We start from the raw sequence: 140196 nt of genomic DNA, 5'->3' as shown, positions 1-140196 counted from the left end.
TTACCTGTGGAAGCAGGAGAAAGGGCGCCAACTTTGGGTAGCCGAAGTCAGCAAAGCAGTTATTTGATCAACAAACATGTCAGGCACTGTGCGGAAAACTGGGCACAACGGTAAATAAACCAGACCGGATGGCGGCTCTCAAAGAGCTTGCATTATAGTGGGAAAAGAGACAGCAAACAAACCAGGTCATCCCATGTAGTATGGGATGCTATAACGGCAATGAAATAGAGCAATGCACAGAGAAGACTGGCCCACTACTTTAAAATGGAACGTCAAAGAAGAACTCCCAGGAGACAATGAAAAACACCTGAGAAGTCAGGGGTCTATGACACTTGAAATCGTTATTGCTTAATCTTTGGGGCAAAATAAGTAAGTTTTTAAAACTAAGCACCTTTATTCCACATACAGTTTACCTTCAGGCTATAGCGTATGTTTGCCACAGCTCAAAATCTCTTGATTCAATTTTCATCCTTTCCCATTTTAAAAAATAAAGATGCAAGAGCCCTGGTTCTGTCAATAACCAGAGCGGCTCTCCGCAGAGGCCGATCCGGGGCGGCGGCGGCGTGCCGACCGCCCCGAGGGCCGTGCTCAGCGGGCCAGCTCTCCTGGAGCGCGGGGTCCCCTGAGGCCGCGGTGCACCTGGAGAGGCCAGAGCCAGGACCAGGGGCCAAGCGGGGGCCCGCGCCGCCTTCGGGGCTGCAGCCCGCGCCTCCGCCCCGAGCTCATAACGCAGCATCCTCAGACACAGATATTGCCAACTCCCATCACTCGCGACCAGAGTTCTTCTTTCCAGGTCCTCGCAGACCCCGTGGCACGTGCCTGACGTGTGTCGTCAGCACGTTACGCACGGGGCGGCGCGACGCGGGGGAGCCTGAGACAGACGCCCAGCTCCAGGCACAGCTGAGTCACGTGAGTTAGCAGGTCCTGTGATGCTCGGGGCTTCTCCAGCCATCCCCAGCCGCACTCTCCACTCCTGTCGCCGATTGTGGCGAAGGCACCGTGGGGGCAGGGGGCCGGGGAGGGGCTGTCTCTTCAACTGACCCCCCAACTCTGGACCCCCTTAGAGCCCTGGCGCCTGAGGCTTAAATGCCACTCCGAGAACTGCACTCCTGCCTAAGAGCGGAGACCCTCAGGCCACAGGGGTTTGGAGCTTTGCCTGTGGAGAAGAGCACATAGTGCAGAATGTGGCTGATTTATTTGTGGTGAAAACAAAGGCTCAAGGGACAGGAGCCTGGGATGCATCATTTTGAAGAAAATGGATGATGGTTTTAGGGAGAAAGCCTAAGAATAGTAACAGAAAGCTGAAGCATTTAATCCTAAAAGCTAACACTTTTTAATTTTTGTCAACCCAGTATCCCTTAATTTTCAGAGGTTTCTTCACCCCTCAATCCCCCTCCTCCCAAAGTATCAAGTTCCTCTTAAGTCACACCAGGAATAATTTTGGAAAATATCAAAAGTGATGTAGTATGATGTGCTGTGAGTAAGGAACCCCAGGATTAGAAGTCAGGAGACTCTAGGATGTTAATACCAGGCTTGATCTGACCACCTGTAGAAGTTCCAGTCACTTAATCTCTTGGCTCAAATTTATTTATTTATTTTTATTTAATTTTTAAATTTTTTTGTTGTATTATTATTATTTATTTTTTTTGAGGAAGATTAGCCCTGAGCTAACTACTGCCAGTCCTCCTCTTTTTTTGCTGAGGAAGCCTGGCCCTGAGCTAACATCCATGCCCATCTTCCTCTACTTTATATGTGGGACGCCTACCACAGCGTGGCGTGCCAAGCAGTGCCATGTCCCCACCCAGGATTGGCACCTGCGAACCCCAGGCCACCTGGAAGCGCGAACTTAACCCCTGCGCCACTGGGCCAGCCCCTTGGCTCAAATTTATTAATCAGTAGAGTGAGGGAGTTGAAATAGAGATCTACAAGATTTTGTCTGACCTTAGCAGTTGTCCTACATTATCACAGATAGTTGGTGCATATTTTTGTAGCTGTGATTTCCCCGAATCAAATAAAAGATTAAGGCATTTAGTATGGGGAAATCAAGGAGGTACCTAGAGCATATTGACAGGGAAAAAAAAATAGAAAAATTCTTAGTCAAAGCCAAATCTCTAAAATTTAGCTCCTTAAGCCATTTGGTTTTAAAAATTTAATGAACGAATATAATTCCAAATTGGCCCTTCTCGGTTTGTATAAAGAATACAGGCTGTTGCTAAAATTGTTCAATTGTAACGAAGAGTAGGAAGACACATTTAGATCTCCTTGTTCCTTAGATCTTGCAACTTTTCTTTTGTTACCAGCCAAAGTTTTCTCTTCCAGTGTTGTCTCAGCTTTCTTACTTCCTACTTAGATTAACCCTTTGCATTCTGGTCTTGTGGGGGATTTTCTTTATAAAGTCTCTATCACCAAATCTAAGCCTTTTCTCAGTCTTCATCTTTTTCAAGCTTTATAATATCTGATGTTATTAATCGCTCATACTTCTTAAGACAGCCTTTTTTTCTTTCTTAAGTTAATTTCCTATTTTATTTCCCTAGCTATTCTCTCTGTCTTCTCTTTCTTCTTCCTGTCCTTTCTTCTCCACACTCCAGTCTTATACTTTATCCTTTTTATCATTAAACTCTGTTCCATGGCAATCACCTCTGAATCTTGGCTTAAATTATTATTTCTTGGTAGAAACTTCATAAATCTCTAGCTCTGATACTATCCTTTGTCCATAGTTTTCCAAATACTTGCTGAGCAAATAATAATAAATTATTGAATACTGACAGTCTAAGCACATAATATATTGAATAAATATTATTAAAAAATTTAAAATGAAGTAACCTCAGATATGTGATAAATATACGGTATATACAGTACATATGTCTTGATACCATACCTCCTGTGTATGTAAATGTGACAAAGGCTACTATATTTCAATATGCATTTGTGTATCTTATAGTGCAATTATAAATACTGTTTTGGGGGGAACAAGAGTTTATAGTTATGAATAATGATAATAATAAGACCTGTATTATCAACTCCTGAATAATACCCTGCATCTTTACCATGTGGAAAGTGAATATTTGTATCATTAGAACAGCAGTTCTCAAGCTTTTTGTTCTCAAAATGTGTTATGCTCTTACAAATTATTGAGGACTCCATATAGCTTTTGTTTATGTGTTATATCTATTGATAATGCCTTATTAGAAATTACTACTGAGAAATTTATAAAATATTTATTAATTCATATGGTAGGCAGCCTCTAAGATGGTCCCCAATGGTCCCTACCTCCTGGTATTCATGCCCTTGTGTAATCCCCTCCCCTTGAGTATGGGCTGGATTTATCAACTCTTTTAAAAAAATATAATACAGCCAAAATGATGGGGTGTCAGTTCCATGATTAGGTTACAAAAGGACTGTGGCTTCTGTCTTGCTTGCCCTCTCTCTCTCTTTCTCTCAATCTCTCTCTCTGAGGAAACTCAGCTGCTATGTTGTGAGTTGTCCTGTGGAGAGACCCATGTGACAAGGAACTGATGTCTCTGGGCAACAGCAGTGAGGAACTGGGTTCTGTCAACATCCACATAAGTGAACTGAGAAGCAGATTCCCTTCCCCCGCAGTCAGGCCATAAGGTGACTGTGGCCGTGCTGACACCTTAATTACAGCTCTGTGAGAGAGCCTGAGCCAGAGCTACCCAACTGAGCTGCACCTGGATTCCTGACCTACACAAACGGTGAGATAATAAACATTTAGTATTTTAAGCTGCTAAATTTTAGGGTAATTTGTTACACAGGAAAATATAACTAATACAATTCATTTAAAAATAACAATCCTAACTTCTTCTATGAAAAATAACTATAGTTTCCAAAATGAAAAATGTAGTGAAATGCGTGGTATTGTTTTCGTTTGCAGATCTCTCTAATGTCTAGTTTCATAGAAGACATCTAGTTTCTCATCTCTTCTTCTGAATTTAATCTGTTGCAGTACATTGTTTTGGTTAAAACACATGTGGAAAATCCAGCCTTACACAGATATATAGTTGTAAAAGGAAGGAGTATCTTAATAGTCTTTCCAGATAATTGTGGATATTCTTCTTTGATCCTACACCAGCATTCAACAAGTGGTAGTTTCTTAAAGGTTAGTTGCAATGTAGAAACCATATACTCTGTTGCGTTAAAATTGATCAGTCTGTCTTGCACTTTGAATGAATCTTTTATTAATGCATCATGCATTGATCATTTGGATAATATTGGTTCTCTGAGATATGGAGATGTTCCACTGACACGTTTCATTATACAACAACCTCCCTGCACTCCCCCCCCCAAACCCTTTTGTTTAAAAAACACTTTGATATTAATCACCACTGCTCTTATCAGAAAAGTCTTTAAATTTTAGGAAGCTGTTGTACTAGTTATCTAATATTGCATAGCAAATTACCCCAAACTTAGTAACTTTAAACAACAAATTTTTATTATCTCACAGTTTCTTTGGGGCAGGAATCCGGGAGTGGCTTAGCTGGGTGGTTCTGGCTCAGTATCCTTCAAGAGGTTGCAGTGAAGGTGTTGGCATTTTAAGGTTCAACTGAGAGACAAGTCCACTTCTAAACTCACTCGTGTGCTGTTTGCAGGCTCCAGAAGATCCACTTCCAAGTTCACTCACCTGGTTGCTTGCAAGCCTCAGTTCCTTGCCATGTGGGCCTCTCCATAGGCTGCTCAAGTGTCCTCCTGATGAGGCAGCTGGCTTCCCTCTCCCAGGGCTACCTCACAACCTGGCAGCTTGTCCCATAGTGAGTGGTTCAAAAGAGAGAGAGAGAGAAAGAGAACAAGAAAGCCCACCCAAGACAGAGCCACAGTTATTTTATAACCTAATCTCAATATGACAGCTCATCACTTCAGCCATATTCTATTTGCTAGAAATGGCCCAGCCAACAGTCAAGGGGAGGGAAACTAAGCCCTACCTCTTGAGAGGAGCTGGATCAAAGCATGTGGAGATGCCGCTACAAAACCAACATAAGTTGTCAAGCTCCTGGTGCCAGATGCAAGTTTTCCCAGATTCTATTTTTTTGCTTTAAAGCTCAAAGTCATCATTGACAATAAACACTGTCAGTTGTTTTCCTTGAAGTGACAGGCTTACTTCTTTCATTTTTGAGAAAATGTCTTGCTAAACATTCAACTCTGTACAACTGTGGTTTCTCTGTCAGCCATTCTTTTAAGTGAAAATGATAAGAAAAGCAGCAGGTTCAGCTCAAACAAGCATACTATTGCTTTTCCTTGGGGCAATCATGGATATCTCAGAATGCAGCAGAAGGGTTTTAGCATACTTCCTATTAAATCACACAGAATATTAAAATGGTGTATACTCAAGGGTCAATATTCAATCAAATTATCATTTTTACTGCTTCACCCAGGATATTCTTAAGTAAAATTGACTTTTTTTGGGAGGGATAGACTAGACTGCTCAGAATTTGACACTGGGAAAATCACTGTAAGAGGGGGTAAATCAGAAAAAGCTTTGTGGGAAAAAGTGTATCTTGAGATTGGCTGGGAATTACATTTAGACTGGCAGAGAGGAGGAAATGTGGGAGAGGAAAACAAGCAAAAACAGTGGGGCTGGAATGAAATGAGCCTGTTATGTTCAAGAATAAAGAGAGGGAGGGGCCAGCTCCGTGGCCGAGTGATTAAGTTCGTGCGCTCCACTGCGGCGGCCCAGGGTTCGGATCCTGGGCGCAGACATGGCACTGCTCGTCAGGCCACGCTGAGGTGGTGTCCCACATCCCGCAAGTGGAAGGACCTGCAACTAAGATATACAACTATGTACTGGGGGTGCTTGGGGAGATAAAGCAGAAAAAAAAAAAAGATTGGCAACAGTTGTTAGCTCAGGTGCCAATCTTTAAAAAAAAAAAAAGAATAAAGAGAGGGAAAGCTAAGCTGGGAGCAAGCTGTGGACTTGATATGGACACACGTGAAGGGAACCAACCCGATATCCTCACAAAATAGACCCCACGTGAAGGGGCAGTGTAAGACGAGGACTACTAGGAGTCCAAGGGCTTCTCAGGAATGTTATCCAGCCAGAAATGCAGTGGGAGGCTCCCAGCAGGGTTCTATGAGACTGTCACCTTTGACTATTTGCCACTCCTCAGGGCACCAATGCAAGTCACAACTATACAGTTAAGTAAGAGCTTTCCCCCATTTGACCTTTTCTCCTTCCTTCTTGCAGCTTTGAAAAGACCAAAAGGAGCAGCTGATGAGGGAGAAGGGGTGCTGAGAAGAGGAAAAGCAGCTGACCACAACTCCTTCTCTTCTCCACTGTAGACTTTCAAGCCTGGGGCAAAACTCCACTGGGAGAGGGAAGAAGTTTTAAACGGAGCGAGATTACAGTTTGGATTAGTACACTCTGGATTGGACTTTCGTTACTAAAAAGAGACTATTCATTTATTACCTGAGAGCAAGCACAAAACTGTAAAATCTCCCTGAGATCTCAAGGGAATGGGGATGGAGCACCACGAGATGACCAAGTTAACAGTGCAAGTTTGAAGGCAGTGGGAGAAAAGAGAGAGTTGCTTTCAGCATTTGCCCTACTGAGTTCAACTCCTTTAATGAAGTGGCTACAATGAGTCTTCCCTGAACACATTTTTGCCAGGCTTAGGTTCTGCTGGCCATGTTTAAATGGATGCACAAGATGTATGCATATTTAGGAGAATGATGTTTTCAGGGTGATTAGAGCCAGGCTAACCTGAGTTCATATCTTAGCTCTGCTACTTAAAAAATGTGACGCATTGTTAATCTCTTGGCCTCTGAGCTTCCTCATCTATAAAATGAAGACAAATGATGTCTACCTCACAATGTTGTACTAAAGAGGAAGTAAGATAATATGCGTACAGTAACACAGTGTCTGGTACATAGTGGGCACTCAATAAATGGTAGCAATGATTATGATCATCATGATCTTAGTGTCTCGACCTGACAAAAATGGTAGTTCAGAAAAATTTACCAAGCATTAGCATGCAAGATAGATTGAAGATGAATCAAGACTAGGAGCAGGGAGAAAAATTAGAAACATTGAGTAATAAAATGAGGCTAAAGTGGTAGCCACAGGGATGAAATAGAGGTGAAGGGACAAATTATAAGGAATATTTGAGAGGAAAATGAACAGAAGAGATAACTACTTAGATAGAAACTGGTAAATAAAGGAGGATGAAGAGTCAAAGGCAGCTTAAATTTTTAAAGCTTGTTTGGATGGGAGAATAGTAGAAAAGGGAGAAATACAGACATTGGCAGAATGAGCATGTTGGGTGGGTAGGAGTAGTGGGGAGAAAATAGTTTTGTTTTGCTACAATTCAAATGTAGGTGATGGCGGGACTTCCAAGTGCAAATATCCTATAGATATTTGGAAAGTCATTTATTTAATCATTGAACAAATATTTCTTGAGAGCCTACTTGGTGTCAGACACCATGCTAGACTCTAGTGAGAACAATCTAGTAAAGAGTTGGAGTTTAAATGGGACATCTGGGCCAGACAGAAAGATCTGGGGCCTTCAGCAAGGAATGGGTTCCTGAAACCATACATATTAGTCAGTTTTCTAATGGAGAGTGTGAAGAAGAGACAATTTCTGAGAATATTCAGTCAGAGGGACACAAGAAGTGGACAAATGGGTGAGAACTAAACCAGAATCACATATTGTAATTATTTTTATATTAAATTCTGACCATTTAATTATGACAAAAAAGCAGTTTCGTAGTAGCTGTTCATATTTTTTAAACTTTTTAGTTTGGAATAATTATAGATTCACAGGAAGTGGCAAAAATATTAGAGCGGTCCCACTACCCTTCAGCCAGTTTCCCCCAGTGGCTACATCTTACATAACTATAGGACAATAGGACAACCAGGAAACTGACATTGGCATAATCCACGGACTTTATTCAGATTTCACTAGTTTTATGTGCACTCATTTGTGTGTATAATTCTGTGCCATGTTATCACATGTATGGATTCATGTAATCTTTCCTCTTTAATTATTAAAACTTTTTCTTTTTTCTCACTCCAGTTACTAACGTGACGTGAAGAATCCACACCACAGAAATTTTTTTTAAGTATTTTTTGTAGTTTACTGATACCTCCTAATGTTCAAACAACCAAATATAGCAAAGGTCCTAAAGATTTTTAAAATATTTAATTAGCAAGGACCTTGTATATGTTTTACTCTATTGACTATATTAAGCCAGAGAATATTCTGAGACCTTTAGCCAGTCACTCATTGTTCCTCACATTTTTTATCAGTAAAATATGTTATGATTTCTAAAGTCCTTTATAACCCCGCAGTTCTACAATTTTAGAATTCTAATTACTAGGTCTCTTGATGAAAAACAGAAACTTGTGATTACTACGATAAGTCTTGTGAGTCAGGGTCATTCTCTTCCTTATCAGGCCAGTGGCCAGGGGCACCGTTAATCACTGTGTTACTGTAGTAAATAACGCCCTGTTAGCTTGAAAGATTTTCACATATCTTCCAGGGGTGGCTGCTTCCTCTGAAGGGCTTGCATGCATTAGGTAATGGGAGAATAAACTAATAATTGTTCTAACAAAAATAACATATCCTTTGAATGAAAATATTTATCACTCCATTATTTTTAATAACAATTTAACTAAAATATCATGAACTATTTCTATTTTGGCAACACACAGCGTATTAGCATTGAGCTTCATTCCTCCTTTTTTTTTTTCTGAAGATTGGCACCTGAGCTAACAACTGTTGCCAATCTTTTTTTTTTTTTTCCTGCTTTATCTTCCCAACCCACCCCCCCCCCCCCCCCCCGTACATGGTTGTATATCTTAGTTGCAGGTCCTTCTAGTTGTGGGTTGTTGTGGGATGCCGCCTCAACGTGGCCTGACGAGTGGTGCCATGTCCGTGCCCAGGATCTGAACCCTGGGCCGCCGTAGCGGAGCGCGAGAACTTAACCACTCGGCCATGGAGCCGGCCCCCCATTCCTCCTTAATTAAATCAAAATTTGTGATGCTCTGACCTGGGCCAGATAAGGGGGAAGCTTCTTCTATTGAGGAAGAAAATAATATTAGGTCAATTGCCAAGAAAATTAGTATTTAGAAACTGGATCCTCCCTCCCCCCAAAAAAGATCTGTAATTAATTTCATGAAAGTAGTAAAAGCTTTTGTGCTTGCACAAAAGTGTTAGGAGAACATCCATGTGAGTAACATCAGTATTAAAGTAAATATCTGTAGGCTGAATAAACACCACTTTGTAAAAGTGGCCATGAGATGTAGACTTTGTACAATAGTCACACTGGAAAGCTAGACAGACTTCCTGTGTTCTACATATTGATGGCAACACACAGAAATAGTAAACTTAGGTTTCTAATTCAGTAATGTTCTAGAAAAAAAAACAGTGGACTAAATCACTTCCTGATCTTCCCCTTACTGAACTAAAGTTAATGGAGTATATTTAAATCTTGAAAGGATTGTTCAGTAGCTTGTTCCGTTTCAAACTGTGCTAGTGGTTCCATTTCATGACACCGAGATTCTCTCAAGGGAAAACTTAAGAACACAAAGTACTTGCTTTTAGTCAACAGAGTCGGTAGAGAAAAAAAACCTTCTCTCCAAGAAGTATAAAACATGACACAGTAAAACTCGTGTTTAAAAATAATTATGGCAAAAACAAAACAGAATATACGTATTATGTTATCTTCAAATTTTTGGAACCTGAGCCCAATCTGGGGCTCCAGATCTAGTTTGTTCTCATATTTAAGAATAAGTATCCACTTTGGAAATACCCATGAAGGAATGGAATAGCACACAGAGACCATCTGCTGAGCGCTACTGGGCACTAAGTCAGGAAGGGAGGCCTGAATATGCCCTGAGGCGTTAAGTGATTTTCCCCTGTCACACAGCTGCTGAGGAGCAGAAATGAGGCAAGAACCAAGTCTGTCTGACTTAGAATTTACTACTCTTAGGCATGCTCTATGCTGATATCCACAAGTCCTTCCTGTATCTTTATTTAAATAGAGCAGAACCTCTACGGAGGAGCATTCAGTAATTTGCTCCTATATATTGCATTCACTTCATTTATTTTCACAATAAAGCACAATTTGTATTAAATCAGATGACTTTTTAATTAAATTAAACTATATGTTTGAATGTTATTTTCTATTATTTTGGAAAAGGAAGATTAAAATTAAGTACAGATGGGGGAAAAAGCATTTGTAATGTATATAACAAAGGACTAAAATCTTCATTTCATATGGAATTCATAATTAAATATGTAAAAATACCAAAAGGAAAAAATGCTGGCAAAGACAATCACAAAGCATTCCTCCGTTTACTTAACAGAAGCTTTCTGAATGCTGTCCATAGACCCTGCACTGTGCTATGTGTTAGGGATAGAATGAACAAATCTTTATTGATGTTGTGCCATATTGCTAAAAATGCTTTAACTAGGATAATTCCATTTTGCAAAAATATGTAAGTATATATATATATATATATATATATAAATATCTGGAAGGATATATATCAAGCAGTTATCAATGAATGGTCAGATTTGTTTACTTGAAACAGAAAATAATGAACATGCATTTCTTTTTGTAATAAAGTTTTATAAAATAAAGTTTAAAACTTTGGACTTAAAATTGTTCAAGTATTTCACCTATCGTCCAGGGTTTTCTGGTAATAAAAATATATTTCTCTTTTCTTATCCAATGGAAGATGGATTCCATTAGAAATGGGTTCCTTTCTTTCTGTTATACCACTATACCACCTCCTGGATCCTGCCCCCAAGACACAATAGATATGCAAACACTGACAGACAGACATGCACATAGAGACACAAACACATAGACACAGGACAGTCTCCCCTACAGTAGACACTCACACACACTCCCCACAGAAACACACACAGAGATTCACAGTCTCATTAAAACTGACTTCCTTGTAAGTGAAAGAGTTTGCCGAGATCTGATGGTTTTAATCTTGGAAATAGCTTTCATTATTCTCTAGTTTTTTTTCATTTGCAACCCCTGGATGCAATATTTTTCATGCTTGCATATTATCAAATGGATACATTTTTTTTTAGTGGAAAAGTAGCTCTCTGATTGACCCCTTTTTGGGGTTTTGCTTTTGTGCCTAAATCATCTATTCTATTTTTTTCTGAGTACTAGACTATCTTGGGACATGTGACAGATGCATGGCTGTAGCAGCTGCTAGTCTAAGGAGACGGCAAACAGCTTTGGAGAATCCAAACAGATTAATATGGAACAGTTGATAGGAGACAGTAATTTTTTTCACTTAATTTAAAAAATTGTTTTGTCTAGACTCATATGTATATAATGTTAAATGTTGTTAATCTATAAGAAATAATTTTCAATAAAATATGGGTATCCATTAATTAATAAAGTGAAGCATACATTAGAGAGATAAAACAAGCCCCCACAATACATCCCACATAAATATATATTATTAAATTATTTCACTCATGAAATACAATAATTTCATGTTAGTAGCATGTCAATTACTTTTTTTTTTCAGTGAGGAAGATTGGCCCTGAGCTAACATTTGTTACCAATCCTCCTCTATTTTGTATGTGGGATGCTGCCACAGCATGGCTCAATGAGTGGTGCAGGTCCATGCCCAGCATATGAATCTGCAAATCCCAGGCTGCCAAAGCAGAGCGCATGAACTTAACCACTCTGCCGTGGGCTGGCCCCGGTGACTATTGTTAAAAACATATTAATGGTTTAGCCACAATGAAAAGTTCTCTGATTCTCAACTTTTTCAATTATACAACTATGTACAGAGCTAGTGATTAAAATTTTCTTTAAAAGTACAATAAAGTTTAGTTCATAATGTTTATGAAGTATATTTCCTAAATATAATTTTGTAAAAAGAAAACTGAGTATTTGTGGAGAGCCTGCTTTAAACCCAACACTACATTTATTTGAATGATGATAGGTGAGACTGAATTTCACTGTAATCTAATAGTTATCCAATTTTTTACCTCAGTACAAGAAGCCTTTTCATTTTTTTTAACTTTTTTTTTTAAAGATTGACACCTGAGCTGACATCGTTGCCAATCTTTTTTTTCCCTCCTTCTTCTTCTCCCCAAAGCCTCCCGGTACATAGTTGTATATTCTAATTGTGAGTGCCTCTGGTTGTGGCATGCGGGATGCTGCCTCAATGTGGCCTGACGAGCGGTGGCCATGTCCACGCCCAGGATCCAAACCGGTGAAACCCTGGGCCACCGAAGCAGAGGGCACGAACTTAACCACTCCGCCACGTGGCTGGCCCCTAAGCTTTTTCATTTTAAATGATTTTTTATAGCTAATAACGTCAAGAAACACACGAACATTGGGGCTGGCCCGGTGGCCGAGTGGTTAAGTTCGCGCGCTCTGCTGCAGGCGGCCCAGTGTTTCGTCGGTTTGAATCCTGGGCGCGGACATGGCACTGCTTGTCAGGCCACGCTGAGGCAGCGTCCCACATGCCACAACTAGAGGAACCCACAACGAAGAATACACAACTATGTACCGGGGGGCTTTGGGGAGAAAAAGGAAAAAATAAAAAAAAATCTTTAAAAAAAAAAAAAAAACACAAACATTAACTGAAATCTCAAACAACACAAGAGTACTATATTTCTATTGTTTGTCCATGGTTTCTAATTCAAATGTAAATAGCTTAAGATTTCCATTATTCAGAAACCTTCCCAGATTTTCTTTTTTGATGAATCAGAAGGATTCGTCTATCTCCTTACTTTCCTACTTCTGTAAGGAAAGCTAGAGAGGCACAGAAGGAGAAAAGGAGGAAAGACGACATGTTTCCTATCGCGTCTGGGGGTCCTGGATTCCTGAAGCTCACCCGTTTGACCTCCTCCCACCCCCAGCGACAACAAAAGAATCCATTCCCCAGACCTTCTTTTAGACTGGTGACTAACAAATCCTTTGATGGCCCGTTTGGTTCCTTTAGTCCACGAAGTCTTCCAGAGTCAAGAGTGAACTCGGTTCCCTCCTAGAGGAGCTGCTCCACAGGTCAGTCTCAGGGAGACCCCAGGGCGACCCCCCGCTTTACAGCCAGAAGGTAAATTAAACTATTTCCCTCCCCGCTCATTCCTTTAATCATTTAAATAAGTTCTTAAATTCTAATATTTCTCTCAGTAACCAGAAAAGAGAGCAATTTCTCTGCTTCTCAATCTTATCTAAACAGAAACTCTGAGTACATCATACAAACTTACAATATTCATTTTCCTTGAGAGATATATATATCATATAAAATACATTTATCATATAAAATTTGTAGTTTCAACAATATTTATTTGAATATATATCATTTAAAAATATATATCATATAAAAATTTGTATGTAAAATATATGTTTATTTTTTGCTTAATATTTCTGCTTTACAGCTAAAGAGACAAGTTCCTCACTAGCAGGAACACACCTTATCAAGTTACTTGTATAAAATAACGGGGCAATGGAAGGTTTGGTCTTGTCCTTTTGACTCTACTGTTTTTGAACCTGAGGGTGTTTTGACACAAAAGCTTTTTTTTTTTTTTTTTTTTGCTGAGGAAGATTCACCCTGAGCTAACATCTGTGCCAGTCTTCCTCCACTTTATATGTGAGTCACTACCGTAGCGTGGCTGATGAGTGCTGTAGGTCCATGCCCAGGATCCAGAGCTGAAAACCTGGGCTGCTGAAACAGAGCACGCCAAACTTAACCACTACACCATGGGGCTGGCCCCAGCATGTTTTAATTAAAATATTTAGCATCAGAAACCAACATTAAAGAATCTTAGAATTCTATAGTCAGCTAAGTTATCACTCAAGAAAAAAAGTGAAATAAAGGGTTTTTTTCAGACAAAAGTCAGAGGAGTTTTACCACAGCTAGGGCCTATTCACTCTTATTCTTGAATGGTAACTTAGATGAGGAATTTTAGAAGAAGGAAATTCTGAAGGAAGGATGGATGTGAGAAGCAATATTAGTAAAAGAGACCTATTATCACATGGATAAATCTAAACAAACTTTGACCTTTAAAATAACAATAACAAGGACTCAGTTTAGTAGTTAAAAAAAAAGCTAAAATACTGGATGAGAATTACAAGTAAGTGGGGAATGGGATGGAGACATTGTATACATTAAATTTACACATTAACTGACAAAGAATTGACATTCACATGATGTTAAATTGTTCTATCCAAGAACATGTGTGCCAGATGACATTTTCCAAAGATGCTGCAACAACATCTCCCATTCCACATGCTCTTCTACAATGCAGCCTTAGCATTCTTCTCACTAAAAGATGGGGTCTATGTCCTCTCCCCTTTAATCTGAGCAGGCGTATCACTCACTTGTAACTGACAGAATGCAGCTGAAGTGACGCTTTGTGGATTCTAAGACTAGGTTACAAAAGGTGATGCAGTTTCCTCCTTGTTCAGTGGGACACTCACTTCTGTATCCTTGAACAACCAAGCGAGAAATCCAGCTGCCCTAAGGTCTTTACCCTGTAAGGAAGCCACAAGGGGAGGGCATGTGTAGGCCATCTGGTTGTCCCCCAGCTGAAGTCTCAGCCAACTGCCAGCATCAACTGCCAGACATGTAAGTGAAGATGCCTCCAGATGATTCCAGCCCCAAGTCATTGAGCTGCTCAGAGCAGTTTCATCACTGCAAGCCATTAGAGTCTATCCCCCTGAGGCCCCAGACATGGTGCAGCAGAGACGAGTCCTTCCTCCTGTGTCCTGTCTGAATCTTTGACCCACAGAATTTGTGAGCATAATAAAATGGCTGTTTTAAGGCACTATTTTCAGAGTAATTTTCTTTGTTATCCTAGAAATAGTAACTAGAGGAAGCAGGGAATGCTTTTTCATTGGTTCAGTTTTTCCTACTGATGTTTAAGTTTTCTTCATATAGATTCATACGGTTCTTGTTCATTGAGTTCCAAAAGATTTTATCCTATATGTTGCTATTATAAATAGAATATTTTCTTCTATTATATTTTCTAATTAGATGTTGTCTATATATATATATGGATTAATTACATGCAGTCATTGTTCCTGGCCAATTTACTTAATTTTCTTATTGTTCTAACAGTTTTCCTATTGATTCTCTTGGGATTTCCAGGCATACAATCATAGCTTCTAAAAATGATTTTTAGGGGCACCAAAGTACATAGAGCAATTATTAACAGATCCAAAGGGAGAAATTAAAAGTGACACAATACTAGTAGGGGACTGCAACACCCCACTTACTTGAATGGACAGATCATCCAGACAAAAAATCAACAAGGAAATAGTAGATTTAAACGAAACACTTGACCAGATGGACTTAATAGATATAGAGAGCATTCCATCCAAAACCAGCAGAATAGACATTCAAGTACCCTTGGAACAATCTCAAAGATGAAAATGATGATTCTATTCCTTTTTTCCAACTTTTTATGTTTCTATTTTATTTTTCTTTTCTGTCTCAGGTAAATTAAGTTCCACACATGCTGAGTTTACATAAATGTATTAATTTTTAAGTGGCTACAGTTATCAAACTTTTCTTTTATGAGTAAGTTTTCTGAGGAACTACCAAGTGAAGATGCCTGGGCAACAGGATATATAGGCCTAATACTCAGGTGAGAAAGATGGGATCTCAGAGTTTGAAATTTGAGAATCATCAATGTATCGACACGTGTAGAAGCTCTGAGAACAGATGAAAAGTCTCCAGGAGGAACAGGGTATAGCATGAGAAGAGAAAAGGTCTAGGATGGAACCCTAAGAAACTCCAGCATATAAAGACTGGCAGAACAAGGTAACCCTGGGGGTGATCAGCAGAGAGGTGGAAAAAACAAGGAAGGTGCTTAGTAGTAGAAGGAAGAAAGATGGCATCTCAAGAAGGGGGGAAAGGTGGATAAGTTCTTAAGAAACCTGAGGAGAGTCTTTGGGATTGGGCACTATGGAAGCCGTTGGTGACCTTGAAAACAGCGGTGCAACTGGAGTAGTGGGGATGAAAACTAGATTGTAGTGAGTTGAGAAATGAGTAGCATGTGAGAAAAGAGAGATTCATCTGTAAACAACCCTTTGAAGAAGTTTGGCTTAATCATTAGAATTAATAACAGGATTTAGCAAAATGTCTGAAGGCAAAAATCAATGTCAAAAATCAACTGTACTTTTATACATCAACAACAAACAGGTAGAAGATGAATAGGAAAAATATTTCCTTTATAATAACATCTAAAAATATCAGGTAGCTAGGAATAAACCTAAGAAAAGTCATGTAATGCCTCTATGGAGAAAGTTATAAAACTCATTGAAAAACATTTTAAAAGACCTACATAAATGGAGAGATATACTATGTTCATAAATTGGAAGATTAAATCCCAAATTGATTTATAGACAATGCAATCCCAATTAAAAATCTCAACTGATTTTTTCATGGAACTTGACAATCTGATCCTAAAATTTGTGTAGGATTGCAAAGGCCAAGAACAGGAAGAGAGACTTGAAAAAGTAGGATTGGGTGGAAGACCTATCTGAACACTATAATAATTAAGACAGCATGGTATTGGCAGGATAGCCAAATAGACCAACGGAAAAGCCCAGACCCAGGCATTTATAGACAGTGAACGTGTGAAATAGGGGGCAGTGCAGAGCACTAGGGAAATGATACTCTTTTCAATAAATGATGTTTGAACAACTGGATATCCACATGGAGAAAAATAAAGTTGCACACACATCTACTTTGCATCATATACAACAGTTATTTCCAGGTAGATTAAAGACCTACCTATGAAAGGTAAAATTTAAAATTTCTGAAAATAATACAGAAAAAATTTTATGATCTCAGGTTAGGGAGGAATTTCTTAAACAGGACAGAAAAAGTCCTAACTGTAAAGGAAATATGACTGATAAACTTGATTTCGTTAAATTGAAGAACTTCAGAAAGGCAAAGAAAGTGAAAAGATAAACCACAGAATGGGAAGACACATTGGTATATAACCAACAAAGGACTACAATCTAGAATACAAAAATAATTCATTCAGATTAAGGAAAAAAGACGGCCCAAGGTAAAAATGGGCAAAAGATTTCAACAGATACCTCATAAAAGAAGAAGTCCACAGGGCCAATAAAAATCAATCATATTATTTGTCAGGGAAATGCAAATTAAAATCAGAATGGCTTACTTCCCACCAGAACTGGCAAAAATTCTACAGTCTGAAAGTAACAGGATAGTTCCTTTGGTGAAGATGTAGAGAACCATAATCACTTATGACTATTTTTGTGGTGTAACATGGAGCTACCACTTTGGAAAATTGTCTGGCATTATCTCATAAAATTAAATTCATGCATATTTTATGATGTAGTAATCTCAGTCCTACATGTATACTGTAGAAAAAATAATGTACATAGGTGCATGGACAAGAATGTTCATAGCAGTAGTATTTATGACAGCCCCAAACTGGAAACAACACACATATTCATCAACGCGAGAACGGGTGTATAAATCATAGTACATTCAGGTACTAGAATTCTACTCAGCAACGAAAATGAATGAACTGTTGTTACATGTAACAATATGGATGCAACTTCTGTAAATAACACTGAACAAAGGACGCACGACACAACAAAATACACACACCATGACTCCACTTAGATCAAGTTCAGAAGCAGACAACTATTTCCTCTGGGATTGCGCACACGGTCGTGTATTGGCATACTCAAACTTGGTAACTGAGGGTTGTTTAATAAAAGGTGTGGGCAGGGCTTAGGAAAAGCTATCAGGAACAATGCAGTGTCCTAGGGCTCCTAACAGCAAGAGCCATAACCATCCCTAGGCATAAAGGGGTAAGCAGAGGGAATCCAGTAGGAGAGCAACGTGAAGAGGTAAGTTTCACAGGAACTGTGGCCTTTGGTTAGTGTGATGTTTAATTTAATGTATCAACTTGGCTGGGCCATGGTGCCCTGATATTTGGTGAAAATTTATCTGGATTTCTGTGACGGTGTTTTTTTTTTTAATACAAAATTAACATTTAAATCAGTGGATTTGAGTAACGCAGACTACTCTCCATAATATGGGTGGGCCTCACCCAATCAGTTGAAGGCTCTACCAGAATGAAGACTGACCTCCTCCAAGCAAGAAGGAATTCTTGCAGCAGATTGCCTTTGAACTTGAACTACAACTCTTCCCTAGTTCTCCAGCCATCTGGCCTTGCTGCAGATTTTGGATTTATCAGGACTCCACGATTACATAAGGCAATTCCTTAAAATAAATCTCTCTCTCCCTCATATATATATGAGGGGAAAAAAGTTGCTTTGAGCCAGATGGGGAAGAAAGAATCGTAGCTAGAAACTCAGACATGTCTAAAGGCTGATAGTAAAGAACAGTAGAGAGGTTAATGTTGAAGACACAGGAGAAGAAAGGGGAAATAGATGGAGCGCAGTCCCTCCAATAGTGACAGAGGAAGCACACGCAGCACTAGCAGAGGGATTGGGCTTAAATTAGATAAGGGATATTTATTGCACTGTAACTGAAGGAAAAAGAAAAGGACCTACGTGGCTGCCTGTAAATTTGTCAGCTTAGTAGTGGGAAGCTGAAGGGGGGTTCCCCACCTGATACTTTGTTTTTCTCTATGATAGAAAACATGAGGGAAGAGAAGCGCGGGAGGAGGATGTCAAAGTCAGAGATGGAGGACAATGAGGAGGCTTGAACCACTTTGGAGAAGAAGAGCGAGCACTAACTAGGTTTGCCGGCGGTACTGAATGCCTGATTGAAGTTGGAGACTGGGAATTTGCAGCACCATCAATCTGCAGAGTTTTGAGATTTTCTACAATAAAATATAGCAACCCAGATATGGGTACAGAAAAATCAGACACCTGGGTTGATCCAGGATTGAGGTTTCAGAATGAAGGACAATAGAACAAGGCATGTGAGGGTAGGAACAAGAAACACAACTTGAAATCTCAAGTGGCTTATGAAGGAAATGAAGACAGGAGAGGGCTGGCAGAGAGGGAGAAAGTGGAAAGGTCAAGAGTTTGGAGGTTCTACGAGAGCATGAGAAGGGGGCAACTGAATGATGGCAACAGAAGGATCGAAGGCTGTATGTCCCGGTTGCGGAACATTCAAATGCATTATTTTAGATGAGGAGTAGTTGCAGGTGGTAATAACACCTAGCGCCTGGCCATGGGAAACAAGTGATGAAGTGGAATGGAGGTGAGGGTCGCCAAAGATGAAGAAGCTGAGATGTTCAAAGGGGAATTCGTGCAGATATTGACATCATGGATGACCACAGACATATTGGAGCAGGGAGAAAAACAGTGAACGGGCTATGTGTGGGGAGGGTGAGGTGGGAAGGTTGACTGGGATGTTGCTGAATGACAGCAACAGGAGAGATAGAGGGGAATATAGTCTTCAGGAGGATGGAGGAGTAATGGTCTGGCTCTCTCCCTCCGCTCCAACTGGAATTCCAGAAGGTAAGCTAGAGCGGTTTGGCAGGAAGCAAAGCATGAGCAAACCTAGATGAGCAGGCTGTCATAGCTGGGCCTGTAACAAGGATCTCAGGGAATGGGGCATGCTAAGTTAAACTGGCTACAAAGTTTTCAGGAAGAATTAGCCCTAGAAATGTCCCGAAATTGAGCAGTGGATGGTATTGGCGGCCTAGATGCCCAGACTGGCTCTGGAAGACTCAGAGCGTTTAGATCACTCACCCATATGAGAACCTGGTAGTAAAAAGCACATGTGCATTATTCACAATTATTTGCATACCTGTTCAGCAGGTTATCGGATTCCTTCAAAGCTCTAGGTTAAGAATCATACGTGGAAGGTGGCTTTGTAAATGTGGCTATTGGACAATTTTGGTGGCTAATTCCATCGTGCAGATAGATATGAATCTCTCCTAAAAGGCTGACCCTGCCAATCAGAAGCGAAAATGTCAAATTGAACAAGGCATAAATTAGCTTAATGCAGTTTGCTCTGGAAAATAAGGTCTCTATGACAATTCAATGCTGCCATAATTCTAATTAAAGTATTTATATATGCAAAGCATCCTGGGATCAAAATAACCTGTACCTTAGGTGCTTAATAAATGTTTGTTGAACTAAAAAGATAACAGCGGGCTTCCCATGTAGACTTTCCTACAGGGAAAGGACGATGTTGACCACATATTATAGATTCCTGGGCTCTTTCGTAGTTACCATTCTCATTATAAATGAGCAAATTAGTATTCTAGTTTACACACTGGCCTCTTGTGAATTGGGTTAGCACAAGCCTTGTCCCTTGAGTATGACCAGCTCTGGGCACTCTGACAAAATAAAGTTTCTGGATTTGCAAAACCAAGGAATGAGTCCTGGAAAATGTGACTTGACTGAGGCAATGTCATTCTGAGGCCAGCCTCAGCAGCCCAGCTGGCCTCTCCTTATGACATTTCAAGCTTGGTTGTTTAGAACAGTGACTCTATTTAAATCAATTTGACCTCCTGCAATAAAAATCTTTGAGACCACGACGGAGTCATTAGCAAAACATTGTTGTAATCATAGTTAATGCAAGAGGGCTGAGTAATTAATTAGAAATCATAGAGAGTTAATAAAACATGCTGGCTGAAAATCCCTCCTAATTCTAGAGTCTAGCGTGGGGAGTTACTAATAGTGTAGAATTTGTAACTGTTCATGGGTAGTGACCTAGTAACAGACCGTTCCATTTTAAGGCTACAGCTAGTGAGTACTAAAATGCTTGTAACAAAACAAAGCAAAGCAAAGCAAAGCAAACTGCTTTTTTGTCTGTTTTATTGTGTTTGTATTATATTATACTTCATTGCTCCTTGTGTTATGCTAAGGTTGCACATTTCTGAGTGTCTCATTCTTTTTGTTCATAGAATCACAGACTTTTCCCACAATTCTGAAGAGTTAGAAATAATGACCAGTAAAAACAGGATTTTTTTCCAGCATGGCAAACATTCCAATAACAATTTCTTTTTTTTTTCTGCTTTATTTCCCCAACCCCCCCCCCCCCCCCGTATACAGTTGTATATCCTAGTTGCAGGTCCTTCCAGTTGTGGGATGCGGGACGCTCCCTCAACATGGCCTGATGAGCGGTCCCCTGTCTGCGCCCAGGATCTGAACCCTGGGCCGCCACAGCGGAGCACACGAACTTAACCACCCGGCCGCGGAGCCGGCCCCCAGTAACAATTTCTGATTATTCTTTTGTTTCTGTTCACCTACAAAAAGATAGTTTCTAACCAACCAGTCCAATGAAATGTCATTTCATGGCAGTTTTCACTGAAGAAAAGAGTTTTCTTGCCCCTCAGAATTTCATATATTCTTTTTAAGATTTACCAATTTCAATAGTAGTAAACCAAGGTACGTGGAAGAAAAGTCACAGTACAAACAAGTCCCATCCTTTAATTCCACCTTGCATCAAGTAATTTAATTCTTCTTTTTATATTAAATCAGCAAGGATATGCTATGGCTTACAGGCCAACCTTGAGAAGACTTTTTAAAAACTCCTGGGTTTGCAGTGGGCAACTTATGCTGCTAACTGGGTGGGAGGTTAGGAATGGGAGTGTTGGAGGGTTTGTTCAAGTCCCTCTCTTTGAGGGATATTTCAGTGGAAAGTTTGAGAAGCTCTCTTTGCCCCTGGGCTAAGTCCAGAAACACGTTTGCTCTGTTTTCCTTACTGATCACTTTACTGAGAAAGTCCGAATGCCTTTTAATGTAGATTGAATTGCCCTTGTCCCTCCCTGATCCTAACGCTGGAAGGAGTTTGTCACGCGAGAACATCCTGAGGAAGCACAAAGAACAGGCCCCTTCATTAGCAGAAACTGTACAGGCCCTGCAGGAGTGGGGACAGCTCTTGGTGGGGAAGGGGGTTTCGATCCGGTTACAGTGGGGAAAGAAACTGGTGGTGTAGCTGGAGAGATGACAATAACTACACAAGTCCAGATATTTTCATTTGAAAGTGAGAAGAGAGAATAGCAATCAAAAATCACATCGAAGCCCCAGATTAAGATTTTTAAAAATTGAATGAGCTCTAAAGAGGAGCACGGAGATCAGTGTCAATAAGAATATGCTCAAGGGGACTGATGGAGAAGATGAGAAGCAGAAAAAATGTCCTTAAGATAAGCCAAAAAATATAAATGCCTCAGCCAAGTGATCTGTTAGAATGCCGAAAGGACTATTCTCCAAGTATACAAGCTGCCAACTTCACGTTTAATGGTATCAGTTGGGCTTTCCTCAGAGAAAAGATCTCTGAGAAAATTTCAATTGCTATTCACTATAAAATAGAGTTTTTAACTTCAGAGAGAATTATAGACTCAGAAGTGAAAAGTAAAAGTAAAAGGCAAGTCAAGAAAATAAGGATCAGAAGTATTGTGTGAGCACAGAAGTCAGGTTAAGTGGCTTGTGATAGCTATTGAATGAAAAAGGAGAACATGTCAAAGCATGTGGGTGAAATGCCCCCGTTGGGATGATGCCCAATGGATGGCCGTAGCAGAGAAGCACGTACCCAAATACGGCAAGTAAGACGAATACAAGAGATGGGGAAGACTTAGGAATTTATCATTGTAAATGGCACATCTTTTAGTACAGTTAAAACTAGAGCCAGATTACAGGAATATTGAAAAGAATCTATTTTTTAATGTATTCAAGTTCTTCAAAAAGAAGGCCTATTAACAAAGTAATAGTGTGATTGAAATTACGCCATTTAAATCTAATATCCTATATTTCTGTATGGCTACAAATGGAAAACTTCACAAAATATTGTGCATAAATAATATTATGCTCGATTGTGATACTTGTATATCTGTTTTTCAAGGGCTAACTAACAGAGCAGGCATATTAAAGGCAAAACAATCAGATTTCTTTGAAATTCAACCCTTTGAAAAGTGCTTGTAGAAACAAGCAGTCCTGGTTCAAAGGAACATATGTTGTGGTATTTTTAAGTAATATTTTAACTGGAAAACAGAATGGTTGTTTGAAAAACTTGATTGGGCACAATGATAGAGCTGGTGGATAATATAAATCCAATCAAATTAGCATTTTAGACCTTTTCTGAAAGAGCTTAGGCTAGTTGCATTTGGCACACAAATAACATCCTGGATTGCCACTTTACCGTCTCCAAACAGAATTGACGATATCACGGCCTTGCAATTTAGAAGTCCGCAATTCAGAAGAAAAGTGCAAGCTCTAGTTGTAAAAAGAAAAAAAAAAAAAAAGCTAATCTTGAATTTAATGATTTCTGTGTAAATTTGCAAACTCTATCTCTCATTAGATTAGTTAATACAATGCAAATACATTATTCACTGGGCTGATTTCTAGGCAAGTAGGTCTGCAGTTTATCTGTGTGCCTTCTATCTCCTCTTTACTTCCTCTCTCACAGCCGCCCTCGCCCAGCAGCCAGCCCCAAGCCCTGTTCTGCTTCCTGGCAGCCAGGCCTCCACTGTGGTGCCCTTCTAAACTCACTCTCTAGAGCACAACCCTAGGCACCTGACTGGAAGTCTCCAAACTTTTCTGACCGAGCACCCTATCGGAAAGGATTCTGCGCACACCCCCAAAATCCTTATAAAATACGTGTATATATTACTGTTAATATATTATGAATACAATAAAACATACTGAACTAGAAAATTTTCAATAGATGAGATAAAAATGAAGTAAATCATATTTTAAATAATTAAAAATGTATTAATAATAATACAAAATACATTTTCCTCTAACGTGTTACTGTTAATAATGCTTTTTAGGGAGAACAATAATTGAAGATGCCTCCTTATTTTTTAAATCTTGGTTGAACTTTTCGTGCTGCAGCAAGGCAGCTGTCCGCTTTTGCTGCAGTTCATTTAAAGGCTCTCTGAAAAGAGCTCGCAGAGATGTATAGATTTAAACGGAAGAACTTCCTCATTAGCTGGGTTACTAAATCATGATAGTACTTATTTTTCAGTCCTTGCACTCATCTGATTTTGGTTGAAATCTGATGAATACATTTCTGTCTTGTCTAATGTTATTGATTTGTTCCTGTAAACTAATCAGAAGATGTTGAACATTTTTATATTTTTAACAAATGGCTTCAAAATCCACAGAAATTTTATTAGGAGAATGTTTAAGTGGGTTAAAAAAATCCTGTAAGCTATAAGAGTTTATATAGGTCACATGCATTGTTTTCAATCACAAAAATCACACAATGAAGGAAATATTTTCAAACATCAACAGAGCATAGTGGGTAAGGGCATAGGCCCTGGAGCCAATTGTCTAAGTCAGAATCCCAGCTCCTCTACTCACTATTTGCGTATCTGTGGGCAAGTTAATTAGCCTCTCTGTGCCTCAATTTTCTCTCCTGTAAAATAGGATAATGATAGAACCTACTCAACAGGGGTGTTATGAAAATTAAGTCAGTCAATATTTGTAAAGCACTTAATATCTGGCATATGGTAAGTATATGTAAGTATGTAAAGATTATGGGGAGAATTCTCATTCCCTACTGTTTTAAGTGTAATAATTAAAATCACTGTTGAAATCAGTTGGGTATTATCTAGCAAAGGTGGACATACACACACCCTGTGACCAAGCATACCCACCAAGATACTATGTTTTAAAACAAGAGTGGTCCTAGCAGCTTTGTTTTTAATAGACAAAAACTATAAATAACCCACATGTCCATCTACAATGGAATGGAAAAGTAAGTGGTCATTTATATATCCACTGGATGCTATTCAGCAATAAAAAGGAATGAAAACAGCAAACTACAGCTACATCAACATGAATGAATCTTACAAATTCTGATGAGCATAAGAACCAAGACACAGAAGGGTAAATACAGTGTGATGCCACTTATACCAAGTTCAAGGAGAAGGAAAACCAAAATATTAGTTTAGGAATGCACGTATAGGTAGCAAAACTATAAGGAAAAATAAGTAAATAACCATCACAAAAGTCAGGCTCCTGATTATCTCTGAGGAAAAGAAGAGGATTGTAACTGAGGAGGGGCACAGTGGGTTTGTGTGTGTGAGTGTGGGTATGAGTGTGTGTGTGCGTGTGTGCACCCTTGCATGAGTGTTGATAATGCTCTGTTTTCTGACCTGGGAGATGTTTAGGAATGTTTATTTTATAATTATTTATTAACTTATTGCACACTTATTATGCACTTTTCTGTATCTGTGTTATATATCACAATGAAGACATCTTTAAAAACTGCTATACAAGTCTCATTTTCACCAAATTAACTGCATTGTTAACATCCTATATTGTCGTGTTTCTTGCTCCAACTTCTTGGCTGGAATAACTGCTTATGAGATACACCTTGAATGAATTTCATGTGGTTGCTCTCACTGTATCCTTAGTATAGAATCCTTCCTTTTTAAAAAAAAAAAAAAAATACTTCTTTAGTCTAAACAATTAATCCATCAGTGGTTACACTTACACAAGTTTTGAATAAAACATAGGTTTTATTTTTTTTAAAAGTCTGTTATTATTTAAAATATCATTGAAAGACATAGTAGGAAAAGAATATCTTTTCCAATATAGCTTGCCTTTAGTGGCTCACAAAAAACTGTCATTTTTAAATGTATTTCACTGTTACAACACAATGTAGTAAATACCACACTGAAACAAAATCTATCAAATACCATAATTGAGACATATTAAAAACATCTGTGCTTGCAGTGTAACCTTACAGTAAACTTCCCACATTGTGTAACTTGTTCCAGCACTTGTGTCTTTGGGTCTTTGGCAACGTTTTATTTGCATATTCTCGAGGTATTTGCTGTCAAAGGAATGCAGTTGCTTTTTTCCATTTGTGTTCCATGTATTATTTCAGACATTTTTTTCTTGGCAAGAAGAAAACTATTTTCCTAATCGTATGTTGCTTTTCGACTTTCATTTTTAAGAAAGTTCAGAAGAGGCTTTTTAGCATTTGCAATTGGTGAGTTTTCTTTAAAGTATTGGCTTGAATAGTATATTACTTACATATGCTGGAAATATTGTTGAGTTTTATCTTCATCTTTGGATGTCTTGTTTTTACATGGCCAGCTAATCGTAATCAGATCAGAATATCCAGAATATAATTATCTATTACCTATAATATGCACTTAGGATGAGGTGGATGTTAGCAATAGTAGATGTAAATCCATATTTGAAACAGTGTTCTTCATAATTTCAATTATTATGGTCAATTTCTTATCAGATCTGATTAGTCATTTGTTTTTTATTTTGTAATGTGCTCCCAAAGAGTGTTAGAAATGTCAGCTTAGCCAGTTGTGCCTGTTCTTGCATCATTAACACTATCTCCATTGGTCTGTGCTTTAACAGTTTGCTTAAATATCATCCATAAATCCACTTAGTCAGATTCAAAAACTGCAACATGGGGCAATATGTGGAAAGAGAACAAAGCACAGAGCCCTCCCCTCCCCCACTGTGTGCTGCTGTGCCCCCACCCTCTCCCCTGAACCCCCTCTACCTGCCCATTAACACAAGTGGGGGTGTTAGTGCCAATCTTCACATTAGATGTTAGTAAGGCTTAATTTATTCCCCTCCTTTTTTGGTAAAAAAAATATATATATATATCTATATATATATATATATCTATTTGTAAATAGACGTTCCAACACCTTATTCTGGAATTTCAGAAGTCACCTTCTTCACCCCACTTTGCTCTTGCTCTAGATGGGCTTAAAATTTTGTTTGTTTTTAATGTTAGAAACCCCATCTTTTTAATGAAAATGAACATGAAACGCTGATACATATTAAGAAAGAAAAAAAGATGGCAGTAAGACTGCTCCGGTTGACTTTGAAACGGGAGGAGGAGGCGCTCGGACCTCTTTAAGCATCTCTCTTCCCACCTCCTCAGGCGGGCTCGAAGTTTCCTCCGTGGAAACCTAGTTTCCTTGAAACACAGTTGGAAAAATCTTATGCCAAGCCTCGGTCTTCAGACATGCCCTTAGCAATACTTGCTTCCTCTCTAGTCATTAAGGAACCAGCATGTTTTTCAAAGGCTGGTATGTTAATATTCATGATCTGGGGACCGGTGATAGCTCACTGAGTTACTGCACATGTACCTTACACTCATATGTGGGTACATTTTATCTGGGGATAAGAACATCCATCAGAATAAACATGAAATGGTGGCATTTCAGTCCTGAAAATAGGAAAACACATTGTTTGGACTGGAGGCCCTTCCTTGTGTGTTCCCCGGTGACCTTGAGGTTGAAGGACGTATGATAATCTAGTTTGTTACACGCTGGTAAAAGCAAAAAAAATTTTTTAAATGCTACAAATGAAGAAAAGTACAAATATATAAACCAAACAAAAATTGTAAATAAAAGAGGAATAATTATAAAAAAGTGGACTTAAGATAATTATGAAAAGAATCTTTAAAATATCAGGAAATGGACCATCTGTGATAACGTATTAGCCAAGATGAGTAACACTAGTTGCTGTAATAATTGACCCTGAAATGTCTGGCTTAACTCAATAAAGATCTATTTTCTCATTCATATCACAGTACAATGCATGCTGTGAGAAGGCTCTGCTGTAACCAGTCATTCAGGGACCCAGGCTCCTTCCACACTGCAGACCAACAGATTCAAACACATGGCTCCAATGTTTGACCTGGCTTCATCCAGTTGGTAGACGAAAAGATGAACGATAAAAGAGAGTGGAGGGGCCAGCCCAGTGGCATAGTGGTTAAGTTTGCACACTCTGCTTCGGCGGCCTGGGGTTTGAGGGTTCGGATCCCAGGCATGGACGTGCACACTGCTCATCAAGCCATGCTGTGGCAGCATCCACATACAAAATAAAGGCAGATTGCCACAGATATTAACCCAGGCACAATCTTCCTCAAGCAAAAAGAGGAAGATTGGCAACAGATGTTAGCTCAGGGCTAATCTTCCTCACGAAGAAAAAAAGGAAGAGAGAGTGGAGAAGGCACACCTCTTAATTGCTCAGTAGGGATCATATTCCACTAGTGAGAACTAATCACGTGGCACTACCTTCATGCAAAAACTTTGGGAAATGTAGTTTAGTTTTGGGTCCTGGAAGAGAAAAGGGGTTTGGTGAGCTTCTAGCCGGGCTTTGTCATATACACAGAGGTTGGTCTAGGGATTCCCGATCTATAACTTGAGTATCACCAGGTCTGACTTTGGAAATCTCTTGGGAAGCCTCTAGCACTCTCTTTTCTGCCTGTTGTAATAAAGGAATCTGCACACCAGCACAAATTCAGCTTTTGCTGTTCCCTGACCAAGCCATGATCTTCCATGTCTCTACACCTTTGCATGTGATTTGCATTTGAGGTCTGTCCATTCTTTCCAATATTCCTTCCCTTCCAATCTCCTCTTCTTCCAAATCTAGCAAGTTCTTCCTCATATTTTAAGACCTAAGAAAATGTTTACTTCCTCTATGAACTTCTCTCTGATGACGCGGAAGGTGCAGATCTCTTCTTAATTCACTGAACTTTATCCTTGTACTTTGTACCTACCTCTATTATGCATAAGCCTATATTATAATTATTTAAGGAACGGGTATGTTTTCAAAATGATCGGGTGCATTAATGCTCACAATATAGTGACTATAAACAAGAGACTTAGCTTCATGAGGATAAGGACTGAGTCATGTATTTTAGCATCCCCCATGCCTACTCAGCCCAGGCCTGGCTCACATAATTAATAACTGAAGAAAAAAATGAATGCTGTCTCCTTTCCTGTCACTTCCCAGTGTCTCTCTCACTCTCTCTTTTTTTGTATTGTGGTAAAAACCATGTAACACAAAATTTACCATCTTCCTTTTTAAGTGTTCATTACAGAAGTAACTAGAGGCACCTTATTTGCAACAGATCTCAAGAACGCTTTCATCTTGCAAAACTGAAACTCCATCCTCATTGAAAAACTCCTCATTTCCCCCTCCCCTCAGCCACTAGTAACTACCATTCTACTTTCTGTTTCTGGGAGTTGGACTACCTTAGATGACTCATGTAAGTGAACAATGCTGTATTTCTCTTTCCATGACTGGCTTATTTCATTTAGCATAACCCCCTCAAGATTCATTACTATTGTAACATATGACAGAATTTCCTTCTTTTTTAAGGCCAAATAATATTTCATTGTATGTACATACCCCATTTTTTAAATCCATTCATCCATCCTGGTGTCTTTAACTTACAGTCGCTGAAGGGAACTGATGAGGAAATCTATTTTCTATTGACCAAAGAGAAAGTGATCCTGTACTCTTAAATATTTCAGAATGGTTTAGGTTCTAGAAACTAAAAGAGAAACTATACTGAGTGGAAAGGGAAATCAGATTTCTTAAAAATCACTGACTACCTGAAGAACGACTCCTATCACACCCCATCTGAGCAGAGACACTATTACACTACCGTCAACTGAGCAGCAAGGGCCCATAATAAACAACTGTTCACATTCCAAAGGCCTCTGACCCTGGTCTTTTCACGGCCCTGCTCAGTATCTCCTGTTTCATACCCTCAAAATAGCTCTGTTGAGAAAAGAAATAGCGAAATTTTAAAGTAGGGCAAAATAAATAAATGCATAAAGGAATAAATAAGAACCTTTTCAACACAGAGCACTTATCAGAGTTTTCACGTTTATGGAGAAGCCGAGCCCGGAGAAACCTCTGACTTTCTCGGCGTTAGTGGCTTCCAGCGTTCATTTGCGTGGAGGTAGTTTTGAGGCCCTTTAGGGACCTTCCCAACCTTTACTTCAGTGCGTTATCAGGAAAGAATCTAGAGTATCCTTGCATTAGCATGATGCTTATTTTTTCAGTTAGTCTGAGGAGCTATTATTAAACATGTCGCCATTAACGTGTACTGAAAAATCTTCAAGTAAACTTGCATTTAGCTTGTAAACACGTTAAACACCTCACACGTAACTTTTCAAAACTCTCACAAGAACTCCAGCACTTAAAAAAAAAAATCCTGCCGTTGTGGGTAAAATATGCCAAATACAGCTTCAAATAGTAATTAATTCCCCCCAAGCGATATTAGCAAATTAATTGGTGTGTGAACAAAGAACCCTTTCTGCACCAGCATGAATGTTGCCTTTATTTTTTTCTCACAAGTATGATTTTGGAAAACAGCTGTAGTACATGTTGACAAATGACAAAGCAGCACACGTAGTAAAAGACTTCGGTCAAGGCCAAGAGAGGAAAACAAATCGGGGCTGCTGGAGCGGCCAGCGGGCCGCATCCCCTCGCCTCCCTCTTTCCCAGGCTTTCGGGAGCGGGGGCCTCCCCGCCCCACCCCATTGCCCTGGCTCTGGTTACACCCTTTCGAGTTGAACAAACTTGCTGCAGGCGGATTGGCGACCGGGAGCTCTGGGGCTCGGATGGTGTATTTATTAATTTATACTCCGCCGCGCCCCGCGCCGGCCGCTGCTTTGTATCCGGCCGCCGCCGCCCGGCCCGGGGCCTCGGCGGGGAGCGCGTCCTCCGCATCCGCCCGACCCCCAAGGCCGGCACGTGCTGCGCCCGCCCGCGGGCCCGCGGAGGGGGCGGAGGCCCCGGCGCTTCTGCTAACCCCTCTCGGCCAGAAGGAGGAGCAGCGGCAGCAGCGGCAGCAGCAGGAGGCGACAGCAACCCGGCCGAGGGAGCGCGGCGGAGAGGGGGCTGCGGCGCCCGGGCGCCCGGCGACGCTCGGCCGCGGTCGAGGAGGCGGGGAGCGGCGCGGCCGCCCGGGATGGTCCCCGGCACTTCCTGACTGGCTGGCAGCGCGCCCCCGACCCCTCGGCTGGCTCGCTCGCTCGCTGGCTCGCACGGGCCCGCTCTGCGTCGGCCGCGCCGCGGTGGAAGCGCGCGGGGGACTCGGCCGGGGATGAGCTGATTGCGGGTAAATCAGCCGCCGCCGGGCCCCGAGAGGCCGCGAGGAACCGCTTTTCTCCGACTCGCCGCGCTGCCCCTGGATTGGCGATCATGTACGTACGCGTCGCGGTCCTGCCATTGTCTCCAGCCCAGCGCGTGCCGTGCGCCCCGGGCCGAGGGGCGCGTGCCCATCCTCGCGGCGCGCTGCCCCCCGCACTTCCTGTTCCGAGGAAGGCGATCCGCGCGCTGACCGCACGCCTCTTCTCCCCCTCGCCCCCTCTCTGTCGTGTAGGTCCATTCACATCGTGGCGCTGGGGAACGAGGGGGACTCGTTCCACCAGGACAATCGGCCGTCGGGGCTCATCCGCACTTACCTGGGGAGAAGCCCGCTGGTCTCAGGGGACGAAAGCAGCTTGTTGCTGAACGCGACCAGCACGGTCGCGCGTCCTGTGTTCACCGAGTATCAGGCCAGCGCGTTCGGGAATGTCAAGCTGGTGGTCCACGACTGTCCCGTCTGGGTAAGGGGCGGCAGCTGCTCGGTCCGAGGCTGACGGAGCTTTTCTTTCCATCCCCCCCACCCCCTTGTCCCCTTTCATGAATGTGGAATGTCCGGGTCATCTGGGCAGAGTTTTCAAACATTTTTGAGAAAATCTTTGGTCCTTTGTTTCATCGGGCAGGGGGCAGCCCAGTAGGAGAACACTCTTAGGAGGCAAAAAGCCCCAGTGGGAGAGTGGAGCACTTACTCGTATGCTGCACGACCGTGGGTTGTCCCTTGGTAGACAGCTGACAGTTGAATGTGTCAACCCCAAGGGACGGGGTCACTAAGTTTCACCAGCAGAGAGCAATGTTTTTTCATGCCTACCCTGTGGGTGATAGTGTAATATTAGTGTTCTAAAAATAAAAGTCTCTAAAAGTTCAACACAGGCAAAAATACTGTCCACTGGGGCAGGTCAGAAATAGGACCCCCGGAAAGGAGGGGAAAAGACGGGGACTGAGAATTAATTTTGAACGACTCATTTATAGCAGTATCCAGCTCTGAAAATTTTAATTAGTGATTTGACTTTTAATGGTGTAGATGCTCTTGATATAGTAGCCATTTGTTTTTAGGGACTCATAAATCAGAAATAATATTACTGATATTACTGATACTACTGGGAATGTTTAAAATCTTTAAAATTTGTCATGATTGAAATTGTAATGAAGTCGATAAATTCTAGTGTAATTCTTGAGTGATAAAAAGCAAAAGGAATCTACTTGACACATATGTTTTCAATACACAATAACATCGTATTTGGAATGTTTTCATTTAATCTTATTTGAATATTTCTGATTCTTTGCTGGTATTGGAGTTATATTGCAGCTAAAGATTACATTTCATAACAGAAGAAAGTTTAGTGTCTGAAAAGAAAATGCAAAGTATCATTATGTGAGGTTTTACATTTAAACAACAATTTTTAAAAACTTAATTGGGGGCTATAAGGGACTAGTGCATCTTTCTGAAGAAATGTATAGACTATACATAGAAAAATTTCTTATTTTGGAATTTCCATATTACAGAAAGAAAGATCACTTGTCCACGTAAATTTTTGCTTAAAGGGAAGTCGTGTTTTCATTACCAGGAACGCTGTTAAACTCCCAGTTATGACAATGATGATGCTGATCATAGTCAGCATTGATAGAGAACTTTTTGGCCGTAGTCTGTGAGGGCAAATGAAACACTTCTTTTACTTTGGTCATTTCATTGTGAAAGATCTTACGCTCTAAAAACTTACTGGTTCTGCATGCGGTTGAACAAATATTGAGTGAATAGAGTAAATAAATGTGGGAAAAAAAATAAGCTGAATTAGGATGTTAGGGTTACCTTTCCTGTTTTTTCTTTGAGCTGTTAACTCTTTCCTGTTTGTGTTGTTAATTTAGCAAAAAGCAATGCTTGTGATCGCATGTATTGTAGTAAATGAAATCCTCCAAATAGATTAAAATAAGCCTCAGTAGTCTGGGTTTTTTTTTTTGCCATGTACTTATTGTTATGTTTTGTTATGCTAATCACCTTTTGTTTGGTTAGACTCTGACCTTGTTTGGGGTGTTGAGTTTGTGACGAGGTGCAATTTTCGGGGTTATGGTGGTTTTCAGATCTAGTAGAATATATTTGTAGAGCTACTCCTTATAAGGTGCTTTTCTTCTCGTGGTGATAAGTAAAAGCCCATCAGAGATATTAAAGTTGATTGTATTCATCAGTTGATGTTTGACATATGTACTGAATCAGAATATTAAATATGGCCGAGCAGATAGAGCACAGGTTTTGATAGTAAAAGGACCTGATTTCAGATCCCCACCTTGCTACCTAGTGGCTGTGTTCCCTGTAAGTCGCTTATCCTCTCTTAGCCTTACTTCCCTATGTATAAAATAAAATAAATGTAAAAACCCCTGTCTCCTAGTGCCGTGCTGAAGAATAAATGAGATAGTACATGTGGAGTTCTTAGCCCAGAGGCTAGCATGTAGCAGGTACTCAATAAGTGGTAGCTGCTAGAATAATAAAGTGTTCATCACAACTTCAGTATAGCCGTGTGTCACTTATGCTAAGCAAAAGTGAAGTGTACCCCCGCGTCATTTAGGATTTGCACAAATATGGTACATTGAGGCAGCAGTGTTCGTACGTAGTAAGTGCTGTATTTGGAGCCTCACAATCAAGTAGAATAAACTTGTTTTACTGTAAAAATTCAGATTATTTTTAAAAAGATGAGTTCCATTCTCCAAACGTGGCTCCAGGCCTTGTGTTGCATAACCTCCTAGAGGAAATCCTGGAACTGATTTACAAGGGGTGGGAGAATTTGATTTCCTTCATGTTTCTAGAAACCAGTCGAGGATTTTCTGTTCGACATAGTTTTGAGAAGAAACGTGGCGTTGTTTCCTTGGAGCTAGAATGAGAGAGTTGTGCTTCTCTTTCCTAGTTTTCCCCTAGATCTGTAGCCTGTTTCTGGATCCTTGCCGTATATCCTTGGCAGTTTCTAAATAAATGTGGTTCAAATTCATTATCTGTAGCTCATTAGTTAGTATGTCTCTCTTGCACCCGCCCCTTTTTTGGCGCAGTTATATTATTACTTTATTTCTAGATCTTTTCCTGTTTATTAAAAATATTCCATAAAAAGCCGTGAGGTAATATATGCCGAGTTTTCTTGTGCAGGGTTTGAAGCTCTGATTTGTATTAAAAATAAAATTATTTTTAGTCTCTATATTCTCAATACCTCTGTGTTGATGATGCCAAAACCCATTTTCTCGTGACATTTTCCCTTACATGTTTCCTTTTTCCCTGTACACCTCCCCAGTAATTCTGGAATTCCAAACTATTTGGAATGTGAAGAGCAGTTACTTTTGATTTGTTCTCTCAGAGTTAAATGGCTGCTTAATATTGGTCCCACTTGTATTTAGCGTTTTCTTTTTTTTTATCCCATTCATCTGACTCTCCTCTTTCTTTGTTATACTCAGATACCCTGTTATATTTGTGTACTTTGAACTTGAATACTATAACAGATACAGTTGGAACGGAATGGGTTTTGTGGTTTGGGATTTGGAAATCAGCATAGAGCTCTGCTGGGAAGCTTTTCAATTTCTTGATCTGTGTCCCATTTCACTTCTCCCCCCTCTTACACTTTCTACAAAGATCAAGACCTTGCATTTGGTGTTTATATTCCATAGTTCGCCTATTTTTAAAAGTTGTTTTACTCTTCCTTAAAAATGCTCTGTGCATCCCACTTTCACCAAGGCGTTTACACCTGAAAATTCTGCAGTTCTTGTTACTCTGAGTGCACTTGTAGGAAACGGGTGGGAAGGGAGGGTATAGGGAATCGGGAGAGGCCTTGCTGGGGGCACGGGAGGTACTAGTGAGAAGAAGCTCTCTCTGCAAAAGGGCATTGCTGTGTAAGGCTTTTCCAGAATTTTCTATCATAGGATAAAAGCTCTGTCACATGGATTTTGGTTGAGTGATTCAGGCACTGTTAACCCTGTTTTGGACTCATATTTCAGAGTGCAAACTTTCATAGCCCAACAGTTTTTGGACCTATTAGCCACATCTAGCTGTCTACTTTCTTAATCTAGATTTATTACATCTTAGAAATACACACCAGAGACCATATGAAAGGACAAATAATGATTAATAGTTAACTGGAATATGAGAAAAAACCTACTTGTACATATTTGGCAGTGGTGTTTGGATATATAAAGATATTTTCCTTATATCAATAGTCACACAAAAACTGAAAAATTGTTTCTAAAATATCAAAGCAATTTAAGAAGTACCATCCGTAATAAATTAGTTTGGCCCTAATTCTAAATATTAATATTATTAACTATAGTCCAAAAGTAAAAATTTCAAAACTGGAAAGATTTTTTCCTGAATTTTTACTTTACGTGAGCAAAATACATGAATTGCAAATATATTCCTTACCCTGTTAGCACCTTAGAAGACACAGTATCTTTTTGTGGAGGTATGTCCTCCCATACACGCTATACGTATACAGTACTGTCCAAGGATGGATAAAGTTGAAAAATATATTTGAGTTTTAAAAATATGGAACTCCACAGAATTCACACTGTACTACAATTCAGAACACTGAACAATCCTGCAGTGTCTAACTGGGTCACAGAAAATCCTTTGAAGCTTCCTAACTCATACTGATGCTCTTGCGTCTAATCCATAGTGTTACATTTTTGAAATTATTAGGTGATAAAAATATGGCATTATTTTAAAACAAAGTGCTTATTTTCAAGTACAAATGTTGAAAGAGGTTGCTTATTTCATCAGACTCTCAGGAATTCTGTAGAACTTTTATGACTGTATAGTCATCTAGGCTAAATGAAGAAGAATTTTTAAAAAAAGCTGGTGGGCTTCAAACATTTTTAATTTTATGTAGTTACTGTTTTAAAAGGTAAACTTCTTTGTATGAATTCTGAAAATTAAAATATAGCAAAGAATTTAAACAAAGATGTTACCATGTATTTCTTGATTGATTTGAAGACAAGCAGACTAAAGATTACTCTCTGCATTTTGGTTTAGGACATTTTTGACAGTGATTGGTACACCTCTCGAAATCTCATTGGGGGCGCTGACATCATTGTGATCAAATACAACGTAAATGACAAGTTTTCATTCCATGAAGTAAGAGACAATTATATTCCGGTGATAAAAAGAGCATTAAATTCAGTTCCAGTAATCATTGCTGCTGTTGGTACCAGACAAAATGGTAAGTATTTGATCTTCTTTTTTATAATGAGAGTGCAGGTACTGTATTAATTTTACACAGAGCTAAGTTTATTAATGATTAATACAGTTTAGGAAAAAAACCAAAATGGTTGTGGATTCAAATGCCAGCTGTTCTCTCTTCATCATGGGATAGGATAATGAGACATCAAAGGAAAGTGTGCAAATTTCTGCTGTGATTCTGATGGTTACAAATTTGTCTTCTAAACTGCTCTTCTGCAGTAATGAAGGAAGTTAGTAATTGTGTTTTGTTTTGTTTTGTTTTGTTTGAGGAAGATTAGCCCTGAGCTAACTGCTGCCAGTCCTCCTCTTTTTTTTTTTTTTTCTGAGGAAGACTGGCCCTGAGCTAACATCCGTGCCCATCTTCCTCTACTTTATATGTGGGATGCCTACCACAGCATGGTGTGCCAAGTGGTGCCATGTCCACACCCGGGATCCGAACTGGCAAACCCCAGGCCCCTGAAGCAGAATGTGCGCACTTAACTGCTGCACCACTGAGCCAGTAATTGTGTTCTTTTGATATAGGAGAGATATTAGGCTGATGCTGAGCACTGGAAAACTTTTTGTGTGTGTGTGAGGAAGATTGGCCCTGAGCTAACATCTTTGCCAATCTTCCTCTTTTTGCTTGAGGAAGGTTGTTGCTGAACTAACATCTCTGCCAGTCTTTCTCTATTTTGTGTGTGTGATGCTGGTCCTTGCCTGGGATCCAAACCCGTGAACCCTGGGCCACCGAAGCAGAGTGCGTGAACTTAACCAATGTGCCACCGGGCTGGCCCCTGGAAAACTCTTTTTTGACAATCTAAAGGTCCATCCAGGTGGGAAGGGCAATTGTCCACATAAGGACTTGGGCGCTGGGCTTAGGTAGCTAGCAATGGGTGAGCTGAATTCTCTGACAACACTGCCCTAGGGGATGGATTATTTACTCTGTGGCTGATGGATCAGTTTGGTTCAGTCCGTTTCAGTAGTTGCTGCTATGCTTATTTTTGTCAGCTATCTCAGCGCCAACTCAATTCACTTTGATTTGGTGATGTTTTATAGTTCTTCTTAGTGGCATTCCCTCAGTAAAGCTGTCTTTAAAATTTTATTTTTATTCATTTATGTTTTGTACTTTTTTATTGAGGTGTAGCAAAGTAAAGGACAAAGTTCATTAATCTTAGTGTGCAGCTTAGAGCATGTTTACGCATATGTACACACATGCACCTTTCACACAGACCAAGATGGAGAGCCTCTGCAGCCCTCTGGAAGGCTCTCTCATGCCTCTTCCAGTTAATAACACCCCTCCCCAGAGGGAACTGCTGTTCCAACTTCTAATAACATAGGTTAGTTGTACCTTCTCTTGAACTTCATACAAATGGAATTATACAGTGTGTAGTGTCTTGTGTCTAATTTCAGTTAGCATGGTACTTTTGAGATTCATCTATGTTGTGCTTATCTATAATTTGTTCTTTTTATTGCTGCACATTATTGCATGATATGAATATGCCATAATTTTCTCACCCATTCCTTTGATGATGCTTAGGTTGTTACTTAGGAGTAGGATTGTTGGGTCATAGGGTGGGTGTATGTTTAGCATTAGAAGATCCAAATAAAGCAGGCTTGACCTTTCCTTGACCCCACATCCACTCTACTTCCCTCTTTCGCATTGCTGGCCGTGATTCTTGAAAGAGTCATCCACGCTTCCTGAGCCCACTTCCTGGCTTCCCATTCATTCTTCAGTCCACCACAGTCTGACTTTGACTTTCACAGTTACTCTGAGTTTGTTCTCACTCGGGGTCACCAGTTATATGCTTATTGCCAAATTTAATACATTTTAATAACAATTCTCTCTTTGAAATGATTCAAACACACCTCTTGCTCCATTTAATAAAGCCACCCTTTCTTTCCCAGCTGTGCTAATTCTCTCTCTTCTTTACTGGCCCGTCCCCTTCCCCCCACACCTGCACACTTACACCAACACTTCCTGTAGTTGTTGCCCAGGGTTCCATCCTTTGGTTTCACCTCTTCTTGCTGTTTACTTTGACCACGAACTCACTGATCCGTTGCCCTAGCTTCCCCTGGATAGACATTGACGATCACCCAGTCTGTTTCTCTGGCTCCAGTCTCTCTCCTGACCCTTATCTCCACAGACATCTTCCTCTTTCTGCTGAATTCCTTGTCTCAGTGAATGATGCCAAACCGATCCATTCATCCGAACTACAATCATCCAGCCCAGCTTTCTCTCCCATTCCCCATATCCAGTTGACTAAGAAGCTCTTTTGATTTTCCATTTTATATAAATCTCAGACTCACTGTTTTCTCTTCACTTTCACTGGCTGTCAGACCCTAGTCATTTAATTCTCTGTCATAGTGGCCTTTTTGCTCTCCTCAAGGGGCAGTTCCAGATTTTGTAGGAGCTGAAATGTATACAATTTTAGAGGTCCTTTGTAAGGAAAAAACTACAAAATTACAAAATTAATTTCAAATTGTAAAAGTACGTGTATGTACAAAAGTGAATATTTATTTAGAAAGAGAAAAGAAAGCACAACAAATTTTAAATCTAAAAAAGCTGTCAAATACCACAAATATATATTTTAAAAGTTTCTGTTATTTAACACCTTGACACTTTAACTTTTCTTGTATTTGTTGGGCTGCATAGTCTCTGATCACCTCTTCATATAATAACCACTTTTTGATATTTTCTGTAGAGAGAACAAAAGATAGTTTTTCTTCCAGCATATTTCTTCACTCTCCACATCTTTTTGGTGCTGGGCTCTACAGTTTGTGTTGTGTTCGTCTTTCAGCTTGGCATCTTAGTGTCTTGACACCAAATAAATCTGCACAGTGGGTGGCAGAAGCATTCCCGAAGGCCATTCATGTACCAGGACACTTAACCATACAAGGAAGTGATGACAGACACAAATAATATCTCACTAAACCTAAATTTAAATTCCCCTTAGCATGATCCCCAAAATGCCCATGGTTACTCCAGAGCTGCTCTCACAAGGTGAAGTGAGTTGGAGTGGAAAGAGACATGGTCTTAACCAAATGTAATTAAAATATTTTATTTTGCAAATTTTACAAAAGCATATAACCACGTAAAAGAATCTGGTGCTCAGGGTTCTCCCAGGGCTTTGGGAAGAACCCACAAGAAAAGGGCCTTGAAGCTTAAGCTTCATCAGCTTCATGGTAAATTGGCCCGTGGTCTCTTATTCCTGCATTGCCTCTTTCTGAAATAAATCCTCTGGGTATAATCATCTCAGAATACAAGTCAGATCATGACACTCAATGCTTTAAATTCTTTAGAAACTTTCCTCTTTTCCCCTAACTTTTATTTGCTAAATTTCAAACCTAAGAAAATTGACAAAAGGACAATGAACCCCAGAAATTGCAAAGACACACACATGCGCGTATACACGCTTTTTCTCTCTGCAACATTTGAGAGTAAATTGGAAACATTATGGGATCTCTTCAGTCCTAATTACTTAAGCCTGTATCATCTAAGAACAAAGCCCTCCTCCTATTAACCAGAATGCAGTCAGTCATCACTCAAGAAATGTAACTGTTATCTATTATACTATTATTTAAAATATAATTCATATTCATAATTCCCCGGTTGTTCCAAAGCTTTTTCCAATCCAGGATGAAATTAAGGGTTACTTATTGCATTTAGTTGTCTTGTCTCTCTAGTCCCTTTTAATCCAGAAGAGTTCCTTAGCTTTTTTGCTGGGGTAGGGAGGCAGGAAGGAGGTGTCTTTCATGACATTCACATTTTTAAAGAATCCAAGCCCATTATTTTGCATAAGTCCTTCAGCTGTGATAACTGTGGTTGCAAAATAGTGATTTTCTATCATCCCTTCTACACTTATTACTTGGTATTCTTCTGTAAATAGAGCCTTCCCTTCTCTCTGCTACTACATCTTTCTTTTAGAATCATTTTGATTCATGGGTTTGTTTTTTTAAGTTCAATACTTTATAATCTCTTCTTCTCAGTATTCTTTCTGATGTTCACATTACCCCAACTTTTCCCAGAGGGAGCCTCTTCAAGCTGGCTTCAATTAATTTTTGAGTCTTTCCTTATTTTCTGGCATGAGATGTTCCAGGCTCACCTTAGACTGTGCCTACCCCAGCCCTGGAATCAGTTATTTCTTCAGGGAGCCTTGGTTTCTTTTAATGAGTAATGGGATTTAGAAACCAAGATCTGGGCTCTGGGGGTGCTCATTACTTTAGGTGTCTTTGCCTCTAGATACTTTCATTGGATAGAGCCATATATATGTGTATTTTAAATCATGGATTCCCACTGATGCCCTCACTCCAATCCAGTATTTGTATCCACTTTAATAGTTTTCTATTGTAAAGTCTTATCTGAAATACAAGATCCATCATGATGTAGCCCCTGACTAATTCTAGGACCTTGTAGGACTCAATCCTCTGTGGCTTATATACCCATCACACTAAACTACTTGAAGAGCTTAATGTCTTTCTTTAGATCTGGCAAAGTCAACTTTCTAAATTCTTCAGATATCACTTTCCGTCCATTTTCTCTATTCTCTCATTTTGGGTCTCTTGTTAGACTAATGTTGAAATTTCTGGATCTCTCCTGCATGTCTCTAATCTTTCTTTTATATTTCCTATTCCTTTATTTCTCTGTGTTGCATTATAGGAGAATTCCTTGGGCATTTTTTCTAGGTCACAAATTAGTTCTGCTGGGTCCGTTCTGCTATTCTGCTTTAAAATTTCAACAGCTTTTCATATCCAAGATCTCAAGTTGATTTATTTTTCATGATTTCTTGTTCCTATTTTAAGGATGCAAATACTTAAAAAAAAAAAGAACCTTCTTTCAATTAATTATCCTTATTTTAAAATTCTGTTTTGATTGGTCTATTAAATCTGGTTTTGAGGGGAGCGTACCAAGTCTTCCCATTTGATGAGATTTTATTTCATGGTATGGATGCTTCTCAAATGTTGGGTAATTCTTAATTTCCCTAGTTTTGTAGTTTAGATACTCTGTTGAATTGATGCCTTCCTCCTCCTCTGCCCAACAGCTCTCTGGGGTACGGGTGAGAATATACTCAGGATTCACAGGCCTGGCTGCTTCCACTGGGGTGCTCGGCCTAGTCTCCGCTCCGTTGCCCTTGGGCCGCCTCCTTGCTTCCACATCCCATCGCTGAGCAGGGAGCACTTTTGATGTTGCCACAGTGCATGAGATCCTGCCTGTACTCTGAGCTTCAGCTTCCCTCTTTGGTCCTGCGCTGTCTGCCGTCAGCCTCTCAGGCACTCCTAGTTTCTGGGCTAATGAGAATCTCTTCTCTAATTTTTGAGTGTTGCTCTATGTGCACACCTCCCTTCCTCCTTCCCTGTCTTCCTCCCTCCTCCGTCCCTCCTTTTCTTCCTTCCTTTCTTCCCTCCTTTTCTTCCTTCCTTTTTTCCTTCCTTTCTCCCTTCGTCTTTCTCCCCCTCCCCCTTTTTATTTCATCACTTTTTTGGTTTGGCAGGGAGGGGAGATTGCAGTGTGGGCTTAGCTTGCTATCTTGAAACTGGAAGTGACGCTGTGTTCCCTTTTTTCTCACATCCGGGCCTCTGCATATGCTATATCCCCTGATCAGAGTGCCTCTCTACACAACCCCTATGATGTCTGCGGAGCAAATTCATACTTGTCCATTAAATCATTACCTCTTCTGTGAAGCCTTCTATGGTCCCCTCAGCAGAGTTCATTTCCTCTCTTCTGTTCCCATGGTGATTCTGTACACCTTTATTTTAGTACTTATTATATTGTGTTATAATTGTTTGCCATCATGTCTATCTTGGCTCCGTTGACTATGAGCTTCTTTTATCTGTGTATCCTTATATCCCTAGTATTTGATGGTAGGTGCTCAGTAAATATGTGTTCATTGAGCGGCCGAATGGTTTTATGAGTATACATAAGTGAAAAAACTCACTTTCACTAACAAGATGAAATTAATTTACCATATAAGATGTGATCACAAATCTAAACCTGGCTATTTAACTCATGGACATTTATTGTACCCCCCCCCCCCGCCTATCTCTTGAAATACAGTGGTCCCCCCTTATCGCCATTTCACTTTCCATGGTTTCAGTTAAACCAAGATTAACCATGGTTCGAAAATATTAATTGAAAATTCCAGAAATAAACAATTCATAAATTTTAAATTGGTATGTCATTCTGAGTAGTGCGATGAAATTTCGCATCATCTAGCTCCATCCAGCCCCGTGATCGTGAATTGTCTCTTTGTCCAGCGTGTCCCCGCTGTATAGCTGTATACTGCCACCCACCCCTTTATCACTTGGTAGCTGTCTTATTATCAGATTGACTGTCACAGTATCGCAGTGCTTGTGTTCAAGTAAGCCTTATTTTACTTAATAATGGCCACAAAGCACAAGAGTAGTGATGCTGGCTGTTCGAATGTGCCGAAGAGAAGCTGTAAAGTGCTTCCTTTAAGTGAAAAGGTGGAAGTTCTCAACTTAATAAGGAAAAAAAAATGGTATGCTGCAGTTGCTAAGATCTCCATAACTTTTATTACAGTATATTGTTATAATTGTTCTATTTTATTATTAGTTATTGTTAATCTCCTACTGTGCTTAACATAAATTAAACTTTATCGTAGGTATGTATGTACTGTATAGGAAAAAACCTACTATATATAGGGTTTGGTACTATCCGAGGTTTCAGGCCTCCACTAGGAGTCTTGGAACATATCCCCCACGGATAAGGGTGGACAGCTGTACAAGAAACCGTGCTGGGTGTTCTCCTCTGGTAGCTCCTCTCTTGAACTCTTTTAGAATTAGTTCAGCAAACACTATCAGTCTCATTTCTTTCCTTTGTGATACATGTTTTGACAAGCTTGACTCTGTGTATGTCTTCTTCATCATCTATGGCTCTGAATAAATTTTTGGCTTTTACTAAATCTCGAATCTATCTTTAAAGTAGAAATTTTTTTCCAAACATGCCTAGGGTGTATTCATCACCTGAAACTCCTGAAAATTCGCTTCCTGTCTTCTTTTCTTTGTGAAGTTCTGATAGAGCCTACTACATTGCTAGGCTAGAATTCTTAAAAGGATTTCTAAAAGTTTCAAGCATTGGCAACATTGTAAGAATCACCCTATAGGTTCTGAAAGCCACTGCTTTGAAAAAGATGCCATTCATTTGAATTCCAGAGTTACATTGTGTTTGCTTTAAAAAAATAGACATTTTGTGATAACATCTTAAAGACAATATGTAAGAAAGAAAAAAACTACAGTAACACTGTAGAAGTGTAACATTCTAATTCACAGAGTCCCCTGACTCTGAGGTAGGCTCACAGGAGTGAGCTCCTGAAGAAGGCGCCGTGATTTAAAATTCTTTTGGGTCCTCTGATTGTTCCTGATGAAATACTTAACGAAGATTTATTTAATCCATAAATGTTGGTTGATTCTCCTACCCAACATATAATGACTAGGCATTTTTCCTTTTGAGTGCATGTAAACGAAATGTCTTCTGTGTCGTAGAGGAGAAATAAGGATTAGGTATAAGGAGGAACTTCCTAGGCATGTGTGTCAGGAAGATGCTTATGACTACACACGATGGAAAACCCCCCTCAGCTGAGTTAAACCTGAAATTAATTGTATTTTCTCTCAAATCAAGATTATTTGTTAAAAATTCTTTCACACTATGTTCACTTAATTTTTCACTTGAAACATTACTGACTTTGCTTTATTTTTGTCTAGAAATAAAGTTTAATGAGATGATCTTCCTACCCACCCCATTCCATCAACATAAGGAGAGCTTTGTGGACATAAGAAGGACTCTGTCTTTAGAAACCAAAGGCACCGTTTATGAAGGCTTTGTAAAGAATGTGAAATACCAATGTGTTATTTTTCAAGATAGGCTAAATTTTGTATGAAAACTATATTTGCTCCAAACCTAAAATGATCTTTAAAAAAGTAAATGCAAAAACTCAGATTAGAATTTATAGCATAATTTAGAGAACCCAAGCTTAGTTTTTAAATCATGTATCTTTGAAATTAATAATTCTTTGCTCAAACTACATTTTTATCTTATTTTTTGATGTCCCTTTATCAGGTGGAACAAGTAACAGTGTTGTTGTTTCTCCATCTCTTAACACACAGAGAAACTTGGACAAGTGACGTGACTTCTCTGAGCCTCATTTTCCTTCTATGTAAAACGAGGAAGTGACTTCATGGTTTCTGAGCTCTAAAATGCTTTCAGTGAAGCTAAAGTTATCTAAATCGTGTGTGTAGTACGCACATGCACTAACTATCCTTGGTATACACCCTATATGTGTGTATATGTGCTCCATCTATATGCAGTTCCTTGCTAGGGAGTGTGTCGTGTGTGCTGTAGGGAGTTGCCCAAATGCCCTTTCAAGGCCATTGTACTTACTCCCTCAGTTACTAGGCCTCTTGGCTGCTGATGGCTCACAGCTGAGTCCCTTTCCAGGCATTACCCTCTGCTGATAGAAGCTGTTTGCCCAAGGTTGTGTCCCCTCCATGCAGGCAGCCCTCCTCTAATTCCTGGTGGATTTAGGGATACAAAGGCCCAGCTGCCTTTCCCCAAATGGGGAACCACTCTAGAGCTCCAGAGCCCCTTGTAGAATCAGCTGAGGTCCCGGTTGCAGCTATATTGCAGTTTGCATTTTTCCTCTGCCCAGTCCTACTTCCCTCACTCCTCAGAAGAGTCGTTCCCAAGATCACTGCCCAATAAACCTCTTGCACACCAGTCTCTATCTCAGAGTCTGCTTCCCAGGGAAGCCAACCTACAACAACATGCGTTTCTAGAAATGGATTTACCTTCTTTTGGCTGCCTTTTGAACAATGACATATCTGATGTTGTGGCATGAAACAAAACAAACCTAGCTGATGGATACAGGTTGAACGTATGTTTTTAGCCTCATTAAGGAGTGTCCTTATAGATAGGTTGATGTACCAGCTTCCCAGCCATAGATCTGTACATGATACAACCATGAATATTGGGACAGTTCACATTTTGAGTAAATACTTTTTATTCCTTCAGTTTTTTTATTTTTTAATCTTGAAGAAAAAGATAAAGAGGGTCTGAATTTGGTCTCTGCAATTGAATGCTTTAGAGTCTAATAATGGAAATGTATGGATTAGTAAGAATGTACTTTATATGAAATCTACAAAGAGAGTGGCAATTTTGCAGCCTTAAAGAGTCAGGTCAATTTGAAGACTCTGTTAAAATAAAACTATAAGGCCTATTCAAACTTGGTGAATATATTTAAAGTTCCTTACAAAAAAAAAAACCAACCCACTGTTTTCCATAGTTTCTAAGGGCAATCAAGTTGTTAAATTTGTATTGATACTCAGGATGTCAAGGTTGTGTAAAGAAAGCAGGCTTGCCATTATTGGCTCTTCGATCTAATTACTATAATAGCCTTGGTAATATCCATTCACCTATTTTTAAATTCTTCTATTTTCTAAAACACTGTTCATCCTTCTTGCAGTTAAAGCTTGTTTATTTTAGGGACTTTTCTATTATCATCGACATTTTTCATTCAGAGTCTAGTGAATAGTGGATGTATAAAATGCCCTTGAACTGTGGTTCTGGTATGAGCTCTTAATTTGTTGTTTAATGTTCAGGTTGTCTCTGTACATTTTTTTTCCTGTTTAATTTCAAAGCTCTTTGTTACTCACGTTTGTTTTCTCAGAAGAATTACCTTGTACGTGCCCACTGTGTACCTCAGACCGGGGGAGCTGTGTCAGCACGACGGAAGGGATCCAGCTTGCTAAGGAACTAGGCGCTACCTATCTGGAGCTGCACAGCCTTGACGATTTCTACATAGGAAAATATTTTGGTGGAGTGGTGAGTGGAAATTCTTATTACATAAATTAAAGTCGTTTGTCAGGTTGGCTCTTTAGCTATTTTCCAGAACGTCAATTACAACTTTCATTTTAAAAGCATGATTTGTTTCAACCTTGAGAAGTAAAATAAGAGTAACTAGAAAAAGAGTTTTTTCAGAGTAAAATTACGATTTTATTTTTGTCTCCAAATGAAACACTTCCTATTATCTAATAGGATATTTGGTGATACTTTATTAGTCTTTGTCGCACATAACAAAAGCATGTTTACTTACACAAACCTGTGATGTCGGTTTTGATAGTAATCTTTATACAGCTCAATGAGCCTGGCAACCTGAACCAGAGGGCCCTGAAGGTTCTCTTTCATTTCTGTTTGCCACCTGAAAAGAATAATTTTTCTTCTCTATGTGTGCTTCGGCAAGATTTCTTGTACTTCTGGACTTGGTGTAGCTCAAAAATATCCAGCGGAGCTACTGATACAAATAGCTTCTTGTTGGATATGTGGGGAGCCAGAGCTTGCTGCTGTGTTGCAGTGGTGTTTACTGGGTCCTGTGGGCATTTTGAGGCCCATCTCAGCACACAGCACCTACCCTACAGTATTCGGACTGCATGGACTAGGTCCTTGGAAAGACTGTGGACTTGTATCATTTAAGTATTAACTGACTTTGGAACTATCTTTCCAACTCTCTAAGAAGTGACTTCTTTAAACAGACAAATCTAGTAAACATGGATAAGAGGTTTAAACCAAAGTAAACCTTACATTAAGCAGGAGCACTTCGGTCTTCTCCATCAGTGCCCTAGCTCTTTGTCAAGGACTCTTTCCAATATGCCAGAATATTCATTATGTAGATTCCTGTAGAAATGTTGAGGTTTCCACAGATGACTATCGAAATTTCATTTGTTCATTTCTTGGAGTTGCTAAACTCCAAATAAGAACCAAAAATAAAATAAGAACCAAATATAAATGATTCTGACTTCTCTCAAATGTAATTGGCTGTTATTCACCCAGTAAGGGAAAGAAACATTAATAATACAGCATTAAGGAAGATATGCTCACAATATTAATATTATCAATTACTGTAAGAAACTTTTGTCTTATTTATCTGTAGTGATAGGCAGTGGGTAGAAAGGTAGAGAGGGGTGGAATCTGATTTTCCTGTCAAGCAGATTACATTTTAGTGGTTTTAAAAATAAATCTTAATTTGGTCTAAGAATCTTGCATTTCCCTGAAATACCTAGGGAGTTAGGGGAAAAAACGTAGTTTGGTTTCGTTTGTTGGAGAGGAAGTGGCTGGTTCTCTTGGGGGCCTTAGGTCTCCTTGTCCCCCATTTTAGAATCAGTCTTCCCACCTCCCAACTCCCATTTTCCCATCCCTCTCTTCTTTCCCCTCCTTGTTTCTCTTTTTTCCTAATGCCTAGTTTTGCAGTTAGGGTTGGCGGCATGAGGAATATTGAAGATGTGGTCAAGGTGGGGAGAAAGACATGGTGGTCTCTTTTTTCCTTAACTCACAACTTGATGAGAATGTGGAAATAAGATCAGAATGATCTGTTTTCAGACTCTTGAGTAGTAAAGTACAACTGAGATCTTGAGTGTGAGAAATAATGGCGTTTGCAAGAATATGGATGGAGATGATGTCAGACTGAAAGGAGCATTTAAAATCTTGTGTTTAAGAGTCAGGGATGAAGATCTGGCAGGAGCGGCAGGTGCTTCCAACTTTTAAAGAGCCCCATCTGGTCGTCCTCCAGTTGCACTCCTCCCCACAGGGCACGAATTGACGGAGCCCCTTCTAGACCTGCACCATCCAATATGGTAGCCACTGGCCACATGTAGCTATTTGTATTTAAATCAATTTTTAAAAATTTAGTTCTTCTGGCGCACTAGCCACGTTTCAGGTGCTCAGTAGCTACATGTGGCTAGTGGCTACTGTACTGAATAACACAGATATCACAGATATAATTTCCATCAACACAGAATAGAAAGTTCTATTGAACAGTGCTGTGACCATGCTCCAAAATCCAGGACCCCAGAATTCTCTGATGAGCTGGCCCTGAGTCTGTTGCCCCGGCCTATGCAGGCCTCTTCACTAGGTCTGTCCTCCTGAAGGTGGACCACATTGCTGCTGTGTACATCCCTAGGTCTGAGAGGTGGCCGAGGGGTGACTGCTTTTGAGGAATGGGAAAGGGGAGAGTGAGTGGAGCTTGGATATGTGAGTGTGGATGTCCACTTGTTTGCACGAAGATCCTCAAGGTGTGGGATGGAGCAGGGATGAGGAGAGAAGGGGCAGTCTTGGGGCCCAGGAGCTAGGGCCCAGCTTTCCCTGTGCCACATGAAACTCCAAGGAATCTGAGAATTTAAATCCGAACCTAGCCTACCAGACTTTTGTGATGATGTATTTGTCAGAGGAGGATAGAATATCTTTTACATGACAGTTTGTTTTCTTGGTTTGTGATATTTAAATATTTGTGAATGTGGCATGTGATCCTCCATTTGTACTTTTGCCCCAGGCCTCATAGTGTAAGGCACAGGCCTGGAGCTGTGTAAGTGCATGTGGTGAAGATTTTTAATTTATAACATAAAGGATATATTTCAAAGTAATTTTATTCAAGAAAAAAATAGAGCAGATGTGAACTTCCCTGGCTGATAGGAGCGTCTGTGACATAGAGCCAGATCTGTCCTGCCTTCAATTTTTCTAGTATTAACTGCTTTGGGTGCCACGAGACAGTTATTGACAGTCACACAGTTGTACTGCTTGGCTTTCTTGATTATTCAAGAGAATAAAGAGTTCTTCTTGAATGGATGGTTTATTTATGGTTAGACAAGGCACAATCTATTCTACTTGATGCATTTTTTTAAATAAAAAAATTGTTGAAAAGTGCTAAAGCATACGTGTAAATAGTACTGTCATTAAAAAATATTTGGCAAATGAGATTTGGGGTATAAATTGTCATGTCAGATACATAGTTTCTTGGCACTTTAATTAAAAATTGATTCATCTTTTAGTTGGAGTATTTCATGATTCAAGCCTTAAATCAGAAGACAAGTGAAAAAATGAAGAAAAGGAAAATGAGCAGCTCGTTTCATGGAATTAGACCACCTCAGCTTGAACAACCAGGTGCGTTTATAACCCATGTCTAGACTTTCAGTTGATATTTATTATAGATCATTTCACAAGTCCTAGAGCAATTGTCCTCAAATTTGAGTATGTTCAGGACTCACCTGACATTCTTCTTTGGGAAATCTGGGATGGGGCCCAGAATCTGCTTTTCAAATAAGCTTCCCTGGTGATCCTGAAGCACGCGGTACTTGGACTATATTTTGAGGAATACTGGCTTAAAATCTTGAGCCTGTCAATTCTTAACAAAATGATGTATGTGGTGGAGAGCTGTTCTAGATTAAAGTCTGATGAGAAATAACAACCAAACACACTGCATGACCCTTGGTTGGCTACTTGTTCAATAAAAACATCTAAAAGACTTTCTTGTGACCGTTGGGTAAAACTTTAATATCGACTGGAAATTAGATGATATTATGGAATTACTGTTAATTTTCTTATGTATGGTAATGGTATTGTGGTTAATGGAAGAATGTCCTTATTCTTAGGAGGTGAATGAGAAAGAGCCGAAGTATCCTGATAATTACAACTTACTTTTAAATGGTTCAGCAGTATGAGTGTGTGTGGATGTGAGTGTATCTATCCATCAATAAGGCAAAAAATGACAAAATGTTAATAATTGCAGAATCTAAGTGAAGGATATATGTGTGCCCGTTGTATCATTCTTTCAACTTTTTTGAATGTTTGAAAATGTTCATAATACGAGGTCAGAGGAAAGTAAAATAAATAAAATTACATCAACTGTTATCAGAATTTTTTGCTTAATTTTGTGATAGAAATAGAATAGTACTCTATCCAGATCAATTTGTTATGGATATTGTTTTAAAAAGTAGGGACTTGATAAGTATTTGCTAAATGAATGGATGTAAATAAAAATCAGGAGAATGTAAATTAGGATAAGAGGTCAACTCCAGGTTTAAAAAAAAATGCAGATATAGAGACCATAAATGACCCACGCTTGGCTTTGAGTTTCTGGTGTGCAAAGTGAGAGGGGAGACATGGTCTGCTATGTAGGAAACACAAGGGCTTTAAATACTTTCTGCATGAGAATATGGGTGAGGAAGAAGCCAAGTAAATAATGTAGATAGATTATTTTTTTGTTCTTTTTAATCAAAAAGAGAAAATACACCAGTTCCTCAGAGAAGCAAAGCCCTTCATGTCATTTAGCATTAAAAGAAATTTCTCATGTTGGTCTTCATTTGGGGGCACTAGGTGATAGTGTGGACAGGGCCTTCAAAAGCCTCCTGTCGGCAAGGCAGTCTCAGCTCTCACAAGGCTGATGCTTGTACCCTTCTGTTAGGAGAGCTGTGTTATTTCGCAGAACATTACCCAGGGCTCCAGGACGACACAGGTCTGGGTACACGTTCATTCTGGGGCTGACTTGTTCTGAGGGCAGATGCTGGGCTCTGGGCACGTGGCTTTCAGGCATTTCTCAGCCTTTAAGGTTCTGTGCAGGTGCCTCAGGCAGTGGAGAGGAGGGCGGGTGAGGCAGAGTTCAGGCAGAGCCCCGCCTCCGAGTACCTTGTTCCTGTCTGTTTTATAGACTGGAGTTTCGCTTTAGAATAAAGAATTTTTATTGCTAAAGCAGTCTGAATTCCTCTGATTTGGAGGATTGCATGTTCTTCAAGCAACCCTTCATAGATAACGCTTTCCTCAGCTCAGCTTTGGGAAAAAGTTAGACAGCTGACATTTTCCCATTAGGATCTATGATCAGGCTCTAGGGCGTGGTCCACTGTGTGGATATGTTGAATTGATGAAGGGCTAGTCAGTCTTTGCTGGTGGTCAAACTAGGAAATGGCAAGTTACTTCATCTTTTGGAAATTAAGGAGCCTAGTTAACACTCTCCCTGAAGTGTGCTGAGGGGAAAAAGCTGGTTTGGGGCAAACATATTGTTTTACTAGGAGGAAAGCAATATTAATTTTAGGATCAAAATAAAATGGTGAAAATGGTTTCCGACAGTCGAGTCCAAGACTCAGAGCCCTGGCTTTGAGAGGCTGCAGTTTTCACAAGCTAGCCCTCCACCTCCACTTCCTGTCCCCGGAGCATAACGACCTCACTTGTGAGGTTGGCTTCTTCAGAACTTATTCAGCAATTTGTTTGAAATTTTTGTCAGGCGAAAGTAAAGAATGATGACTACCAGCACACTAAAGTTCAGTGTTTGGAGAAATATTTTATTTTGGGACACACAAATAGTGAGAAATGCCATTTTATTGCTCTGTATGGCAGTAGTATGTTTTTCATTTGCACTATAAAAAATACGGTATTTCCGTATGCCTGTGTTATCCCTGGATAATTAGTTTACATATGTTTATTATCAGGTTAAGCTATACAAAATTTCTATTTTTGTAGGTCAAAAATGGCCAAACAATGGCAATTTCATATGGTTTAACCTAATATTAAAAAATATTGTTTTGTTATGTTTAAAATAAACCTGAAATGATTGGGTCTTTAGACCTAAAAAATAGTTTGTTATTTTTATTTTCTTTTTTTAAAACAGAAAAAATGCCCGTCTTAAAGGCTGAAGCATCGCATTATAACTCTGATTTAAATAACTTGCTGTTCTGCTGCCAGTGTGTGGATGTGGTATTTTACAACCCAGATTTAAAGGAAGTTGTAGAAGCCCACAAGATTGTTCTCTGCGCCGTAAGCCATGTTTTCATGCTGCTTTTCAATGTGAAGAGTCCTGCTGACATTCAGGATTCCAGCATCATCCGAACTACCCAGGATCTCTTCGCCATAAACAGAGATCCTGCCTTTTCAGGTGCTAGCCAGGATTCTCCAGGCAACCCACCATTACGAGTCATTGTTAAAGACGTCCTCTTCTGTTCTTGTTTATCGGACATTCTGCGCTTCATTTATTCAGGTATCTTGTCAAATGGTTCTGGTGCATTCTCTTGAACTTTTGAAGTGAAGTATGCCTGTGGTCCTCAGGTGAATTGGTTAGTTTTGGTTAGTTCTTCTTTCTACCACCTAAGGCAAAGATTATGCATGAAATAGTCTTTGTTTATATACAGGAAGTGGACCAAGCTTTCTATCTTCCTTACACATACTTGCCTTGGTTTAAAATCTACTTGTAAAAACAATAGTCTCTTTACCTACTGAGCATGTGTGTTAGTATTTTATTTTTAAAAAAATATCCAGAATGTGAAAATATAGGCATTTCTTATCCAGTTTAACTTTAAAGAAATAATGTTTTTCAAGTGTATGTGAATATAAGTGTCTACATCTTAAAACCTAGCTATTTATTCTCCTTTCTGTCTGACTCTTTGATTTTGGAGGGAATTGAGGACAGAAGTTAGCAAGGTCATTGCATTCAGGTTAGGGACTGGAAAAGGTATTTAAAGATAGTTTAGGCTGAGATCTGATCAACTTTGGCTATAACTATTTTAGACTTTAATTTTTTTTCTTACTGTGCCCTTATATTTTTAAGACTCAACTTGGCAATTATTTTTCTTCTTGTCCTTTTAAAAACTCAATAGCAACTATATTCTAAAGAACAGAAGTTTTATCTAGTCATGAGCAAATTGAAGGTGTCATATCTGAGGGTCCCATATAAGAATGGAAAAGAATGGATGTAAAATGGTTTTTAAAGTAAGCATCTAAACATAAAATTTCTGAGAACTTTTCTCTTCTTTAATTTTCTTTTCCCACTTGGAATCATTTGCTGATGAAATATTAGATTAAGGTCATTCCTTCTCTGGAATGTATCTGGTGAAACGTCTATAATCTGTTTTTAGACTTCAGAATTGGGGGCAGATAGGAAGTTTATAAAGGTTTTCAAATAAAAAGTGTCATTTCATGTAGGTAGGAAAGTTTTGGGTAGCCTTCAGTTGAAATGATTGATATTAAAGATAAAATTTTACTTATTTCATTTGGGTTGTGGTTGTATAATTTTATAAGTTAAAATAAAAATTAATGGTTGTGAAAAATACAGTTACAGCATGCAGATTTAAGTGGATTAAAAATGTATATATGTTAGAGTAGAATATAGTGGTGGGTCTTAAATCCTTCGTTCAGTGACTGTTGGCTTGGAAAAGACATAAGAAACCACTGCTACAGAGCATTCCAGCACATTCCCTTCAACATGGCCGCTTTTCTGTGTCAGCTGAATTAATGAGTAGACTCTAGCAGCTGTGAATCATCATATGGATAAACCAGACTAGGTAAAGACTTCAGTTAGTACTACACATTTTTGTGTTTAAACTTAGAATCTCACAATTCAGAATTTGAGACTAACGTTGAAAGACCAAAACGTATACTGTTAAAAAAAAGTCTTTAATGCTATGTTTGGAGAACTATAAAGGAAGTGTTTGGCTTTTCTTGTCAATGATCTTACTGTTGAAGTTATGAATTATTCAGCAAGTTTCCCACAGTATCCACTGAGTACTTTCAAAGACACATGAACACTTTGAGGTCAGTTATATCCTCTCTAACGTGGTAGCAGTAAATAGCTAGACGTACCTCCAGTGACGGCACCTGCTTGTCTTTCTCCTAGGGAGTGATTTTTTTTAAATTGCAAAATTAATACATGCAGATGGAATAAAGGGGGAAAGAAAAGAAAAATAAAATTTCTCCTCATCTCCTATTCCCCTTCCCCAGAGTCAATTATCTCTCATAAGTATTTTATGTGTTCACTCTAATGCTATTTGAAAGAATTTAATATATTGGGATATTTGCATTCAGGAAAATGTCATCTTTGGTAACTGCTGTTTTTCAGGAACCACAGGTAATGTCCCCTGACTGGAGCATGCATGGGAAGTGATGGCTCATAGGAGATGAGGCTGGCAAGGCCCGTGGGAGCTGTTCCTGCTGTTCTTAGAAGCTGTTCTAGAATTTTAAGCATGATCAGACTCAGCTTTAGAAAGCTCATCTCTGGTGATGGTAGAAGGATGGACTAGAGCAGACAAGACAGAAGTCCAGTCAGGAGGCCCTGTTACTCTGGAGATCAACCTCAGGAAGGCCAATACTCTGACAACAGGTGGTTGGTGTTGGGGCTGGTCCATCATCTGGACCAGTGCTTTTCAAACCTTAAAGTGCAAACAAGTCAGCTGGGGATCTTGCTAATGTGCAGATTCTGATTTAGTAGGCCCAGGTGAGGCATGAGATGCTGCATTTCCAACAGCCTCAGGTGATGCTGATGCTCTGGACCACAAGCAGCTGCAACACCTGTGCTGGGAAGAACTGGGTACCAGTTATCGTCAAGGAATAAGGGCTTGGAATTCAGCACAGAGGCCCAGGAGAGGAACCCAGTTATCAGTCTCAGGGCACAAAGTCAGGGGTCAGCTTCAAGACTGACTGATGTGGAGCTTTTTGGAGCTGGGGCTGTCGGTGCCGTGTTGTAGCCCTGGCCTGAAGTTGGGGAGAGCAGATGCTCAGTATTTGGGTGGAAACTAAGCGGGCCTGGGAATAGGATTCAAGGGCAGAGGGCACCATGGCAAAGAGAGCTACAAGCCCTTGACCAGTTCAGAGCATGGGCTTCCTAATCTGCCACAGAGCTCTTGCACTTCTGCTCTGCTCTGTCCTTGTGTGTCACAGTCCAGACAAGAGGTGGTGTCAGGTATGAGCAGGGCCACAGGCCATTGACCTGGGGCTACAGGGAGACGCTGATTCTGGTTGAGCAGAAGGGAAAATGAATGCTTGAGCAGGTACCTATTAGTTATTCTTTAATTATTTACAGAGTATAACCTCAGACTCAAGCAAAAGTGACTTTAAGTCATTTTTAAAGAGATGTTAAAGCTGTATTTGCACAGTAATGAAAATTATGAAAAATGCAGAAAATTTAAGAGAAAAGAAATCAAATAGATTTCCACTCTCAAATATCTGAACATTTATTGATGTTTTGTTTTACCCTCTAGTCTTTGTTTATGAACAGGTTACTGTTTTTTAAAAACATATTTTTATCAAATCAAACAAAAAATTTAAATCTACATTTTTTTCTCAGAGACTTCAATAAAGAGGCCGGGCTTGTATGTCTTTTTGGTTTGTTTTTCTTGTTCTTGATGTTGAACATTTAAAAATTTTTGAACAGCACACAAGTTTTAAGACCCAGTTATGCAATGGTTTCCTCGCAGAAGCCCTGGCCTACCCACCAGTTATGGCAGGGACCGTAGTAGACAGGAGCCGTTTGTGCTCCCGTCAGCTGGGTTGGTAAGAGAGGTAGAACTCCGTGACATGGCATGCTCAGGAATATTTGCCCTGAGCAAACATGGGCTGAAAAGCCATATTAAACCTATCTCCTGCCCTTTTTTTTTAATGAACCAAATTGAAAGAATGTCTTGTTTTTTTTAGATAGCATGGTTTTTTTTTTTAATCTTTAGGAATTTGAAATTTTATATATATTGTGTCACCATTGGACATTTGGATCTTATATTTAGGAAGGACCTGTTTAATAATCTGGCTAACACTTTACACACATATGTACGGCTTCAGTTTATTTTCCTATTCAGATTTCTGAGCAAACAGACACAGTGATAGTGTCCGTTTTGTTTATGTTATTTTTCTATTGGATAACACCCAACACTGCATAATGTATAAGTACTTAATAATTAACACTAAAGGAGAAGGAGGAATCTGAAAAGTGAGGCCAGCAGTTTCCTGGTCTTCACAGAGTAATCCTTAAATGGCATATAATTGTGACATTCTTACAATACCCGATACAGTCTTTATGCTTGCAAATTCCTGAGTCACATGATCTCAGATGGTTAGGAATTGAAATATTTCTAAGAGCCTCAAGAATTTAGCTTTGAGCTCTTCCTGCCACAGATGGCTCTTAGAATTTCACGTCACTTACTGAAATGCTGCCAGCGTAAATGAATATGTGGACGAGCGTTCATCTTCAGTTTGCATCGTATTCTTCAGCTCTTGGAATTATTCTGTAGCATGCTCTTTTCTGCATTGCATTAAAAACACAGCTTAGTGTGCACAAACATACCACGCTCTCTAAAGAGTATAATAAATGCTCGGAAAGGAAAAATCTCAGTCACTTTTGCAGACAAATAAGTTCTAGAGATCTGCTGTACAGACAACATTATGCCTATTGTTAACCATACTGTATTGAAAACCATTAAGAGGATAGATTCCATGTTAAATGTTCTTATGACAATAAAAAAAATGAAAAGAAAATCCTAATCTGAGGATTATGGCTTTATTAGGACCTAAAAGTGTCAAAGGTGATTTGATTAGCATTTCTAATTATGAAAACAGCCTGATCATTGAAGTGTCCTGATGAACTAGTCTTACTTTCATTTTTGGTTATTGGATCTTTCTGTGTTTGTTCTCAAACAGATTTGTGACCTGTAGGGATTTACCTGCTCCTAATCCCATATGTTTAGATTTGTTGCTTGCTTTCTTTCAGATAATCTTCTGAATGGAGATATTGTGTAGGTGTTCTTTAAGTAATATAATTTTACTTTTAGGAGACAGTATCTGTGCTGCCCTTTAGCATGCATGAATGCAGACAATCAAAAATACCTACACCTACAGGTTGCTGCATCCCACTAACCCTGGGCTTTCATGATGGATGAAATGTCTGAAGGAAGAGCAGTGGTCATCAGCACTCAGTGCACATTAAAATGACCTGGCAGACTTTTAAAATTGATGTTTGGGCCCCAGCCCTAGAAATTCTAATTTAACTGGTCTGGGGGTAAGACCTCCTCTGATGGTATTTTATGAAAGATCTCCAGATAAATGTAATGTGCAAGTAGAGTTGAGAATTACTGGCATAGAGTAAATTTTCTTGATCTGGGGTCCTTTGGTTTCTAAGGGATTCTTCTGCTCCTGACATTTTTATAGAGACTTTATTGTCTATGTGTGCATGGGAAATTTTCTGGAGAGACAATCTGAAGAATTTATCAGATTGTGAAAAAAGTGTGTGACTTTAAAGTTAAAAGTCACTAGTGCAGGAAGAGGGAAACAAAAGCACAGACTTGCTCTAGACTGCACACCTTTGGGAATTGGAGGAGGGAGGGGAGCTAACAGTGAACTCAGGAAAAGGGTGATCAAAAGTGGTGTGCTGGAGCTGGCTGGCACCAGCTTGTGCGAGCCAATTGGATTTCTCTCTTCCCAATTCTATATTCTGCGAAGTCATGTTGGTAGGTTGAATTTGGCCATGGTGGAAGTACTTACATCACAGAAATAGCAAATGCCTCAAATCAGGGCTCTCCTTTTCCCTCCCCCTAGGACACACTGTAGTAATCGTGACAGCCAGGTGAGGAGAAGTTTAACGACATGCGAAAGTGCCAAGTGCTGAGGGCTCAGCTGTGATGAGGCCTGAGAGCCGCTGGACCATCAGTCTGACTCTTCAGATTAGCTTTGGATCTCGTTGGTACAGGCTAGCTGCAATTGCCTGACCTCATTGGTTCAATTAATGCTTATTATGTGCCCTCCCCACTCCCATATATCCATGAAGGCAAAGTTCTGGATGTGGGGAGGGAAGCATCAGAAGAGACAGATTGAAAGCAGAAAGAAAAGCATCTTGAGTTACCCAGAGAGGGGAAGTGACTTGCTTAAAGTTACACCAGTAATTAGTGGCAGAAATAGAACTTGAACCTGCGTCTCCCCGCTATGCCTGCCCACACTACACCTTTCTGAATTCTATTTTTAGGAGTTAGGACTTTCTATAAGCCATGAGGTGGATGGGGGTGATCTCTCGGAATATCGTGATCAGTTTGGAAATTTATCAGCATTGAGTAATAGGATAGATTCGATGGGAAAAAGGCCACTAGGGAGCAGGGAGGCTGATCGGAGGCTGCCGCAGGCCAAGTGACAGGGGTGCTTGGGGAGAAGGTGAACTTGTGCTGATCGTCAAAAAGGAGTTTCATAAGACATAGAGAAAAAGGGCTGACAGTGTGAGACAGAAGGAAGTGAGCCTAGGAAAAGATACCTTGGAAGGGGTTTGGGGTGAAGACAAGGGGAGAGAGGGACCAGGAGGGATGATTTTGCTCCAATGCCACGGTCCTGTAGCACATCAGAAAATTATCTAGCTCCTTTCTTCAGGTTGGTTCTATAGAGTTGGCTATGGAGCATCCTGATGTGTTCCTGACAGTGCATGAGACTGTCCGAATGCATTTTGTTCCTACTGCTTATTCCTCTACCTGATGGTAGTCACTGCTCTCCATGATCAGAATGATTTAATTCAACCTTAGAAAAGACCACATACGCCTTCTTACCTAGAGCAAGTAAATAGTTTGGGTGTTGGACCACTTGTGATGGTAACTCATATTCTGGCCATTGCCATTATCACTAGCTGACCACTACTATGGAGAGGTGACAGCTGTTCAGAGAGGAAGACTTTAGGTTTTGAGCAATAATTTTGAGGAAGGCAAACTGATTTTTTAAAAATGTAAGAGCTGTTTAAATGTTTTAGTGTAATTACAAAGATATATATTTGGTAAAGAAAATACTAAAAAAGGGGGAACACTGATATCTAATAAGAGTTTTTTTCTTCCTGCTTTATCAGAAAAATTCATTATATGTTAATTGGTTTACAGGTGCTTTCCAGTGGGAAGAATTGGAAGAAGATATCAGGAAGAAGTTGAAAGATTCTGGGGATGTTTCCAGTGTAATTGAGAAAGTTAAGTGCATTTTAAAAACACCAGGAAAGGTAAATCAGTTTATTGTAAGTTAGTTTACTTTGATTTTCTCTGAATTGTAACTAATATACTATGATGAATATGATATTGAGTTATGAGAAGAGTCAATAATATATAAATTTGTTGGCCTTAAGTCTGTTTTTTAACATTTAAATATTTACATCTTATTTCTCACTGTCTCTGATTTTAATTCATATAAGAATTACAATATGTGTGTGTCATGTCTGTAAAATCTTGGTTTGTGAATTCCGTCCTCTGAAACCTGCTCCTGGAGCTCCAGGAAGATGCGGTCCATGTCAAGAATGGAGGGCTGCTGAATGTGTCTAGTTACAGATAAGCTTTTGGAGGGGATGCTTTCTCACTCCTCACAGTTTAGGTCCACATAGTTTTCAGGAGCAAGGCAGTTTCTGCGTGTCCCTTTTTCAGGGGTTCTGAGAAATCTCTTTGACCAGGTAGACAGTTAAGGATTTGTTTCTCATCTAGTATAGGTTCAAATTTATACATTAGGTCCAAAGATTATAAAAATACAGACTTTGTATGTAGTCATACACTTGTGCACGTTAAAACTCTAGTTGAGTTAGATTGTACAGAGTCTGTAAGAGGTTTAAAAGTAAATTTGTTAAGTTTTAAGACAACTACACTACACAATTTAGCCAGTGTATTCTTATTTCAGATTCTGTGATAAACAAATTAGCTACAGTAGATAAAAATGTGAGTTATGTGCAATGCCTAGCAGAATATAGGTTTATACTAAATGTAGAAAGAAGTGATTATTTCTTTAATGTTTTTATACAGATAACTGTCAATTCTACAACCTAAGTTTTTAACATTTTAAGTTAATATTTTAAAACTGAACTAGTTTTTATGAAGATTCGTGATTATTCTTTAATTGAGAAAATGGTCTTTTTTTTTAACAAACTGACATGGAATTAAAGGGCAAGACCTTTCTTATTTTAATAACATTTCAGCAGATATATAGAAGCTGTCCACTTTTACAGGTGTGTGGCAGGGTGCTAGCTTTCTTGCAGTCTAATTCAACTAAATAATACTTTTGTAGAAATGTGCACATAAACCTGCATTCTGTTGTTCAGAAGTTCTCTGGATTAACTCATTTATGGACCAGTGAAAATGTACATTATGTACAGCTGTGTTCTCTCCAAACTTCTGCCCTCCCATTTTTTTTCCCCAAATTCAAGGCATAGGTGAGAAGGGAATCTGTTTACATAGATTCATAATCTTTATATATATATATATATATATATATATTCATACCAAGTATATACACATAGGAATTTATACATATATTCATACCTAGTATACATCTACATAATATTCATGATATACAAATTTGTAACCTTTATCTGAATGATTAGGGCAGAGTGTTGCCTTTTGTTCTAAACCTGAGCCTTTCCTTGGGCCTGATTTTGAACACAGTCATTCCTTTGAGTACTGCGAATAAAACGAATCCTTGTTATGGAAGGGAAGGCTGAGGGCTGTATGATTCCATGATGTTGAACTAAATTCCCTCCTTTGCGCAGGAAGAGAGAAGAGTTCTGTGTTTTCTTCCCATGCTTTCCTGGGCTGAGGGTCTCTCTCATTCATTGAGTACAACACAGGGCTATAACAATGAATTGGGAATCAGAAAATGTACATTTAAATTATGAGTCTGCCACGAATTTTCTCTGTGACTTTGAGCAAGTCTTCTCAGGGCTCTCTGTAAAATGGAATAACCTGGAGGATTTTGAAAGCCTGTGCTAGCTCTCAAATTCTCTGATGCTTTTTGTCTGTTTCTCTCCTTTATGTGTGGCAGTCACCTGAATCCTCTCCACAAACTCCTTCACTGGGGGTTAAGTATATTGTCAATAGGATCTGAGAAAATACTTTAAGGACCAGGAATTGTTTTGGTTCTCTGTCTTGCTCATGGGTATCATTCTGGAGAGTGTTGTCTTCTTCCTAATGAGGAAGGATAATATTTTTTTTCCCTCTCACCAAACATTTTAACTTGCCACCATAGAAGATTAATCCGAAGTGGGAAGTAGGTGCCATTTATTCTTATTGCTAAAGTCATATGCTTGGTTATTTCTGAGGGATAAAGCTTTCTGAATTCCCTAGCTGGCAAGCAGAGGTCAGCATTTTGGCTGGGCTGAGGTTCTGAGATTCAGCAGGGGAAATGAGTAGAAGGTAAAGGAAGAGGGGCTGGCCCTCGATTTCTGGGGTTGGCACAAAAGAATGTCTGAAAGATGACGGAAAGGATAAACAGAGCACCCAGTCCTGAGTGGGGAGCAGAGGAAGGCTGGAGACCACTGGGTCAGGCAGAGAAGCACTGGTCCTGGAGGCCGCCAGCTAGAGTGAGCTGGTGTGTGAGGACAGACAGGGCAAGTCAAGGAAGAGGTTCTCTGACTCCAGAGCAGAGACCCAGGCAGCCTGTCACGGGTTCCAGCAGTCCCGGCTGTGGGTAGGAAAGAGATCTAGGACTATAAGATTGTAGATTAAGATGGAGGTGAACCAATGTTTCACCCTCAGGTATTTTAATGTTGATCTAGTAGGCTGTAGGACATGGTGCGATAGGGGAAAAATAGGTATTTTTCGTAATTACAAGTGAAAATTTTGTATAGTATGTACTTTCTTTTTTTTATTGAGTTAATGATAGGTTACAATCTTGTGAAATTTCAGTTGTACATTAATGTTTGTCAGTCATGTTGTAGGTGCACCACTTCACCCTTTGTGCCCACCCCCCCACCCCACCTTTCCCCTGGTATCCACTAAACTGTTCTTAGTCCACATTTTTAAATTCCTCATATGAGTGGAGTCATACACAGATTATCCTTCTCTAGCTGGCTTATTTCACTTAACATAGTATGTACTTTCTTAATTAGTGAACAAAGGAGCAGGCTGTACGTGTAAGGACTTTTTTGTGAGGCATTCATATGAGGTTGAACTGCTGTTGTCTGTTTCTCAGATGACAGAGACCCGTGGGGGAGCTCTGGACCCCACAGCTTCTCAGCCATAGAGTTGAGCGCTTGCTTAGCCAGTTCACTCACTGCTCTGAGTGCCGCGGAGGCCGCGTTGCTCACTGTCAGGCAGCAGATGTAGTTCTGGAGGATAAGTTCCCATGAAAGCTATGATCAGAGATGCCATAGAGTAGGTAAGCATTGTTTCTTAAAACATTTAGGGCAATTTTCCAAATTCTCTAACCAGCCCATTTATGTTATCAAAGCATATTGTTCAATATTTCCCCTTGTATTTTTGTTTTTCCTTATAGATTAATTGCCTAAGGAATTGCAAAACCTATCAAGCCAGAAAACCTCTGTGGTTTTATAGCACTTCCCTCAAGTTTTTCCTTAACAAACCAATGCTTGCTGATGTTGTCTTCGAAATACAAGGTATAGTTCAATTTTTACAAAGTTCATTATTTATTTTTATTTCTTGTTTTCTAACCTAATTTTCTATTTCAGCTTTGAATATTTCAGGTAAAGTAATGACTATTCTCTGTTGTGGGATGTAGATTAATACTGCCTAAATTTCAACAAAATCTTCAAGGGAAATGAAATGTTTTATCAAAATAAGGAAAGAAAATTATATTTGCCTTAGCTTTTTTTCTCCATAGCGTATGCTTCATTAACTTTCAGGGATGAGCAAGCGATAGGGTGATTTATAATATCACCCCATAAAATATTTTTGTTTGTATATTTAAGATCCTAGTTTTTTGAATCCTCTGAAACCAGCCCACTTAAAATTATATTGCCTCTAGCTTATTTTATTCAGCTCTCTTCCTTTTTACTGGAGGAAAAGGAACTAACCATGGGTTGAGGGTCATGCCTGGCTTACATCAGGCATCTGTAGATATAGCTACTTATTCCTGACAGCACTGAGAATTATCACCAGAGCAACTGAGAGCTGCTTTTTCTCTCTGTAGGAAAAAACTGCTACCTAATTTTAATAAAGATGAGCTGTTTAGTGCCCATTATTGATTATTTGCTTGGATAAGTTTGTCACTTTAGTAGGTTAAAAGCATAATCTTAACACAAATGGTCAGATACCCTCAATTATGCAAGAAGGATAGCAGTTGTTTCCAAATGAATTAAGTAGAACTTCAGATAGGCTATTATTTAAAGGAAGATATAATTCTAATTTTATGGTAGAAATGTATGGCAGCTAAGAGTCATTTACTATATAAAATTTTCCCCCAGAAAGATTCATTTTCCTTTTAATTTTGGCCACTAGCCAAGACAAACAATGAATTGGACATTTTCCAAAGTGCCTTCTGATACGCTGCTGTCAGCGCTGTCTGTAATGTGAGTGTAGGAGATTGAGAATGGGACAAAAGAGTGACCTTGAAAGACATGAAAAATGATTTGGAAAAAGGAAAGCTGAGACCAAATTTACTTATAATTTGCATAGGAGTCATTAACACCTGCTTATAATTTGCGTTGATACCAAACATTGTGTTAGTGTAACCTGCTGAAAAGATTTTCAAAAGGGAATATGCAACACGTGAAAATATGTGTTATATTAAAAGAAAAGAAAGAGCAGCGATGGGCTGGAAGGGCTAGTTGGATGGCAGCACGGATGCTTTGCAGCAGCTGCTGTGGTGTTCTTCGTAGCCTCCCCAGCTCGAAACCCAAGGCTTATCAGGCAGTCACGAGTAGGGAGAAGCAAGAATGAGTGGAAGCAGAGTCTGGCGACAGCTTCTGTGCTGTCAGCTGGAGGAGAGGCAAGCCTAGCTTCTGAAGAGCGAGGGGAGGGAAGCTTCCAGTGTGTAGAAGGCAGCAGTGTTGTCTCCTCCTCCAGAGGGCTGAGCCTGTGCTCTGGGGCCCTCGCTCCAGCCTTGGCTTTGCATTCAACCTATGTGTGTCCTTGGGCAAGTCACTTCACATGTCTGGCCTTAAGTCTTCTCATTTGCAAAGTGAAGGTGAACCATATAGATTCTAAAAGGTCCTTTCTGTTGTTAAGCTTGATGAGGTGGTAGTCACAGGGCCTAGGAAGACCTGGCTGGGATCTTGCTTGGCTGCATACTTAATGTATAGCTTTGGCTGTGTTACCTGACGTTTCTGATCCTTTGTTTCCTTGCCTGTAAAATGGGGATACTCGTTTCCACCTGGTAGAGTGGTCACAGGGATTGAGAGGGTGTGTGTAAAGGTAGACACCCCTCCCGCCCCCCACAATGGCAGCCAACACTGGTGAGTCACTGCACTTGGCCTGCGGAACCCAGGGCCGTGGGAAAATCCTTCTTTTAAAATGTTCCAGGCCGTCACCCACAACCGGCTGGAGTTGACGTGGGGTATAAAACTTATTTACTGGGGCTGGCCTCGTGGCTGAATGGTTAAGTTTGCGCTCTGCTTTGGTGGCCCTGGAGTTTCACTGTTTCGGTTGCTGGGCTTGGACCTAGTACCGCTCATCTAGCCCTGCTGAGGTGGCGTCCCACACAGCACAACCAGAATCTACACTATGGAATCTGCAACTAAGTACTGGGGGGCTTTGAGGAGAAAGCAAAAAAAAAGAAGAACAAGAGGATTGGCAACAGATGTTAGCTCAGGTGCCAATCTTTGAAAGAAAAAAACAATAACCTATTTACTGTCCCTATAATAGATAGTCATTATTTATATATATATATGTGTGTATATATATATATATATATATACACATATATATTTTTTACTACCACCCCCAGTTTGTTGTTTGGGTTTGTATCTTTTTCCATTAAATAATTTTTTTTTAAAAAGCTACTAGAGCAGCTCTGAAACTTGGTAAACATTTAGACCTGATCTAGAACGGTATTAGTTTCCTTTTGACATTTGAATCTGCATCTCATGAAAAATACCTTTAGAAAGTCATGTTCCGTCCCTGTCTCCTTGTGTGGTACATATTCTAAGTCTCTTGAACCAGGCAAGTTTCCTGTTTTCAGAATAAAACCAAAAACAATTCTCAGAATTTAAGTTTTAAAACTTGGCAAGTAGTGTGAAGAATGTATGACAAATGTAGTATTTTATTCTACTATAAAATAAAAACAAAGACTTTAATAATCTATGCAAAGTTACTAGAAAACTTGGGCTTTTAAATTTTGTTTTACTCTTAAAACTCTTTTCCTTAAAAAGTTTCTTACAACTGTTAACAGCAATTAAATACTACAAAGGAAAGATACTTTAGGCCTTGACATTTTCAAAGAACATGTTTATCTTTTAACTAGAAAATTGATGTCTTTTTCCCCTTGAGTAATTCTTCAGTGCTGTCCTATTGCTGTTTAGAATGTAAACACTGCATTATGCTCTTTCAGCATGTTTTAAACAGTGTTTATATATTTATACAGTTTATATACAATGCTTAAAAATGTGACTATACTGAGGTGTATTGTATTACAGTTTCACAACAGAACAATTTATAACACCAAAACAGCAGTTGAAAAAGGTGAGAAGCAGAGCTGGCCTGGTGGCATAGTGGTTAAGTTTGTGCTCTCTGCTTTGGCAGCCCAGGGTTCACAGGTTCGGATCCTGGGTGCGGACCTACACACTGCTCATGGAGCATGTATATAGGCGGTGTCCCACGTACAAAATAGAGGAAGACTGGCAACAGGTGCAGGGCCAATCTTCCTCATGAAAGAAAACAAAACAAAAAAACCAAAAAGTGGTGAGAAATAGAAGTTGATATTTTCTTAACTGGAGATATAATGGTTTTCCAAACTAAATTTTGAGATTGAAATCGGCTTGAAAATGCTTTAAGATACTGAGTGTATTATTGATGATTTTGTAACCACATTATCAATGGAAAATTTCTGTTAAAATTCCAAGGTTACTTATCACATTCCTTCCTCATCTACTGTCCTTTTGGTATTTTTGGCCAGTCTTAAATCCCTCTGCTTAACCCAAATGATAGTTTATCTAGTTTTGTTTAAGCCATGCTTCTAATTTTCCTTTTCTTTTTTTCATAGTACCCTATTTAAGATTTTAAAACCTTAAAATTACCAGTCAAATTGCTTTACCTGTTTGAATTCTTTGTTAATTACTATATACAGATATACGCAGCATTCTTTAATCATGGAAACTGGTTGTCCCTCGTCCATGAACACTGTAACATTGGGGGCAGGCGGCCTAAAGGCAAAGAGGCAGAGGGCCCAGAGGGGAGGATGCCTGCTGTAGGTGTGTGGTGACTGGCAGGGATGCTCCTGCGGCCGCTTCTCCCTGCTCCAGCAGGAGGTGCACCTGCGCAAATCACAGTGGCGAGCAGAGAGCTCAGAACTGGCTATGTCGGGTGTTGCTTGTAGATCCTGAGGAATTATTGGCTTTGGAGAAAGTCGCTGGGCTTGATGGAGCTCTTTTTTTCTGAGCCAGAAGATGTTTTGCTTGGATTTAAAGAAGGCGAAGAACCCCGTAATTGTAAATATTTAGAGAAGAATATATGCCCCCAAGAAGTATAAGATTTTTAGGGATGCATAGATGAAGACTCTTGGGCTGAGCAGAGTGGTTTGGCTCATAGAGTTGCTTTCTGGGAAGGGTCAGCTTTGTCACTCACACTGGCTGTGGTGTCGTCCGCCAAACTAAAAGCTTGACTGCTCCAAAGCAGGGCAGCTTCTTCTTCCTCATCTTTGTATCTTCAATAGCAAACATGGTGATTGGCACATGGTGCGTGTTCAGTAATGATCCATTGAACTGATCCAGACTGAACTGAAGGCTGGCTGTGGATTCATGGTTTCCTAAGGTGGTGGGAGTGAGAGAACTGCTTCTCCACCCCTGAGCCCCTGGCCACGTGTCCCCCATCTGGGGCTGCCTTGGTGCAGTGGCGTGGTAGCTGGAGGGCTTAGCAAGCTTTCCCTGGAGAGTCAGTTTAGTTTAATGAGCTTCAGTGAAGGGTATGAGCTGAGGGGCCTTTAAAATTGAAAGTAGCTGTGGCTCTCCCAGAAGCAGGCATTGTTCATTCAGGAAAGAGAGGTTCCCTGGGGAGGCAGTAAGCTGGGGAGACAGCAGGGCACTACCCCATCCCCCTCCAAATTTTCTGTGAGGTCTGAGATGCCTCCCTTGGCCTCACGAGAGATTCCCTTGCCGTTCCTGCTGAGATCTATGGACTACTTAGGCCAAGGATGGTTTACTTCCTATAGTCCTGTTTCTGACAAGGGAAAGCCTGGCCAGGACTGTTCTGTGAGTTGTTCAAGAAAGGTAATTGTGTTGTTTTCTCAGGAGGCATGTGGGCAGGAGTGGCTGGTGGTATTTCAAGCCAGTTGGAAAGGATGGATGTTTGGCTGTAAAAACATGAAGCAGAATATTTTATTCCCATGTTTCTATCTTCAGGAAATATAACCTAAGTAACAAATAGTTGCCTGACTTGCAAATTGTTGGTTTCAAAGTCAACTTTGAAATCTCTTTGTCAATTAAAAATTGAAAAGTCTCTGAATTAATGCTGTTTATCACCCCAAAATTTGGTTTCTGTACATCAGCTCAGCTGTGACTAATGCAATACCACTCTAATTAGAAGAAAGATTGGGAGAATAATACCTCTGCAAGTTTGTCTTATGAAGCTTTGTTTATCTTTTGAATCTTGTAGGTACGACAGTGCCAGCCCACAGGGCCATCCTGGTGGCCCGCTGTGAAGTGATGGCGGCCATGTTTAATGGGAACTACATGGAAGCAAAGAGTGTTCTCATTCCAGTTTATGGTGTTTCCAAAGAGACTTTCCTGTCGTTCTTAGAATACCTGTATACAGACTCCTGTTGCCCAGGTGAGCAGTATAAATGTCAGATAATATCTCACAATTCTTTCTTTCCCTGTTACCGATTTCGATAAGTTGCTTCCTGTGAAATCTGTTTTCATCTAAGGTTTATCAGAGTTGACATCATGGAATGTGCTAAGCAGGAGGATGTGGTGGTGGGACAGCAGTGTATTTTCAGTCAGTTCAAGTGGAAGAGCAGTCATTGGGTACCTCTTATGGGCCCTCAGACTCGAGCATAAGTTCACGTGTTCCAGCTGGTACCAACAGCGTGGTGACACTGTTGGCGCCCTAGAAATGGAGGTGTCTCGTGGTACCCAGTGGCTACTCTGATTCTACAGATTGGGGCAGAGAGCTTGGAGCACTGTCCCTTCCAGGAGAAGAAGAGGGTGGACACTGCTTTTATGGCTCTGACTTCTGATGGAGGCACATTTAAGGACTTTGAATATTCTGAGACCCACCTTGGTCATCTCTCTAGCCCAGAGGATGTGAGGTTGTTTAAGGCCTTCTTCTCACGTCTCCTAAAGTCAGACTCTCCTAGAGCTGACCTCTCTGGAAACTTTTCCTAAGATGTTTCGAATGCTCAGTGGACTGTAGGATTTATTTTCCAATTTACTGACCTAGGACTATCTTTGATTAGGAACTAACTGTCTATGGCAGCTACAGGTTGGAACAGATCTTGCTGGGTTCCTCTACCTGGAACCACCTTGGAGAAGCTGCACAATCCTTTCAAGGGGCCTTGGCGCCTTGGGATACTGGCATGGAAGCCCTTCCCTTTGATTAATCTTCATTCTTTGTCCACCAGATGGCTCCCACCACAAACATAACTAGAATAAGCCCCTCCTGGCTTCATCCAGGAGCCTGAGACCCTGACTACAGACCCTAGCCAGGTGCCCTAGCAAATATAAAAAGAAAACACACATTTCAGACCATACCTCTCTTCAGGTTTACTGCTTTAATTTTTAGATTTGGAAGATTTCCTATGTTTGTTACTGAATACTCTTAAGTTTTAAACAAGTCATGAGCCCTCTAGTGAAAGGTATTAGAAGTTCCAAAAAAGAAAATTCTTTTTTAAATTGAGTTAATTCTGGTCTTGCAGCTGCTGCACAGTTTTAGAGCCAGTTAGAGTTGCTACTGTCAGTGTTAAAGACTGGTTATAATTTTTGCTTAATAAAAATGAGAGCATTGATTCTCATCAGAGTGCGTTATTATTATTATTTCAATACCAGCAAATTTGTATATTAAATAAAAAATTTGACCAGATTTGAAATAATAAGAAAATTTGGTGTCTCAGTCATCCTCTCAGTAGGGTAACTGAAGCTTCAAATTTTAGGTTTTATCTTGCTAATTAGGAAAAGTGCTCAGAAAAGCGATAATAACTATAGAACAAAAGCACTTTAAAAATAGATAAAAGGTGTGTGGGGAAAAGGAGTCACAATGAATAATCAAAAAGTTAAGTTGGACACTGGGATATTTTCATTGGGAAAATCACAAAAAGGTAATCCATTCGTTATATTAAATATTTATCATATACAGTGTTCTTGGTTCCTAGCTACAAAAGAATGTAAGAAGTTTAAGGAGGGATAAGAAAGAGAATTACAGTAGTCCCCCCTTACCCGAGGGGGATATGTTCCAAGAACCCCAGTGGATGCCTGAAACCATGGATGGTACTGAACCCTATGTGTATTATGTTTATTCCTAACTAGCAGGCTCATGGGCAGGTAGCATATAGAGTGTGGATACACTGGACAAAGGGATGATTTGTGTCACAGGCAAGGTGGGGGACAGAGCTGGACGGTGACAGATTTTGTCATGCTATGGCGCACAATTTAGACCTTATGAATTGTTTATTTTTGGAATTTCCTATTTAATATTTTTGAACTGTGCTTGACACGGAAAGCAAAACTGCAGATAAGGGCCGACTACTATTCATGAAAAATCAGATTCATAGAGAAACTGTTGAAAAAAAACCCCAGAAACAAACCTAAGTGATTGCCTAAGTCGGGGATGGGGCAGTGGGGAGTTATTGTTTAATGGACACTGAGTTTCAGTTTGGGAAGATGAAAAAGTTCAGGAGATGGATAGTGGTGATGGTTGCACAACAATGTGAATGTACTTAATGCCACTGTACTGTACACTTAAAAATGGTTAATGGTAAATTTTATGTTTATTTTATCACAATAAAAACAAAACAGACATACCTGGGGACTAAAGCCTGGGGATGAAAAATTGCAAGGATTTAGTTTAGCTAGCAGAAAGAATTACCCCATAGCCCTAGAATCGATTATTAAGGGCAATTCTAGAATCTCCTTCTCTGGAGAGTTAAAAACAAAAGGAAACAGAAAACAATGCATAGATTCACTTCTGAGTGTGAAGGCTTAGAACGCTGACTTCTTCGGGGCTTTTTCTAGGCTTTCTGTTCTACGTTGGATGACATAGTCAGCATTTTTGTTGTTGTTTAGTTTTAGGTCATGAAGGAAATGGCTTTATTGTCCGTTTTCTCTTCTTTCCCTTCCTGCATCAGCCGGCATTTTCCAGGCCATGTGTCTCCTGATCTGTGCCGAGATGTACCAGGTGTCCAGACTGCAGCACATCTGTGAGCTGTTCATCATCACACAGCTGCAGAGCATGCCGAGCCGGGAACTGGCGGCCATGAACCTCGATATAGTTGACCTGCTCAAAAAAGCCAAGGTAATTGGCCCTGTGTATCTGGTTATTTGGTTTTTTAAAAATCTTATAAAAAGTCATACTGCTTTTAAAAAATTTCTGTTTATTAAGAGATATATTAGTGCTTGTCTTGGTTTGGAATTTTGGCTAACTGAGGTTAAAGTACCCTCACAACAATTTCTGTGGCTAGATAATTTTGAAGCATAGGGTTTTTGAGCAGTCCATTTCTAAGGAGATAGAATTTTCCAATATGAATTTTTTTCAACTGAATAGTGGCCCGTATTAGAATCATTTGGGTATGGTACTCTATTACGTTGTATAGGCATTATAGGAAATAGAGTTTACATTGAATTTCCCCAAAACGATCACATCTTAGGGTTCCTAAAAGGAAAATGACAAAATTGGTCCATACATACGATAGAGATGGTTCAGCTAAACTCATTTATTTGTTCATTCATTCATTCATTCACTTTGTGAACATATGTCGAAGTTCCGGTATTGTAGGAGTTATGTAGGAGGTATTGATGTACCTCATTAATCCTTTCGGAATGCCTTTTGTTGATATGTCTCATGGTATCAAGAAAATATTCAGTAGAAACATTTGAGTTGAGAATCATTACAATACACCATGCTTCTTCTGGCTTCTTCTAAGCTTGGGCTGTTTTGTTGTTAAGAATTATATTGCCACACATCTAGGCAACAGAGTTTACACAATTAAACTAGTTGTGAGTAACTACAATTACAAAGACTCTAGCATATGAGTTGGACAAAGGACTGGGCCAGGTCTGTAAATAAACTGGGTCTGCTTTCTTGAAATCTGCTTCTGGAACTCTCAGACGTTGTCCCAGTCCAACATCTGCCACCTCCTCATGACAACTCTCCTTTATCCCTGGGAACAGGAAGTTTACCTAGTTGAGTCATCCTGCCCTTGGTTAGTCCACCCTTCCATCCCCTGCCTTAAGACAGTGCAGGGCTCATGCACATGGTCACGTGTACTGAGCTTGCAGTAAGCTGAACCTTCTAGGACTTTTTCACGGGAATATATTTGACCCATCATTACCGACTATCAAGACTTCGTAAAATATGATCTGGCAGACCACATATTAGTTATCCTACCAACTTTGACATCCAGAATTAGAAAAATATGACAACTTTGTCTTCATCCAAGTTGCTAAAATGGAGCCACACAATGGGCCAAAAGACACACCTGTGACAGCCAAAGGCTTGCCTCCAGGTTGAGATGGATTTAAGCAACATGTATATTTCTGGACATAGAAGGGAATTCATTTAAAGCATATAGGTCTTCTCTTACTTTCTCCTTAACTGTTTTGAAGTTCATTTCTCTCATAATCAAGTCTTAAGATCCTATGTATTTAATATGAGAGATAAAAACAAATTAAAAAAATTGAGTAACTCTGATCTCTCTTTGTAATATATTTACATTGAGCTTGGGATAAATACCTGCCCTCTAGATTTAGTTTAAAAATTCTTTTTTATTCTTTCTAGCATTATCACAACCTCAGTTCATTTTCGATGTGTCATTTTGATGCTGTTCTAACAAGTCTGTCATACTTTAAAAAATTGGACGCCAGCTCCTCTTTCCTTATCTTGTAGTATCCTTTTAAATAGTTTATGCAGAAGAGAACTTCCTGTATGGTTGCATTGATGTCTCTAGGTGTTCCCCGCCTCCAAACACATAGGCACTTGATTCCTTATCAGCGAGCGTCATTTATGGTTGCATTGTCATAAGTTCCTCCTGACCTGCTTTCCCTGACTGTGTGGTTTCTGACTACCTGATTATCCTTATTTTTTTCCCTTCAATTTTAAAAGTCTAAGATACCAGCCCTTTTTGAATTTTACTGTTTGTTTCTGAAAACTTTTCTATGTGGTAAGATTAAACCTACAGCTACTAGTTTTCCTTTATTCTATTCCTGGTGGTCCCTAATTTGGCAATTATGAATCCCAGCTAACAGGATAATGTTTCTTTCCCACTTCTCTTTGAAGTTCCTAGTTTGAGGTTCCACTTTACCAGCCAGGTCATCTGGTTGGTCAGAATTCAGTTAACCTTTCCCTCATTGTTTCTCTGACTTCTGGGAGGTGAAATTGTCTTTTAGCAGAATTAGACTTCCAGTAGCTCCCGGAATAATCAAACTTTCCAGTTACTCTGTTACCGTCTCTGCCAGTTTTGTATTCTGTATCAGGAAAGCATTAGTTCATATCTTTGATATAGTTGAGCAGTTTTGGTATCTCTCACTTCTGCTTGCACTTTCCCCTAACCTCTCAATTCTTTACCATGGTCCTACCTTCAGCTTCATATATTTCCATTAAGTTGAACTCTTAACATGCAAGAGACGCGTCTTTCCCTTAATCCGATCAGTTCCTTCAGATTGAGGTGGAAATTTCCTTATCTTTACTTCCTTTAAACCTTATTCAGCCAAACTTTCCTATGAAGTCCTATTTACTCTTATATTAAAGTTTTAAACTCAATTTCTTCACTTATAATCTGTACATTAATATTTGGCTGCTTCAGGCCACCAGTTTTGTTTCTGACCTTTTTCTTGTGAGTTTCTGGATACTTTCTCCACCATTATAATTCTTCACAGAGCTGTTAAAGGCTATAGCATTTGGTTCATGGTTTTTTTTGTTTTAATGCCTTTCTTTTTTCTTCTGTTGTTTATTTCGGTTTAAACCAATTTTCTCAGAACAGCATATATTCTTTCAAAAACAGTAGTTCTTACAGTGAGATTCATTCTATCTCTTGCCAAGAGCCCACAATTATGATATCTTAAATCTGGTCAACAATGAAATCCTTCATTTTAATCATGTTTTTGTAGCCAGATATTCATTTCTGTGATGTCTCTTCTCTTTAAAGTCACTGTCCTCAGACAATGTTCTAAACTTTTTTTGTAGGTTTTCTGCTCTGGTGGCTTCTGTTAAAATAGCTACACAGTCTTGCTCTATTCCCTTGAGATCACTCACATTCATCTGCTGAAAGATAAGGTGAAAAAAGATTGTTAAAATGTGACATGGGGTTAAATAAACTATAAAGTCTCTTAGAATTCAAAAATTCAGATTTCGTATAATGAAAATCAGAGACCTATGAATTTATGTGTTAGAATATTCCCGTGTTTTAACTTTTCAAAAGAGTGATACTTTAGTTTCTTCCTTAGCATCTGAGATTACAAATCTTTCTTCAATTTAGCGTTATTTATTGCTTATATAGTATTTTTGAGTGTCTTTAAAAGAGCTATATTTAGTCTAAAGATGGAAACAACCTAAATGTCCATGAACAAATGAATGGATAAACAAAATGTGGTATATACATACGGTGGGATATTATTCAGCCTTAAAAAAGAATGAAATTTTAATACATGTTGCAATGTGGATGAACCGTGAGGACGTTAGGCTAAATAAAATAAAACAGACATAAAAGGACAAATATTGTATAATTTGACTTATATGAAGTGCCAAGAATAGTCAAATTCATAGAAAGAAGGAAGAATACTTGTTACCAGGGACTGGGGTTGGGGAAAAGGGTACAGAGTTTCAGTTGGGGACGATAAAAAAGTTCCGGAATAGATAGTGGTGATGGTTGCACAATAACATGATTGTACTTAATGCCACTGAACTGTAAACTTAAAGATGGTTAAAATGGTAACTTTTATGTTATGTGTATTTTACCACAGTAATAATAAGAGCTGTACTCGTGCACCAAAGTTGCCTGCCAGCAAGTTGCTGTAGTCTGGATTGAGTGGTTAAGTGGATCAGTGAGTGTCACTGGGTGGGTACCAAGGTGATGATGTCATGGCCAAGTTGCTCTAAGTTTCCCTTCCATTAGCTGTTGGAACTTAGAATGAGAAATGTGCTGCTCAGTGTAACAGTACATTCTAGTTAAGAGCAACTATTCAGACATAAGCTTCCCATAGAAATATTTATACGTTGCAACCCATACCCTTAGAATGATATTTCCTCCTTAAAATATTTTTTGGTTCACTCCTCAGGTGAACTTGTTTAGATATGGCCAAGGGTATACCTTTGCTAACCATAATCTTTTCTCTGCTACACAGATACAAGTGTAGTTAGTGAAGGTCATGACTTTAGATTAAAAGCTTAAACTAAGTCCTCAAGAACCTCAAATAGTCTGTTAACCACAGACGCAGCCGTGCATCTGCTTCAAGACTTCAGCCACTCCAGCAGCAGTAGCTCATTGTTTTTATGAGCCAGTGTCTTCATTGAGGTAATTTTGTTAGTATTTGTTAATAATACTCCGTATTCCTTTCTGCTGTCAGAGTAGGCTGAAGGCTGCGTTGTATACAGACACATTAAACATGGGTTTGGGCTCTCCATGAGTCCACCCAGACCACTATTAATCTGATCATCACGGTGATGCGTTATGAGCGGTATTGTTTCACTTTCCATTTTTCTTGCAGTTTCACCACTCTGACTGCCTTTCCACCTGGCTACTTCATTTCATTGCCACTAACTACCTCATCTTCAGTCAAAAGCCTGAGTTTCAGGATCTTTCAGGTAGATTGCCAATTACTGTTTTGAAAAGAAATCTTTATGTTGTTTGTAGATCTGAGACATAGTTTGTGAGAATAGTAGTTTTAAAAAATAAAAAGTCACTGTAATTCATTTCCTTTTAAATACGCAGTGTGGGAACTGATGACACTTTAACTTATGGTCACCTGTGTTACATAAGAGGCTTGACCTGCGTTACACCAAAAGTTTTCTAATGATTGGTTTATAGCTCCCGTTTATTTTTAAATACATTTTTTCCCCTAAGTAGAGAGCTAAGGTGTCCTCAGGTGGCATTTGGTTGTGATAAACGAGATCTTGGTTTTAACCACCTAAGGCAAGCAAAATTTAAACAGTATGTATTTTAAAATTTTTTCTTGTAAAGGAATTGTAACTATTATTTATTATTTACAATATGTAGTTCTATTGTACTGACATCTGTATCCACTAAGTATATCTATATAGGAGTTCATTATATTACATGGAAATAATAGATTTTATTGATCAAAGTGTTGCAAAACTTTTTGAGCAGAGAGTATACATAATGTGATTTTTAAGGTAAATTATAAAGATTAAAACCAGTCACAGGGTGAGCTGCTCAGTGCTGCCTAAGAGGAAAGAGAATGAAAATAGAATAGTCATCAGAGTAGACCATCAGTTTAGATTCAACGTTTGCTCATGTTATTACCTAGAAGAGACTCAAAGAATAAGGAAGTTAAATAACACCTAGTCAAGTAGTTTCAAACTCTAAACAGAGAAATCTCCTTGGAGATGCCTGGAGGTCTTCTGAGATGGGGGCAGAGAGTGGAGAGAGGGGGAGGGCAGAGGGAGGGAAGAAGAGAGGCTGAAATTTCTAATTCTTTGACTCCTCCCTTGCACCTTCAAACAGTAGTTGCACTTGTATTTGTTTTATATTAGAATTCTCCATAAAATTTTACCTGTAAACGAGAACTTGCTGCTAAAAGATGTGAAAATCTCCGGTTCTACTCAGCTACTCCTTGTACAGTTAAGGAAACCAAGAAACACTCAGTCAGTTTTGGGCGGATGTATTGGCAGAGGTATTTGGCCAGTCAAAATTAGGCATTGTATGCCTACTGGGAGCCTCCTTACGTAGAATTCACCTGTTAGTGCAATAGAGTAACATAATAAATCAAAGCAGAACAATAGATATTTACTAACCATCTACTTTCTGAAGGAAAAAACAAACTGATCCATTCATAAAAATAAGGCGTGCTTCTGCTTGCTGTTAGTGCCATCTAGTCAATTCCAACTCCTAGCGACATCGTGTACAGCAGAGCGGAACCCTGCCCAGTCTTTTTGCGCCATCCTCTCACCTTCCAGCACTCTAGCAGACGATGCTTCACTGCTATTCACAGGGTTTTCTTGGCCATTTTTTTGGAAATTGGTGGCCAGGTCCTTCTTCCTAGTCTGTCTTAGTCTGGAAGCTCCACTGAAACCTGTCCAACATGGTGACCCTGCTGGTATTTGAAATATTGGTGGCATAGCTTTCAGCATCACAGCAACATGCAGCCACCACAGTATGACGACCAACAGACGGGTGGTGTGGTTCCCTGACCAGGAAATGAACCCAGGCCACAGAGGTGAGAGCACTGAATCTTGATCATTAGACCCCTGGTTAGTTAGTAGGGACATTGTTATAGAGTTATTCTTTAAGAATTCAATTAAAAATGAAAGTGAGTGAACCACCTTCATTGTGCCACCTTAGGTCACCTTCATTTATAAAAGAAGAGCAAGATTATTTGTCAGTTGCTCTTCTGTATAGATGTATGATACACATAGAGTACTATTGCTACCTTGGGAGAAAGATGCTTTATAAATCCTTTGAGTTATTAGTTTTTATTTTATTTTATTACTTATACAATTGCCTATACAATATGTTATGACCACCCGGCATGGTGAGCAGCAGGTCTCCAGGGCGTAATCTGAGAAGGCAGGGTAAGAAGATGAGGCTGTGTCAGTGATTATCTTATGTTCCTTTGATGGGCACTGAAAGGGCATCTTGAGTGCTCTGACTCAGCAGTACCTGTTCATGTCCGCGACCTGCTGTGATGTGTCCTCCTGGGCAGAGGAAGAAATCCCCGTGTAGATAAGAGAAAACTCGATAGTCTAAATCAGTGGTCGCAAACTGGCAGTCTGTGGGTTAAATGTAGCCTGCCAAGGGGTTTTATTCAGCCCACACAGTATTATTATTTTTTTAGTGTCAATATTTAAAAATTGTAACATGTAACATTTTAAAATTCCAAATTTCCGCTTCTTTTGAAAAGCTGGGATGTGGCTACTCTGGGCCCATCTTCCTATGTGGCACCAACCCGGAACTGAGCAGTGGCTGCCCATTTTAAAGGACCATGTCCTCTCCAGAGTGTCATAGTCACCTCTCTTCCCTATTGCCTTACACTAGGACTACTTCACATGGTCACTTAAAGTTGAAATGGGTTCTTAGCACAATCACTTTACAGCTTCCTTAAAGAACTGCCCATTTCCGGCTTCAAAAATTGTCAAATTATTATTGGAATTCTGTGCATTGTTTCCTCTTAACTGAGAATTTTTCTTCTTTAGCGGTGTTTAGAAATTGAAAAGTAATACTGGAAAAGATCTCAGGTCAATGCTGGCACTGATACATCAGAACACAGTTAAATAGCTTACTAAGTGTTAGATGTATTTTATATACTGGACTCTTATGAAAACAAACAGCAATGCACAGGAATATGAATTACCCTTGGTATTTAAGGATTTGTTACTCTCACAGTTTAATTTTCAATATTATATTTTGTATTATTTATTGTGGAGGCTTTTTTCGTGTTTTGTTTTTTGCTGGCTGCCAGAGCTCATCTGTGATGACTTTTCTCTTTTTTGTCTTAACTCAGGGAGTAGTCTTATGTAACCTTTGCTTCCTAATGAAACGTATAACTAATTTCCCTGAGCAGCTAGGTTGTTCCTTTTTGTCCAGTCCTGCATCCTGGATCAAGACCTTCATAATCCAAATTATAATACATGAAGTTAAACAGTAGATGGGGAAGTGGAAACTGACTTAGCAGAAGGAAACCTAAGTGCCCTCATGTTCCACCACACGCCCAGCTGGTTGAGCAGTCTGGGATAGGTTGCTGAATGACCAAAGAAAAGACCCGGAGACAGCAAACGAGACACATGGGTCTACTGGAGAGTTACTTACAGGAAAGGTCCATTGGCGGCTGGCTGGACAGGAAATGTGCACTTGCTACCACCCACTGAGAAAAGCTTGCTTAAGTAGGCAGAGGAACAAAGCCTGCATGCTTGCCAAGGGGGACTGTCCCTATATGACCTGCATTCCAAGGACCGGAGTGCCCCCTAGAGGGCCTCTGTGTTCTCTCAGACCTGGAGGGTCTTTGTGCTAACTGTCCCATAAGAAAGCAGCTGGGTTGGTTAAGCCCAGGACTCTTATCATCATGAGTGCTGGTGCATAGCCCAGACGAGGAACCTCCAGGACACGTGGTTTTAAACGGGGCATGCTGGGTAGTGCCCCTATACCTCAGAAAGGAATACTGATGAGAACCAAGCTGATTCACCCAGCAGAATACCAAAAGCCTTAGGAATTCGAGGGAGTAGCTATTTCACAAAGCAGAAGGAGGCTTGGGGCTGAAAGTAGTATAATTAGTTGAATGTTAAGAAGGTTTTGCTACACTCCCTCCCACCCAGACAGGCAACTGCTTCTCCCTCATCATCACAGGAGATGGGAGGTTTATTCCCGGAGAAATTAAACCAAAAAAGTTATAGAATCATGAATTCTAGGGAGAATTGGGGTAAGAAGCTGGATTGAAAACATGGGGGTCATGTGAAAATATACACATTGTATAGTAAGCCTCCAGCCTCCTTCCCATATCCAGATTCTAGAATTCTGGCAGCCAGGTATTTGCCATCTTGAGTCCCATACTCTGGACATGAAATTGAAGCATCCTTCTCTGACCTCAGAAAAAAAGCATATAGGTACAGTCATTTGGGAATTCTCTCAATGAACCCAACAGATATCTGCTCAACCATGGTGCAGTGTATTCCACCAGTCTAGTTCTACCCATGCCCAGAAGATTTCCAAACAGCTTTCCAGCATCTCACTCTTAAATACAAAGAGATGACTAAGGATCAACAGATATTTGAGGTAATGTCCAACATGAAAGATACCAAAGCCAAATCAAAATGAATAAAAACAGAAGAGAAGGAACTTAGAGGAACAAAGAATAGAAGGAAACCTAAAATTAATATCCTCAAAGAATAAGAGATGTGTATCCATAAAGCAGGGATAGAATGTTATAGAAAAGAAACAGCATTCATGGAGACAGAAAGTAGAATGGTGGGTGCCAGGGACTGGGGAGGGGAGGTAGTCGTTGTCTGATGGGTAAAGAGTTTCAGTTTTGCAAGAGGGAAAGAGTTCTGGGGATTGGCTGCACAACATTGTGAATGTACTTAACACCACTGAACTGCACACTTAGAAATGGTTAAGATGGCAAATGTTATGTTATGCATATTTCACCATAATTTAAAAGAAATAATAAAAGAGCAAGAAGTCGTTCTTGGAAATTAGAAATATGGTAGCAAAAAGAAAAAAACCCCAACTAAATAAATAAAGGAGTTGAAACATAAATAAAAAGAGTTGAAAGATAAAGGTAAGGAGATCTAGAAAGTAGGACAAAAAGATAAAGAGACAGATAGGAGAGAAACAATTTTTTAAAAATTGGAGGCTCAATTCAGGAGGTGAAGTATCTGAGTAATAGAAGTTAATATAGAAAAAACCACTGGGGAGGAAATTATCAAAGAAATAATATATGAAGTTATCTCAGTACTGAAGGACCTGAGTCACCAGATTGAAAGGATCTGCTAAATGCTGAGTGCTGAGCTAGATGAATGGACGAGGTCCATCACTGAGACATGCAAGAACACCAACTATAAGTAGGAAAATCTAAAAGTTTACTGGATAAAAAAAAACCAACACAGAGTACTTACCAAGGACTATGAATCTGAATGGCAGTGGAGTTCTTAACAACCTGGGAAACTAGAAAGCGGTGGAGTACTGCCTTCAACATTAAGAGGGAAGTTTTCAACCTAGAACTCTATACCAAACCAAATTATCAGCTGTGTGTGAGGATAGATTAAAGACTAAAGACATTTCATCACAAGCAAGGTCTCAAAAATACTTATTCTGTACCCTCTTTTTAAGGAAACTAATAAGGGTTGTGGTTCACCAGAACTAGAGAATAAACAGAGTGAAGGGCCTGGAGGCCAGGGGTGGAGGGATATGACACAAAAGCATGAAGCGGGCCTGGAAGGCAAGAGTGCCAGGGCTCTGATGAGAAGGGAGGTCCCCAGGGCAGCAACTGCAATGACACCAGTACAGGAGTGGATAGATTACCCCATAACTGTGGCTGGGTGGAAAATAGAATTGAGAGGACTGTAAAGAGTTTGAAAGGTTTAGTTAGCTACAAAGAGAACTGATTAAATGAAAAAACAAGTTAGTTATCATCTCCAGGAAAAACAAGTCCCATTTGAAAAAAAAGAACATAATCAAATATTACCTGATTAATCAATGGACAAGATGTATATAATTGTAAATCACATAATAACATAAAGCCTGGTGACTGATTTAACCCAGAGTTGTGTTAAATGATTGTGGAAGGCTTGAGGAAAGGGTAGGGGTCCTATAGCAGAGCTTGGATCTCTTCTCTTAAATAAGAAATCAACAGTTAATATCTAAACTTGATCTAAAATAAGATATATTCAATTAACATTCTTTTTCTAAAATTTTTAGTGGAAGAGCGCAGTTTTGTTGAAAAGCACAGATGGCCGTCGAATATGTACTTGAAGCAGCTTGCGGAATACCGGAAGTATATTCACTCCCGGAAGTGTCGTTGCTTAGTAATGTAACCTGACGTTTTTACATACATACGCTCTTTTTATTATTGTGAAGAATGGGATACCTCTGGGTTCCAGTAAAATTCTTCTGACCAAAACCAATAGGGGCGTTAAAAAAAAAAAGACAGAAAATCACCATACTGCTTAATGTTTTTCTTAGTTCTATTGTGATCTTAAAAGGGAACAAAATCTATGTAGGCTAAAACTAAGGCTTCACCCTAGTATATAAAGCTGTTGTACATCCATTTTTTCCCTTTAAGATGCCTTATTCCTCTAGTGATATTAATACCCCTCCCAGTTAAGCGATGTTTAAGTTTTAAAAAAATCATATAAGATTAATACAGAAATTTCATCATGTCTGATTACTTGCTCTATAAAAATAAGGGGCATTTCAGACCCAGTATGACTATATAATGAGAAATCTAGGGTAAGGCTGATCAATCTGAAATTTTAGGAATAGAAATTTACATAGGATTTTGAAAGTAAAATGCCACTTGGTTTCAAATCAGTGACAGTGTTTGAACCATCGTGAAAAAAAATTTCTGTTTGTATCTGGACAACCCAACTGAGACACCTTGTCTCTTCCCTGGGATTCTGGTTAGGCAGGAAACCTCAACAGGGCTGGCTTTATGGCCGTGTAACCTGTGTAGTTGCACAGGGCTCTTCACTTGGTTTCATGCTCTGCTATCACCACCTTCAAATTCTTAATTATGTTTGAAGAAAGGCCCCTCATTTTCACTTTGCACTGGGCCTATAGTTACGAAAATTTCCTAGCAAGATATGTACCATGTTTTCTTGCCAAATATCGTTCTCTCTGAAAGCAGAAGAGAGGCATTGACATCAAGGAAAGAGAAGGAGGCTTGCTGAGGGAAGGGATCACATGGGGTTTCCCATCTTTGGGGAAGTCTGTACCACCCAGGGCCTCCCTCCACTACCACTTTGGCTGGCAAGTCAGAAATACATCATGTTATCTTAGCTTTAAAACACTTACAGTTCTGGCTCTATCACAGATGAACAATACTTTCTCTATCGTTCTGTAAGACCAGGATGTTGGTAAAAGTGACTGACCAGCATGACTTTAATGTGCATTTATAAAGATGCTCATAGTAAAAGATGCTTTCTAGAGAATTCACTATCGAAAGCTCAAGACTTTTTTGTTGTAGAGTATATACTAGGATTAGGATGTCAGTGGCTTGAATTGTTTGAATTCTTTCTGGGGACCGCAAGGTTATTTGATGAAGGGTAGCATGAATCTTGTCCTTCAAGGTTACCCAGTAAGTTAAAAGAAAGGATAAAAAGCCTTGTTTCATGTAGAGAAAATGGTACTAGGATAGAGGACAGAATTATAGTTTCTCTTGTATCACATGTCAACAGAAGTAATTACATTAGAAACTTACAAGCCGAGAGATGGAAAACTAGATTACTATTTATTCTTAGCATTATTTTTATCTGTAATTCAATATTAGAATATATTTTTCTTTTAATTTCCAGTGACCTTAGAATACACATAGTTTTTCCAACTATGCAAAGGTTTGGTTAAACAATTTTATGCCATAGTATTAGACATAATACTATACAGTTAGTCCTTGGTTGTGTACCAACACTGTCAGAGTAAAACAGTAAAAAGTCCCTACATATATCTTCTAAGAAACCTGATTTTAATTGGATTGTGTTGATGAAGATTACTGGAATGCATTTTATTTGTTTTTAATTTTAATCACTTGGATTAATCAACTCTTGGCAAATCTCATTTGATAAGGGTTAGCATTATAAAGAATAGATGCTGTAGATTTTTAAAAATTCATTCACATTTAAGACCTTTTAAAATGCACTGTTAGCCTTTCGTTCTTCATAAGCATATTCTTACCCCTATGTGGATTACAGTACTTAAAATTCTAAATCAATAACTTTTAAACTAGGAAATTGAAAAATAGACATTCTAAAGCAAAATAAAGTATTTTCTTGAAAATACTATTTAACATTTAAATAGACCATAGTTTGTTTTTAGGTTGTTTGGCCTGAGCGGAAGTTGGTTTTGAGAGCTGGTGCTCTGTTGGTGTTAAGCATGTAGTTTTTATTATGAAAGTTCTTTATCACCTGTGTTAGTGACACAAACACACAGATGTCATAGCTCTCCAGAGCTAGTCAGAACAGTAATCAGTTTTTAAACCTAGGCTCTTCAGTACCTTTGAATTAACTCAATTTAAAATAACAAGAAATTTAAAAATACTTATAAACTATCTTGGAGAAAAGAGTACTCTTTTTGAGTGGTTTTTTTTTTTTTTAATTGAAAGATGATTTCTGAAGGAATATATGCTTTGTGCTGATCTCTCCTTCAAAATATTTGCAATCATTTTAATTAGAGAAGATCCTGTATGGTAGAACTAAGGCCTTTTCTTCTTGGGCCGTGTTTTCACCTTATATAACCCTTTGTATACTTCTGACTACTCTGTGCTCCTATTATGGGCGAGTAGGCTTGTAATATACAAGTTTCAGTAACATAAGTGAAATTCACCCTGTCACAAGCCAACATGGTTGCTTCACATTGGGCTGTAGCAGAAACTGAAGATTTGGATGAATTTGACTTCTAAGACAGCTAAACTTTTCAACTATAATTTAAAAAACTACACTACACTGATATAATTAATCAGACAAAAATGTCCTCAAGAGTACTTTATTTTATTTAAAACATCTGTTTAATTCTACCTTTAATAATTTTGCAAAGAAGGGTATGTGTGTATTTTAATATAGCCTGACCTGAATTTGTATGTTTTTAGCTTTAGTATTTAACATTTTGTAACAAATAAACTTTTTTTTAAAACAAGCATAACACAGTGTCCTGAGTTATTTTACCTTGGATGTTGAAATGCTGAAATAAATTTGGGAATACTGCCTTTTGTTTCTCAAGCATAATTATGTGTCACAGATAATTTCCATTATGTGTAAAATATTTAGTATGTTGCTAGTAATGGTAGATAACTCGTGAGCGTGATGAGATAAAGAAATTTACGTTACCTTTAATGGCTGGTACCAGAATTTTTCTTGACAAAACTGCCTTTATTTAGGAAAATGGTTTGATAATTATTTAGCGTAGAAGGAGCCCCTGTAGGCTGGAGTGGTGGCTGGGGCCAGGACTTTTGAGAAGTGGAGAAGCTGCTCTGCATAGTTGAGAGATAAGAATTTGGAACTTTCCAACAAAATGAAAAGGCAACCTACCAAATGAGATAAAATATTTGCAAACCATATATCTGATAAGGGGTTAATATCCAAAATGTACAGAGAACTCATACAACTCAATAGCAAAAAAACCTCCAAATAATCCTATGAAAGGATGGGCAAAGGATCTGAACAGACATTTAAAAAAAAAAAACCATACAGATGGCCAACAGGTACAAGAAAAGATGCTCAACATCACTAATCATCAGGGAAATGCCAATCAAGCCCATAATGAGATGGCAACTCACACCTGTTAGAATGGTTGTTATCAAAAAGACGAGAAATAGGGGTTGGCCCCGTGGCCGAGTGGTTAAGTTTGTGCCCTCCACTTCAGTGGCCCAGGGTTTTGCTGCTTCGGATCCTGGGTGCGGACATGGCACCACTCATCAGGTCATGCTGAGGTGGCATCCGACACAGCACAACCAGAGGCAGACACAACTAGAATCTACAACTATGTACTGGGGAGCTTTGGGGAGAAGAAAGAAAAAAGAAGATTGGCAACAGTTGTTAGCTCAGGTGCCAATCTTTAAAAAAAAAAGACAAGAAATAAGTATTGGCAAGGATATGGAGAAAAGGGAACACTTGTGCACTGTTGGTGGGAATGTAAATTGGTGCAGCCACTATGGAAGATAGTATGGAGGTTCCTCAAAGAATTAAAAATAGAACTACCATATGATCTAGCAGTTCCACTTTTGGGTATTTATCCAAAGAAAATGAAAACACTAAACTTGGAAAGATATCTGCACCCCATGTTCATTGCAGCATTATTTGCAATAGCAAGATGTGGAAGCAACCTAAGTGTCCGTCAATGAACAAAGAGTGTGTGTGTATATATATACATATATATATATATAGTGGAATATTATTCAGCTATAAAAAGAGAAGGAAATCTTGCCATTTGTGACAACATGGGTAGACTTTGAGGGTGTTTATGCTAAGTGAAATAAGTCAGACAGAGAAAGACAAACGCCATATGATCTCACTTATATGTGAAATCTAAAACAAAAACAAACCCAAAAAACTCCAAAACTGAACTCATAGATACAGAGAACAGAGTGGTGGTTGCCAGAAGTCGGGGGTAGGGGGGTGGAACATAGGCAAAATGAGTGAAGGGGTCAAAAGGTACAAACTTCCAGTTATAAAATAAGTCATGGTGATATAGTGTACAGCATGATAACTATAGTTAATAATACTGTATTGTATATTTGAAAGTTGCTAAGAGAATAGATCTTAAAAGTTTTCATCACAAGAAAGAAAAATTTTTAACTATATATGGGGACAGATATTAATTAGACTTATTGTGATCATTTTGCAATAAATACAAATATTGAATCATTATGTTGTACACCTGAAATGAATACAAGTCATAGTCCTGCATCGCATAATGACATTTCGGTCAATGACAGACCACGTATATGACGGTGGTCAGGTAGGAACAGTACCACATAGCCTAGGTGTGTGCTAGACTGTACCATCTAGGTTTGTGTAAGTATACTTTATTATGTTCGCACAACGATGAAATTGCCTAACAAACCATTTCTCAGAATGTATCCCCAGCATTAAGCAACACATAAGTGTATATGTCAACTATAGCTCAATTAAAAAAAAAAGGAATTTGGAATTCTCTTGGAAATGAGGAGCCCAGAGAGAAGGGGGAGAGAGACCAGGCAGCCATAACATGAGGATAGGGTGTGACTATGTTATACAACCCCTCAGAAGGTTCCCAAATTGCCAGTGAAGTCTACTAAACCCATAAAGGTCTCCACAATTCCATTGGAATTATGTTCTTAACACAAATCCCATCTGGGAACACACCCTTCTAGAAGACCCCTATTGCCTATAGATGAACCTCCACAGTTCTCACTGCCAGCAAGGCCTTTTTCATAACCCAGCCCCATCTTTCCTGCCTTGACATGTGGAACTGTCCATCCAGATTGTCTGTGTACTTGCACACCTCATACTCTTGCCATGGCTTGGGTTGAGTTGCCATTCCTTGTCAAGTTTGCAAACTCCTGCATATCCTGTAAAGCTCCACTTAAACATTATATCTCTTTTGCTTTCTGTGACTCTCCCAGGAAGAATTAATTGCTTCCACCATGTGTCTTTCCTTAGCTCTTTATTCATACCTTTTTTATGGCATTCTTTGCATTTTAGGTCTTTATGTATTGATGGTCTCTATTGGCTATAACTTGAGGGCAGGGACCATGTCTTGATTTATCTTTGTGACCCCCACTTTGCAACTCTCCATCAGGCACAAGGACTGACATAGACTGTGTGTATAATAAATGGCACTGAAAAGGCCAGATTGCCCCAGATGGAAGAATAATGAAAAACTTGCAGGTGAGAAGTATGCTTATACTTGAAGCTTTTTTGCTGTCACAAGTAGCCAGAGTCAGCTGGCATGTGGGATCTGGAGTGACCAGGGTGGCTGTCTCTCTTGGGAGTTGATAAACATATGGAATGGAGGAGTGATAAGTGGTGGACCATTGAGGTTCCTCAAAGAATTAAAAGTAGGGGATGAGGCACTGAGGGGATGCAGAATATGTACAAAATGATCTTTGGGGACACCTCTGCCTGGGAGTCTCCTTTGGAGGTCAGGCAATAAGATGGGAAGGGGGATGAGGTGGGGGCGGGCAAAAGAATTTCTGTTGTGCATAATGAAGGCAAAACAGCTCCCAGTGTTACACATAAAGTTGTATGCAAATGATGCTTTAATTGCATGTAAATGATTTCCCTGGCATGGGGCTGGCTGTGTTCTGCAAATCTTAGTTGTCCTGCTCTACTGTTATAGCTTAATGTTCAACAATGAGCTAATGATCAGCACTAGTATGAGAGTGTCTGACATTATCTTACATGTTCAGGGCAAGGAGCTCTCTTAGTTACTCTTAAGAAAATAACATGCAATTTAGTGGACACAATATATTATTATTATGTTTTAAGTGGAGAGGAGATGGGATATCAGCCTCCCTTCTTTGCCGGAAACTTGGACTGGGAAGATCCGCCAGAGAACTCTGTAACTCAAAAATAAACTACCCAAAACCAAAACAGTGACTTTTCCTTGAAGTCTGAGCTTAGTCCCTCATCTATGACTTTGAGTCTCTCCTGTTTTGTTCACATCCAAGCAAGATGGGCCATCCTTTTATCTTGTTTCTTCTTCCCCTCGTAACTACATCACCACTGAAACCCTTTTCTCTTATACTTATAATTCCTATGACTCCAGAGTTCCCAGTGGTTTAGTCTCTGACATGTCATGTTCAAGCAGAACAGTTCGACAGGCAAAAATTATTAAAAATGTTTCTCATTCCTTTTTATTTTTTAGTGTTATCATTTTGTCATAGGTAATATATTTGCCTGGCTCAAAATAATATAAAAAGTATACTTTGAGAAGAGAGCCCTTGTTCCTATCCCTGTTCCCCTCACCCCACTTCCCACATTCCCTATAGGTAATCACCTTCATTTGTTTCTTATGCATCATTACAGTGTTTATTTATGTGAATACAAGAAAGTGAAAATGTATATTCTCATCTTCCTCCCTACAGTAAACAGAATAATGGCCCTCCAAAGATGTCCACATCCCTAATCCCCAGAACCTGTGAATGTTGCCTTTCATGGCAAAAGGGACTTTGCAGGTGTTGTTACCAAACCAGGTTCATTTTTGCCTGCCGCCCAGAAAGCCAAACACCGAGATGACGAGACTGCAGCAGAGAGAGGGTTTACTCACAGGGCACTCATGGGAGGAAGCGAGAACAGGAGCCTCGAATTCGCTTCCCCAAAAATAGGGACTCAGGGATATTTATGGAATAGGGGGCAAGGTGTTCTGAAATGTGGAGCAAGGTGATTGGAGGTGAGGAGAAGTGAGGTAACTGTTGATCTGCACAAGCATAGTCAGACTCCATGTCTCTTTGTAGGACCCATGCTCACAAAATGGCGGCTTTAGCGTGATCTGAGGGTGGAGCTTTTAGCCTGTTGGCATCAAAAGGCCACCTATTGGACATCTGCATGGGCCCAGGTGATGAGTTGGTGGTCTCAACCTGCCTGGAGTGGACAAAGGGGTTCTAATTCCTGAAAAACAGCTCACACACCCATTACCATGGTGACCCAGGCTCCAGGGAGCTATCATCTATAGGAGCCTGGTGGGAGTTGACAGCATATTGCCTAAACAGCACAGTTAACAATGGGTGGGTTAAACAGCTAAAAGCTATAATGAGTAATTGCAAAAAAGGAAAAAATCTTTAGTTCCTAGCTAGTTAATCATCAATGGCTAACTCCCTGCTGGTTTCAGTGTGATTAAGTTAAGGGTCTTGAGATGAGAAGATGATCCTGAGTTGGTCCATTGTAATCCCACGGGCCCCTATAAGAGGGAGGCAGTAGAGTAAGAGGACAGGAGGCAATGTGAGGAAGAGAGATTTGAAGATGCTACCCCTTGAAGATAGAGGAAGGGGTCATGAGCCAAGGATGAAGACAGCCTTTAGAAGCTGGAGAAAGCAAGGAAATGGACTCTCCTCAGAGCCTCCAGAAGGAACCAGCCCTGTTAACACCTTGACTTTAGCCTAACTGGACTGATTTTGGACTTTTGAACTCCAGAATTGTAAGACAATAAATTTGTGTTGTTTTAAGCCACTGAGTTTGTGATCATTTGTTACCGCAGCAATAGGAAACTAATACACCCCCTTTCTTATACGAAGGTGACATGAATTACATCCTTTGTTCTCAATACCATTTAAGGGAAGGTAGGTGGGGTCAATACCTTGAACATAACAATTCATTAAGCCAGTCGTTCTCAAACTGTAGTAGTTATCAGAATTATCTGAAGGGCTTTTTAAAACACAGGATGCTGGGCCCCAGTCCCAGAGTTCTGGTGTTGACCATCTTGGTTGGGGCATGAGAATTTTCATTTGGAACAAGTTCCCAGGCCATGCTGATACTGCTGGTCCATAGAATGTGCTTTGAGAATCCATTAAACAATTCCATTTTGGAGGGGGGGAGGGTCTGAAGCCCTGGACTACTCCAGAGCCTTCCTCCTCCCCCAGCCCGCAGGGGCTTCCCCTCCCACTCCCCTGTCAGCTTGACCTTTGGCTTCTAGACTTAAATCCCTCCTCTGTCTCCTTGATTATTTTACTAGCTCTGTCCTTCTCCCCTCATTGTGCTAATTCTGCTTGACAGGGTTTCCCCTGAGGCGTGGGCCTGTGAGCAGCCAGGAGAGAGCATCCCAGGATGATTTCTCCTGGTTGGGGTTGTGGGGTTGGGGTGGCACTGCACTCACGCGCTCAGCCTCCTGCAGGCCTCCCTGTCACCCATCTCCCCATCTCTCTGGCTTTCTCTGGGCTTATACTCAGTGCTGGGCCTGTGGCCCTCCTGTCCAACGGATGACGCAGGCTGTGAATTCTCAATGAATGAATGTAAAACTAAATTCCAAAGGGACTTAGTCCTGTGTGCACCATTAAACGGGAAATTTGCGTTCCCTCAACCATTTTTGTTTACAATGACAGATTTTGCTACTATTGCAGAATATACTTTTTTTCCTGAAAATTGTCTACCTTTTTGTTGTTATGATTTAAAAAGAATACTCAGCTGCCCCGTAAGAATTGGAAGCAATATTGGAGCACAATGATAAATAATTTTTTTTATACCACAGGCCCTTTTAGGACAAAGTTGGGTTAAACCAGTTTTATGAGCCCTGGAAATTCCTGTCACAGGGAGCAGGGAGTTACCCAGTAACTGCTGCCCCCTCACACATTTGCTTCAAACTTCTGAGTGCTTCTCCCTGTCTCCTCTTGATTGGAAGTAGCTTGCTTTTGCCTTTACTTTTAGTAAGTTTAAACCTGTAGAAAAATACATACAATTTCCTTAGTTTCTGTGCCCATCTGCCTCTACTTTATATGTGGGACGCCTGCCACATGGCTTGACAAACAGTGCATACGTCCGCACCTGGGATCCGAACCAGCGAATCCCGGGCCACCAAAGCAGAATGTGCGAACTTTACTGTGCCACCAGGCCAGCCCCATGTATAGACCATTTTTACCTTCCTAGAGATTTCTTATCTAATTCTCTCCCCATGGTCACCTGGGTAACTGGACACATTGCTGTTCTTTGGTCTTGCGTCCTGTCCCCTTGGTTGGAAGAGGAGTACGGTTGCTTTTCTAGTTTACAGTGACTTCCTCTGAGGAATGAAGTACTTCAGAGTAAACTAGGACATTTTGGTCTAAGGTAACTATATACCAAAATCCCGAAGAGGCCGCAGCTAGAAGCCCTGGTAATGGGTGGGAGGGCAGATTACAGGGCTGTGATGCCCAGGCAAGGTTCAAATGCTTTCCTTGACTAGATGGAAAGCAAAAGTTAAGATATTTCCTTGACAAGAATTCAAATGTAAAGATGATCATTTAAATAAAGTAAATAGATGACTATCAACTCTTACCTGGGCATTTTCCCAAGTGGCACACTATCACCACCACCACCACAAACAAGAACAAAACTTTCTCTTTAATAACCCTCACAGTTTTTAATGAATATGGTAAGAAAAGCTGACCTTGTATGAGACCTTACCATTAGTAGACATCAGGGGTTCCTAAACTGCTGTTGGGTGCCAGTCTGGCGTGGACACAAAATAACCTATAACTATGCGATAGATAAGAGAAATAAAGTGAGTTTACTTGAGCCAGAGCGAGGATTATAACCCGGGTAGGCCTTAGAAAGCATTCTGTGGAAGCATGGGTTTCAGTACAGTCTTATATCTTTTTAGAACAAAGAACATACGTTAAACACACCCAGGATACATTTCCATCAAAATTTCAAGGAGGTATTCAGTTGCAAATTAGCAGGTCAAGATGACCCTGATGTCAGGAAAGGGACTATGTGGCTGTTGCCAATAGGACATTACCAATAGGGCGTAGGAGGGGAAGTAGGCATTCTTATCCTAAGAGAGTGCCTTCTTTACTTTTATGGTTAAGCCGATGTACAATGTATATTTGATAGGGCATAAGTGAGGCTTGCTAGTTCAAGCCGAATCAGTTTTGAACCCGAATAGTTACCCCATATACCTTAATATGTGAAAATCTCTCGTCACTGGATATACTGATTGCTTATATTTTACTTCATTTTTATGTCTTTTAGCACCATTTCTGAAACGTGATAGTTGCTTAAAAAATGTCCATTGCATTGAACGGGACACGGTGACGGAGAACCCAGCAGTTCCTCGTCTCCATGCTGACGGTGTTGACTGTTATGGCCCAGGTGCCCCATTTCTACTTAGGGACCAGTGAACTCTGATGCGGGGTCGGTGAGCCGAGGAGTCGAAAGAAAGATTTCTTAGACTCTTAAGATCTGGCAGTAGTGCTCTTTTATTTAGAGAATAGTATAGAATAGCATGGGGACAGGACCCATGGGCAGTCAGAGCCGCTGCTGCTGCCCCCGCTGGCATGGGGACAAGACCCACGGGCAGTCAGAGCTCCTGCTGCTGCCCCGAGTTGAGGGTTAGGGCTAAATTTAAGGCATAGGTATGTGAGTCATCTCTTTACGAAGACAAAGGAAAGAACGAAAAAAAGTTAAAATGGTATCAGTGCAGGAGGGGTCTGGTCATTGGGTGATCCCATGACTTTTAGACAAGAATCAAATTGGATTAAGTAAAGGTTAGAAAGGTTAGACGCCACCACCCTAAACCAGTTACATGAGATTGCCAGACAGCAACCAACTTAAGTTCTTGCCTTCTCCATTAAGAGTTTCTAGGGATAAGGTCATCTCTCTTCTTCCTGGTACAGAGAGGGAGGCACCTTTTACAGATAGAGATTTACCTTACAAATGTAAATGTGTCCCAACAAGGGTAAGTTCCATTCCCCAGAGCCTCCTTCCCTGTCCCAGTTTATCAAAAGCAATCAGCCCAAAACAATCCTGATGCCAAAGAGTCATATCTTGGGGTGGCCAATTTCAGGTCCCTACAAGCTCATCCCCCCCTTCCTTCACAAATGCAAATGTCTCTCAAAAGGGCAAGCAAAATTCCAGTCCTCGGAGCCTGCTTCTCATCTGTAGTTTTAAAAGTAACCAGCCTAAAATCCTCATCAAACTTGACTAGACAGTTTGGGCCCTGGGAAGGGGCACAGAGGACGCCCACAACAGAAGCAGGGTGAGACCCCACCCTCAAGGGACTTCAAAGGCAGGGCCTTCAGGGAGGGGCAAGTGTGGAAGCACAGGAGGGCCACATGAGACACCCCAGGAGTAACTTCAGGAGACTTCAGGTGGAGGCATAACTGAGTGAAATCTCTGTTATTACTGTTTGTATGAACTCCATAGGCTGGTGAGGCCTGGGGAAATTGAAGTATTATTTATTATTTCAACTTTACCACTTACTGCACTTGTACTTTACATATATAATTTCCTTTAGAAGAGACACTATAACACGGGAAAGTAGTCTGGTGGGGCGACTGAACACAAGGGTGATGAAGCCAGACCAAGCCAGATGTAGCCCAGGTTGTCAGATCCCAGGTCTACCTCTTACTGTGTGACTTCAGACAGGTGAAGTGGCCTCTCTCTGGACTTCATTTGCTCATTTACAACAGGTAACTAAAGGAGGCAGCCACCTTATGGTTTCATTAGGAGGAATAAATGAGATCAGACAAATAAAATGCTGAAACCAGGGTCTTGCACAGACTTAGAACTTTGTAAGTATTAGTGTTGTCATTATTATTATCACATTGTCTCAGCAATGAGCCAGCGCCATCAGTATCTCCACTCTAAAATGAACACAGTGAGTAAAGGCCTAAGGTCATGTAGTTAATAAGTGGCAGAGCTGGGAAGAACCCAGACGTCACTCCAAAGCCCATATGTTATATCAGCTAGCAAACAGCCTCTGTGAGCATTCTAAGAAAAACGTAAAATAATCCAGCTAACACTAGAATTGATGCTCCCTTTGGAGGTGCTGCAACAATGCTGGCTTTGTGCAATGTGGCAAGACAAATGGAGACTGGATGTGTCCCTAGAAGACATATTCTTTGAGGTTCCTTGCAAGCTGACTCCAAAGTCAAGGAGTCATCAAGATAATCACCCCTCCCCCACCTCCAACCCTACTCTCCCCTCTGGAAACTATTCCAAGGTTGAATTTGATCATGATTCTTCAAACGTTATGACTGGTTAACACCCCACCTTTGTGGTTAATATTTGAACTAAGTAACCCAAGACTGATGACGGGAAAACAAACAGCATATCCTGCTATGAACTGGTCAGAGAGAAGGGGAGCTGCTTGCAGGGCCCATTCAACCCCTACAGCCAGAGAGTGAGATTTCTCTGCTAGTCCTCTTCCATTTTAATTAATTTAAATTTAATTAATTAACTTAATTAATTCTCATGGTAAGAAGCCAAGCTGGAGAGATTTGCTTAGCCACAGGACACAGCTAGGAGATAGCCTAATCAGGATTTGAATTCAGTCCATCCTGCGTCTAAACTGTAACATTCTGCCCTTGGAATTGCAATTTCAGGTTCTTGGGCCAGTTCCTATAGGAGCTGTGCAGCTTACATGGACATTCTCTCATTGAACTGTACAACAAAAATGGGCCAATTACGTGAGCTATAAAATATACCCAAATAAAGTTGGAAAAAAAAGAAAGAGAGAAAGGAAAAAAGAAAAGAAGGAAGGATGGGAGGGAGGGAGGAAGGAAGAACAACATGAGTAGCCATAAAAATGCTTTCTCATTGGCTCAATAACCACTGTAAAATGTGACGTGAGTTCACTGAAGGTCAGTAGAACTGAATCAAAATGGAAAAATTTTGTTTCTGGGGAAATACTTTGCACACCCCCTTGTGAACTTCTTACCCGCCCCTCTATGTCAAGCCCACAATACAGCCTTGCGACCAATGCTCTTCACTCCTTGAAGAGCAAGTACAAACATTTGTGTGTGTGTGTGTTTGTTTTTGGTAACGGTGTGCTTGCTGTAGTTGACAGAGTCCTAGGATCTATGACTTTCTGAAGGAGCTCAATCTTTTTTGAAGAAGAAAAGTTAGCCCTGAGCTAATATCTGCCACCAATCCTCCTCTTTTTCTGAGAAAGACTGGCCCTGAACTAATGTCCACGGCCATCTTCCTCTGCTTTATATGCGGGACACCTGCCACAGCATGGCTTGACAAGCAGTGCGTAGGTCCGCACTTGGGATCTGAAGCGGCGAACCCCAGGCCACCGAAGCTGAACGTGTGAACTTAACCGCTGTGCCACTGGGCCAGCACCTGAAAGAAACTTTGACTTTCCCCCCAACTGCCTAAAAGAATTTAAGATAGAAGGCCTGTCCCAGGACAGGCCATCGCCATAGATAACTTTGTGTATCGGTAAACTGGAAGAGTCCTTGCTAAGCCCATTTTTATCAAAAGATCTCTTTCAGGTCCCACTGTCCATAGACGGCCCAGCAAACACTTGTTTAACAAACATTTGCGTTTCCATCTCCATGTAAATTGTCTTCCTCCCCTTTGAAGCCCCAAACCAGTACCCCCAATATCCTCCTTTGTCTTTAGCTAAAAATGGTATTTAAGGTAGCAGCTTTGGCCATTCTGGTGAGGCGCTCAGTTTTCCTGGATTTCTTCCATGTATATGTGTTATTAAACTTTGTTTGACTTTCTCCTGTTGGTCTGTCTCATGTCAATTCAATTCTTAGACCAGCCAGAAGGACCTAGAAGGTAGAGAAACTGTCTTCCTCCCCTACAGTGTCTTTCAAGGAATTGGTTCATTTCATCTAGGTTATCAAATTTGCTGGCATAGAGTTGTTCATAGTATTCCTTTATTATCCTTTCAATGTCCATGGGACCTGTAGTGATATAGTCTCTTTCATTTCTGATATTAGTAATTTGTGTCCTTTCTCTTTTTTTCCTAGGTAGCCTGGCTAGAGGTTTTTTTAAAAATTTTATTGAACTTTTCAAAGAACCAGGTTTTGGTTTTGTTGGTTTTCTCTATTCATTGCGTGTTTTCAGTTTCATCCATTTCTGCTCTAATTTTTATTATTTCTTTTCTTCTGCTTAATTTGAGTTTAACTTGCTCTTTTTTTCCCTAGTTTCCTAAGGTAGAAGCTTAAAAGACTGATTTTAGATTTTTCTTCTTTTTCGATATATACATTCAATGATAGAAATTTCCCTCTAAGCACTGCTTTTGCTGCATTCCACAAATTTTGATAAGTTGTCTTTTCATTTTCATTTAGATCAAAAATATTTTAAATTTGTCTCAAGATTTCTTATTAGATCCATGTGTTATTTAGAAGTGTGTTGTTTAATTCCTATGAATTTTAGGATTTTTCAGGTATCGTCCTGTTATTAATTTTTAGTTTAATTCCACTGTGATCTGAGAGCAGACATTGTATGATATATTTCTTTTAAATTTGTTAACGTATGTTTTATGGTCCCGAACGTGGGTTTATCCTGGTGAATGTTCCATGTGAGCTTGAGAAGAATGTGCATTCTGCTGTTGTTGGATGTAGTCTATAGATGTTGATAATATCTAGTTGATCGATGGTGATGTTGAGTTCAGTTATGTCCTTACTGATTTTCTGCCTGCAGGATCTATCCATTTATGATAGAGGAAGGTTGAAGTCTCCAACTATAATAGCAGATTCATCTATTGTTCTTTGTAGTTCTGTCAGTTTTTGCCTCAGGTATTTTGATGCTCTGTTATGAGGCACATACATGTTAAGGAAGGTGCATTTCTTCTCAGAGAATTTATCCCTTTATCTTTATGTAATGCTTCTCTTTATCCTTGGTAATTTTCCTTGCTTTGAAGTCTGCTCTGCTTAAAATTAATATAACTACTCCCACTTTCTTCTGATTAGTGTTAGCATGGCGTAACTTTCTCCATCCATTTGTTTTTAATCTATATGTGTCTTTATACTTAAAGTGAGTTCTTGTGGACAACATATAGTTGAGTCTTGTTTTTTTGATCCATTCTGACAATTTCTGTCTTTTAATAGGTGAATTTAGACCATTGACATTCAAAGCAAGTATTGGTATACTTGGATTAATATCTATCATATTTGTTGCTGCTTTCCATTTGTTGCCTTTGTTCATTGTTCCTATTTTTGTCTTCCATTTTTTTTTCTGCCTTTTGTGGTATTAATTTAGCATTTTATATGGTTCCATTTTTTTTTTCCTTTTGTAGCATATCAGTTATGTATTTTTTTACCTTTTTGTTTAGTGGTTGCCTGAGAGTTTGCAATATATATTTACATCTAATCCAAGTCTACTTCCAAATAACTCTACACTGCTTCACAGGTAGTGTGAGTACCATAGAATAACAAAATAATCCTAATTCCTCCATCCTGCCCCTTGTATCATTCCTGTCACTCATTTCACTGATACATAGCATACATATGCCCGTGTGTATATATACATTCCCTTACACATAAGCATACATAATCAAATACATTGTTGCTATTAGTATTTTGAGCAAATTGTTATCTGCTTGCTCAATTATGAATAGGAAAAATAAAAGTTTTTATTTTACCTTCACTGATTCCTTCTTTAGTGCTCTTTCATTCTCTATGTAGATCCCAGTTTCTGACTTAAATCACTTCTCTTCTCTCTGAAGAACTTTTTTTTAACATTTCTTGCAAGGCAGGTCTACTGGCAACAAATTCCTCCAACTTTTGTTTGTCTGAGAAACTCTTTATTTCTCCTTCACTTTTGAAGGGTAATTTTGCAGGGCAGAGAATTCTAGGTTGGTGGGTTTTTTCTTTCAACACTTTAAATATTTTAGTCTATTGTTGTCTTGCTTGCATGGTTTCTGAGGAGAAGTCAGGTGTAATTTTTATCTTTGTTCCTCTTTAGGTAAGGCATTTTTTTCTCTGGCTCTTTTCAGGATTTTTTCTTTATTTTTTATTTTCTGTAGTTTGAAAATGATATGCTAGGTGTAGTTTTTTTTTTGGCATTTATCCTGTTTGGTGTTCTCTGAGCTTCCTGGACCTGTGGTTTGGTGTCTGATATTAACTTGGGGAAATTCTCAGTGATTATTGTTTCAAATGTTTCTTCTGTTCCTTCTCTTTTATTCTCCTTCTGGTATTCCCATTACGCATATGTTATTGTCTCATAGTTCTCAGGTACCCTGTTCTGTTTTTTTTTCTCAGTCTATTTTTCTCTCTTGCTTTTCAGTTTTGGAGATTTCTATTGAGATGTCCTCAAGCTCAGATATTCTTTCTTCAGTCTTAGTCTGTTCAGGCTACTGTAACAAATTACCACAGACTGGGGAGCTTATAAAGAACAGAAATTTATTTCTTACATTTCTGGAGGCTGCTAAGTCCAAGATCAAGGTGCCAGCATGATTGAGTGAGGGCCTTCTTCCTGATTCATAGCTGGGGGCTTCTCACTGTGTCCTCACGTGGTTGAAGGGGCTAGGCAGCTCTGTGGGATCCCTTTTATAAGAGCACTAATCCCATTCATGAGGGCTCCACCCTCATGACCTAATCACTTCCCAAAGGCCACCTTCTAACACCATCATATTGGGTGTAAGGATTCTAACATGTGAATTTGGGGGATGGGGAGGAGGGACACAAACATTCAGACCACAGCACATTTCAAGTCCACTAATGAGCCTATCAAATTAAGTCCATTCTTTTTTTTTTTTTTAAGATTTTATTTTTTTCCTTTTTCTCCCCAAAGCCCCCTGGTACATAGTTGTATATTCTTAGTTGTGGGTCCTTCTAGTTGTGGCATGTGGGACGCTGCCTCAGCATGGCCTGATGAGCAGTGCCATGTCCACGCCCAGGATTCGAACTGTTGAAACACTGGGCCTCCTGCAGCGGAGTGCGAGAACTTAACCACTGGGCCACAGGGCCAGCCCCTGAAGTCCATTCTTTACTTCCGTTACAGTACTTTTGATCTCTAGATTTTTTTTTTTTGATTCTTTCTCAGGATTTCTGTCTCTCTGCTTGCATTACCCATCTATTCTTGCATCCTGTCTACTTTATCTATTGGAGTCTTTAGCATGTTCATCACAGTTATTTTAAATTTCCAGTCTGATGATTCCAACATGCCTGCCATATCTGAATCTGGTCTGATGCTTGCTCTCTGTCTTCCAACTGTGTTTTTTGCTTCTCTCTCTCTCTCTCTCTTTTTTTTTTGCTGAGGAAGTTTCGCCCTGAGCTAACATCTTTTCCAATCTCCCTCTGTTTTGTATGTAGGTTGCTGCCACAGCACGGCCACCAGTGAGTGGTACAGGTCCATGCCCAGGATCCGAACCCAGGCCACAGAAGCAGAGCTTAACCATTAGGCCACGGGGCTGGCTCCATGTTTTTTGCCTTGAAATTTTTCCTTGATAGCCAGACACAATATACTGGACTGGGTACCTGCTGTCAATAGACCTTTAGTAATGTGGTGATAAGATATGTGGAGGAAAGAGAAGCCACCTATATTCCCATGAGTAGGTCTCAGTTTGTAGTGAGCCAGTGCCTCTGGCCTGTGAGCTTCACATGTGCTTCTCAGTCACCCCTGCCTCCCCCTCTGCCCGACCCCCAGCCAAGTCAAATAGGATGGCTAGTATGGAACTGGGTATTTCCCTTCTCCCTATGGAAGGCTAGAGGGGACTGAAGTGGGGTTTTCCCCTCCCCCAGGTCAGTTAGGCTCTGATAAAACCCCAGCAGTTTAGGCCCTAGTTAAATAGTTAACTCCTGAGGACAGACTTTGTTAAGAAAAGCAGAGTGCTCTAGTCTATTTCAAAATGGTTCCTTGTCTTCTTCGCCTGCTGGAAGCAGAAGAGATTGTTTCTGAAATTCAATATTTATGGTGAGAACCTAGTTAGAACTCCAGGAAGTAAAACTCACAAAACTGTGGGAGGCCCCTGATGACTGGGTCCCCCTGGAGATTTTTACTCTACACTTGTCCACACTGAGCCTCCAGCAATTTGTCAATTACAGTTCCGGTTTCCCTACCCAGCGCTAATTTTCACCAAGCTCTCTGCTAAGTTGTGATTCTCTGTATTTGCCTACCAGTCTCTCCAGTTTGGTGGGCAATGGTTTACCCTGTGACCTCAATTCTCTTATGGATCTAAGGAGAGTTGTGGATTTTTCAGTTTATTCAGCTTTTTACTTGTTAGGATGGAGTGTTGACTTCCAAGCTTCTGACATGCCGAATTGGAAACTGGAAGTCCTCAAGAGCACAAGTGTTAAAGTAGATCAGATAAAAGGCTTGGACTCTCAAAATGAGAGTAAGCCCTGTAGGCCAGCATATTGTTTAGCCCAGCATTTCCCAAATTCATTTGACCATCGAACCCCTTTTTTCGTGTAACATTTATTAACATGTCATGGAACCAGCGTTCTGAAGAACCTTCTCTGGGAAACACTGAGCTAAGAGACAGGCCATGCTGGAGAAGTCAAATCATTTCTTGTGTTGTAGCTCAAAGCCCAGAGGTCCAGGGAGGCCCTTCACTCATTGTGCTGGACCAGGAAACACGAGTAGGTCTCCATAACAATGAAACAGCTAGTGAAAGGCAGAGTGGTTGTGAGTATGTACTCCTGGAAGCCTGCTGGGCTCACATCCTGGCTCTGCTCAGAGACCCTGGGCAATTTACATAACCTCTCTGTGCCTCAGTTTTTCCATCTGTAGAATGGAAATGATGATGACAGCAGTTGGCTTGTAGGGCTGCTGTGAGAATTACATGAATGAAAACATGTTCAAAACTTAGAATGTGCTTAGCACCCAGTGAGTGCAGCTGGTCTTTCTAAGCTTCTATCACGACAGCATGTAGACTCTTACATTCACCTATTTCAACCAATGGGGAGATTATATAGCCTCTTTAAAATGCCTAGGAAACACGGGATAAAACTCATTATATGTTGACTTGGGTACAAGTTAACCATAATTTGCTACTACCTTTACACTGCAGTTACAATCTGTGTAAGCAGGAAGACTGAGAACCAGTGCTGTCAGCCGTCTCTTTGGTACAGGGCAACAGTCTCCGGTATTTCCAAACTTGTGGACTCTCCACTTTCTTTTTTTATATTAAAAGATGGGGCAGACCAGCATCTCTCCATATGTAGCGGTTGTGTGTTAGCCATTGACTGAGAAAACAGTCTATCAAAAGCCACTGTGAATGCTGGACTGCTTTGTTCAAAAGTAAGTTAAATATTTTCAATAGATAATTATAGGGGTATATGTTACCCAACCAGGTTCGTTTTTGCCCACTGCCCAGAATACCAAGACGACGAGACTGCAGCAGAGAGAGAGTTTATTCACAAGGCAGCCCCATGAGGAAGTGAGAACAGGAGCCTCAAATTTGCTTCCTTGGAAATAGGGACTCAGGGATATTTATGGGATGGGGGCAAGGTGATCAGAAATGTGGAGTGAGGTGATTGGAGGTGGGGAGAGATGAGGTAATTGATGATCTGCGCAAGCGTGGTCAGACTGCACGCCTCTTCACAGGACGCATGCTCACAAAATGGCGGTGTTAGCATGATCTGAGGGTGGAGTTTTTAGCCTCGTGATATCAAAAGGTCGCCTATTGGACATCTCCAGGGGCCCCGTTGATGAGTTTGGTGGTCTCAACCAGCCTGGAGTGGACAAAGGGGTTCTAATTCCTGAAAAACAGCTCACACACCCATTACCATGGTGACCCAGGCTCCAGGGAGACGTTATCTATAGGAGCCTAGTGGGAGTCAGATAGCATATTGCCTAAAGAGCAACATTAACAACGGGTGGGTTAAACAGCTAAAAGCTGTAATGAGTAATTGCAAAAAGGAAAAAAACTTTAGTACCTAGATACTTAATCAACAATGGCTGTTTGCTGGTTTCATATGCACTGATCCCTTAAATGGATTTATATTTTATCCCCTGCCGCTGCTGTCACACAAGAAAATAAACCAAGAAAAACTTCTAACTGGGTAAATCAATTGTTCACCTTTATTAAAATATTGGAAAAACTAGATGCAGTGAAAGATACATAGAATGGTACCTTTCTATGCACCTGTGGCAAACTGGAATGTCTGTGTGGACTCTCTGACCCTCTCAATAGCCTTGAGATCCCCCAGGGGCTCATTCTCCTGTAGGCAAAGAACAGTGAGTGGAGAAAACTGTCCTCATGCTGAAGACTGTCGGGCTACGGGCGAACACCTCCCTCCTCAGATTCCTGTGGAAGGGGATTTCTCCTCTCCTGCCAGCTCAGGCAGTGTTCAGGGAGCATTTTGCATCCATTGCTCCGTCCCTCTCGTAGATGAGGGGAATTTCTCTGGTCATATTAAGGACAGTCTATCAGCCATTGGGTCACACCTGGGGGGGGGTAAATTGTCCTCCAAAGTGTCCTGAAGCCACATCCTCCCCACCCTGGTGCTGCCTGCCTTGGGCTTCCTGGATGGGAAGAAGAACCAGGGCTCCTCCTTGGTTAACCTGCTGTTTGTCTGTCTGTGGACGCCCACACTCTTCCCTCTCTGGAAGCAGCCTGTGGCCCATCCTTTTCCTCCCTTGCTACTCTCTGGCACTCTGCAATCATCCAGCAGCTGTGTTAGTGACTGGGATCTTCCAAGCAGGGTCCTGATTAAGGACACTGAGTCAGCTTTGCGCACCACTCTCGTCACACATGGGGTTGCATTCTAGATGCTGAGGGACAGCCCTCAGGGCCACAGCTTCCAGCTGATTTCTCTAATTTGACCTTCCCAAGAGTTGTCAGCCTGTTCCCAGAGTGGATCCTTTGGTCCCCGTTTGACACCTCTGGTCAGAACCCAGGGCAGATTATGTTAAAGATCATCCATACCCGCTCCACAGGATGGCTTGGAAGTATAAGGAAAGGCAGTGCAAAGTCCCCACTGTAAAACAACGTGTAATCCTGTGTATGACGTATTCCAAGTTTCACAAAGCACACGAGGAAAGAGGGAAGGCAGTTGCTCCACTCTCTCCTGAGAAAGCTCAGCTGTAGGGGGCCAGGGGCTATAACCTTGGTAGCAGGGAAGGAAGACCCCAAATGGGCAAGAAGAGCCCCCAGGAATAAAACCCCAGGAGCGCTAACTGCAACCCCAGAGAGGTTACCGGAGGTTCGGCACTTTCATTAACTCTCCTAATGCCCCTTCTTTTCTCCCCCACCTCAGCTTTGCACAGCTCACCAGAAAAGTCACCTGGGGACAGGAAATGTAAATCTGACTCGTGTTTAAATATCACCTGTGCTTAAAGGGATGTGGGCAGATTCTCTTAAGATTAAAGTCTGCCCCTTCAGACTTTATGCTCTCTGTATTTAATAAGAAAAGATCACTATTAATATAAGAATGGAATTTTACTGAAAATATCTCAGGAGCCCAGTTCTTTAAAATATTTTCCGGAACCCACTAACCATTGCATGGTGCAGTGAAATTAGAGAGCACGGCTCTCCCTTACAACCAAGTGTCAAGATAATGGCGTAATGATACTCACCGGGGATAGAAATAGTGCCACCTGTCCCACACACCCATTTATCACCCCCAGTTGTTACTTCCCTTTAAGGGCCGTCTTTGGACAGCCTTGAATTGGGGGAAGGGCTGTCAGTCACCACCTCCAGGGGCCAGGAAGCAGCAGACTGAAGGCAGTTATTAAAATGAGACACGTGCAAGGGATTGAATTGCTTGCTTTTTAAAGTAAACAGAAGCAGAGCTTTGGCTATGAATTTTTTGCGTGTTATTTTTGTTGCTTTCCTCTGCCAACCCCTTGTGCCAACCTCTCAGTGCTCTTTGGATGATAGTGCTTTCTATTCCTGTGTAATAAGCCAGAAACACTCAGCAAGGAGCCGGCAGAAAACAGGAGATTACAGGAGAGTCTGCACACTGACCAGGGGGCTGCCGAGTCTCTTTCCCCTGCTTGGCAGTCAGAACCTGGCGGCAAGGCCCAACCCACTGACCGTGAAACTGGAGAAGCTGAACGGCTCCAGAGAAAAACGTCCAGGAACTAACACGTGGGGGATCTGCGCCTCATCATTCATTCATTCATTCATTCAGACACCCAACAGATATTTCTCAGTGACTATTATATGCAGGCAGTCTTCTTGATGCTGCAGATACAGCAGTGAATAAAACCAATACACATTACTGGCCTTGAGGGGTTTACATTTTGGTGGTGAAACAGACAATAAAGAAAATAAATAAACGAATTGTACAATATATTAGGTAATAAATGCTATAGAGGAAAACAAAACAAGGAAGAGGGATAGAATGCTAGGTGAAATTTTAACTAGGATGATGTGGGAAACCTTGCTGAGAAGGTGACATTTGAACAAAGACTCTGTGGTGAAGCCAACCAGTAGGCAAGCCCAATCCATGCACACAAGTCTTCCAACCAGCTGTTGGTGCCTCCTTCTTAAATATCTAGTCAGACCTCCAGACATTTGTGGATGGCCTTTAAATGTAGAGCAGAAACAGAAAATAGGGACTCAGAGGGGAAGGAGTTACGGCAGGAATCAGAAGACAGCTTTTTAAAAAGCTCCAGCCATAATTAATATCCTTCCAGAGATGAAGGAAATGATTGTATCCATAAAAAAAGAACAAGAAAAAAAAAAAAGGAAACTAAGAACAAGAAAGAACTCTTGGAAATAAGAAAAAAGTCATAGTTGGAATAATTCAGTAAAGAAGTTTTAAAAAAATCACAATCACCTCAGAGAGATAATGTACTACAGCCATGAAACAAAAACAGTTCTATAAAAAGAGGAACATTCAGATACTATTGAAGAGCTATTGGATATTAAGCACATTGACATCAGAATTAAAAACTCAACAGAACGGTAGGAAGATAAAGATGAGCAAATCCCCCGGGGGGAGAAAAAGAGATTGAAAATAAGAGAATATAACAAAAATTAAGGACAAGTCCAGGAGAGCCAATAGGTGATTACCAGGAGTTCCAGAAAGACAACTCAGAGAAGATAGAGGAGAGGAAAGCATCCATGAAACAATCCAATGAAATTTCTAAGAACTGAAAGACAAGAGAGAAGATTGAATGGACCGCCCAAACTTCCGAGTAGCCCCCAAAATGTATGAAAATAGCCCCTCTCCAAGGTATGTCAGTGTGCTATTTTAGAGCACAGGACCCCAAGGGAAGATTTTGTAAGCTTCCAGAGTAGAAAACAAACAAACAAACAAACCCAAACTGGTCATCCACCAAGTATTAGGAATCAGAATGGCTTCAGATTTCTTAACAGCAACACAGGCAGCAGAAGACAGTGAGCAGCGGCGTCAGAGTTCTGCAGGAAACCGATTCCTAACTAGGAGCTATATCTGGACAAACTATCAACCAAATACGAGGGCAAAATAAAAATATTTTCAGATAAACAAGGTTTCAAAAAGCTTACTTCCCATTCTCTCTTTCTTAATAACCATGGAGGATATATGGTCCTCCCAAATGGAAAAAAAAAAAAAAAAAAGGACATCATCTGCTAATTTTCCTTCAATATCCATTCCTTTGGTGTGGACCTCCCTGACTTTTAGCTGGGCAAGGAGCTTCTCAGCAGGGACACCATTGCCCAGCCTCCCCTGTGGCTAAGGGAGGCCCTGGACGAAGTCCTGGCCAAGGGATGGGAGCAGAAGTGGTGCATACAACTCCTGGGTTGGTGGGAGTCCATGGGGCAAAGCCCCTTTGGACTGTTATGAGAGAGACAATTAAGCTTCTAACGTAATTTTGTTACGGCAGTTTAGCTGTAACAAATACATATGGGACGTGGGAAATAGGAGATCAGGAAACTGAATCCCCAGGATGATGGTGAAGGGACATCGCGGGAAGAGAGCTGTGCCCTGACACACACGGCAACGATTCCAGATTGCAGTGGTGTAATTTTCCATGTTGAGGGCTCTCCTGCTGTACCTCTTTTTTTTTTAAGATGGACACCTGAGCTAACATCTGTTACTAGTCTTTTTTTTTTTTCCTTCTTCCTCTCTCCAAAGCACCCCAGTACATAGTTGTATATTTTAGTTGTGGGTCCTTCTAGTTGTGGCATGTGGCATGTCGCCCCCTCAGCATGGCTTGATGAGCGGTGCCGTGTCTATGCCCAGGGTCCGAACCAGCAAAACCCTGTGACCCAGAAGCACAGCGCATGAACTTAACTGCTTGGCCACAGGGCCAGCCCCCGGCTGTACCTTATTTAACTCGAGGACAGAATGCTCAAATGAGCCTGAAGCAGATTCTTATCTGTACTTAGTTGCCTCATGCTGACATTTTTATTCATGCCACACACTTGGCTAGTCGAGGGTGTGCCACACTCCCACAGAAGTGATGTGCTTTGACCTACTCCTGAGAGTGGGAGGTGGGCTGTGGAAGCAGGAAACACAGAGCAGCCCGCTTCCATCGACCATATTTCTGGGGCATGCCCAGTACCTGTTCACATGATAGCCTCCCTGACCACCAAAGACTCACTCAGGACCACCCCTCTGGTAAACTCCCCAGGAAGCTGAAGCCAGTCTATGACCCAGAGCCTCTGTCTGGCTCATCTTCTCCTGGGGTCGTTCATCTGATTGTCATATCGCCCTTTCCTTACACAGCGAGATTGGTGTTTGCTGTTGCTTTTCGAAACTAAGATGTATTGTTTAGGGATATTTAGAGAGTAAAACTATAAAGAGAAGTGTCAGAATGATTGCAACAACGAGCTAGTGTTCCCTCTGTGGAGGGAAGAGGTTAAACAGAGATGTTAAGCAATGCCTCTTGCCTTTGAGTATTTCTGAGTCTGGCAAGAACCCAGAACAGATGATTGATGACAACACAACCTGATGAGGGTTTTAAAGTACCTCTATGCAGAGGGCTTTAGGATCACAGAAGAGGGAGCAAGTCTGGGAGATCCGATATGTGATTACTAGGAGTTCCAGAAAGAGAACACAGAAAAGATAGAGGAAAGTCAAAAGGCAGTGAGAGGAGAGGGTATGTAAAGGGGGAGGTAGTCTGTAAGTCAGGGCTTGAAGGAGGAGTATGACAGCAAAACAAAGGCTAAGAAAGGGCATCTCTGGAGGAGGAAACACATGAGCAGAGACAGAGGAGTATGAAAGAAAGTGCAGGCAAGCGAACTGGAGTGGATCAGGGACAGTGCAGGTTGCACACCGCGCAGCCTCCAGGGGGTGTCAATCAGAGCGTTGTGCAGTGCATGACCTGCACAATCATCCACAGCAGTCTGGTTGAAGGCAGTGGTAGAGCCCGTAAGGGAAGGAAGAGTAAGCCAAAAGCACAAGGGTATTAAGTGAGAAATGGAAAATGGAACATGAAATGAAAAAGACTATTATTAAACCCTAAACAGTATTCAATAGGCTAGTGTTGATATATTACATTCAAATTATTTGTCATTTCAATATAAAATTGGAAAATCACATCAACCATTTGTCCTCAGTGAGGGACAATAGCATGTGCTTTATAATGGCGAGAGAAAAACATAAAGCTTTAAATTGGTGTATTTTGCATTAATATCATTCCTTAAGGTCTTGAGAACATAGAAAAGAATTGGACAAAGATCACTGTATCATCTCTGGGTACTTCTTTATTAGAAAAGAAATTAACATTCACCCTAAAGACTGCAGAAGGAAATTAACTTACTCTTGCAATGCTAGAACAAACATCACAGTAAGGGATCCTTAAGTTTTCAGAGAGTAGGGAAAAAAAGGAGAGAGAAAATAATTTAGGACCGTGTTTCTTAAATTTGGCTACTTTCACAGACATACCCTTGGGGGAGGGAGTTGTAAGTTTTCTGTGATAACGTTTTAAATTTCATGTTTTACTTTGGTTCATAATCTAAGCAAATTAACACATACTTGTTCAGGATGACCTGGATGAGCATCTTAGGCAAGAGATGATCACGGCATCTCCACCTGGACCTCCGATCACTGGGCACCAGGAGGCCAACAGTGCTTAATGTTTCATGCGGACTTTCTCAAATGGGGCCCTCAGGCCCTTCATTTCTTAATTCACTTCTCCAATTTCTTAACTGTTGAACATTTCCTGTGAGAGCTGTGAATTTGTCAAGGTTGAGAACACTGTTTCAGAGCAAACGATTCTCAAGATAGGAGTGGGGTGGAGTGAGGATGGTAACCAGGGAGACACATGCAGTTTGAAAAAGTACATTCAAAATACTTATTGATTTCATAGTACAAACTCCATAAAGCCAAACTCAACAAAATAATTTTCAGGTAGTAGCAGAAAACCAACTACAGATTCATCCTGAGGGGCTTGGGATAAACTTGGTTGCGAAACACTGGCTTAGAGGTAGACGAGGCCCGGCGCATGGAGGACAATCATAAGAAACATGTGCCAAAGAGAGAGAACATCTTTTGAGTCAGTGAGTGAATTCTAGGCCATGACTGTCACGGTCTTTTGGAACCCAAAGGGCCGATCCAGAAGAAACCCAAGACATCCATCAACCTTCTCAGATCTGTGATTTGGGGCAAGTTGAGCCACTTTTAACACTAAATCAAAAAAGAAAAAGCTATTTTTGCCAACCCCCACCCCTCCTTTTTTGGTTAACATATTTCAGAAGTAAACAGCTGCTGTAGCTGGGTAAAGGTAGCCCCTGATCCATCCACCAGGAAGTGCTGTCATCATTGCAATGCTATTCAGCTCTCAGGGGGACATCAGTCTGGGATCAGCTCTGCTGGGAAAAAATACAGAGAACTGGATTTTCTTGGAAAGGTAAATTCCCCTCATTTCCCTTTTCATTACCAGGACACTTACTCTTGCTATTTAAACACAATGTGTTACAGATGGCCCTGGGATGCAGCTGCCAGCAAAATACTGAGAGCATATAATGCAAATAAAGAAAGCTTGTGAGTATGGGGGACTCTAATGGCCACCCCAACATAGAGGTAGTTGGGGAAACGGTATTCCTCATCTTCCCAGGAATGTCATTGGCTTCCTTCCATTCTTCGTCTAAGCCTAAATTGCTAAAAAAAGTATTCCAGAATAGGAAACATTTGGCACCATAGTTAATTGGGTTAAGTGCTTTAGTGCACGGGGTGAGGCCAGGAAGCTCACCCAAGCAGACAGTGCTCACCTGCCTAGAGGATGTTGTAGAATTGTGATTAGAAGGCTTATAATATTAACTATTTTATTTCAAGGGATTCAGTTATATTTTTCCAGACCTTTCTTTTTCATACTTCTGTTGCTATTCTGAGTAACCACCACAAATTATACATACTCATTTCTCAAGGGTAAGTTATTAATTAATGGATAATAAATACCCCTCAAAGAATATTTTGGTTTAAGAACCATACATTTCTCCTTTGACTAAAAAAAACAGAGTCTCTGTATGTATGAGTCAGTGGAGTTGGCCTGGCTTGAAGCTGGCTAGCACTAACAAGAGCCGGGGGAGAAGGGAGCTCAGCAGACCCCAAAAGTAGGCTGGTTCCTTTCTGAATAGTTCATCACCCTATGGTTTTCCATTGAGCCAAGGATCTCCTTTAGGTTACAATTTTAGAAAACTTCGTTTTGGCGTTTGGGAAGCCAATTAGATTGAATTGATTTGCAGTGTGAATACAGCAAAGCAAAAGTTACCTTGATTTCACGTTGCACTCAGAATCATCCAGATTACTTACCAAGGCCTGCGTGCTCTGGCCCCTGCCCACATGTTACTCCTCTTCCTTCTCACTACGCTTCACTCGGTCTGCTCTTGCTTCCCTTCCCTTCCTTGAAGAGTCCATACTTCTCACGTCAGGGCCTTTGCACTTGCTATTCCCTCTGCCTGAAAAGGTCTTCTGCTTCACCTTCACATAGCTGTCTCCATCTTGTCAACCAAGCCTCAGCGCAACCAGCCCCTCTGAGAAAGGCCTTCCCACGCCATATCAGCTAAATTTGCTCCCCACTCCCTACCATGTTCTATCACATTACCCTATTTATTTGTTTCAGGAATTATCTACTTGTTTCTGATCTGTCTACCTCTCTAGAATACAAGTCCCATGTTATCTTTTTGTTCACTACTATATTCCCAGTGCCTAGTACAGCATCTGGCACGTGGTAAGTGCTTAATAAACATTTGTTAAATGAAGGTCGAGTGAGAGGATTTCCTCCCATTGACACAATTAATCCCTTTGTAAAATGTGAAGTCACATAAATGACCTCACGGGTCCCCAAACCACCCCAAATCATTCTTTCCCTAGCCAGAACGCCTTCCTAGCTTATAATAAAACATGGCAATAGAATGCCACTGTCTCCCAGTGTTCTGGGCCCAGCGTCCCACCTGTCACTCACCTGTAATTATTCTAGAGCTCCAATTTGCTTTAGCCGTGTCAACAGCTGCCCACTCTGATGCATGTTGAGTAGGTCAGTGCATCCACCTATACAGTCTTTACCGATGAAGACGCGAGGTACCTAAAAAAGCAAACAAGCCAGGACATTTAGGAACTTAATTATTAGGTTAGAAAGAATGACATTTTCTCCTTCCTCTAAATATTTTCCATGATCCAAAGCTGTTCAAATCACTTTACAACCTCCTCTTATATATTCTTTCAGGTCAGAACTTTCTCTTCTAAGCGTAAAATCATTCACTAAAGAATTTAAGCCAAGATGTTTTTCAAATTGCATGTGCTGTGCGTAAGATTGCCCAACTAGTCAGAGTGATTTAAAATTTCCCTCTGCAGAAACACAGTTCAGGGAAGCAATTTTGGTTGGCTGCAGCTAGACCACCCTGATTAAATTCCGGTTCCTCTGCAGCTGGGACCACCCCTGAGACATAAGCCATGGCAACCAGGTAGGAGTTTGTTTCTAAATACAGTAGGAAAAGTACCTGCATTAGGTCTCTGCCCCTGATTTTCAGGTCCACGGTTTATTACAGTCATCTTTCTCTGTCATGAGCTCTGTCCTCAGTGGTGATGTCCGAGTCTCCCTTTTTAATCCCTGGCCCATCATGAAATGTGTAAGTGCTACAGCTCTGGGAGCAAGCACGTTCGTCTGCTTTGGTTTCACACCTGGCTTGGGTGGGTCACCCACGGCAAGATTTACACAATCAGTCTGACACAGTCATCACGTCCACTGAGTGCATTTATCTCCAATCACACTCAGGCTCCTGCCCTGCTGCTAGGCACATTCCAGATTCCAGAGGGCTCTTGGAATCCTGAAGGAGGAGGAAGTCCTCTCACTGTGGCCCGGACAACCTCCAGGCCAAGGGGCTTACACAAAGGCTGACAGGTAGTGAAGAAACAAGCACAAGATGGGTCACCTGAGTGGTTAGAAGCAAGAAGCTCCTCTCCCTGGACACAAGGAACATACTAGAAAGGGTGGGAGAAGTGAGAGATAGAAAGCAGTAAGAATATTTTCAAAGCTGTTGATTTTCCTCAGAGGGCATAGTAATTCAAGCGAATTTTTTTAAAAAATGAGAGAGCTGAGGAAGAGGGTTGAATTATTTTGGATAAGTCCTGACAGTATTTTTATTAAGAAGGGGTCTGGGTGGAAGTGAGCTTTAAAAATTAAGGCCAAAATTAAAAGAATCCAGCACCACATTTCTGTGGCTATTTCCTCTTGCCTCAAGAGTGGGAAAGAACACACAGGACACGGACTGAGAAGACCTGCTCACGTCGTCCTCGTCGCTCACTGGAGGTGCAGCCTGCTCCACCGCACCACACGGCGGGCTGGGCTTCGCACATGGGAAGTGCCATCGAGGCAACATTGTTTTCTCAGCTGAAAGAATAGCCGCAGAAAGATGAGCCCAGAAACCTCAGCTTTCCCCTGGGTCCTGGCCATTATTTTAGAGAAAATAAAGCCCCCTCCCCCAATTGTTGGAGGCCCTTTGGCTTTTATCTCCCCAGAAACACTAGGCTGTGGTCAGTTGTAACAGTAAATAGAACAAAATCCTAATGTAATTCTAATATAATTATATGTCAGAGCACCTTCTGTTGAAGGCATCGCATAAGGAGATAAAAATCATCTGAGCTTTAAATAAGAAAGAGACGTATTCATTCTGGAACTTCTATGTTTTCAAAAAGGTCTGAGCCATTGTTGAACGGGCGTCAGAACTGCTGAAGGGCTTGTTAAAACATAGATTTCTACTCCCCTCCCCAAAATTCTGATAGAGGACATCTGGGTGGAGGTCCAAGAATTTGTATTTCTGACGAGTTTGCAGGTGAAGCTGACACGGCTGCCCCAGGGTTCGCGTGTGTAAACCACTGTTTACACTGGCTGACGCCGAGCAGCTGTTCATTCCTCCCAGGGTACAGTGGCTTTGAAAACCCACAGCCCTACAGCAGCCCCCACCGCGTGGCACAGGCCCTGACACAGGATGGCGCTGTCTCCAGGGTGGGGCCGTATGCACACCACTGGGCAAAGAAGCTGTTTGACTGAGAGCTGAAAGGCCCCTTTGCCCGTACACCCCCCATCTAGTTAGGCAACAGCAAAAGCACTTGAAAGCACAACAGTCACCAGCACCCCCAAAGGGAGCTGAACCACAGGCTGCACAGGACAGAGTGCGGGGCTGTGGTGACAAGACAGGAAACTGTTGATTGAGCTGAGGAACGATGAAGAAACGCACCCTCTGTGCGCTCCCCACAGCCCCGTCCCCTTCTTCAGAGGAACTTGAGAGTCTGTTACTATCAAGAAGCAGAAAGACAACTGCCACCCTAACAACCCTTGCTCTCCTGGAAGTGGTTTCTCCAGCCCCCAGCCTCAGCGAGGCGGCATCTTCTGTGCTCTAAGCTTACTCGGATGCAGCTACTAAAGCTCCTTCTCAACACCGCTCACCCCTCCCTGGATGCGTCCCTGTTACGAGCCACGAGCATTTCTCACGTGAATTACAGCTGGAGCCTCCAGGCATCTCCCAGCTTCAATCCTCGCCTGGCGTCCCTAGAGTCTCTTCTCCTGACAGCCACCAGAGTGACCCTTTCAAAATGAAACTAGATTCAAAACTAACTCCTCTGCTGTCTCACATCACGTGCCACAGTTTTAATGATAGCTTGAAAGGCCTTCCCAACCCATACCCCATCATCTCTTCCTGTTCTCCATTCTCCCACCAGCTCACAATGCTCCAGCCATGCAGGCCTCCTTGCCAGGCACATTTCTGCCACAGGAACTTTGCACTTGCTGTTCCCACTGCCTGGATGCTCTGCCCCTGTATGTCTGTGTGCCTTCCGTCCTCACCTCCTTTAGAGATTTACTCCAATCAGTGAGGCCCTGATGGCTCCATTTAAAGCTGTACCTTCTGCCTACTGCCTCTCTTTCCTTCTTAGCTCTTCTCCACAGCACATATCACTTACCACCTTCCCACATAATGTTTCATTCTGTTTACTAGAATGGAAGTTCCACAAGGGCAGGAGTTTTTTTTTTTTTCTGTTCATGGCAGTGTTTCCAACGTCCAGAAAAGTGCCTACGATGTAGTAGGTGCTTAAAAATATTTGTTGTATCCAGCAGAATTATCCTTCAAAGTGAAGGAGAAATAAAGACTTTCACACAGTCAAAAATTAGGGGAATTTATCGCTAATAGATTTGCCTTGCAAGAAATGTTCAAAGTTCCTCACAGAGAAGGAAAATGATAGAGGTCACAAACGGATCTACATAAGGAAAGAAAGAGCTTTAGAGAAGGAATAAATGACGGCACTGAGCTAGGAACCGGGACTATAGCAAAACCAGAACAGGTTTCTCCAAGTACATGGCCCAACTGAAGACCTCAGTTTCTGTAATCAGTGAAGTCCAGCTGGGTTCCTACTGTCTGCACAGCACCACAGGTCAGTGCAGGATGAGTAAGATAGGCACCACTCTCAAGTTTTCAGTTTCTTCGAATACAAACCCTTCACTGTTGGGGAGCATGAGGCATACAACATCAAAGGATTTATTCTCCTTAGAGGAATGCCTTTCGGACTCAAGAACCTGTGAAAAATATTTTTTTAAATTCAAAAACAACCTTAAAAGACTACTAGAAGAAAAATTGTTGCTTTACAAAAAACAAAAAATTGTTGAATGAACGCATGAAGAGGTTTGTTTTTCCTGCTAGAGAACAGAGACTGCCTAGCTGAGCCGTGGCTCCCAAAACTTGTTGCAAATTGGAATTACCTGAGGATCTTTTCTTTGATAGGAAATAAACTATTTTTTCCCCAGCTTGAGGTATAATTGACAAATTTGTATATATTTAAGGTGTACAATGTCATGGTTTGATGGCATGTCATGGTATGTTGTGAAATGATTACCATAATCAAGTTAATTAACTTACTCATCACCTCACGTGGTTACCATTTTTGTGTACGCAGGGAGAACACTTAAGATCTACTCTCTGCAAATTTCAAGCATAAGATACAGTATTGTTAACTATAGTCATCATGCTGTACTTTAGATCCCCAGAACTTATTCATCTTATAAGTTTCTACCGTTTGACCTGGGAATCTTTAAAACCAGTAAGGCCTGGCTCCCACCTCCGACTTGGTGTTTTTGGTGAGGAAGATTGGCCCTGAGCTAACATCTGTTGCCAATCTTCCTTTTTTTTTCCTCCCCAAAGCCCCAGCACATAGTTGTATATCCCAGTTGTAGGTCATTCTAGCTCTTTCGTGTGGGATGCTGTCACAGCATGGCTTGATGTGTGGTGTGTAGGTCTGCTGCCAGGATCTGGTGGGGCCAACCCCAGGCAACCAAAGCGGAGCACAGGAACTTCACTACCCAGCCACGGGCCGCCCCGACATGGTGTTTCAATTGGTATGGGGTATGACTTGGGATTTTTTTTTTAAAAAAAAATGCTCCTCAGGTGATTCTAACATGCAGCAACACCTGAGAACCCCTGGCAGTGAGGGGTCCATCACAGCCGGGTCCATGGCAGTACTTGTACCGCTCTTTCCTTCTCAGGACCCGAAGCCTGCACAGCTGGTGGTCCAGCTAAGCAGCAAGGGTCTCTCTCACCACTGTGTCCTCTGTTCCAGGACCTCCCAAAGGCAGGAGTCCTCCCCTGGGGTCCTGGAAGCAACAGGTTTGGCCTCTGTGATTTCTGACTGGAGAGGCGGGAAGGAACAGCCTCCCATGCTTTACTCTGAGAATCCAGAAGAAACCCTGGAAGTCAGATTAAAACTGAACTAGGATATGTGCTTCTGCAAACACTGTGTCCTAGAATATACATCCTGAAAGGGAACTTGGGTGAGCAGGTGGGACATCACTCACCCAACCCAGCACCAGAACTGATGCAGGCGATCTGGCTGGCTGGGCATCCCCCTAGAAGCCTCGGACCCCAAGGAAGAGGAAGCCTGTTCAGATCAAAGAGAGCAGTTCTTAGAGGGGCTCACGGTCTACTCATACCAAAGGGGACTTAGAGGTCGCCTACTCTAGTCTGGTCTTGCAGCCGAGGAGGTCCTTGAGGATCACAGAGGTGGTGACTTGCCCAGGATCACACAGCAAGCCACTGTGAGAGGCAGGCGGGAACTCTGGCCTCTGGACTTCCTCCTATGACAGGCCTGGAAACATCCCGTCATTTAGAACAAGGGGCAAATAAAGAGCCTTTAGATTTTGCCAGTGGGAGGAGTTAGATAAGGAAGAATGAGCAAATTAGGTTAAAGAGAGCCTAGAGAAAAGAATGAAGGACAGCGAATCCCGCTTGGCTGTGGAAAACAGAAGACAAGAGTGCGCACGATTCCCATATGCAGTAGCAGAAAGGGACAGATCACACTTGGTCCTTCCACCCCGAACCGCCAAGCTGAAAACTATCATTTCACGGCAGGGCTTAAAACAAAGACTCCAGATAACTCCTCCACGACAGCCGCTCGGCCCACTGACCCTGACGCGCAGTCAGCTGCTCTCCCTCCTCCCATCTCAGGGGACCCTTGGCTGCAGTCGGGCCGCCCGTTCCAGGGGCCCGTCGTGCTCAGGCGCCTCCCCAACCCCGCACAGCCCTCCCGACGCCTTGAGTGACGCAGCCCTAGCGGTGCCCTAGAGAAAGGCACAGGCGGACCCTGCTCACAGCCCGGTGAAGAAAACGGAATCGGTGAGCGTTTTAGAACGAAACCCCAGGCTCACCGTTCTGGCTCCTGTGAGCTCTTGCAAATAATCCTGAATCTTGCTCACGTCGTCGCCGGTGGCTGTGATATCGACAAATTCCAAAGACCCTTGTTTGAAGGGCAATCGGCTGAGGAGCTCGTGGGTCTTTTTGCAGTAGGGGCAAGTGGGCTTGATGAACACAACCACCTTCCCGGGCTGGAGCTTGCTGTTCACAAACTCTTTAGCCATGCTGACAGGCTGCCGCCTCCCGGGGAGGAATCCTCACTTGCAGGTATTGCTCGGGGTGTAAAACGAGGCCCAGCCGGCTGGCTCCCATTTAAAGGAACCTCCCTGGAGGAGGAGTTTGCCCGGTAGCCTGCTCAGTTTTTAAAGGGACAGCCCCAAAGTCATTTCAGTCTGGTGTGATTCACCTGCTGGAGATGCCGGGGAATGCATACTTGTATTTAGACACCGATAGCTATGCCCAGGGCGTCATTGTCCTCAGATCTTTCAGGAGTGCCTGCCCTTTGGCAGAAAGCATAGTCAAATAACCCTCTGGGGAAGCACAAAGTGCACAGGCCAGCTCCAGGGAGGGAGCCGTGACCTCAGAGGCAGGCAGTGACCTCTTGGAGTAAAACCTTTGTTTTCCTTCTCAGAGACACAGTTTTTTAAAAGACATGGAAACAGAATCATTCAAGAAACAGAATGCCTTGAAATCTCTTTAGTGGAAGTGGGTTGGAAATTGTGACTTTGCATCCCGTCTTGAGGCTGCTCCCAGGGCATTTTGCTTGGCCGGCATGGTGGGTGTTTTGCTGTAGTGATTATTTAATTTAATTTAATTTAATTAATTAATTTATTTTGAGGAAGATTAGCCCTGAGCTAACTACTGCCAGTCCTCCTCTTTTTTGCTGAGGAAGCCTGGCCCTGAGCTAACATCTATGCCCACCTTCCTCTGCTTTGTATGTGGGATGCCTACCACAGCATGGTGTGCCAAGCCGTGCCATGTCCGCACCCGGAATCCGAACCAGCGAACGAACCCTGGGCCGCTGAGAAGCAGAACATGCGAACTTAATCGCTGCGCCGCCGGGCAGGCCCTGTTGTGATTATTTTAATGGCGTTAGTTCCCAACATTTAAAAATGTGAACATTTGCAACCTCTCTCTGAAAAGTCAGGTGACATTCCTTTGTGGTAGCAGCTGGGGCTGAGTAGCTATTGTCCCCTCGGGTAGACAGTGGCTCCATTTTCCATAGGCCCCTTGGCCAGCTCCTGCCTTCCGGACACCTGCCTCTTCACCCCATTAGCATTTGAGTTTGTGACCCTTGAACAGCAGTTTAGCATGGAAGCAAATTCAGACACAACCCCTGCTTTCAAACCACAGATCCCATGAGGGTCTTTTTGTCTGTTTGAGCCTCTGTTTCCACTGTTGGGGATAGAAGCCGTGTAATAACTCAGGGACCACATTCACCTCAAGTGTTAGAAGACCTGAAGCCGGGGCTCTAGGACTAGAAAATCTGATGCTCCTCCTGCGGTGCCCGTGCCCCCTGCTGTGGTGAGCGAAGTCTTCTGCTCTAGGTTCTGACGCCCTCTGGGTGCAGTAAGTTCAATAAAGAAACAAGGAAAAACCACCTCCCTTGAAAGTGATTCAGCCTTTTCCCGAGGAAGTGTTATACTGAAACTAGAGTATCTTCTGAAAGGTGGGGCCTGGGCCAGAGCTGGACGCTTCCAGTGGTTGTCATGTGGGTGGAATCCCAAGCATGGCGTGATTGAGAGAAGGAAAGAAAATTGACTCCAGGAAGCAGCTATAATTATTAATAAAATTAAATGGCAACACAAGAAACCCAGATTCTGAGTCACAGAGAGGGAGCTACTAAGTGAGATCTCTGTCAACAAAAAGAATCTGCTAGAGCCAGGAGGCCTGAGGCAACTGGTCCTGGTCAGGGCTGGAACTTCCCAACCCATGGATTCGCTTTCCTCCTGACTAAGCTCATGGCAGCATTTGGTTGCCTCTCTTCATTTTCTTCCTTTAGCTCACTTCCGTGGCCAGTCCCCACCTGAGGCCCAGGGTCTCTTCAGGGCCCTCAGAGCTGCTGCCTTCTCTTCATCAGGCCCAAGGTTCATCAACACGCCTTGTACCTGGCTATTCTCTCAGAGCCGCCACCTTCAGTTCACCAGGCCCAAGGTTCATCAACACGCCTTGTACCTGGCTATTCCCTCAGAGCCTTTCCCTTCTCGGTGCCTGGGGTTCACCTCTCCATCAACATGTCATGATGCTCCCCCGTCCCTTGATAAAAACCACCACCACCTTCCATCTCCTTTGTCCTGTTTTCCTCCCTCCACCCTTTCCTTAACAGCCATCTTTCACAAACCTTGCTGTTCTGTTCGCTGTGTGCACTTTACTCCCCTCCCACTCTCCTCACCTCATGGCGATCTGGCCTCATTATCACGCGTTCTGCTGAAACGCCTTTGGCCTGCCTCAACCATGGCCTCTACATTGCTAAATCACCCTGTGGCCAGGTGTCCTGACTGAGACTAACTCGGGAGTGTGGGTGTGGAGTTTTTGGTAAACTAGTGGAGTGAACCTCCTCAAGGACCAGTTTGCAGAGGGTCCCCTGGGGGTCTGAGTACCTGGGGCAGAGACTAGGGTACAGGGGCCTCTATCATCTGCCCTACAGCTCAGCCCTAGGGACTGGTGTCTGAAACCTTAGGACAGATGGCTGCAGGAAGCCGGCTGAAGAAGGCATTTTCATGAGGAACTGTGTGAGACATGGAACACCAACGGATGGCAAAGAGGAGGTGTCTGCCACATTTCTCAGAAAATTCTATGGCTTCAGCTCAGTGAAGCATTCAGAGCATGGGATGCTCTGCCTCAGTGACATCATGAAGCTTTGTAGCTTTGGCCCATCAGGAGACGGAATCCATGGGTCTGAGGGGCATTTCAAGGGGGCTGGAGGGAGGCCCAGTCCTCAAGTGCTGTGGACATCAACAGAGGTGTGTGTGGAAGAGCACATGAGGACTCTTTCTGGGCTTGTGCGCGACACCCCCGGGCACTCCCAGAAATGCTTACTGGGAATCGAGGGCTTTTTTTAAGGGACCGGAGGTTCTGCTATGGAGGCAACAAGCTCATGATATGTGTGAAATGTGGGCTGTTACTGTTAATGTGATCTTATTTGTATCCACAGGCTGATGAGGGCTGGGAAAATTTGGCCACAAATGAACATTTTCCGGGATTTTTCCTTGCCCTTTTGCAGGATTTGACCATGTGGGTCACCGTCCCCCTCTGAAGCTCTCTTCTTCCCAACATCATTAGCAGCTTGATCTTTAAATTCTGCCTGTATCTCTGGGTATCCTGTCTCAGCCTCTTTCTCAGGAATTTTGCCTACACACGTGGTATATGCTAGGGCTTGATCCTCTTCTCACTGTGTACACACCCTCCTTGAAAGATTTTATCTGCATCCTCCGCTCCAGGGGTCAGCTTTTTGTTGATGAGTACACATTTATTTGTCTTGTCTAGACCTCTCTCCTAAGCCTCATGAATGGATGGTTCACTGCCTGCTGAGAAGACCCACCTGGGGTTCCTCAGGTGTCTCAGCCTCAGTGTGACCAAAACTGGAGCCACCCTCCTCTGTCTTCCATACCTGCTCATCCTCCCGTGAGTACTGTAGTCTACCCTGTTGGCCAGGGCAGAAACCTGGGAGGCTTCTTTACTGCCCTTTCCTCCCCTGCTGTTGTGCAGAGTGACCAAGCTCTAACAATTCTGCCTCCTGAGTACCTCTGCAGTCTGCTCCTGCCCTGCCTTGGTGCAGCCCTCACCCATTCTCCCCTAGATCTTGTAGAATCTCCACTTTGACCTCACTGTCTGGCTCTCCACTGCTGCTGGGGTGATCTTTATGTATGCAAATCCCATCATCTTCTCTCTTTTTCTTAGAAGACTTCTTTTTTTCTCTAGGATAAACTTCAGATTCCCTAGTGAGGATGTGGCCCTTGTGACCGGTCCTCATCGCCTCCTTGGCCGTATCACCGCCTTTTATTCCAGGTGTATGGAGTCTGAGCCGGCGCCACGCTTCTGCTGCTCAGAACTTCGTTGCTTTTGACTCGCTACTCACACTCCCTAGAGTGCCTGCCCCCCACCATTTCTGTGTGGCTGACTCCTGCTGGTCCAGCAGGAGCCCGATCATGTGTTGACTTCTCTAGGAAGTACTCCTGAACACATACATCTTTTCCCCATTGGATTGGATGCCCCTCAGCTGAGCTCACACAGTGTTCTGTGCCCTGATCCATTTCATTTTCTTTTTTATTCTTTTTCTGTCATCTACAGTGAGCTCCTTGAGGGCAGGGAAAGGGCTTTCATCCCTGTTTTATCAGAGCCCAAATGTACACTAGTCCTTATCCATCCACCCATGCATCCATCTTACAAACATTTATTAATTGACTGCTTGGGCCCAACAACAAAGATCAGTCGTATGCAGACCCAGTCCTTAGCAGTTTACAGTCTACTGGGGGACGCAGACAGGGAAAATGGACACAGTGATATAGTGTTTTCTAGGGTAGTATAATGGAAGTTCAGATGGGCACTAGGGGAACCAAAAGAGAGTGCCCATTCCTGCCTGGAGGCTGCTTAGGGAAAGGCTAACAAAGCTGAGCTAGGCTGAGTCTTGAGAGAGGAGATGTTTGTGAGTCTACAAAGTAGGGAAGGGCACTGCAGGCAGAGGGACAGGAAGAGCAAGATTGACATAAACAGCGTGTGGTGTTGAGTGTAGTTGCGTGCGGATGAGAAGATGGGGAGAGACAGCTGGAGAGCAGGCAGATGACGAGTGTCCTTTACCTAGTTAAGGAGTAAGGACTCTACACATAGGCAGAGAAGAGCCATAATGGGTATGTTTGAAGCATGAGGATTTGCAGTTAAATATTTGATGAATTAAGGACTCTGCCCCACCTCCTGAGTAACACAATGAGTGCCTAAATGCAGTTTGCCCACAGAAGGGCTCTGAGGAGTGGTAGGAATGCTCTGGAGCAGGCAAACCCTTCAGGGTCCTTCAAGGCTCACCCTGGGACCAGTCCTGGCTTTCACAGGACTTGAAATGGTGCAAAGGGACAGCTCAGCAGGTGATGGGGTCTGAGCTGCCCCTCAAGACTTCCCAGACTGCTCCTGGCTGCCCTTGGCCCTTTAGATGTGCTGTTGTGGGGGTCAGGTGAATGAGCCATGTGACCAGCAGCCCTTTCCAACCTTAGAGATGTGAAGATTCTGGTTTGTGGCTGTGCCTGTTTTCAGAGTCAGATCCTGTTTGATGCTCTCTCTGGATCTCTCTAGGTTTGACCACAGAGGACCACTGACTCTGCCTCTAGCTGTAGTCCCTCTGGTCTCACTATTTCCTCCCCTTCCACCTCTATGCCAGGCTGCTTGATGATGAGCTTGGTAACACTGACAGCTGTTACTATGTACCTACTGTGTGGCAGGCTTTGCACTAAGAGCTTTACATACACTGTCTCTAATCCTCACAGCAACTTTGAAAGACAGACACTTTGGATTCCAAATGACTGGGGAAATAAGGAGAGGGAGGAGGTCCCTGACTTGGAGGACTCGAAGTTCAACCAAACTCAGAAGTATAGGCTGCTTTCCAAGAGGCTCCACCATGTATTTGCACTGTCACCTTTTCTAAGATCCAGGCTCAGTTTTGGGATGGTGTGTCACCTACTAGCACTGGTGACCTGAGAATGCCTGGGTCCCACTGAGGTTTCTTGCTGTCATTTAACTTCAAGACTGTGTCCTTGACCTTTCCAGGTGTTTTACCATATGTAGAGCTCACTGTTGGCCTCACGGAGGGAATGACCCCTATCCCTCTCCTCTCCTTAACCTAATTGTGTCAGGGAAGCCAGACTTAGCCCTTTATTGGGAATCTCTCTATTTGGGGCCCCAAGAAGGAAGCAGCATTATGTTTCTCTCTTTCTTCCCAGCCCTCGATGCTGAGGTAGGACATGTCACAGGACATCATACCTATCTCCTTTGGGATGGGTATGGTTATGATAGATGGAGGGTTAATGATTCCCCTTGGGCTGTGACTTGGACTCCTTCTAAGGGGTTCTGGAGTACTTTGAGGGAAAGCAGGTCGATTTAGATTTCAGAGCATCATCTGAACAAGCAGAATTTAATACCCAGCTTTTGTAGCCCCAGCCTCTAACCAGGTTTATCAATTCAGATATTTTAGGTAGAAAGTAGCAGAATACCCAATTAAAACTGGTTTTGATTAGAGGGGTTCGTTTTCTTGGCTTTCGGGGAGGAGGGAGGTAGGAAGTTGGCTCAGAGGCTCAGTGGTCCAGGGCTGTGGACAGGTTCTCTGAGATTGTCTTGGTCCTCCCCATCAGGATTGCAGTTTGGCTGCAGCTGGTCCAAGCATCCATCCCCCACATAACCGTGTTCAAAGTTAGGAGACAGAGGGTGGCAGAGAAAGGGCATTCCTCCTTCCATGCTTTTGCCCCAGCAGACTTCCCTTATGTCTCTTGGGCTGGAACTGCTTTACATGGTCATCTCAAGGTCAGGGTCTCTCTTCCCTAGGCATATTGATATGTGCTTGATAGCTGAGGTCTTTGGACCAGCAAGCAGAGATAGCACAGTTGTTGAATAATGAACCTTACCTTGTGCCGCATGTGGCACTCTGATTTTGTTGTCTATCACCTTCCTTTACCATCAAGAGCAGAGGTCTGCTTTTCACTGTGCATCCTTCCCAAGGTAGCTACATCAGAGGCAAAGGGGTTTTCTGTACTGATCACTCCTGTATCTCTTAGGATGCCTTTGGCTGTAAGGAGCAGAAATCTCAACTCAAACTGGCTTAAATAATAATATCCAAAAAACCAAAGTCTGCAGTAGGGCTAACTTTGGAGCTGGCATAATTCAGTGGCTTCAACTCCATTTCCCTGCCCTCATCCTTGTGATGGGTTGACCCTCAGCCTGGTGGTAGGATGCCTCTTCTCCATGAACAACAATGTCCAGAGGAAATAAGAGGCTCGCTTATGAAGTTTTCCCTCAACAAACCTCACCTTGTGTTATTGGTCCAAATTGCCTTACAGGCTCATTTCTGACCCAAAGATTAGCAAAAGGAATGGAATGAGCCCACTCTTGGAGAAGGTCAGGCCCACGGTCTAGAGTGGAGATGGTTTAGCTTCTCCTGAGGGAAAGGGCTATGTTGGGGAGGAGAGGATTCCTGAGCAAAGCTGGAGTTCTGTAGGAAGCAGGAAGAGGAAAATGGATGTGGGGACGGCAACCAACAGCATTCACCACCAGCTCCTAGGACAAAGTTCTTAGAAGCAGTGAACTGCCAATAAGAACTTTATCTTGCTTAGTCAAACAAAGCTGAAAACACTGAAATAAAAGATGACAGCTTCTGCTGTTTAGTAGACCATTTTATCCACTTCCTTTATCAATTCAATGCCTTTCATGCCTAACCGTTTTCAGCAGTTTCATCTCTGTCACTTCCTCTTTCCCCAGGGGAGGTTATCAAAATCATATTTATTTAACCAATAAATATCCCCCAATAGTACGTATCACTCCCTGCCATTTGCAGATAAGAAAGCAGACTCAGGCAGGTGTGGAGACTGTCCAAGGCCCCCGACGAGAAAGTGGAAGCGGTAGACTGAGGTTTCCAGCCCAGGTGTGTCTGGGTCCAAATCAGGCTCTCTTTCTGCTGCTCCCCTAAGCAACGTCCGTTGTCGTAGGCCAGTGCAAGGCTGGAAAGGGCCTCAAAGGCTACCTACTCTAGACCCATCGCATGCTTACATCCCTGCCAGGACCTTTTTCTGCTGGGTGCCTGCCCAGCCTGCCCTTGAGGCCGTCTGTGGAACAGCCAGGAATTCTATTCAGTGACACGTATGCGAATGTCCCTCCGGGAGGGTTGGAGCCTTCTCTGAGGTGAACTGAATGCCCATACCCAGCACAAACACACCTTTCAAGAGGGACCATTTTATATTTTCATTCAGGATTATGGATCCAGGATGAGGAGGAAAACAGCGCATGTGTGCAAAGACATCATATGAGATACAATCACAGACTTGTTTGTGAGAAAAAAAGTGGTCCCAAATGGGGGTGAAGATAAAATCGCATGGCTAGGCTTTTCTGAAACGGCACTGAGCACGTTTCTGCTTGAAGCCTATCAGTGACCTTTCTCCTAGCTGGTAGTACACTGAGTACCCACTCCCTCCTTGAAGCTAGACTTTACCCCGCAGAGCTAATAAAGGCTCAGAAAGCTTAAGTAGACCTTGATGAACTCACCCTATGACTCAGATTAGACATTCCTGTTGTTATCTTATCTCTAGTCTAACTTTTACCTGGATGCCCCTTTTTGTCTATAGACATCCACTCCCTCAAACAGTCTATGAATTGGCTTTAGTTCTTGAGAATTCCTTTGTTGTAAATACAAAATGAAATATTGACAAGTCCTCAACTTAAATTCTCATCAAAGGGGCACTAGTTTCGTAGCGATATATCAATAAAATGGAATACTATGACATGTTTTTAAAAAGAGGGAGAGCTCTGTGAACTGGGTTGGAACAATCTCTAAGATGTGTTGTTAAGCTGTGGCACAATGGCAGCAGTACACTACCATTTGGGTAAAAAGAGGTGGTATGTTGAGTGGGACTTTCTTGTTGCAGTGGAATTGGGAGGCCAAAGCTGGAGATGAACAAGGGTAAATACTGCATCTTCTATAGAAAGCCAGCAACAACTGGAGAGACTTCCTTTCTAGGGCTTACTGGAAGATGATAGAACTGACCCCATGATCATCAGTACACACTCCCCACAACCTCCTTCTACCCTGATTAGCCTAGAAAGGAGTGTTGGAGTTTTTCGTTTTCTTCCCACAAGCTAAGTGAGGAGGGCTTCAAGAGAAACATTCTTAAAGATTGAATTATACCTGCAAGAAGGGAGATTGGTATCTCACTTGCCAGTTGGTCTGCTGCTCAGGTTGTTGATACATTGATCTGCCCTGCGCCTACTGAGGTGGGGAGAGGGAGGGCGAAGAACCTTGGGAGAGATGGCAGGGTCTGGCTTGGAAGAGATGTGCTGGTTTCCCGTGGGATGAATGGACACCATGGAGACTGACAGCATTGAGCTATCTTGTTGCCTGTCACAGGGTGAGGAGATCCCGGCAGCAGGAGGCTAGGGAGATTGGAAGAGGTCAACCCCCAGCTGGCTCTGCCACGTGGGAAAATCATGTGGGAGAGCCCCTCTCTGAAGAACTTACCTGAGAGGCTGCATTAGGATGTCAGCCACTCAGAGAGCATCGCCAGATGGCTAATGTTAGCCGGGAAGCTGTGACCATTCACAGAGAGAGGAGCACAATGGGAGCAGTTAAGAGACATTGACCCTTCCCACCTGCTGTCCCTCCCAATCCCCAGCCTTGAAAAAGGAGGGGGAGATATCATGGAACCAAGCATGTCCCTCCCGTCTCCACTCCAAGAGCTGTGGTGGGGACAGGAGTGAAGGAGCAGGCATGCCCACTGCAGTGCCCCCAGCCGGTGATGGGGTGAGTTTGAGTTGATATGAGATGAGAGTTTTAAACTAGGTTAGACAAGACTCTTGATAACTAAAGGTGAGCAGAAAGCTATGGGATCTGTTCATCTTTTGCCCAGCCAGTAGAGAAGGGAGATTGGACAGAGCACAGTAATAAGTCATAATCAGTGAAAAATAAAACCACTCCCTGTTAGTTTCCTGCAGCTTCATATATCTGGATATGTGTAGACCTTGTCCAGGTGGACCTGCAAGAAACAAGGAACAGAGACTGACTCTTGGAAGACGACTTGGGGACCAAGTACAGGTCAGGTATGAGAGGAAAACCTGCTTCCTGCATACCTTTTGTGCTGGTTTTTGTTTGCTTGTTACTGTATACATGTATTATGCAAAATAGGCAGAAGGCATGCCAAAAGCAGTGAGATGGGACAGGAGGATGGCGGAAGTGGAGACGGGGCGCTCAGATCTCAGAAAGAGCTGGCCAAGTTCACCTCTTTAGGGTAATGGGCTCACACTGAGGTGCAAATCCCCTTTTTGCCCCAGCAGGAGCAGGGGCAGGGGTGGTGGGAGCTACCCTGCACCCAGTTCATTCCTGAGAAGCAGAGGAGGTGAGGATGAATCAGGACACTCACAGACAAGCCACATGCTGGAACCAGCCACATGTCGCCATCCTGGTGACAGGGGACTGAAGAGGGGCTGTGCTGCATGCAGCCCTCCACCTGCCCGTCCTGCTGCCTAAAGGAATCTCTGACCCACATCTGGGCTCAGGAGGACATTCTCGAATGCTTGGAACCTGACCTTGGTCTTCTCCCCAGAGGGATCTCCTGCAAGTGCTTGTCTAGAAAAACTCACCTCATTCAAGGATGAGTAGTCAAAGAGGAGCCATCACGAGATCTATGTGCAGATAGTGCAAGAGGAAGGGTCTGGGAGCAGGAAGAGAAGAAGTGTCACCAAAGCATTCCGAGGTATACGTACGAGCATTCTCCTTGTGGCATTGTTGGTAATAATAATAACAACAACCCTAAAACGTGAGAATGACCCAAACTCCCATGAAAAGGGAAGTTGATTACAAAAATCATCACCACCTGTATAACTGACTACTTTGAAGTCATTAAAAATAAAGTTATATCTGGATGTGCTAATATGGAAAGATCTTCAAGATATATAATTTTAAGTGATTTATTTATTGAATAGGCAATGTGTAGACATATACAAAATTCTAATAATACAAAACAGTATAAGCGAAATGGAAGTTGCTTCTTCACCCCCTTGTCCCACCTGCTCAGAGCCTTTCACCAGGAACAGCCACCGTTCCCAGATTCCTGTGCAGAGATATATTATTTATTTTATTTTTTTAAAGTAAGGTCAGAAGAGTGTGTGATTCCATTTGAGTAAAACTGTAAAGTGTATATATACGTATGCAGATCTATGTATAAAATATATAACATATACACACACAAATACATGCATGATGTAATATATAAAAGTAATGTATATAATATATAAAAGTAATATATATTACTTTTCTGAAAAGTGACTCCGGATGCTTTGAATTAATTAGTTTCCCCTATCTCCTGTAGGGAACATGAGTAGCAGTCAGATGGAGGGAGGGTAACTTCATCAAATTGGTGATATTTTATTTTGAAAATATTTTAAATCATAAAATACATTCTCACTGTAAAAGTTTCAAACCATATAAAAGTACAGTCATGTGCTGCATAATAACGTTTTCGTCAATGATGGGCCGCATATATGACAGAGATCCCATAAGATTAGTACCACACAGCCTAGGCGTGCAGTAGGCTATACCATCTAGGTTTGTGTAAGTACACTCTATGATGTTTGCACAACAATGAAATTGCCTAATCACACATTTCTGAGAACATTATCACTGTCATGAAGCAACATGTGATTGTCTTTAAGGTCACAGGTGGTCACTGTTCAGATGGCAGTTTGAGGCCTACCAAACAGAAGTATTACGATGCCAGCCAAGAACAAGCGAGAACTGGTGGGATGCTAGGAACCAGGCAGAAGTGCACTTGTAAAGCTGTGGGAGCCAGTGTCCAGGCTGGCCCCCATGATACTGGCCTCCTGGAATTCGTGCCCTGTGTAGTTCCCTCTCACATTGAATAGGGCTGACCTGTATGAACCAACAGGATGTTGTGGAAACAGTGTACATGACTTCAGAGGCTAGGTCATAAAAGACATTGTGGCCTCTGCTTTGCTTTTTCTTGGGTCACTCACTCTGGGGGAAGCGAGCTGCCATGTTGTGAGGACACTCAAGCAGCCCCATGTAGAGGCCCATGTGGCAAAGAACTGAGGCCTCCAGTCAACAACCATTGAGTGAGCCATCATGGAAGTGGATCCTTCAGCCCCTGTCAGGCCTTTACATGAGTGCAGCCACGGCCAACATCTTGACTGCAACCTTATGACAGACTCCAAAACACCCGGTTGTCCCTGGGTTCCTGATCTTAAAAACTGTATGAAATAACAAATGCCTATTGTCTATGTGGATATGTTTTGGGGTAATTTGTTGCGCTACAATGGAGAATTAATACAAAGGCCTAGCACCCTGGACCTCACCCCACATACCACAGGGAGCTTGAAAGTCAGCTACTCCAGCACCATTTGCAGGTGGGGACAGGATTTCTGCAAAGCACTCACTCAGGGTCAACTTAGGGTATGGTCAGGCTTCAGTGTAAAGATCCTCAGAGCATACAGGTGGGAAGGGATGTTTGGGACATGTGTGTATGTGTATGTGTGTGTGTGCACAGATACAGATGGAGTGTGTATACGTGAATCAATGTTGTTCCTTTGTGCCCTCCATAAGGAAAAGGAGTTTCCTGTGCCCTCTGCCCCCAGGGCTGCTGTGAACCCTACTTTAGTTATGAAAACACTTCAGTTTTTTTTTTTTAACAGTCTTTATGTTTTAGAGCAGTTTTAGGTTCTCAGAAAAAATTGAGTGGAAGATGCAGAGATTTTCCATATACCTGCTGCCTTCACACATGCTTAGTCTCTCCCATTATCCACATCCCCATCATATTGGTATGTTGGTTACAATTGATAAACCTGTGTGGACATGTCATAATCACCCAAAGCCCATGGTTTACCACAGGGCTCTCCCCTGGTGGCGTACATTCTGTGGGTCTGTAAAAGTGACATGTATCCACCAAGGGCAGTTTCACTGCCCTAAGAATCCTCTGTGGTCTGCTTCTTCATCTCTCCCTCCCAAGTAGGGGCTTTTTGTTTTCCACTTTGTACCTTCTTCATTTCCCATTTTTATACCTCCTTCATTGACTCTTTACCATACGCATGTATTACTTTTATGTTTAACTTTTTACTTATTTAAAGTAATGATTGGGCAGTAAGGACGTGGAGAAAACCAGTGCGGCATAGCCTTCAAAGAACTTTGGCAGAAGGAGACGTGATAAGGCAGTAGCTTAAGGAAATAACAGGGCTGAGACAAAGTGTCTTTAGTATGAGGGAGCTTGAGTACGTGTTTCTGATTTTGCAGAAGAAGCAACCAGTTGAAGGTGGAAAATATGAGTGAGTGAGAGGATGCTCGATGGAGCAAGGTCGCAGACAGAGCTGAGGGTAGAAGACAGAGGGCCAGGCAGTGGGGTTAACCTGGCAAGAAGGAGGGGCACATCTTCAGGGGCAGTGCTGGGGTGGAGGGGACAGTAGGGGCGCTTCTGGGCTAAGGATGGGCAAGCCAATTGGCCACAGTGAGACCCCAAGAGACAAGGGATTCTGGACTCTGCTACATGCCTGAAATAGCCAACCATGGGTTCCAGGCTAAAGAGGAGGCACATAGACGCAGGAGAAGATGATGAAAGAGCAGGATGGGGTGGGGTTAACGTCAAAATGAAGATGAAAAACTGGTTCAGTGGCATGGATTAAAAACATAAAAATAATAAAAAGTTATGCTCAGTGACAGGAAATTTAGGCTCATAAACAAGCACTCAGTGGATGCATGGCTGCATGACTAGATATGAGCGACAGTGTCAGAAATACTGAAACAAAACAAGGGAGGTTTTTGAAAAAGCAGTTTCAAGGCTTTCTTGGGATACACAACTTCATTTTGGCTAAAGTGACCCCACGACTCTATGAGGTCTCTTTGACCAGGGAGGCAGAACTAGAGGAAAGCAAACCACCAAGGCCAATTAGTTACCAATGCTTCAAAACATTACATTGATATTTTCAGATTGTCAGGTGAACAGCAGCCGCCTCATTCAGGAGTAGAAGCTACGTTCATGCACAACTGGTTCTGAACAGAATTCCTCACACCTGAGCTTAGATGCTCAAAGGAGATGAGTCACTTAAGGACAGAGCATCTTTAATGGGAAAGGACAGCTTGTTCTACCCAGAGACAATCACTGCGCACACATGTATGGAGCTGTCATTTGGAATGACTTGCCCAAAGAGCTTGAGGTCAAACTAAAGCTGAAACTGGAAAATAAAGATCTGAGCTGACACTAAGCATCAAACAACAAAAGGGTTAGGAGAGGAATCAAGAGTCTCTTAGCCCTTCCTCGCCCAGGAATTCTTCCTTTCTTCCTTTCTGTCCAGCATGCTTTCTCCACGTAACAACTCTTAGGTTTCATGATTCCTCCACAGAATACGAGGTTCAATTAAAGATAGAGGAGAAGGATACTTGTAACAAAAACGTTCTTCAGTGGGCTTCTGGTTAATAAATTTTGGCACATCCAAATGATGAAAGAGGATGCAGTTAATAATAACAAGGGAGATTTATAGGTGCTGAGTTTTCTAGGGTCTAAAAATCAAAGTGCAAAAGCATGTGTATAGAACCTTCTCTTTTGTATGAATATAAAAATGTAGGGTATGAGCGTATTATATACGCACGTGTGTATGTACACATATATGACATATATCAATACTTCCTAACTTGAAAGATTTCCAAGTGAAAAACATCACATTTTAAAAGTTGCAAAATAACATCTGTATCTAAAAAAGTGAGAAATAAAAAAACGATATACGTTCAAGAATCCATGGACTGTGTCTGATGTAAGTGTCCAGAAAAGGGGCCGAAAGGTTACCTAGCCAACTGTGGGCAGTGTGGCCATGGGAGGGCTGGTGCAGGTTTCAGCTCTGCTCTGTAGACTTCTGTATTATTTGACACTTGTGCAATTAGGAGGTATTCATGTATTACTTATGTAAGAAAAAAAAGAAACAATAAAGACCAAAAATGAAAACTATGTGATCAACCCTTGATATCTACCTGGGAAATTAGAGATGCAGAAAGGTGGTAATTCAGACCTGAGGTGACATCTCCCAGGTTTATTCAGCACTACCATGCTGGGAACTGAGCAGCAGAGAAGGTCATACAAGAGACGCAACAGAGAGTTTGGTAGCCATCCCAGGTCCAAATCCCTCACTTGTGTAGATTGGGGACCACCAGAGAACTGTGAAGAGACTGGGCTTGAAAGTCCATCTCAAAAGTCATAACCCCCGAGCAGCTACACGGCAGTGGGGAGAGGAGAAGACACAACTACAGCCATATTGAGGTTGCTAAAATGTTCAGGAGAATATGGAATTTTACAGCTTCCTCTTTGGACTCTGAATTACTAAAAAGTGGAACAATTTCTGGAGAAGACAGATTGTCACCCTGTGGCTGGTGATGCCTGAGTGCTGGAGCACAAGACCACCTCGTGGTCCTGTGACGTGAGCCAACATGTAGGGGCAGGTGGCCATGAAGGCGAGTCTGCAAATGATGGAAACAGCAGATGACCAGCAAATGGGGGTCTTATCTGAGAATAAAACTGTCATTCCATAGGAGGAACATCTGAATCTCTACTCAAACTAAGGTGTGGGAAGAGTGATTGGTCTCCGGTGGAACAACAGCCACTGATGGGATGTCTTAGAGACCCAGCCTTTGAGGTCCTTCTTGTGCTCAGGGTGAGCATTGCCTGACTCTAACTGGATTCCCGAGACCCCTCAGGCACCAACTCAGCTGAGATCTGGGGAGAGATACAAGTCAGACTTCTGAATCCCCTATGAAAATTCGGGGAAAAGGTATTTTTCTAAGCACAAAGGTTAGAAATATTGGTGCAGAGGATGCTCATTACGGCGGGGTAGAGGGCCAACCATGGGACCAGGCCTGTCTATTTATGATAGGACCCACAGGGCCATCTTGAGTGACATCTCCATTCTCAACCAGCCTGACTGACCTTGAACCCTTCCTGAACTTCACTGCTGAAGAGTAACCAGTCATGTTGTCTCCACAGCAGGAGAGCAGCTGGATCTACAGCTAGTAAAGCTGGTGAAGGAAGAGGAGAGACGAAGTGCTTGTCTATCTCCCTGGGTGAGGGGAGTGCAGCACGGAAGTGGGGGTCCAGGTCCTGCCAGGTAGGGAGATGGGAGTGTACGACACCGCCGTAGAAACCCTGGACCACCAATCTACAGCTTTCCCAAAGCCTGCTGTGGCACTTGATTGCCATCCTGCTTTCTCACATCCCATCTGGCCACCAAGGCAAAAGGGTCTCAGCTTTCCTCTCTCTAATGCCCAATGAGGGTACTAAGGGCTCCACCTCCAACATCCAGGAACCACAAGGGAGACCCAGGAGGAGGAAAGGCCTAACAGGATAAGGGGACATCAGCATCTAAATGTATTGACCCGGAGACTGTTGGAGCATGAAAACTTGGACAACACGTGGGGGTTTATCTGAGGACGCATGATGGGGAGATGGAGATTGGGTGGAAAACCAACCCATAGCACCAGTGAACTGGAAAGCCTTAGGCCTACACATATTCAGCTTTCAATCCTGGCTACACATGAGATGCACCTGGGGAGCTTTAAAAACACCTGCCTGGGCCCTACCTGGGACCAGTTGAATCAGAACCCCTTGGGTTCATGCTCCTACCAAAGATATTCCACCTTCTGAGGAAGACCCACCCAAAGATGTCGCCTCTGTCCTTGCTAGGGGGCAGGAAATTCCCTTTGTACTCAGGCTCACCTGCCAAACCTTGGGAAGCTCATCTACCCTGTGAAGTGCCATTTTACTGTGCAAGTTACTCTCCTGTGACATTAAATCCACAAAAGTGAGTCGCAGGTACCGTGGCTGAGAAGTGCCCTTGCCTCCCCTTTGGACGTATCCTCATTTATTCATGGAAAGTATTTCCCCTGATAAAGCACAATGATTTATTGAGAGGAGGGTGTAACAGAGTAGTGGCTTGATGATTCCTGTGTGGACTTTTTCTGTGGCGCGGGTAAGTTCCCCTGCCTCCTTACAGGGAAGACGAGCAAGCCTGTGTGTTCTGAATTCTGGATTCCCTTGTCCTGGATGGGAATGGCCAGTGTCACGCTCTTTTACATTTTAGAATGGAAACATTCTAAAGTTTTGAAGTGAAAGGAGGAGCTAGAGAGAGGCGGGGATGGGAAGTGGGCTTTGAGGGGAAGCAGGGAGTGGCCTGGCTCCAATGGCAGAGAGAGGGTGGCAGGTCTTGAGTAGGGGGAACTCGTGTGCCTCACCATCCAGCACCCCGTGCTGTGATACACTTGGGGCGAATTGAGTGAACGAGGCTGTGGAGACTGAGGGTGAGCACGGAGTCTCAGGACCTGGGGGCCAAGGGTGAGTGCTCTGGGCCTGGCCTGGCCTGGAGGTGGTGGAGGAGCTTGCAGGTAGAGCCGAAGGCCAGATGATGAGCAGCTCGCTGGCTGCCACGATGCACCCGAGGCCCCTGCCCAATGTTCCTGGATCCTGGAAACTTTAGAATTCTTGAGTTCTTTGATGATCCCAAAGGAGGGGGCAGGGGCAGGGTGGCTGGAGACCGAGCCAGATTACATTTTCTTTAGAGAAATTAAGAAACGAGGCAATTCTTATGCTCTAGGATAGTGGAGGGCTCCCCATCACGCACAGAGGTTTGTCGGTAGATCATTGAGGAAGGGAATTTCTGTCCAGCTTTAAAGAAGGGGGAGAATTGAAGTTTGCTGTGTGGAGAGTGGAGAAGGCGTGAAAAGAGCCAGTGGAGCCCCAAGGTGTGATGGGGAGGGGCTGGCAGAGGAGCTCCTTAGTAGCAGGCGTTCAAAAAGGGACTTGGGGACCTGAAATCTCTGCAGTTTCCTGTGGCCTGTGGATGTCAAGCCCTCCTCTGGCCCTCTAGGACATCTTCTGTGAAGTGGAAACATTCCCTAATGCTTCTGTGCGGGCGGCGTCTCCTCCCCCTTCCTCATTAGAAAGGTTTTAAATTAACTCTTGCTCATCATTACCAAAAAATCATATAAAAAGACATACTTCATCTTTTCCTGACTCCTAGCCTCAAGTTCCTCTCTCCAAATGCTACCGTGGTTACCTGATTGCCCAGGTACCCAGCTCTTGTTTCCAGTGATGGTTGTTCATGTATTTTTTCTTAAACAGTAGCCCCTCTGCCCCCTGTTCTACCCTTGTTTTGGTCACGTGACAATTTATCTAGAGTATATGTGGCTCAACTCATTGTTACAATGCTACTTAGTATTTTATTTTATGAATGTTCCATAGGACATTTAACTAGTTTCCTCTTGCTGGGGTTGGGTCGTTTTGGTCTACAGTAACGCTACAGTGAATTTCCTGGTTGTGGGAGTGTGTCCTTTCTGGGAACTCAGACAGGAGGAGAGCCAGGGTGTTGCACGGATAGCTGGAGGGGACTCAGGAGCTTGAAGTCAGAGGACTGAGACAGATGAAATCCCAGGGAAGTATCCATAGTGGGGGATTTTGGGCTTCCTCAGCCCAGGACTGGAGATTTGAGGTGACCCTAAAGAGATCTCGAGGGCTCATCGTTCACTTTCTCGCTCCTCAGAAGCCCAGAAATAGCTTGACTAACCTCCGTGATGTGCTTGCAGGAGAGTCTCAGGGGGAAATTCACCCTTACATCACCTGCCACACCTACCCACAGGCCCTCCACAAAATTTGATTGAACTGAATATATCTTATTTTTTTGTGAACAAAAATGTAGCATCTGTTTCAGTGTTGTCGTTTTGTTTCCCTTTGGATCTTCCAGGGGAGAACTTTTTTGTCTCTGCAGCCCTAGCAAAAGAGACCTTCCCATTATTTTTGGGAATCAACAGAGGCTTTTTCACATATGTAAGTCGTTTCAGCGACTACCTGAAGGCCCTGATACTTTTCACCGTCCTCCTGACTCTGGCTCCATCTCTTTGGGGCCCTCTTGCTGTTTTGGCAGGTCGAGCAGTATTCCTCACTTTTGACATCCCCCTGAAGGCTCTGCGCTGTGCGCCTCATGTCAGAGGAGCACAGGTCCTTTGAGTTCCCTGGGTGTCACCAGGCTCCTCTTCTAGCACAGGCAAGAGCAGAAATGTTCAAGTTTGGATGTTGGCTTCTTCCAGGACTGGGTCAGTGTTCAAGGATTATGAAACCAAGTGCCTCACCCCCTCATGAACTGAAAAGCAAATATAAATTCCTTTGTGAGGAATAAGTGGTTGGCTGCTGTGTAGACACCTGCTGAGTTTCCTAATAGTTCAATATTGAGATGAGCCATAGGGTAAGTCTGCCTGGTAGCCACTTAATGGACTGCAGGGCCTCATTCTGACACATGGTAACACACCTGGCTGTTGTTACTCATCTGTGGTAATTCCATCCGTTGTACACGAAGAAACTGGTTAAGAAGGAAGGTTTATGTAAAAGAAAAGAGAAAGAGAATTATGCAATCTCCATTTTTGTTTGTTCCTCACCTAGTGGAGTTCTGTGGCAACCTAGCAGAAACACTAGGACCTACTTCAATGACTTGTTTTCAGTTGCGGTGGTGGGGGAGGTCCCCTCAGGAAGTACTGCAGGACTCCTGGCTGGGGTGTACGCAGGACTGATGTTCTGCTGGTCTTCACCGGTATGCTGTAGGGACTAGCAGCAGTTCTGATTGGTTTGGGACCATGCCACAAAGGTGGTAAATATTTTAAATATGTCTGGGTGTATTCTGAAAATCATATTCAACATTATAGAATAATTTTGTTTTACAGAAACAGAAAAGAAGAAAGGGTATTTCTTTTGTAATTCAAACTACAGGAAGTGAAGTTTGGGAAAATCCTTTGGCTGGTGAGATGGGGAAATGCAGAAGATAGAATGGGAAGGAAGAGACTACTGGAGACCATACCAGAATTTGGGATGGTGGTAGTAAGAATTTTGCACTTATCAGAAGGGCACTTTGATGAAACAAGGTTGAGAAACATTCAACTACATAAAATAGAGGTGATTCTGGTAGGTACCAACTGGGGTAATGCATGAAGAAAACCCCTGCTATAACCTCTTCTGTGTATGTTGGTTGGAGAGGGTGCATTGTCAGACACTGAGATTGAAATCACTCAGCCCTGTGGTCATCAGAGGTGTCATTTGCCTTTCTGAGTCTTTGGGGGCTCCTGAGTGGTCTTCCAGTACACCCTTGTTTGTTCTTGTCATTCTGTGTGTTCAGGCTTCCATGCTGGAGAAGGGCTTCCTGAAGCAGAGGTCCAAAGAGGACAGTGTGTAGTGGTCAAGAGCATGGCTCCAAGGTCAGGCAGACCTAGTTCTTTGGCTGCCACAGACTGGTCATGTGAATTCAGGCAAGTGACTTCACCTCTCCAAGCCCCAGATTCCTCTTTGGTGAATGGTATTAGATTGGATGGTATTGGAACCTCCCTCAGAGGCGAGGTGAGGATGACATGAGATAATACACTGAAGAATTTCCCGTAGTGCCCAGTCCAATGTGAGGCTCGGTAAGTGGCAGCTGAGACTGCTGATACACAGGAGTGGGAGAGAGATTCTGGGAGTTCCATTGCATGCACGGAAGAGGAGATAGAAATGTCATGACGGTTTAGGAACCCCCCTAACCTTGGGAACCTGAAAAGGATGATGATCAGGAACAATGACCATTAGAAAACTGTAAGACTTCTGAATCTTTGAAATTTTCCCAGTCCTCAGTGTATTTCTAGTTCTAATGAAGAAGAAAATCTTGATCCTTGTTTTCTAGAGTGTCAAAGGTAGATGGAAAGACATGTCCTAGGCCGAGTCGAAGTTATGATCAGAGAAAAACTCCCAGGAAACAGAGTAGATAGAAAAAGCAAAAAGGCTGGTACCCTGGGGCCTGCAGGAAGAAAGAAAAGATAGTTGACAACCAGCCAAGGCTCAAAATACGGCCCTAGGGACTCGCCCTGTGGTTTTTTCCTGACACTCTCCTGGAAGCCAGTTTACCTGGTAACACTCCCTGCATGTGCTCAATCCATGTGCATGGCTTACTACAAACAGACATTTGTTTAATGAACAAAGAATTGAGTGGGCTGGCTAGCTTAGCTAATAGTTCCTGTTATTTAGCTACTCCCCAGCCCTCCAAAGGCATCAGGTATGCATTATCTGATGAGCACAGAGAGCAGGAGAGCTGGGTAGATGAAGGGAGTACACAGCTGTGGTTTTCGCCTGTTCAACATCCCTTCTTCCAGCAACAGAACCTATCTTTTCCTTTTGGGGAACTGCCCCTCCCCTACTCTTAGCATTTGGTTTGGGTTCCGTCTTTTAAGACTCACTTCTAACAAGATGTGACCTCTGGTAAGTTCTCAGTTCCCAGGGCCAAGGGTGGGCATGTGACACAGGATGACCAATCAGAATCACACCAATATCTTCAATGAGGGGCATATCATACAATCCAATCCAATGAGATGCAACTTCCCATACCTAGAGCTATTGGGACACAGGTGCTCTCTTCCTGGAGGGCTTTGAGTTTGCATGCCTACAACTGTCGGAGTTTTGCCTTCCCTCCAGGAGAGCCTGAATGAGGATGAAGTCAATCAGAATAAAGCAGAGGCAAGAGAGGGAGAAATAGATGCCTGATGACACCATGTGAGCACCTGCCACCTTAAGCATGCTCCACCCCTGCACTTTCCCAACTCCTGGGCTTGTAAATTCTCTTTTTTTGCTTAATTTGGTTTGAGCTGGGCTTCTTTCACCTGAATACAGCAGGAAACTGAGGGGACACCTTCTGTTTTCTCTTCATCAGCAGAGTAGAAAAGCAAGAGGGTCCTTTTCCTTGTGACCTGAATTATAGATTTCCCACCACTTTTCAAGTTAATCTTTTCGTGCTGACTCTTGGTTTTCCCAATTTATGTCTTGACCCCAGCTCTTGAATTTAGTCTGAAATTAATTCCACATTTTGTAAAATAAGGGGAAACACAAGTTGGTGAGAAAGAGGAAATATTTTACAATAAGAGGATTTTTTGCCAAACGTCTACCAGCGTATTTACTGCTAAGCCTGGCTCAGAGTCAGTGACGGTCAGCGACGTAGCCCCAGGAGGGAGAGCTGCCTTTTTCTTAATTGTAATTTGACAGAGTAGTAAATAGCTTTAAGACAGTAAGTGAAAAGACGGAAAAGAGAAAAAACTCATGTGGACCATGGACGTGTATTCTATTACTTTTCAAGTTCTGTGGACATAGGTTTGGGGTTTAGTAAGTATTAAATATGTGTTGCATCTGAGGCTCAATGTCTGTGTCTCTGGTCAGAGAAAATGGATTTCTTAGAACCTAGGAGGTAAATACAAACTGCCTTTAGGTTCCTATGGTTGGACAAACTTGCTTTTCTAATGTGTGGATCAAATGAGATGTGGTTCTTTCTTGTTCCCATGTGTTCTCCCTTCTTCAGCATATCCAAAATGTTCTCCACCGTGTGTGACTTTAGGCAGGTCCCCAGTGTGCTTCAATGTTCTCATCTGTAAAATGAGCAGTTTGGACTAGATCAGTGATTCCAACTTAAAATAGAAAGAAGAGGGGCTGGCTCGGTGGCATAGTGGTTAAGTTTACCTGCTCCCCTTTGGTGGCCCAGGGTTCACAGGTTTGGATCCTGGGCACAGACCTACACACTGCTCATCAAGCCGTGCTGTGGAGGCATCCCACATACAAAATAGAGGAAGGTTGGCATGGATGTTATCTCAGTGACAATCTTCCTCAAGCAAAAATAGGAAGATTGGCAACAAATGTTAGCTCAGGGCTAATCTCCCTCACCAAAACCAAAAACAAAAAACAGTGGGATTCTTTGTCCAAACATAGCTTGTGCTGAACCCCCAAAACTGGAGCTGTTTAGGCTGAAGTGGGGGTTGACTGTTGGGACTCCTCCTTGCTCGGCCCCCAGGATGGTTCCTGAGGTACCTCCTTGCACCCCTAGGATCCTGGGGGACTCTATGAAACACCCTGCCCAGATGTTCGCCACAGCCCTTTCCAGCTCCAAGCACTACAGTTCTCATTCTCAGTGCCACCTCTTTCATGAAACCTTTCTAGTCCCCTGGCTCACACAGAGTGCTTCTTTTTCTGTGTCACTGTAGCATTTGTGAGTATACCACGCACTCGGCATGTTTGCAAACTGACCTAGATGTGGAGATTTGGCTTCCGTTAAGGCTGGCAGGTCCATGTATTTCTTTTGGGAAGTGGCTCAGAACTTACTTGGGAAACTGAATGTAACTGAAGGAACTCCAGGAAATGGGGAGAAAAGCTTTGTTCACAGACAGGGGAAATCTGGATCTTTGCCTCCTGAGGCAAATCGCCTGTGCTGGCAGAAGCTGAACTGCTAGCCCAGGGCACATCCCAGGCCAAAGCAGGACCAGCACAGACCTAAGGCCGCCACATTGCTTCTCTCTCAGACTTCCTTTCCCCAGTGCACATATTGGGCAGGCTGTGGTAGTTGGAAGGTCATGGAAGATATCTGCGTCAGCTTTCAGCATCACTGGGCCATCCCTGGAGTGGGAGAAGTTACTATTGAAGGCATCACCAGGAGGGGCTATCACTCATGCCCTACCAGCCTTAGTCATCTCTGTACCATTGTGGGTAGAGTTTTGCTTCCTGAATAGAGTGCTTTACCTCTGTCATCCTCACTCCATGGTTCTGTGTAAACTTTAGTGGGCTTGGAAACATACTTCACACGGTGCGATTTCATTCAAGACTGGCTTTGTCCAGTATGGAGCCTAAGCTAGGACCTGTGTGTAGGGAACAGGTTCCTGAGGCTCAGGTAACAACATTATGGTTGGACTACCACCTAGTGGCAGCAAAGAATACTGTGTGTGATGAATGACAGGACTCTTTCAATGGATGGATAGGAAGCTTTGATCTCCAAATACAATTCCAATGAAAATATGCTTTAAAGCAAAATTATACTGAACAAAAATTTTAGTCTTTTCTTAATATTCCAAAGACATGCCAGTGTCATCATAATGAACACTAGTTATTATTATAGAGTGCAATAAATGTAGGAGATTGAAAAAAATCTGTAAGAAACTTTCCGTTCCATTTAAGTTTCTATTTTAAAAAAATTTGATACATCCAGAAATAATATACCGTGTACCCATTAGAAAGAAAGAAGCTTATATATAGAACTGACTCAGAGATATTAAAAGAAAGAAGTAGGATGTACAGCAGTATAAATAGAGTGCTAAAATTTATGTGAGAAATGCATTAGGAGATATATATATGTATATATACACACACACATATATATGATTTACAATATAACAATATATGCTTGTTTTGTTACCCTGGAAGGATACCTAATAAACTAATAATTGTGGCGGCCTCTGGAGAGAGGAACCAAGGGAATGGGGAAAGGAATGGAAAGAAAAAAATCTGTATATATGTAATTTGTTGTATCTATGTTTCTTTTATACCTTTTTGATTCTGGCAAGTAATGTGTTACCTATTCAATTAAAAAAATTAAACTATACAGTCCTTAATAGTACTTACCAATGCATAGCAGCCAGTATTATTATTACTGGTAATAGTAGTAGTTGCAGTAGTCATAATATTGTTGTTTTCCTCTTCCTTCTAGAAAAGCTGAGTGCAGAAAATAAATCTGGTTCTTTGAGCTCTCTGGTTATTTGCATTCTGGATAAGTGGTATTTGAAGGTACTTTCTGGGCAAATTAATTCAGTTCAGGAGCTCAGTGCCAATGAGTCACAGGAAAGAGTTCTCAGTGATGACATTCTTAATACCAGCCTATAAATGATTATCACCATTTAAAGGAGAAAGAAGTAGTTGATTCAGTGAAAACTCACTGCTGAAAAATAATTCAAGCTGCCGGAAGCTCTTCTGAAATACTAAATCTTGGAATCTTTGTGTTGTGAACAGTCTCAAAGATACTCTAGCCCTGTGCTTAATGTTTTCTTGGCCATGGAACTCTTTCTTCTAGTGAAATCTTCTTCCGCAGCTTGTATTTAGGTTTGTAATCCATAGAGTCGGCAAGAAGGGAAGCCGTGTGGTTGTCTGTATGTTCGAATTCAATGTACGTGTGAGGTACCACTCATGCTGTGTCACACTGAGTTTTACAACAAACATGCTAACACATAGACACCTAATAATCATCATTGAAGTAATGGTCTTGGGAGGCAATGAGTTTATTCCAATAGCACTGTCATCAGTCAAGGCAATTTGGGGACTCTTTTGGAATTGCCTTTGTATCACTTTTACTGGTGATGTTACTTTGGGTTGCACTCCTTTGGGAACTAAACACTGCATTATACAGCTCACTCAACTTTCTTAGTCATCAGATTTCTCATATATTGTCTATTTCTAAAAATTAAATCTCCCCAAATAATGAGAAGACAGTGGTCACAGGTTTCACAGCATGTCACTGTTCCTCTCTAACTCCAGGGGACATTTCATTTTTCAAGGGGTTTAAGGTGACAACCTTCAAAGGGTCTGAAGATGCAAGGAAAGGGATAGATGGGCAAACACGTGCAATTAATTTCCAATTAGCAAATATTCCTCGTGTGAAGTTTTAAAGTGATGGAACAGGTGAGACTATGGTGGGTGGAGGGGACGAGAATGAGAAAGTCTTTTCAAAAGGGGACTCCCACTCACGCCTTCCGGATGATGTTAGTATAAAGTATGCGAGAGACTAACTTGGTTCCTATGAAAACAGAAGATGTAAAAATTAAGAGGCAACTACATCCTCTTATTTTCTCCACGAAATATCCAACATTTACAAAGTAGTTCACAAAGTTTAAAGTCAGGTCTCAAGTTAAACCTAGCATTTAACTAGTCATAATACTAATCACACATAATACTAATCATAGTACTGTTTGAATTAATATTTATTCATTTAACTCAGTTGAAATGAAAAAATAAAATTTATAAATATTATTTTAATAACAAATTGTTTTAAATAAGCAACTACATCAATAATTGGTTTTAGATCTGTGCTTGGCGGTTGAGAACAGGGTTGGGAGTGTGGGCTCTGACCCCTCCCCCCAGGTGTGAATTCTCTCTTGACTTTGGGCAAATTACTTAACATCTGATTCCTTCCTCTCACAATTATTACTTTAATCTGATGCCCTCTTCTGAGCCATGAGGCAACAAACTTTCAGGCTACGAGGCTCACAGAGTTGAGGACATATTTAAAAGTGCTTATGGGGCCGGCCCGGTGGTGCAGCGGTTAAGTGCACACGTTCCGCTTTGGC

At 41.6% G+C, this 140196-nt stretch overlaps 2 protein-coding genes and 1 long non-coding RNA gene across 6 annotated transcripts; 1 reads left to right on the top strand and 2 right to left on the bottom strand.

The window, feature by feature from the left end:
- The first annotated feature begins 30462 nt into the window (after positions 1 to 30462).
- RHOBTB3 (Rho related BTB domain containing 3) lies at positions 30463 to 83117 on the top strand. Its single transcript, XM_008520979.2, has 12 exons — positions 30463 to 30854; positions 31034 to 31259; positions 35792 to 35978; positions 45658 to 45812; positions 48809 to 48920; positions 51418 to 51783; positions 58409 to 58521; positions 61773 to 61893; positions 67043 to 67216; positions 69729 to 69895; positions 74302 to 74398; positions 80184 to 83117. Coding segments are annotated over exons 1-12 (1836 nt in total). The 5' UTR covers positions 30463 to 30852; the 3' UTR covers positions 80300 to 83117.
- Positions 51071 to 67138, bottom strand: LOC139075154 (uncharacterized). The gene is made up of 5 exons (XR_011525273.1): positions 66994 to 67138; positions 65487 to 66740; positions 64332 to 64405; positions 55711 to 55809; positions 51071 to 51890 (listed from the first exon to the last, which is right to left on the bottom strand). It is a non-coding gene; the product is annotated as an uncharacterized lncRNA (long non-coding RNA).
- Positions 70294 to 114810, bottom strand: GLRX (glutaredoxin). Of its 4 annotated transcripts, none has more exons than XR_011525271.1 (4): positions 114332 to 114660; positions 108608 to 108727; positions 75328 to 75510; positions 70294 to 72859 (listed from the first exon to the last, which is right to left on the bottom strand). XR_011525271.1 is itself a non-coding variant. In XM_008520977.2 (3 exons), exons 1-2 carry the CDS (start codon positions 114539 to 114541, stop codon positions 108614 to 108616), a joined length of 324 nt encoding a protein of 107 aa, XP_008519199.1. In that variant the 5' UTR covers positions 114542 to 114810; the 3' UTR covers positions 105891 to 107012; positions 108608 to 108613. The 4 variants fall into 4 exon arrangements, 2 of the variants coding, with proteins under 2 accessions (XP_008519199.1, XP_008519200.1); XR_011525272.1 differs by having other exon boundaries at positions 70294 to 72856; positions 114332 to 114651; XM_008520977.2 differs by lacking the exons at positions 70294 to 72859; positions 75328 to 75510 and adding an exon at positions 105891 to 107012 and having other exon boundaries at positions 114332 to 114810.
- Between the last annotated feature and the right edge of the window lie 25386 nt (positions 114811 to 140196).

The sequence above is a fragment of the Equus przewalskii genome, chromosome 13 (assembly GCF_037783145.1).
Source record: "Equus przewalskii isolate Varuska chromosome 13, EquPr2, whole genome shotgun sequence".
Taxonomy (NCBI): domain Eukaryota; kingdom Metazoa; phylum Chordata; class Mammalia; order Perissodactyla; family Equidae; genus Equus; species Equus przewalskii.
Note: the sequence above shows the minus strand (reverse complement) of the source record. Positions and strands in the feature narration are given on the sequence as shown.

Excerpts from the sequence above, each read along its gene's own strand:
- GLRX (XM_008520977.2), bottom strand. The coding sequence starts at position 114,541 with ATGGCTAAAGAGTTTGTGAACAGCAAGCTCCAGCCCGGGAAGGTGGTT. Across the intron at positions 108,728-114,331 it reads AGCTCACAGGAGCCAGAACG|GTACCTCGCGTCTTCATCGG; the intron begins GTGAGCCTGGGG and ends TTGCTTTTTTAG.
- RHOBTB3 (XM_008520979.2), top strand. Across the intron at positions 48,921-51,417 it reads ACCTCAGCTTGAACAACCAG|AAAAAATGCCCGTCTTAAAG; the intron begins GTGCGTTTATAA and ends TTTTTAAAACAG. Across the intron at positions 58,522-61,772 it reads TTTTAAAAACACCAGGAAAG|ATTAATTGCCTAAGGAATTG; the intron begins GTAAATCAGTTT and ends TTTTCCTTATAG.